Genomic DNA, 144,179 nt, shown 5'->3' with positions numbered 1-144,179 from the left:
GCAAGGCATAGGCATGGCCATGTCTGGTCAAATTGTAGCTAACGCAGAACACAAATGGATAGAAACCAAGAGAAAGAGCTTGGAGCCTAACCAGGAATACTTTCACAACTTATTTCTACTTCATTCAGCCTAAAGAGTTTGTTATTCAAAGAAAACTCCATATCTCACAAGCTCTCTCATGGGCATTGAAAGTATCTGCCCCAAATGTTTAGAACTGTGAGAAAATTTGATCCACTCCTCTCCTCAATGAGATCAAGGACATTAAAAGCTAAATTTAGAAACGGATTCTTGCCCACACCCCTAATGAACGTAATTAATAATACCCAACCCAGCCCAGCCCAACCCAGCCTAGCCTAATGCCCTCTTTTCCCACACCAGAATTGTTAAGAAGCTTGGTGTTTCACCTGTGAGGTTAATGTGGTAAGATAATATTAATGCAGATGAAATTTATCTGAGAAGGGTCAAAACAATTATTGAATTTGCAATGACTTAACAAGTCTTCATGGCTCAGAGATATTCTACGGACCTTGACCATAGCATGTAATAAGGGAGGACATGCATAGCCAAAATTAGGATATTAAAATGAATGATTAGTAATAACATAAAACATAGAAGTAGATTCATTCTTGACAAGTTCAAGGTCATAGCAATTCTCAACAAAATTATATAAAGGAGCTGAGAAGCTTTTATCAAGTGCTATACATACCGACTACCACATTAATAGTACATACAAAATGTTGCGTAGAATATTACCTGCTGGAAATTGTCTACACACCTGCGATGGTTTTTAAAATCATATATTGGGACCTGGACAGATTCGCTACTTTTGAGTTTCTCAATGCACTCTACAAGCTGTTCGGAGTCAAAAGCATCTACACACAAGCAAACATATATTTGAGGTTTGCACAAAAGCTCCTGTGCATTCTACTGAATTCTATTTGCACCATATAGTCAGCAAAGCGGACAAAAGCACCAACAGAGTTTACGTACCAATTAAAGGCCTATAGCAATACTTAATTATAAATTTTATTACTAGGATGATCAAAGTTATATTCATGCACTCGTTGTGCTTCTTCAGCTGTCAAGCCATGATAAAATGAATCCTACATATAAGCCACACCAAACATATATCAGCCAATTTGAAAGGGAAATTTGCTTTCATCAAAGAGTAAGTAATCTAAGACAATCAACCAGGTGTCTATCAAAATTCCTATTGCATTCCATATTGTAGCCATAGAATCCTAACAACAAAAAGTTGAAAAATATACATATCATACGTGACATTTAACTCTTTGGTAAAAAAATCCTAACCATACACTGCCAGGTATCACTCACACTTACGATCATGGCCATAATACCAGAAGGCCGTAGTAAATCACTTAATAAAGTGAGCTGGGTTTTTACTGGGGTCAAATATCATTCAATGAAATAATAAACTAAAAGAAAGAAAATTATAGAAAAAATAAAATTTAGAAAAGAAACCAAGAGAAATAAAGTGTGCAGAACACAACAATTGGTTATAATTATCAAAAAGTTCATTACATTCACCACTGCAGTAGTACATTACACTGAGCATCAGATTTTAAATAAGAATTACGTATACCAGCTCAAAAGCACCTATCAATGAGAGCATCATAGAAAATATAATCATAACTAACTAACTTGATATTCCAACATAACAAAAAATCATTACAGATCAAAGTATTCCCAAAAAAAATTTGTATTACCATACTTAAGAGAGGTAGAGAAAGAGGGAAACTTTACCCATAGGAGATAGACAACTTTGACCTACCCTAGCCTTAAAAAATCACTTGTTAGGGTTACGAAAATTAGAAGGAGAGGGAAAGGGGCAGCGTGAGATCAACAAGCGAGTGAGAGAGAGAGAGAGAGAGAGAGAGAGAGAGAGAGAACTTAACAAACAATTGATTCAGAAGGAAAACAAATAAATTCGATAACAAGACATGGTGAAAGAAAACCTTTGAAGGTGAAAAAGGCCAACATGCTACACATTAAGATAGAAGGCGAAGGTAAACCTAGTCAGCTGAAGAGATGGTAATAAAAATAAATAAATAAATAGGCACTAGCCTTTCATTGTAGTCCCAAGCATTTCCCTCACACCTTTGACAGTCTGTATGTTCAGAATAGAATTTCATTTGGCAGCCCATGAATTATTCAAACATTAGAAAACTGTAGCATGTGTTCATCATCCAATAGAACAACTAAACAATATGGCCCATTTTAAAAATATTACTGCAAATGTTCGATAAATCAAAAAATGCAGAATACAAATGAGAAGGAAGTTAACTTACCTTGTTACTTCATCGAATACCAATGATGTTACCCATCTCACCTTCTCCAAACCCATAGAGCATTTCCTTCTTTTTGTGACCCCGATGTAGAAAAAAGGATACTCAATACAATCCCATTGCTCCATTAAGGAAGCACACAAACATTTTAAGGTAAAATAAGCATATAAATAAACAATTGACAATCAGGCTCCAACATATTCATATGCATAGACTGATCTAATTTTGGGGAAAAACTATAATAAGAGAGAGAGAACAAAAAAGAAAGAAAAGACCATCCATACTTCAAAGGAAAAGCAAGCACATAATAAGGGAAAAGAAAAGATTAAGCCCCAATAGATAGTTTATTTTCTAGAAGCAGGAATTGAAAGTATAAAAGTTAAGAGTAGTGTTTTTTTTCTTTTTCTTTTTATCTCCTCATTTATTGAACAGAGAGGATAGCATCAATATCGATTGGTCAAAAGATTGCAAAAGTCTCAATATTTGATGACAGCCTTCCTACAAAAATCTAAGTAAGAAAGAATTTTAATCTAAAATGCAACACTTATCTAAAAATACAATTGATACACCACCACAAGCCTATTTAACGTTATGTATCAATTTCAGAGATCTAAAAAACCAACTAAACGATCAGCTCTAAGTCGTGTTCCAGACAAGAAAAACACTAAGTGATCTGGCTCATTCTTTAAAGGGATAACAGGAATCATGACAAACCATCAACAAATTTTACCAACATAATCTCCCAAAGGAGAAACTAGACGAGACAAATTAATGAACTTTCTAATAGGTAATTCTGAATCATGTGTACACTGCGTGTCTCATTAGTTTCAAAAATTAGGGAAAAAATTAATTCTGAAAATTAGGGAAAACAAAGATTAAAAAAAATAGAGAAATTGAGAGAGAGAGGGAGGGAGGGAGGGAGAGATAGAGAGAGAGGACCCATACCTGAAAATAGAAAATTAGAGAAATTGAATAATAAAAAGAGCTAATGGAAGAGAACACGCGACACTGAAGGAGAAGGGTGGACGGGCTTGGAGATGCAACATCAGCAATGACACTAAAGGAGGAGAACGGGCGACGTCGGCGGCGGTGCTAGAGGAGAACACCCTGAACGAGGACAAGGGGTGCTAAACGAAGAGACCTAACTTGTGTTTTGCTTTGACACAGAGAGAGAAAGAGAGAGAGAGAGATGAGAGGAAACTGATCAACACAACCCAAAAAAAACAAAACCAAAAACAAAAAAAAGGGAAAAAAAATTTGTAGTCTATTTTTCATCACCGTAGAATATATCAAAATTTTTCCTTCAAAATTAGTGATAAACTAATTTTTTCATTAAAAAAATTTAAAATATTAAAAATTATTAGTGACGAAAATATATTTCACACCAAATGATTTTAAAATATTTAAAATCAAGTTTCTAAAAAAAATATATATTGGTGACGAAAATATACTCCTCACTAATAATTTTATAATTTTTGACAATTTTTTTTCTCACCAAAAGTTTCAAAATTTTGGCACCATCAAAAAAAATTAGTGGGAAAAATTTAGATGACGAAACTTAATTTTTTCTCACCTAAAAGTAAGTATTTACTGACGGAAATAAATTTCGTCACCTATTATTTTTATTTTTTTATTATGCATGACAAAATTTATAATTCCTCATGGATTATTCTTATTTAGTAATGAAATTTATTTTCTTCACTAATTTTCGTTACCATACCAAAACAAAGAATAAGAGAAAGAGACACCACAGAAAGAGCAAAGAGAAATCACGTACCAAATCACCGAGTGAAGAAGATGTGACAGTAACCGGCAAGGCTACTAGTGGCGGTAGCGATCAAGAAGGCTAATAGAGGCAACGACGATGGCGATCGCCGTGGTGCAGGAGCAAGAGGTAAGACAAATTAATACCCTATTTTGAGAGAGAGAGAGAGAGAGAGAGAGAGAGAGAGAGAGATGATAAACAGAAAAAGGGTAAAAAAAATTAATACCCTAATTTTTTTTATTGCCGTTCAATATATCAAAAATTTCCCATCAAAATTGGTGACAATATTATTTTCTCACCAAAAGATATCAAAAATATTAAAACGTTTTGGTGACGAAAATATATTCTTCACAAATAATTTTATAATTAGTGTCAAATTTTTTTCTCACCAAAAGTCCTAAAATTTTGGTGCCACCCAAAAAAAATAGCGGGAAAATTTTTGGTGACGAAACTTAATTTTTCCTCACTTAAAATGAAGTATTTATTGACGAAAATAAATTTTGTCACCTATCATTTTTATTTTTTTATTATATGTGACAAAATTTATAAATTCCTCACAAATTATTTTTATTTAGTGACGAATTTTATTTTCTTCACTAGTTTTCGTCACCATAAGTTACTTTTGTTGTAGTGTAAGTTTACTCAAGTTGTCATCAACTTCAAATTGCATACACCACTCAATCCCTTCAAGGTTCTAACTATTTTGCTACTCAATTATATGCAACTTTCAAAATATAAGAATGAGTTCAACATGGAGGAATAAGAGAATGAAAATGTAATTCCACTCTTTATAGTTTATATGGATTTCAAAACAACCCTAAGATAAGAACACCTTTCATGTAATCAATTAACATACTCTTGAGCTCAATTACAAACCCTAATTTGCATGAATTTTAAGAAATTCCTACTCAAGTCCAAGAGAGAGGTTATACAAGGTGGATTCTATATACCTTGAGCCCAAATCTCTATAATTCCCCCCAATAGCTAATCTTCTCTTGCTGACTTATTCCCCTTTTGTTCTTCCTCTCTACACTCTCTCTTCTCTCTCTCAAGAGAAATTTAATGATAGGCTCCCAAGTTAAGAGTTTAAAGGAAGTATATAAGAGTTGACTAAAACAAAAAATTGATCAGTTTAATCATTACGAATCAAATTTTGACAAAAATTCATATTAGGATCTAAAAATCCTGCAGATCACAATTCTACAGTCAACAATTTCGGAGTATCGAGCTTCTAAGGCTTTCAATTACTGATCTAATCATCTCAATTGTAACAGATATTTCTCCTAATTAATAGATATAAATCTATGATCATATGATTCACATAATTAGACTCAATCTCACATGGAATTTCACATTAAACATGTAAATGCACATAGTAATGGACTGAAGCATACCAGAAAACATGTAGGAGGGTCGGGTTATTATAGAATCACCTCCTTTTTGACATGTCTCTTACTTAGTGGACGTAACAATTACCTTGGACTTAATAGATTAAAGGATGACAAAGACTAATGAATTTGGCTTAAAATGAACCAACTCACATAAAGAAAATGAGTTATATTGCTTGGGGTTCAGTCAGATGTTATACCGAATCTATCGTGTCAAGGTTGTTTTACATCAATTCATGATGTTTTGATGAACATTGAAGCATCTCTACTTCCCTCTTTGAGTTCACTTTATGATAAGAATGTGGGGTGGTTATAATTCCTTTCATTTATTGATTTTTATCCAAATTGCACCCGAAATTATCAAGTAATCAACTTGCTCATTGATGGTTTTGGAAACAATTCCAACCTTCTCTCGAGGCTTTCCCATGACAGAGGAGTGTGAGAGGGACAAACAGAGTCTAGAATAACTCTGTCTGCACTGTTTTCACTTCAGAGCACAAAATAGGATTTTGCATGAAATTAAGGCATAGCCAGCCATTAATGTTTAGTCAGCAGTATGTTTTCCAGAAAATAGAGGGAAGTGGTTGAGGGTGAAATAGAGCAGGCTTAGGTTGACAGAGCTATTCTTGGACATTGTGCATGCAACCCTTGTGCATCCTTGCTTACCTTAATGCTCTGATTATTAACGTTGTGATTAATTCAATTATTGTTACAATTAGTCTTGTTAATTATTAGTTGTAATTATCATTATAGTTTATTTGTAATTGTTATAGCTAATTAACTTAGATATTTAATTTACTTCTCATGATTATCCTTGTTGTAATAAAGTAGTTAGCTAGTTAATTCTTCGCTTATTTATTCATTCGGTTTTGTAATAATTAGTTTAATTTGGACATTTGGACTTTGATTCGCACCCTCTTGCATGAGGGCAATCATGTAATAAGTTGTATGTCTTCCAACCCCATGTCTTTCTCCATTTTACTTAATGCTTATGATGGTTAGAATAGAACATCATTTTTCAACTTAGTATTCTTATGCTTTACATCCATCTTCTTGCATACATCCAAGGTTCGGCTCATCATACTAGCCCAATATCAATGTCCAAATTCATTGCTTGAATACATGCTTTATCGCATGTCTTGAATGAAATCATATGCCATGCTCAGAGCCGAGCCTACAAATTACATAATGCGTGCGTTACATTTAGTCATATTGCATTAATTAGGAACATGCATATTTTTTTAATAATTTTTCTTTGTTTTGGCTCGAAGTACTAGGTGAGCAATTTTGTGTTTTAGCATCTTGCATCGAATGTTTGTGTTACCATGTCAAAGCATACTTTTATAAGGCTAATTGCTTAAATGATATAACTATTTGAATGCTTGTGGATGAAGGCTAGTTGCTTGAATTGAGATAGTTTGATTAATGTCCATTTTTAAAACTCACTTTTTCAAGTGGCAAATTCATAAAACAATTTTCAAATAAAACACGAAATCAAATGTTTCAACTCTTGCAAATTAGTCTATATTTGTGTGTGCATCACATACTAAAACATAGCTAATAAATCAAAACAAGAGTATATAACGTAAATAAAAATCACATCATGATTAGTAAAGGTCAATCTTTGATCGGGCGAGTGGGGTACTCAATTCATGACCTTCCCCTCTCGTACCTAAGTTCCCGAGTCGAGACACTTTGGTGATGACGGACTAATGGCCTTTGGCACGAGTCTCAAGTTTCCTAAATTTCCCAAAAAGAAAATATTTAGGTGGCGACTCTAAAATCTAGCAAAGCAATCTATTTTTGACATTTGATTCAAACATTGATTTTCCAAAAGAATTGTCAGATTTGGACTCTTTTGTATTTTCACTGTTTCACATTGCACTTTGTAAAATGAGATTCAGAACCATGTGAGTCTGAATTGTGTGGCTATTTGTCTTCCGAAAGGAACATGAAAAGTCAAGCCACAATATGCATAGTGAGAAAATGAAAATTTGTTAGAAGTAATATGCATAGATTTTAAATATATGCATGGCATTGTCAGAAAATAAATAATTAAACGGATATTTAAAGCCTAAACTCCTCATTTTGCAAACTCAGTTTAGAAATGGTTGACCCAAAATCAAGGAACATTAGCCATATTCCTATACCCTTAACTCAAGGTAAATTATAAACTAACAGAATCAAATCTAAAGAGATACATAAATTTCCATGTTTTCTAGTTAGGACATTAGACAAAAGAAAGAGGCCTTATCATTTTGGAGAAGCCCAAAATCATAATGTCCAAAACCATAAGGAGTGAATTTTGAATCCTTTAGTTAATTCCTCATCATTATTGAACTACACTGTAACCAAACTCCATTAATTGTATAATAACAAATTAAAAGATAAAATTTGATATTTCAGTCCATTATTTAAACTCCAAACAGTAGTCCTAGATCCCAAAATATTCCATAATGAAATCTTGTATCCTCATCCATTAGAGTTTACCCATTACAAATTCCATAAACCTATATACTATCACAGAATTCTGAATTTGGGTAAGAGGTAAAACCAACAGCACCACATATATATACATACACTCAATATCCATGACAAAATGAAAAAAAAAAAAAAAAAAACGGAGGTTGAAAACTCCGATACATACTCTGAGGTCCAATACTCTGATACACATATACATATATATATATATATATATACACTCAGTATCCATGGAAAAAAAAAAACAGAGGTCGAAAACTCTGATACATACTCTGAGGTCCAATACTCTGATACATACATATATACACTCAGATCTGAAATCCCTAGATCTAGTTTAACGAGAGAGAGAGAGAGAGAGAGAGAGAGATCCTTTGAAGATTGGTGATGAGGGAGGATTGGCGGTGAGCAGCAACTGTCGTGTGTGAGAGAGAGAGAGGGAGGCGAAAGCCTATACAACAGCGGCAGTGAAGGAGGATCGACAGTGAAGGAGCAGAGAGAAGAGAATAGCGGCGGGGAGAGAGAGAGAGCAGCAGCAGCAGCAGCAGCAGCCTCCTTGTGTTGTGTTTGTGAAATTGTGTTGTGATTGTGTCAACCAAACCCTAAACACACACACATATATAAATAGGGGCATACTCGTAATTTTACATCAGAACTAACTAGGGCAGGGATCGAGACCGGGGTCGGGTCGAGGCCGGGGCTTATAAATGTGTCACCATTCCCGGCTCGAATATCACCGGGAATTAACTTTTGAATACCATCCCCGGTCCGCTGGGGGTATTTTAGAGGAAAACCCCTCTCAATTCAGGGTTGGGTCCCCGTCGGGTCGGGTTCAGATTGCCATCCCTATATTCAACTAATGGAAATCTGAGCAAAATTTCAAATTTGAACCCACATGTTCAAATATCTATATCTCCCTCGTCGTTACTCTGTTTCGCCTCATTTTTGCATCGTTGGATTCACCTCATGGCCTAGTTTTCATTCCACTCTTCATACGCCTTGTCCCGTATCTTTTTACTTGCCGTTAGAGCTCCGAAAGTTGGCCAAAAATAAGATTTTTCTCTCTTTGGGCAAATAATTTAGTGTAGTAAGAGAGAGAGAGAGAAGCTCGGGTGGAAGAAGAAGAAAAAAGCTAGGGAGATTTGTCTCCTAATCCAAAATTAAACTCTTGGTATGTATTTATCTTTGCATTTTGTATTATCTAATCCATGGAATTAAACGGATTTTGGAAGTAATTGCATGAACTAGCTTGAAGATGATGAATATGAAGTTATATATATATATATATATGCATATTTGTATATGTGTGTGTGTGTGTGTGTGTGTTGAATCACCATTTGTGAGCATGAATACGTAATTGATGTTGAATTTCAGAGTTTACTCTTACATGTATCCTTGATTTAAAGAGTTTTGAAGTCTAATCTTATATTTTGAAAGCCATTGTTGTGAGTTTGAAACTAATCTTTGCATGCATGAACATTTGATACCCATTTATGAAAGAATCATGAGATTTGTGCACGAGACTTGAGAATAATTATGTATTTGAATTTCTTAAAGTGTACAAGTTTTCATGGATTAATGCAAGGCAAACTCCATTTTTGAAGCTTGAGCCTAGTTTAGGAAAAATCTAGAAATTAGGAAGGAATGAAGTAATTTGAAATAGATTGTTGTAAATTAAGGGTCGTAAAGGTAATAGAAACCGAAATTAATTACTTTATTGTGATTAGTGTAATTTTTAGAGTCTATTGTGAAATTTAATTAAAGAATTGATTCAGATCAAATTAAGTAGATTAAATTCAATTAACTTAAGACATAATTATTTAACTTAAGCTTTGATTAATTAAATAAACTGATTAAGCCTATATATATATATATATAATAGCTCATATTCTTGAGCTCAAAATATGAGGGAATTAGTGGGCTTTATAGAGAGAGAGAGGGGTACAACTTGAGGAAGAGAGTTTTTTTTTTTTTTTTTTTTTAGAGAGCTTAAGACATTGAAGAACAAGCTTAAAGCTTCATAATTCAACAAGTTAAGGTAGGAATTTAAATTCTTGAATTTAAGACATCTACATTCATATCTTCTTGAAAGTAAGTTTAATTAAGAAAGAATCATGCATGATTAAGAATGTTTTGTGATGTAAATTGAAGTAGGACACCTACATGAGTTTGTATGGTTGGATTTGAAGAAAGTAGTTCATAAACATGACATACATAGTATAAATTTATAGCAAATCATGTTTGATTGAGAGTTTTTGGGTGTAAATTAATGTTAAGAATTCATATGAGCATAAAAGTGAAGAATTGAAAGAATTGAGTTCGCATTTTGCATACTCTTCGCTTGAGCGCCCAAGGGACCCGCTCGAGCAGCCAAGCTTTTCAGCATATTTTGACATGTTGTTTTGTGTTTACATCTTTGATTCTGTCTTCTTCTGAGTATTTCTAAGCATGAATTATGACTCATTAAGGTACTGATATGTGAGGAAACAACATGTATAATTGAATTAGAATGAGAAGATAAAGTATGTGATTAGAACAATGGGTTCCAATGTGTTTGGTATATGTGATATGTAGGTTTGATGTGCAAGGACACCAACCTACTAGGGGTGAGTAATCTCTTTGTAACTATTTTTTTTTTTTTTATCGGCAAATGTTAGTTGTTAGTTATTAGATTAGCACCTATGGGAGAAAATCTCCGCACCCTCGGAAAAGTATCTAAGTGCTTGCACTCCCTTAATTCAACCCCCCTAAGCAAAATTGAACCCATGACCTAATTGGGACTAAACCCTAAGGAAGACATGGTGGCCAACTAGGCTAGGCCTAGTTGGTTAATCTCTTTGTAACAGTATTTTTTGTATGAATTACTTTGAAATTAGTTTTGCTAGACGAAGAGTTATGAAATATGACAAAGTTTACAAATAAGTCCTTTAAAACTAAAAGTTATGCTTTGACATATTGGATTGAGTATAATGTGATCTGTTTCCTGAAAAGGAAATTTGCTAAGGAGTGAATGAGTTCCCTTTGGACAACTAATAAGAAAATATGTTTTGATCATTCAGTAACCATTGTTTTGTCTATGATCCGTAAATGACGTTCTATATAAGTTATTGGATCGTTGTAAACGTTTAGTTATAAATGACAAGTTTTATGAGAAATTATGTTTGATAAGAATGATGAGCCTTCCTATTTGATCAACGAATGTGACACCATGAAAATGTGTTGTGATCGTTGGAAACTTTCGTTATGTATAAGTCAATCCATTGTGATCGTTATGTATAAGTCGATCCATTACGCTCGTTATGCACATGTCAATCCATAACAGTCGTTATGCCTATGCCCTCGGTTCACTGTGACCGTTTTGCTAATGTTATGTTCAGCACCATGAAATGTAAGCGACTAAGAATGGTTTAATGGATTTTATGAATTCTAACTATATATATATATGTTTGATAAACACTTCATTTCATCGTGAACATTTTGTATGGTATTTTGCTAAAGGTCTAGTAACGCTTTTGACAACGTACTACACTATGTGTTGATCTATGGACAGTTCACTGAAGGTTTATGGACTTTATTTATTAGTACAAGTATCTGGAAAATATTTTGAACATTGTTTTGTTTTTATAAGCTGTGAATCTCATTCATCTACCTCCTTTACATTGGGATTATTCAATAGGCTCAAGCTCATTATTTACTTATTATATATATATATATATATATGTAGGTGATCGAGCACCGGATCAGAATTAGCAGCGTCGACCCAAACCCCCTTTTTTCAAGCCAACTATCGTGCTTCACTACGAGGTTCCGAACTGTTAATTTATCAAGGCTTCTTGGGTAGTCCAGAGTCGCCCGTTTGAAACTGTTTTTAAGTGACAAAAACGTTTTTGGCTTTTGTTTATACTATTTTTGATATGGGATTTAATTCCCTAACCTATACTTTGGTTTTGTAGATAAGTGTGTTATGGATATAAGCAATTGTGATTGTACAAGTATATGCAAGTTGTTTTGTTCCATTAAAGTCATCACAACTCATTGGATGATATTTTATATTATTGATTGGCTTTCGCCAGCTCCAGCGTAGCTTGACTTTTTCACACTCCCTTTCGGAAGTTGAAATAACCCTATAGTTCGGACCCCGCGGTTCTGAATTTGATCTTACAAGTGCAATGTGAAATAGATAAACACCAAAGAGTCCAAATCCGACAAATCTTTTGGAAAATCGATTTTGAATCATATTGTCAAAAATGGACTGCATTGCCAGATATAGAGTCGCCACCTAAATATTTTATTTTTGAAAAATTTAGGAAACCCATGACTCATGCCAAAGGCCACGTGCCCGTTATTACCAAGATTGTCTCGACTCGGGAACTTGGGTACGAGAGAAAAATGTCATGAATTGAGAACCCCCACTCGCCCGATCAAAGATCGGTCTCTACTAATCATGATATGAATCTTATGTACATTATATGCTCTTGCTCCGATTTATTAGGTTAGCATTACTATGTGATGCGCACACACAAGTATAAACTAATTGCAAGAATTGGAACATCTCGATTCATGTTTGTTTTGAAAATTGTTTTGAATATGTACCACTTGAAAGAGTGATCGCATATGATCATTACTCAAATTATTCCAATTCAAGCAATAAGCCTTCATCCACAGGTAATACAAACAATTATAACACTTAAGCATTTAGCCTCATAGCAAGCACGCTAGACATGGCAAAAATCACATTCATGCGATATGCTAAAGCGAGGAAAGACTCATCTAGTACTCCAAGTGTAATAACCCTCGTCACTGTTTACCGAATAACCACTGATTACCGTTAAACTGAAACTGATTATGACTGATAAGTGAACCGAATAAACTACTGAACTGACTGACTAAAATCTGAAACTGATTGATTGAATATACCTGTTTGAATTGCATTTCTATCTGTTGCCTGTTTGATTATCTGTTCATGCCTTTGTGTTTAAATTGCGAATTGAAGGCCTTATCGGCGGCCGAACCGGAAATTGATTAATGTTTCATGATCCTCATAATTTATAGGATTTTATGGTATATTTATCTGAAAACTGATTTGGTATGATTAAATTAGATTAAATAGTGCCAAATTACAAGAGTTGCATTATTTACCAAACTAACCCCTAGTGGACCACTACACCAAACTTTGTTTAAGCCTTAGCCTTGCATTACAAAACATTTCCTCAGCTTCTTTTGAGCACACCACCGAACTAGAGAGAGAGGAAGTGAGAGAGTTGAATTGTTCTAGAGAATTGGCTTAGAAGACTTGAAGGGATCATAGGAGAATTGCCTAATTGGACTTCTATACTTGTAATTGAAGCTCTAGGTGAGGAATTCAACCTCTCATTGTTGTGTTTAAGTGGATTCTTGCATTGTTCATGTCTAAATTGATGAATTGAGTCATGTTCTAGTCCTAGCATGTCAAATTGAAGCTCATTCCATGCATGCATGTTTGAATTGTTGAGTTGTGAGTTGATTTCATGGTAAAATGTTACATGCATGTTCATATTGTGTTTAAGTCCATGATTTCATCTTGTCCTTGGAAGAATTGGCTCACTAGAGCATGAAATTGAAGCTTTGAATTGAGTTAAACTCATGCATGTCATGTTTGAAATATTGTTCATGAAAATTAGTTTCAAATTGAGTTTATTTGAAACACCCTTGGGCTTTGATTTTGCAAATTGAGCTTTGAATCATGATAAAGTATGAGTTTTGATGTGTTTTCTGGAAAATTGGCCCAAGAGGATCGAATTTATGGTTTGAAAACTTGGTTTTGAGCTTGAGGTTCAAATTTGGAATTTCCAGAATCTGGACTCACGCTCGAGCGTGGAAATCGTGCTCCCAGCATTTTTGTTCTGTTTTGAAGTCCGCTCGAGCGGAATAATTGACGCTCGAGCGGGACTTTGTGTCTCGTGCTCGAGCGGGTGTCGAGCGCCCAATCGAGCGTGATTTTCACCTTTCCAGCACTTTTGACTGTTTTGCAGAACGCTCGAACAGGTAAGTCTACGCTTGAGCGGAAACCTTTGTCTGCATATCCGCTCGAGCGGAGTAACCTACGCTCGAGCGTGACCCCTGTTTTCTGAAAATTCTGAAAATACTTTTAAAGTGCATCTTTGCATCCTCATCTCATCCTAGGCATTATTAGACCTAGTTTAAGACATCTTTTTGAGGATGTAGATGTAGAACACACCGAGGCAAATTAGGGGTTAAGTTATTATCTTTCCCAACTGTGTAGCTTAGCGTGTGTTCAATCTGTTAACTGTGTAGGGTTGGCGACTGGGGAGACGCGCTCTAGTTTACTGTAGCCCAGAACTCTGTGAGTAACGATTGTGTAAAGATATGTTCAAAAATGATTATTTTCTGAACAACTGAACTGTACTGTTTCTGAATTGAATACTGTTAATTGAATGAATGTATGTCCTGTATATTGAACTGTATTGTGGCATCCTTGGCACATACTGTTTACAGTTACTGTTACAGTTACAGAGATCTCTGTCGGTTCCCTTGTTGGAACCACTACTGTTTACTGACTGATGGCCATCACTACTGGTCGGTCTCTTAAGGCCTACTGTTTACTGTATTGTTATGCTAATGGATGTACCACATATGACTGTACTGACTAAACGACTGAAATACTGAATCAATGAACTGTTTTCATTACTGTAAGGACATTCATTCCTAACCCCTTTACGCATTATGTTATTAACTGGGCTTTAGCTTACTGCTCATATATATATATGTAGGTGTATAGGCACCAGACCGCGGCTAGAAGCGTCGAGATAGACTCCAGTTTTGTCAAGCCAACCTACGTGCCTCACCGCGAGGTTCCGAACCTGCCATGCTTTGGCTTAGGGGTCTTTTTATTCTCCCCTTCTGTACTGTTTTGAGAACTGAATAGAATGTACTGTACTGAACTGTTAACAGGGATTGGGTCCCAGATCAGAAAGATTGTAAATATTGTACATGCTGTTTTGTTACTGACTGCTTATATATATATAAAAAAGTCTTTTTGCATACAGACTGTCACAGCTCATTGGGCATTGTTTATTTACTGTATTGGCTTCCGCCAGGCCCTGTACTCTGTTTTACTGTATTACTGTTAAGCAGGCCTTCGGTAATCTCGGATTACTGGCCGGTTACGGTGCTAAACCCATAGGGCCGGGTTTGGGTCGTGACACCAAGCCAAAATAAAGATGAGTTAGAAAAATGCATGATCCTAACTTATGTGATATGATTAATGAGATACATGCAATATGCAATCTAAATAAGCTCGACTACTTAACATGGCATATGGATCAATTAAATAACATGCGGTCTAAGCACGTATTCAAAGAAGTATTTAACTAATAATACAGTTAGAATGATGAACCGAGCCTCGGTTACAAGTGGATGCAAACATGAAGTATGCTAATTGAAACATGATGCCCCTAAACTAACCATCATAAGCTAGTAAATAAAAGGGAGAAAGATGTGGGGTTGAAAGACATATACATTATTGCATTGCGCTCTCACGAAGGAGAGAGTCCGAATGAATAAACTAGCTAATTACCTAACTAAAGGTAAGCGAATTATTACAAAACAAATGAAGTTAGCTAAACTACTTAACTAATTATTACAACAAATGAATTAGCTAACTTACTAGTTAATTAGTTATTACAGCACCACTAGTTAACTACTTTAACTAATTAAATAATTACAAACCAACTGCAAGTAAAATAAGTAATTAAACTAAACAACTAACTACTCCGCCTCGGGAAACGAGGGATGTTTATGCGCATGCTCGGTTCCCACCCGAAAAGACCATCGTTTTGCTTCCGAAGAGCCTCTATTGCACAATAGAACTCATACACTGCTGCCCACTTCCAGAATAACTCTGCTTTGCCAGAGGAACACACTGCTGAAATTTGCATCAATGGCCGGCCGACCAGTGATGAAGGTTGCCAACCACCTTTGATGGCCGGCTGGCCATCACTGGTGGTCTGTCGGCCACTTGCCGGTCATGGAAAGTGGCCTGCCAGCCACTGCTGCCCAGTTCTCCTTGCTGTAACAGAGGACAAACAGAGCATATATAGGGTATTTCAAGGATTTGTTCGCACAACTCACCCCTCCTTGTCATGACCAAATCCAAAGAGTGGTGAACTTAAGTCACAAACCACCAACTCAAGCAATTTCATTGCATGATAGCTTGTGAACCAAAGTGTGCAATTCTAATGAATGCAACAAAAAGAGACACAAAACCTCCTCCCTTCCATGAAAGATCAAGGGAAGTGGTGATCATGGAAACTTGGATCATTTCATCACTAATGAGTATGAAATGCTTCGAGCTTCCATGTGTTCAATTAACGTCCAATTGAACACAACCAAATTATTATCTTGCATCATTTCAATCTCAATTTATATTATCTTGCACCATTTTAGTCTCAATTTTAGTTACTCATTTTAGATTACCAACCATTGTTTAATCCATTAAGTCCAATGGTGAGTTTAAGTCCTCTAAATAGAAAGAAGGTTCAAACTAAAAGTTGTTTTAGGCATGAAAGAGACATCATGCCTTTGGTAATGAACCCCCTGAGGGATTAAACCATTAAGCATGACATCTCAATCTCATACTTTAAATAAACAAATTGTTTGAACCACTTTCAAAGCAAAACAAAAGATAAGAAATGAGAGAGGTTGCAGAGATGATTAGTGCTTAAAATAAGTGAGAAAAGCATAAATAAATGCTATCAACTCAAAGAAGATGGTGTATAAGGCCTAGAACACCAATCTCATAAGGACAATTACACTACAAGCATGCAAAACAAAGCTAAAATGCAACCAACAGTCCAAAATAATGCTAAAATAGGTCCAATACAGTCCTAAAACATGCTGGAATTGAGCTAAAAATATCTAGATTAATATGCTAAAACATGACATAAACTAGGCTAGTAAGCAAGACACAAGAAGATGAGGCTAACCCCTCCAAATTTGAACTTTAAAACATGATTTTGGCCACTGCAAAAGCTCTGGAAATTAGTGTTTAAAAGCTCTAAAAAAGATAATAAAAGGAGGGAAAACACAAGGGCTAAGGCCTCCAAAACAAGGTACAAAGAATGGTGAACCACCCCTCAACCTTTAATGGTCTTCGAACCCAAGTTTCAGCCCAAAAATACAGGTGTTTTACAGCCCAAAAATAGTTAAAAAATAGCAAAAATAATAGTAGAGAAAGCAAGCAAATAGGTAAAGCCTTATACCTCTTGAAAAGAAGATGCAATTCAAGCAACAAAACCAAGGCAACACACCCTTCAAGAGCTCAAACCAAGCCCAAAGACACCTCAACTCAAAGATGAGAAGGTTTGGTTAAGGGTGTATAGGCAATGGTTAAGGAATTGTAGGCAAAAGTGTAGAGATTTGGTAGAGAAAGAGGAAAATTTTTGATCTCAAAATTTTCTAACCTTTAAAACATGAAGGGAGGTCTCCTATATATAGAAAACATGAAGCCTCCCTCAAAAACATTCAGCCCTACACATGGGGGTAGATGCATGCAGCTATGCAAACAGCTGGCATAGCTGTCACAAAATATCTGCCACAAAATATCTGCAAAAGACACTGGTGGCCAGTAAGCCACATCAGTGGCTGACAGCCAAAAAGTGATGGTTGGTAGCCCAAAATGGTGGCCGGCAGGCCACCAAGGGTTGCAGGCTTGAAGAACCAAGGCTTGGTCCAAAACTGAGGCAACAAGGGTGCATGGTTGGAAAGGCTCAAAGCCGGGGCATACCGCTGAGGACTTCGAGACTAAACGAGCAAAACATTCATCATCGGGTGTGCATGCGATGGCGTCCAAGTCGTAAGGGCTGTCAAAAATGAGGTGTCTACACCCAGAAATTGTCATTATTGTTAAGCAAGCCTTTGGTAGTTATGAATTACTGGCTGGTTACGATGCTAAACTTATAGGGACGGGTTTGGGTTGTGATAATTGTCCCCCTTGCTCTGCTCCTTGAAAGGTCCTCTATCTATACATATATATGCATTTTTGGGTTTTGTTCCTTTTATTTTTTATTTTTTTTAATAACAACTTTTGATCATTTGAATATATATATACAAAGAACTGGGGAAATTAACAAATCGAAAGTTCAAAAAAATGCTTTTGAAACAGTAGCAGCAAGGCAGAAGGAGGAGTTACGGAGAAAGAGGAAGAAGAAAAAAAAAAAGAGAAAAAACTTATTTTTGGCCAACTTTTGGAGATTCGACGGCATGCAAAAAGACGTGCAACAAAGCATATAAGGGGTGGAATAAAACTAGGCCATGAATGGAATCTAATGACGCGAAAATTAGATGAAACGAAGTTATGACAAGAGAGATACAAGTGTTTGAATATGTGAAAATTGAATCTGAAAATTTTGCCCAAAGAGAGAAAAACTTTATTTTAGCCAATCTTCGGAGCTCCAACGGCAATTAAAAACATACGGAATAAGGTGTATGATGAGTGGAATGAAACTAGGCCATGAGGTGAATCCAATGACACAAAAATGAGACGAACCAGAGTTACGACGAGGGAGATACATGTGTCTAAACATGTAGGATTGAATTTGAAATTCTGCTCAGATTTCCATTAGTTTAATATGACGGACATGGACGAAGGGGCCAGATTGGAACACGGATGAAACTCTAGGGCTTAATTTGTCAAAATTGAAATTCTACGATTTAAATTGAAAAACACGCGAAATCCTGGGGTTTTTTTTTTTTTTTTGTAATTAACCCTTTATTTTTTTAATAATTTTAACCTTATCGTTCTATAAAATGTTACTTGAATATTTATATATAATAAATTTAATTAAATTATTTTTTTATTTTGATAATTTCAGTTCTATTGTGCTATAAAAGTGTAATTATCATATAATGATTTTATATGATATATATTAAATTATAAGATAGTAAAATAAACACTCATTTTGATATTAAAAATAATAGTTAAATTAGAAAGAGAATTAGTAATATAAAACTAAAACTGATTCTAATTATTTATTTTGATTTTGATTTTGATTTTTATATTTATTTAAAAAATAAAAATATGTAGAAATAGAACTACACAAATTTTTTTTAAAAGATTAGATATAAATATGTTGTGATTGAATTAAAAAGAAAATACATAACTTAATTATGTAAAGTATTGATTTTTTTTTGAATATTCTTATTTAATTATTCATACATATTGTATACAAGTATATAAAATTTAAATTAAATATAAATATTTTTTAATAAATAATTTCATTAAAAATATAAATTAATATTAAGACATTAAGATAGACAAAAAATATAAAAAATATAAAAAAATTAATTTGATCCGTGCGATGCATATAATTAAATACATTTTATCTTATTTATTTATTTGTATATCGAGATAATTTCTTTTTCAAATAGCATAATAATTAAATTAAAATATCAACTATATAAAAGAAATCTAACAACGACAAAATTAAATACATTACGAAAATATATATATATATATATATATAATAAGTATTTTTGAAATAGAATCCATATAAAATTGATTATTATAATTGAAATTGAATTTGTGTAGAAATTTATATTTAAATGAAAAATGCATGCTGATGTAATTTTTTTAGAAAAAAAATTAAGCATTTAGAATATGCCACATAAGAAAGGGAAAAACACTACTTGTGTATATATATATATATATTAGTATGTGACCCGTGCGATATACTGGAATTTATTTTGAAATTAATTTTAAATCTTAATACTTTATATGTAGAAAATTTAACAGTTGAAAACTAAATGTGAACAGATTTGCTAATAGGTAATAAAATTTTTTGTCACTAATTGTGAGATCCTATGTAAAAGACTAATAAAAATAATTTATTTCAAAGTTTTTTTAAAAACAAAAATGTGTATTCACAACTTGAAATCAAATTGTCATTTATGTTAATCAGATTTACCAAAAATCATGAATTTCACTTGTATCAAAATATATTTATTTTTTTTGAAAAAAAAATAAAAACAACGAAAAATTATATAATATACAAATTATGATTTTATTGTATCTCATGGTGTATTATTTTTGTTATTAATTAAAAAGGTATTTGCCAATTTTTTATATTTTTTTGTTATGTCTAAATTGGTGTATCGAATCTTTAATTATACTTCAAGTGGTGTTTAATTATAATCTATTACAATACTTTTATACATCAATATTTAAATATTTTATTACACAAAAAAGTGCTTAAAGTGGATTGACTTAAAGGTAAGATTTATGTTTATATTAGTAAGATCGTAAGAGTTATTCATGTTGATGCATAAAAAATTATAAATTCAAATTATAAACAGTAAACAATATCCTCGAATGGAATCAAGTACAAAATCTATATAACTTTAATAATTTCAGTTCTCAAAAGGGTTCTGATTAATTATGTGACATATCACAACAATAGAAAATTTTTTTATTCTAACCAAATTATATTTATATATCTTTTCTGGCAGAGCTCATGAAAGTGCATTATCAGTAATACAATAAATTCAAAATTTTTATTTAAAAATTATTCAAGAAACATCAATAAGTGCCTAAAATATATACAGTCATTTTTGATAAATCATTATTCTTTAAAATAATACTCCACACTATTTATCATTTGGCATTTGTCAATTTATCTTCAAAAAATTTAACAAGAAAAGTTTTGAGTTCTATTATTTTAAATCAATATCAAACTGGACGCTACTCGTGTATGTAAATCACTTCTAGAAATATAATATCTGACATAAAATCACAATGAAATTAATTTTAATTAATATAATAATATTTTATACTATAACATGTGTTACAAAAAAAATAGTATTAATTTTATTTTAAAATAAAATTTTAATTTTAATTATTTATTTTAATAATCTTGGCCTTATCTTTTTATAAGTATTACTTGAATACTTATACATAATAAATTCAGTTAAATTATTTGTTGATTTTGATAATTTTAGTTCTGTTGTGCTATAAATGTGTAATAAGATAAACACTCATTTTGATATTAAAAACAATAATTAAATTAGAAAGAGAATTAGTAATATAAAACTAAAAGTGATTCTAATTATTTAATTTTATTTTTATTTTTGTATTTATATAAAAAAAATGTAGAAATAGAACTACACAAAATTTATTAAAAAAATTAAATATAAATATGTAGTATTGGATTAAGAAGAAAATACATAAATTAATTATGTAGAATATTAACTTTTTCTTTAATATTTTTTCTTTTGAATTAGTCATACATATTGTATATAAGTATATAAAATTTAAATTAAATATAAATTTTATGTTAAATAAAAAATTAAATATAAATTTATATTAAGACATCAATAAGATAGACAAAAAAATATAAAATATATAAAAGAAAATTAATTTAATCAGTGCGATACAAATAATTAAGCACATTTTGTTTTATTTATTTATTTATTTATTTGCATATAATTTTTTTAAAATATTATAATAATTAAATTATAATTATATATATGAAAAATAAGTATTTATTAAATAGAGTTCATGTAAAATTGATTATTATAATTGTAATTGAGTTTATGTAGAACTTTATATACGCATGCTAATGAGTTTTTTTTTTTTTTTTTTTTAATAAGTAAGAATTTAGAACGTGCCGCATAAGAATGGAAAAAATATTAGTTATATATATATATGATGATGATGACATAACTCAGTACTCTTTTAGTCATAACTAAAAATAAAATTATAAAAAGTCATAACCAAACATCACATAAGGCACAATAAAAAATCGTATGAGTCATAATTAAAATATTGTCAAAATTAAAAGAAACAATTGATCATAACTAGAGATGCATATGGTATACTCCTTTCAAGGGGTGTGTATGGTAGAATTTTCCTAGAAGAAATGACAAATACATATATTAAGATTTACATAAAATGTAGATTGTCTTCTGTAATTTAAAAAATTATTAATATTTTCTTGTCAAAACTTATCTTTTAGTAAATGTGGGGACATAATTTTTGAGTGCCAACACGTGGCCAAGGTGATGCCGAAGTGTTAGCCGAGGTGCCACGTGTCCTGGTCATAACGCCGAGGTGATCTCGAATAGGCCGAGGTTATCTGCGAGAATATCGGAATCCGGGATAAGTAGATAAGGGACAAGAGTCTTAGAATGGGAAATGACTTCAATTTGGATAAAGATAAGACTCTTATAGAGTTTATCCCAATCCTACTGGGAGTCCAAGATTAGCAGTAATCCTATGTCCATTGAAGCTAGGCTTCTATTGGGACTAGGATTGTGTTAGCTATAAAAGAAAGGCACCCCCATGGGTCTAAGGGACGCAATTTATATTCTGAATAGTGAGTTAAGCATTTTTGCTATCCTTGAGAGATAACTGACTTGATCATCGGAGTGGTCCCGGGTGGACGAACCACTACTAGAATCTCTTCTTTCTGTTGCAGGTCATTCAGGACTAATCTATTTTGCCAGTACTCTCTAGCTAAGTACTAATTTGGCAGTGTGGTCGGAAATTGACACACACAATTTGGCACCGTCTGTGGAAAAGAAAGGAGAATAGATGGCCAATAACGGACAGAAAGAAAGATTGGGGATGACACTCCTATTGGGAGTGGGAAACCTGTTGACCTTGACGTCGAAGAAGACAACTGCAATGAAGAGACTCATGATCAGAATCACGAAGGAGAGGACGTCGGCCTGGAAGGCGACGTACCAAAGAAAACGGACCAAAGCGGGTATTACAACGAGAACGACCTTCTGGTATGGAAGAATAGATTCCTACGGAGGGATGATGAGGTAAAGGGAATGACGAACAAATTAGCGGACCTACAAACGGTCGTCAATTTCATGATGCAGAACAACGTCATGTGACCACCATTCCTGTTACAAGATACACTGATTCCAGCGGCCAAGAAAGATGCCCTACAAGATGGGCAGAAAACAGTCCCTATAGTCCCCCAGCACACCAGGAGTGAAAAACACTCTCATCGACTTTCAAGGGAGGTCGGCGAGGAGAGTCAAGAAGAGAAGAATCTCGAAGGACACATTGCACCAAGGAAGCAGACCCCAAAGAACATCAGCATGTTCAAAGACAGGAATTGTGCTTCGACGCAACTAATGAAGAAAGGTCGAAGAGGGCTCACAACGAAGCTGAGAGTAGTGCACCTAAAAGACTGAAGTCAGGAGATAGCCGCGCTCCTGGTCGGACCAATGAGGACTTAAGGGATTACCTACAGAGGAGGCAACAAGATGCCGAGGTAACCTCCCCGGTCAAGCCGAGAACGCCATTCTCGATAGAATTGGACAAATTCGAAGCCCCAAAGAGGTTTAGCATGCCAAGATTCCAGATCTACAACGGGAAGTCGGACCCCAACTTTCACGTCAATTTGTACCTGAACTCGATGGCGTTGTACACCGGGAACGAGCCATTGCTTTGCAAGGTGTTCCCCTCATCCTTCGGGGAAATTGCATCAGACTTGTTTCACAAGTTGTCGAAAGGAACTGTGAAAACCTGGGAAGGCCTGACTGAGATGTTTGTGGTCAGGTTCGTGACGAACAAACTACAGCCATTAAGGGTGGATGCCCTGATGGCTCTGAAAATTGGTGAGGACAAAAACTTGAGGGCCTATGCCAAAAGGTACTATGAGGTATTCAATCGGATACCAGAATGCAACCAAGAGGTGGCGGTTGTATCATTTAAGAATAACCTAAAAGATAATTGTCTGCTTCGAAAATCATTGGCAAAAACACTGCCAAAAAGTATGGAGGAATTAATGGCCAGAGTAGAGAAGTATGCTAGGGCCAAGGAGGATACGCCGGGAACAAAGGCGCCTAAACCAGAGAAGAAAAATGGCTCGCCGAAGCGAGGCCGAGGTGATGGTGGCTACAACAAACCAGAAATCGGATTAAGGGCTGCTCAGGCAGTCACAACCGTATTCCGAATTCCGGTTTACAAAGTCTTGGAGAAAATCCAACCCCAGCCCTATATCAGAGCACCAGTAAGGGTACCATGAGAGTTTATGGGAAGAAGCCTTGGTAAGCATTGCGCTTACCACAATGAAGATGGGCATCTGACTCAGGGTTACAGAGCCCTGAAAGCACACCTGGAAGACCTGGTAAGGTAAGGCCATTTAAGGGACCTTGTAGATGAAGCCAGGACAAGGGAAGAGCAGGCAAGACTGCCTCAGGCACCAGCAGTTCCACCTCCCCCAGCACAGTAACCGCAAGCAGGTGGAGCTCGGGTAATTAATGTAATTCACTCGAAGGTCAACGAAAATGAAATACGGGGGGAGACCCAGAAGGTAAAGCACTTGCAACATGTGTACCACGTTCGGGAGAAAAGACCTTGGGCCGAGGAGTGCCAGGGACCAATAGTGTCCTTTACTAAAGCCGACCTTAAGATGGTGCAACATCCACATAACGATGCCTTGGTAGTATCTCTCCAGGTTAGGGAGTGCCAAGTAAAGCGCATCCTAATTGACCAAGACAGCTCTTGTGGCATCATGTATGTCAAGTGTTACAAGGAGCTTGGCCTCCACCCAGACGATATGGAACAATCCAACAGCCCAATGGTCGGGTTCAATGGAACGCCGACGTGGCTACTGGGAGCAGCAAGCTTGGAGGTACAGGCTGGCACCAAAAAGATAAAAACATAATTCACCATAATCGACACACCCTCCCCCTACAATGCAATCTTAGGCAGGCCATGGCTGCATGCAATGGGGGTTGTTCCCTCAACGTTGCATCAACTATTGCGGTTCCCAACAGAACATGGGATAAAGGAGGTTAGAGGAGATCAACTACAGGCAAAGAACTGCTCCATGGTAACAATGAAATCCATCTGCAGCATACGAGAACCAGAGACAGTAGAGATCGAAGACGAGGACGTGGAAGTCCTAGACGACGTCGGCCAAGAGCCAGCTGAGAAGAGTGAAGAAGCCTTGAAGAAAATCCTTGTCCAGCAAGGGGATGAGGAACGCTTCTTCCTTCTCAACTCGGGCTTAGCTGAGGAAGAGGAAAAAGAACTGGAGGCTTTCTTGAGAGCAAACATTGAGGTATTTGCCTGGCCGCCTTACGAGATGCCTAGCATCGACCCTGAGGTCACTGGCCATAAACTGAACGTAGACAGGTCGGCCAAACCTGTAATCCAACGAGCAAGAAGACTGACGTTGATGTATATTGAGGCAGTAAAAAAGAAAGTAGACAGACTTCTGGAGGCCAAAAGCCATTCGAGAGGTAAATTACCCGACATGGCTATCAAATACTGTGGTGGTGAAGAAAAAGAATGTAAATGGAGGGTCTGCGTGGACTTTACCAGCCTAAACAAGGTCTGTCCCAAAGACAGTTTCCCACTACCCAAGATTGAACAATTGGTGGATGCCACTTCAGGGCATGGAAGGATGAGCTTCCTAGATGCCTACAAGGGGTACTATCAGATAGCCACGTACCCCCCAGATGAAGAGAAGACTGCGTTTATCACCCCAAAAGGGCTGTATTGCTACAGAGTGATGCCTTTTGGGTTGAAAAATACAGGAGCAACTTACCAGAGATTGGTAACCAAGATGTTCAGACACCTAATTGGCCGAACAGTGGAGGTATACATCGATGACATGGTCGTGAAGACCAAGGAACCTAGGGACCATCTGGAAGACTTAAAGGCAGTCTTTGACATCCTAAAAACATATCGCCTCCGACTCAATACATCGAAGTGTGCATTTGAAGTTAGATCTGGTAAGTTCTTGGGATACTTGGTGACCAGAAGGGGCATTGAGGCCAGCCCAGATCAGATCAAGGCCATCCTAGAACTGAAAAGCCCAACATCGGCAAAGCAAGTACAGATATTGACTGGAAGGCCTGCAGCCCTGAATAGGTTCATAAGCAGAAGTTCTGACAAATGCAAACCCTTCTTCAGCTTAATGAAGAAGGCCGCAGACTTCTTATGGACAGAAGAGTGCGAAGTCGCCTTGGCTGACTTGAAGAAGTATTTGACCACGGCTCCAGTTCTCTCAAATCCAGAACCTAGAGAGGAGCTATCCCTGTACTTAGCAGTTTCGGAACATGCGGTAAGTGCAGTGGTAATCCAAGAAGAAAAAGGGAAACAAAGGACTGTTTACTACGTAAGCAAAACCCTGACTGATGCAGAAACCAGGTATTTACCCTTGGAGAAGTTAACGCTGGCTTTAGTAATGGCTTCAAAGAAGCTGAACCATTACTTTCAAGCCCACAAAATTGTGGTGCTAATTGAACATCCTTTGAAGTCCCTGTTGCAACAGGGAGATCTGATACGCAGAATAGCCAGATGGGCAGTGGCCTTGGGCCAGTATGACCTGGAATACAGACCCAGAACAGCAATCAAAGGCCAAGTTTTGGCCGACTTCGTGGTCGAGTTCACACCAGGAGCCATCGTACATCGAGCTCCGTTGAGCCGAGGTGAACGATGTCCAAACAAACAAAGAGGAGCCCAGCCGAGGGCAACGAAACAAAGGAAGGAAGAAAAACTCAGGCCCTGCAGCATTTACATCAGCGACTCCTTTCGACTGTTTGTAGATGGGAGTTCAAATCGACAATGAGCGGGGCAGGAGTAGTACTGGTATCTCTAGATGGACAGTTATTAGAACAATCCATTCGTTTGGGGTTCAAAGCCTCAAACAATGAAGCAGAGTATGAAGCACTAATTGCAGGACTGAAACTGGCAGTAGCAGTAGAAACAGATGAGGCGAAGATAAGATACTTGACAATGTCTCTAGAATACATGCATAATGAGAATCCAAGTAGAACTTAAGTTCACATTATGGGGGCAGAGAGTTGGGAAATGGTTCATGGAAAGGTAGAATTTCCAAACGAAAATTAGTTTAACGCTTATTGAAATTTAAGTTTACAAGTTGAAGTTAAACCGAGGTCATGTTTAATGCTTGTTGAAACTTAAGTTTACAAGTTGAAGTTAAACCGATGTCATGTTTAACGCTTGTTGAAACTTAAGTTTACAAGTTGAAGTTAAACCAATGTCATGTTTAACGCTTGTTGAAGCTTAAGTTTACAAGTTGAGGTTAAACCGAGGTCATGTTTAATGTTTGTTGAAATTTAAGTTTACAAGTTGAAGTTAAACGGTGGTCATGTTTAACGCTTGTTGAAATTTAAGTTTACAAGTTGAAGTTAAACCAAGGTCATGTTTAACGCCTGTTAAAACTTAAGTTTACAAGTTGAAATTAAACCGAGGTTATGTTTAATGCTTGTTGAAATTTTAAGTTTACAAGTTGAAGTTAAACTGAGGCCATGTTTAACACTTGTTGAAATTTGTGAGAAATTTACAAGTTGAAGTTAAACTGAGGTTATGTTTAACACTTGCTGAAATTTGTGAAAAATTTACAAGTTGAAGTTACAAGTTGAAGTTAAACCGAGGTTGTAACTAAAAGAAACTAGGTCTAAACACTTGTTGAAATTTTTTAGAAAAATTTACAAGTTAAGACCAAGGTTATATTAAAAAAAGTACTTATGTACTTGCCGAGGAAAACCATTGGTTTGTATAACCGAGGTATATAACCCCGAGGAAATTGCACAGATAAGGTGTATGCTTGAAAGCATGCAAAATTATTCTAAGTACAAAATCATACAAGAGTCATACAAAGGAAATTGTACTTGCATCCAGAAGAATCAGTTCAAAAAGAAGAGGGCACTTCAGCCTACCAAAAGAGTAGTTGTCCAGAAATTGCAAAAGTGATACTTCGGCTAGATCCAAGCTTACATTGATTCAAAAAGTAAGAAAGTACTAAGTACAAAACAAAAAAACCAAGACTATTGGGCATCAGCAGTAGGATGGGGCTCCGAAGACATTTGAGAATTATTCTCGGCGCCCTTCTCAGTAGCAAGCTCGGCATCGATCTCTTTAAGAGTCTGGTCAATGCTCTTGTCGGCAATGGGCACGTCCGATGTTATCTTTTCAAGAGTGTCATTTTTGAGGACCTCACCCTCCTCGTCTTGAGTCAAGTCTAGGACTTACTCATGAGCAGTAGGGGACTTGGCCCCAGCAGCATCCTTCTTCTTCCTCACCAAAGCTTCATCCTCAGACTCAGAATCGTCTTCAAATTGGCTTAGAGTAGGGGGGAATAGAAGAGGGAGGACGTCGGTATTCTTGAGGGGTGAGTCCTCGGGGACATCAAGCTTTTTGAGGGCAGCCATCCAACCAAGGGTGAAACCCTTGTTGCATGCCTGCCTCACTTGCTTCTTGTAGTCCTCCTTGATGTCGGCCGCCTCCTCAGCGTCTGCCTTTTCATCAATAGCCTTGATCTCGGCCTCTTTGGCGGCCAAGGCAGCTTGAAGCTCCTTTTGGGCCTCGACCATCTTTTCTTCGGCCTCAATCTTTTCGACCATAAGGACCTTGGCAATAGCCTCGGCAGCATCAGCCTTTTCCTCGGCCTGATCCTTAGCTTTAATGGCCGCCGCAGCCTAGTCGGATAAAGTTTTCATCTTGGCCTCAGTCTTTTTGATGGTCTTTTGCAAACTAGAGACCTCCCTAATCTTGTCGGCCAACTCCTTCCTCATTTCAAAAGATTGCATTGAGAATGAGTGGGCGTGCTAGATCGCCTAAAAGAAAATGAACAGAACAAAAGTTACTAGAAGTTCTAAAAATATGAAAGAATAGAGAAAGAAAAGTACCAAGTGTAAGAGGCTTACTTGAACAAAATGCTGGAGCATCAAAGCGAAGTTTTCATACTCGCTCATCTCGACGTTTCGGTTAAGATCGTTTGGAAGGAGCAATGCTGTAGAAAGGGCGACGCCGACTTCGAGATTAGTCGCACTGTCGCCAGCTCTGACCGGCTTGTCATTGATGGTGATCGGAGGGGCCCAGGGGGCATCTGGCTTTATTGGCCCGAGGTTGTGGCTGACTTCGACCTCGGCCTCTTCGACCGAGTAGATTGGGATGGTTCGGCCTCGGCGGTAGAAGATGTCTTTTCACTCTCAGCCAACTTTGAAATTGGCAAGGTGTCCTCAATGTCAATCTGAGTCACCGTTGCCTTTGGCTGAGCCTTCTTTAGCCTTTTTTGTTTCGGCTTTGGTTGAGGATGAGATGGTGCTGGTTGAGCGTCGACGGTGGATGAGATGTCAACCAAGAGGTCATCAGCGACTACTTTTTTGTGACCCATCTCAGCCGCAAAAACAGTTGCGTCGTCGTCGGCATTGAGATGGTGGAATCAGTTATGGAGCTGAGGTAGATGGCTGCTCTGCTGGATCAGAGGTTGACCCTTGATCTGACCGAGATGACGAAGTTGTTGAAGGAGTAATGGCAGACAGAGGAGACTAGCTCTTCTTCTTCTTTGGCATGTCGGGAAGAACCGATTTATAGGTGGAAATGAAGTTAAGTAGCAAAGAAGCTCTCCGCCTCAGAATGGGTAGATCCAACAACTTATTCAAGCCCTTGCTAGGGAAAAAGGACTTGAGGAAGTCTTTTGCTGGTTGAGGAAGAGCTGCAAGAAAAACAGACATTAGAACAAACGAAGTATTGAAGACTTTAAAAACAAGTAAGTATAAACGCTGGGCTCTTACCATTACCCTCTACAAAAACTGTTCCAGGAAGAGGGTAGAGGTGGAGGTCCTCATCTAGAGCGAACTCCCAGTTCCCCGAGATAATGAAGTAATCATCCCCGGCTCCCTTGTTGGAGTTTGGGAGGTCGGCAATAATTTTGTACTCTGTGGACCTCGGTTTGAGATAATAAATATAGCCTTTCTCTAATTTGAGGCCACACATGGTGTAACAGTATTGAATGTCGGCTAAAGTAATCCTAGCATTTTCTTGTTTGGCTAAGGCTATTATACCATTGATGACTCGGTAGAAATTGATGGCGAGCTGCATTGGGTTTAATTTATAGTAATGGAGTATCTCACGGAAGAGGATGTCGAGTGGGAGCCTAAGTCCACACTCAATAAAAGCTACAACGGGGAAGGGTATAGAATCAGTTGTGGGCATGATGGAGTCATCCTCCCCAGCCAACCTCAAATGGACGTCGGCGGGGATGGAAAACTCCTGCCTAAAATATCCCAACTTGGTTGGGCTATCTACCCGATGTTTCCACATACCCATGACGTCGGCCAAGAGGGAAGATGTATAATTTGGAAATTCTGTAAAGGCTCAGAAGAGCTCAGCAAAACCTAAACAAGTGTTGGGGTAAAGATTTTTTGCGATGTAAAGTGAAGTTTGTTTTAATTTTTCCCTAAGATTCGTGTGTTCTATGGCAAATCTCAAACCTAAGTCTAAGCAAATGGAGATTGAAGGCAAAAATCTGGAGAAAATACAGAAAACACAAATAAGAGCAATGATTCAGAATCAAGAATAGTGGTGAATCATCAAGAACACTGTGACAGAGTGTGTGCAAGGGTGCAAGGCCAAGAACAATGGTAGAATGAACAAGTATGTGGGTATTGTGTGTATATTAAAGAACGGTTTGGGCAAAAAGCAAAATCATGAGATATATATGCTTAGAATACATGGTTGGATTCAAAACACAAATGTGAATGACGTTGCAATTGCAGTATACAAATGTAACAGTTTGAGGAATAACAAAAATTGAAACGAAGGAACAGTGACTTACAAGGGAAGATTAGGGTCGCTGTGATCAGACGGTGGCAGCAACCAGAGAAGTGCAGCAAAAATCCTCGCCGGAGGGGGAGAGCGAAGCTGGTTGCAGAAAGCCTCGCAAGAACGACAATGGAAAATTTGAGAGAAAAAGTTAGAGAGAGAAAAAGCTTCAAAAATGATAGTGTAAAGTGAAAAGACGGAGAGAGGAAGGAAGTTTTGTTGAAACACAAAAACGGCGGCAAAAAGGCAATTAATGTGCCTAAAACAACGTATGTGTCAGACGGCGCACGCAAGAGCAATTCGACTTAGTGGCGCTGTAGACACCCCATTTTTGACCGACCTTGAGACTCAAACGTCACCAGTTGAGCACTTGGTGATATTGCATAATGTGCTCGTTCAGAAGTTTCAGAGTCGCGGCTGCGAGCCCCGCCTCCGGACTTCCGGACCTTCTTCGGTGCCTTGTCTCGGTTTGCGAACCAGACTCGGTTTTCTCTGTTTCTTTTCCTGAGGGGAGGGAGAGGTCCCGTAGACCATCTCTCAGTGGCCGTGGGCTACATTTGGTGGCCGTAGGCCATTTTCCCCATTTCGGAGCCCGGTTCCCGGTTTTCGGAGCCGTCAGGCCGTGTGCCTCGGTTCGGGACCGCCTAACCATCTCCGTTTGCTCTGATTTTTGGCATACATCTTATTTTCTCCCTTTTGAGGGACACTGGGGTTTGAGAAACCCACTTCGTGGCCGAACGCCATTTTCGGTGCTTAACAGCCCATTTTCGGGATCCCGAACTGCGTGTTTTGGCCCCCGAACATTCGTTTTGCATCGATTTTTGTTCATTTTTGGCAGGTACCTCTGTTTCATCATTAGGAAGGTCACTGAAGGGTGGGAGGCTAGTAATTGTTGCAGCAACCAGTTATCTCTCCTCCGGAGCCTCCCGACGCCCGTTTTTCTGACTTCCGGGCCAATGTTGAACACCCTGGGGTTAGTGTTGCCAACTTTCAACCACATATCTGTGATCTACACACTTGGGAGGCTCCTAATAGTTTATGGCCGGCCATTAATTTTTCTTTCCATTTTTGCCCCTCCTCTTCCGGGCCAATGTTGAACACCCTAGGGTTAGTGTTGCCAACTTTCAACCACATATCTGTGATCTACACACTTGGGAGGCCACTAAAAAGTCATGGCCGGCCATTAATTTTTCTTTCCATTTTTGTCCCTCCTCTTCCGGGCCAATGTTGAACACCCTAGGGTTAGTGTTGCCAACTTTCAACCACATATCTGTGATCTACACACTTGGGAGGCCACTAAAAAGTCATGGCCGGCCACTAATTGTTCTTTCCATTTTTGCCCCTCCTCTTCTGGGCCAATGTTGAACACCCTGGAGTCACTGTTGCCAACCCCAAACCACATATATGTGATCTACACACATGGGAGGACACCAAAAGTTGGTGGGAGGCCAGTAATTTTGCCGAAAATCCAACTTCTTTTTGGTCAAAAGTGGTTCAGCATGAATCCGGGAAGGAGAAAAAGCTGCGCGGCTTCACCGAAACGGGCGTAACTCTTTGCACAAGAGGAATTAAGATATGAGGCCACCACCATTGGAAAGCTTACTTCCGGGGATTCATTTTGCACTCAAGAATCTCCCAAGTCCAAGTCCGGGGGGGAGAGATGTGGTTGGTTGAAGTCCGCTTGGACTGAATCTGCGCGGCTTCACGGAAAGGGGCATAACTTTTTCTACAGGAGGAATTTTAATGCAAGGTTTGCGCCATTGGAAAGCTAACTTCTGGGGCTTCATCCTAGGGAGTGACCGGCCATTTTTTCTGGCCGGCCGGCCGTTTTTTTCTTTGACCTAGCCGGCCGCCTATGTTAAGTGGCCGGCCGGCCACCTGCAACAAAAGTGATAGGCCGGCCTGCTTCTTCAGGTTGAGTGCATTCCAGCTGTGCCTTGGTTTTCTCCCAAAAATATCTACATCCGGGGGGACCCTTTTGGGGGAATTTTGCTCTCCTTTATGCCCCACCTTTACACCCTCCTTTTGGTCCATATAACCAGCTGCCAACATGCATTAGAGGGGTTAGAAAAACTCTCCTTCAAGCTTCCATAGCCAACTCCATCTTCTTCCTTCTCAATTCTTCAAAAAACCCTAAGTCCCTAACCATCATTCCTTCTACACCACCAAGCTCTACCACCACCATCTCATTTCCAGCAACAAGGAAGGATTCTTGAAGGTTAAAGAAGCTGCAAATCCATCCAAGAAGCAACAAAAGTTTGAATCTTCAAGGGTAAGTAACACTTTTACCCTTTTGACCCTTTTTCTTGATCTATTTCTAAGCCCCACTTGTTTTTGGTTTCAAGCTCCGGCCCTAACTGAAAAGGGTCATATTTTGAGCTCATCTTGACTTTTCATTAAGGGCTCAACCCTGTTTGAGCCCTCCATAACACACTTGCTTCATTGATCCTCTTGTATGTCATAATTTTGCATGCTATTTTTGACCCATGAGCAATTTATTTTCGAGAATGTTGTAAACTGATATTAGGCTTATTTTGATCCCCTCTTCAACATTGAAGAAGGGCTCAACACCATTTGGGGTTTCCATGTTGTACCTACCTTTATACTCCTCTTTTCTTCCCCATTCTTGCATGTTTAGTTAGCCTACCATGCTTTTGTTTTTGGCCATTTTACAGTTCTGAAAAAGTTCTTATTTTGGTCCATACTTCATGTTTCATTTAGGTCCTTTCATGGTTTGGGGCTTCCATAGGTCACTTCATGTTATATCCCTCTTTTATTCCCCATTCTTGCATGTTTAGTTAGCCTACCATGCTTTTGTTTTTGGCCATTTTACAGTTCTAGAAAAGTGCTTATTTTGGTCCATTCTACATGTTTTGTTAAGGGTCTTTGGCTGTTTGGTGATTATTTTGCATGCCTCATGTTATAGCCACTTTTGAGCCTTATTTTGCATCACATTTCTATCATGTTTGTATACTGATTTTGAGGCTTCCATATACTGCAAATATTCATATTTTTGGTCCCTCTTCAATGTTGTAGAAGGAAATTTTTCAGTTTGGGTTTTGCTTATATCACTTGCTTCATTACCCCTCTTTTGGCCCCTATTCTTGCATGTTATTTTTACCATACCTATGCTTGCTGTTTGGCTATGTTTATAACTGTGAAAGCGCACCTTTTGGGACTGTCTAGCTTCTGTCTTTGCATTGCATGTCCATGTTGTGCATGTTTGGCATAGCTATAGGTCATTTCGGGTGCCTAAATTCACATTTCGGGACAATTCCTTGCATTTCATGTCATTTCGCCTCATTTCGGGACTGTTTTCCCCCATATTTTAATGCTGAAATTCCATTAGCATGCTTGCATATCATTTTTGCCATATTTCATTGCATTTTGGCATTGCCTCGGTTTGCGTGCCCGTGCGCACGCATTTCGAGGCACTCCATTTTCATCCATCGGCATCCTATATGAGTGTGGCTGAGGCTCACTCATGTTGGTGTAAGCCCATTTGTCATTTCCATGTCATTTGCATTGCGTATGCATCGCCTCGGTTTGCGTGCCCGTGTGCACGCATTTCGAGGCACCCCATTTTCATCAATCGGCATCCTATATGAGTGTGGCTGAGGCTCACTCATGTTGGTGTAAGCCCATTTGTCATTTCCATGTCATTTGCATTGCGTATGCATCGCCTCAGTTTGCGTGCCCGTGTGCACGCATTTCGAGGCACCTCATTTTCATCAATCGGCATCTTATGTGAGTGCGGCTGAGGCTCTCTCATGTTAGTATAAGTCCATATTGCATTCTATATGCCATTTCCATGCCATTGCATTGCGTATGTCATCGCCTCGGTTTGCGTGCCCGTGTGCACGCATTTCGAGGCACTCCATTTTCATCAACCGGCATCCTATGTGAGTGTGGCTGAGGCTCTCTCATGTTGGTATAAGTCCATATCATGTCATTTCCATGCCATTTCATTGCATTCTGTCACCGCCTCGGTTTGCGTGCCCGTGTGCACGCATTTCGAGGCACTCCATTTTTATCCGACGGCATCCTATATGAGTGTGGCTGAGGCTCACTCATGTTGGTGTAAGCTCATTTGTCATTTCCATGCCATTTCATTGCATTCTATCACCGCCTCGGTTTGCGTGCCCGTGTGCACGCATTTCGAGGCACCTCTTTTTTATCCGACGGCATCCTATGTGAGTGTGGCTGAGGCTCACTCATGTTGGTATAAGCCCATTTGTCATTTCCATGTCATTTCATCGCATTTTTGCATCGCCTCGGTTTACGTGCCCGTGTGCGCGCATTTCGAGGCACCTCATTTTTATCCGCCGGCTTCTTATGTGAGAGTGGCTGAGGCTCTCTCATGTTGGTATAAGCCTATTTGTCATTTCCATGACATTACATAACATTTTACCATTGCCTCGGTTTGCGTGCCCGTGTGCACGCATTTCGAGGCATCTCATTTTCATTTCATAACATTTTGCCATCGCCTCGGTTTGCGTACCCGCGTGCACGTATTTCGAGACACATATCATCGCCTCAGTTTGCGTGCCCGCATGCACATACTTCGAGACATATATCATCGCCTCGGTTTGCGTGCCCGCATGCACGTACTTCGAGACATATATCATCGCCTCGGTTTACGTGCCCGCGTGCACGTATTTCGAGACACATATCATCGCCTCGGTTTGCGTGCCCGCGTGCATGTACTTCGAGACACATATCATCGCCTCGGTTTGCGTGCCCGCGTGCGTGTATTTCGAGACACATATCATCGCCTCGGTTTGCGTGCCTGCGTGCATGTACTTCGAGACACATATCATTGCCTCGGTTTGCGTGCCCGCGTGCATATATTTCGAGATATATATCATCGCCTCGGTTTGCGTGCCCGAGTGCTCGCATTTCGGGGCACCTCATTTTCATCGTATTCTGCCATTTTCTCGGTTTGCGTGCCTGCGTGCACGCATTTCGAGGCATTTCATTTCCATAACATTGAGTATGTTAGGATTATATCTTAGTTGCACTTCACGCATATCATGCACATTGCACCATGTCCGGAATAGGAGTTAGCCCGGGTACGGGAAACGAGGTACATTTCGTACTCCGAGTGACGGAATGTGTCTCAATTCCCCAGTCACCGACACTCCGGATTATCCATGATGGAGTTAGGTTTTAGCTGTAGTTTCATGTGCATTCATCCTATATTGAGTTGTGCATTTCGACTCCTCGGCCATCATGCCTCGGTATGCGTGATTGGTGGCACGAGGATCGAGACATGCATATATCTGTGCAAATACATTGCTATGCCCCTTTCCTGCTCTCTGTTGCAGCAAAACGAAGAATCAGCAACTTTTTGGGGCTCGGCACGCATTTCAAGAACAGGTGTAAACAGAGGCTAATTGGGGCATTCCGGTGGATTTCCGCGCAAGACAATCCGGACATGCATCATCCATCAGAAGCAAGGCAGTCCCTGGCTTGCACGCCAGTTTTATTTGCTTTCTTAGTTAATTCATTTATTAATTAGAATTTTGTAATATTTTGGACTGTAATATTCTTTTATTCGGGACTGTAACATTTGGACTGTATATTTATTTGGACCCTCCGAGTGAGGGCATGACTGTAATAAGTGTGGGTGAGTGTGATGTATGTCTTCCAACCCCACGTCTTTCTCCCTTTTATTTATCCGCTTTTGATGGCTAGATTAGGGCATGTTTAAATTAGCATACAGTATGACAGCATGTTTGCATCATTCATCTGTATTGCATACACCGGGCTCGGCGCATCATACTAACTGCATTGTACCTTCAATTCCAAATTGAATACATGATAGTTGTAGCATTTCATAGTTTCATTTTTGCATGTGTTGCATTAGGCAATTCTGTATATTTAGGATCATGCATAATTTCTAATAAACTTCTTTTTTTTAGCTTGGAGTACTCGGTGAGCTTTATGCTTTAGCATCCTTGCATGCGTGTGAGCGATTACCATGAATAGCACGCTTACCATGAGGCTATGTGCTTATGTGATATAACTGCCTGAATGCCTGTGGGTGAAGGTCGGGTTGTTTAAATTGGAACAAATCATTGACTGTGAGTTTTAAGCCCACTAGATAGTGGCAAAATCACATTTTTCTAAGCCCACCCGAGGGTGGCAAATCCACGTCTTAGCCTACTTGCGAGTAGCATCATCAAACCATTTTCAAATAAACAAGCATGAAATGTTTTGTTCCAATTCGGACGACCCAGTCTATACTTATATGCTGTGTGCATCACATAGTAACCTAGGCTAATAACCGGTATAAGAACCCACAAAGTTTTCAAAACTAGATATCATGGTTAGTAGAGGCCGGTCTATGACCGGGCGAGCAGGGGTGCTCACGAAGTGACCTTCCCTAATCGTACCCAAGTTCCCGAGCCGAGGCAACTTTGGTGATGACGGACACGTGGCCTTTTGGCACCGAGTCAGGGTTTCCTAAATTTCCCAAAATAAAATATTTAGGTGGCGACTCTGTATCTGGCAAAGCAGTCCATGTTTGGCACTTCTTTCAAAAATCTGTTTTCTTAAAACGATTTGCCGGATTTGGACTCTTTGGTTCAGATTTAGAACCGTGACTACAAAAGTCGAGTCCGAGCTGTAGCGAGGTCCCCCGCGGGCTTGTTACAAGCGCATGTCGAGTACGACCCAAAGAGAGAGAGACGCATGGCAAGAGCAGTTGAGTAGTCATGCGTGACAGCTCATACGCGTGTTGAGGCTCTTAGGTGCCGTTTGGTAACACTTACGTTTTCAGTTTTCAGTTTATATTTATAAAAATTTTAAAAACTCAAATAAAAACTTGTTTGGTAAAATTTTTGATTTATAAATCAGTGGTCTCAGTTTATAAATTTGGCCAACAAATGAAAACACAAAAAATGTGTTTCCATTTTGAGTTTTCAGTTTTTTTTTTTTACCACCCAACACTAGTCATCACCTGCCACCATTTCTACCACCGTCTTCCGCCACCACCACCCACCCACCCCCCACCACCACCACCACCTGCCACCACCACTCACCCCCTACTTGCCACCACTACCCACCACCCACCCACTCGCCACCACCACCACCACCCATCTGCCATCCACCCGCCACCACCCACCACCTGCCACTACCATCCACCACCTGCCACCACCACCCGCCACCTACTTGCCACCACGACTCACCACCGACCTGCCACGACCATCCATCACCTGCCACCACTAGCCACCCACCCGCCACCACCACTAACCACCCACCACCACCACCACTACCACCCACTTGCTACTACCTACCACCCACCACCGTCACCCACCCACCCACCTACCCGCCACCCACCTGCCACCACCACCCACTACCACTACCACTACCACTACCACCACCACCACCACCACCACCCAATCGCTACCACCCATCACCCGCCACCGTCACCCACCCACCCACCGTCACCGCCCACCATCCACCACCTACCATCCGCCACCCACCTGCCACCACCACCTACTACCTGCCACCGCCGCCGCCGCCACCACCGCCACCACCACCACCACCCACTCGCTACCACCCGCCACCGTCACCCATCCACCCATCCACCTACCCACCACCACCCGCCATCCGCCACCGCCACCACCACCCACTCGCTACCACCCACCACCCACCCACCACCACCCAACACCACCAGCTACCCACCACCCACCGTCACCACTTTCCACCACCGTCTTCCGCCATCACTTGCCATTTCTCACTCTTTTTTATATTTTAAATTTTTTTTAAACATTTTGTCAATTACCAAACGCGTTTGTAGTTTATGTTTTTCTAAAAATAAACAAAAAATAAACAAAAATTAGTTTATAAAATTTTTGTAAATATAAACTGAAAACGTAAACGTTACCAAACACACCCTTAGAGTTCTCGATTTAACAGAGTAGAACCTCGACTTGGAGGATGATCTCAGCTGAGAAACTTGAACAAACTTGGTTAAATGTTTTTGAGGCATTGGTGTAAGCAGACTGTAAGTTTTTGGTCATATTGAGCCGACGTATTATGACCTCGGTAATGAATAAATGGAGTGATCTTAGCCAACGTGCTAAATGGAAGAAACGATATGGGTTCCATCACCTCAGGATGCCGAGGTAATAGAACCTAAGGGGCAGTTGTGGGGACATAATTTTTTAGTGTCAACACGTGGCCAAGGTGATGCCGAAGTGTCAGCCAAGGTGCCACGTGTCCTGGTCATAACACCGAGGTGATCTCGGATAGGCCGAGGTTATCTGCGAGAATATCAGAATCCGGGATAAGCGGATAAGGGACAAGAGTCCTAGAATGGGAGAGGACTTCAGTTTGGATAAAGATAAGACTCTTATAGAGTTTATCCCAATCCTACTGGGAGTCCAAGAATAGCAGTAATCCTAAATCCATTGAAGCTAGGCTTCTGTTGGGACTAAGATTGTGTTGGCTATAAAAGAAAGGCACCCCCATGGGTTTAAGGGACGCAATTTATATTCTGAATAGTGAGTTAAGCATTTTTGCTATCTTTGAGAGATAACTGACTTGATCATCGGAGTGCCCCTTGGTAGACGAACCACCGCCGGAATCTCTTCTTTCTGGTGCAGGTCGTTCGGGACTAATCTATTCTGCTAGTGCTCTCCAGCTAAGTACTAATTTGGCAGTGTGGTCAGAAATTGACACACACAATAAAATTGATAGAAAAAATAAAATTCTTAATTATCATTCTATACAACAATGAAATATATTGCTGACATTATTAAAAATTATTAATTGACTTAATGGTTAATTAACAAAATAGATTATTTGTTATACGATCAAAAATTTTAAGAAGCATAATGTAATTCTCAAAATCACAATGGACAATTAACATTTTAAACAAACTTCAAGAATCATTCATTTAGGGCAAATTACGCTAACCTTTTTTGATTCTTTAAGAAAATACAATAAGTTTTACAGTTTTAGCATATTTATATTAAGTGCCCTTAAGGTTTTAAGGTTTTTATTCTCATAACACCTAATCCCTTTTTATAACCAACTAGGCATAGGCTAGTTGGCCACCATACCTTCTTTAGGATTTAGTCTCAAGGAGGTCATGGGTTCAATTCCTCTTAGGAGGATTGAATTAAGGGAATGAAAATACTTAAGTGCTTTGTCAAGGGTGTCCCATAGGTGCTAATCTAATAACTAACAACTAACATTTGCCGATCAAAAAAAAAAAAACTTAATCCCTTTTTATAAATAAATAAATAAAAAATAAAATCGTTAATATGAACAAACAAATAATGTTGTCATTTTTTTTATCGAAGTATTTATATTTTTTGTTCTTTGTTCTGTATGAAGCATAGGTACGAGTGCGAGTAGTAGTACAAGTACGATACGGGTACATTGATATAGTAAAATCAAAAAAAAGTAACGTACGGATACGACGAGGTACATTTGTAAAAAATATTTATTTTTAATTCAAAGTACTGCAAAATTGATTAAATAGTTTAATTTATTAAGATCCAACCTACAATTAATATTTAATGCCAAAATTAAATGTCAATATATTAAATAACTTACAAACCATAACTTAATTTTAAAATCATACTAAATATAAAACTAAAAATAAAAATAAAATAAAATAAAAATCTAGTGAAATGTTTTTTATCTTTGTAGTTGGAAAAAATATTGTTTCAATTGAGATACGGTATAATATAGCTTGGGTATATACTAGATACGTTTGAGTATGCCAAAAACTAAGAAAAAAAAATTTAGATACGTTTTTTGTGTATCCAGTACTTATGCAGAAGTATCATATGAAGTACCATAAGCCGATAAGTACTTGATACGAATACAACATATTTTTCAAAATAGTCATACTTCATAGTTTGTTCTTGTATATTTATATAATCTACATTAATTTTAATCTCTTTAATCTTATTAAAATAGAAATTTGTGATATTATGTTAAAATCGTGCACTTTGCTTTGTGATATTATGTTAAAATCGTGCACACTTTGCTATGTTCATTTTTAGGGGATTCAGGCGAAAAATCCAATCTTAAATTTCCTTTGTCCAAAAGTCTAAAGAGTAATTTATTCCATCCACAAAAATAAGTTCTCACAAAATAACCAAAATATCCGTTCACCACCTCTACTCTATTTCGGCTCTCTCTCATCATCATCATCGAACTCTCTCTCTCTTTTCAGCAACCAAACTATTTTCCTATCTGTTTATTTCTCTCTCTCTCTCTCTCTCTCTCTCTCTTCAAACCCTCTCTCTCTCTCAAAACCTAGGCTAGTAGGCTCTCACCCCATTTCTCCAGACCTTTCTTTCTCCAAACCTCACCATCACCAACATACATACCGCCGGCACCCAATCGCCGTTGACCTCCGATATTTCCACTATCTCAGTCCCAGTGATGGCAAACCTCAGCGGCAATGTTCCAGCTAGCGTCTCATGGAAGAAGCTCCATTTCTACTCTTCCTTCGTCATCGCCTCTGCCACAACAGACGGTGTTCGTGGTCAATCGTTCGTGAGGTGATCTTGTCTGTGTTCGTGAACCAAACTAACGATCCCGCCGCCGAGAAGCTCAATGAAGCAAGTGTTGGGTATACCTCCTTATTGGAGTGTGGGACCCAATTGGTTTATTAAAAGAGTTTAATTTGGTTTGGTATTAGTTATAATATATTTTTATATATTATATCTAATTTGTGGAGACCCAATTCAGTTTGGAAACAACTAAGGTTTTGATAAAAAAAATCCTAGTTTCACAATATATTATTGGTATCGTTTTTCCCCAGATAAAAGTGTTGTGGCTGCTACTATAGATCATTGGTCAATCTCTTCAGTAACCGTGCGGAATGCTATAGTTGATTTCATGCTTTGTGCTTTGATTCTGATTAAAGCTTGGAAGTTTATTTTGGATTTAGCGACAACATGTGGATTGATTTGGGTTAATTATTTTGGGTCTTCTACAACTCTGATTCTGAAGATTTTGGTTCATCTATTTGGTGAGGTCTTTCCTCTTATTTATTTTTGATTATTTGGAATTCACCTAAGGGTGATTTGTGAGACCATTCATGTCTCGTTTGTAATCGTTTGGAAACTATTTGGTTGATAGTGGAATCGGATTTCGATCCTGTGGATGTACCTCACATTGAGGGAACCACGTAAAATTCTTGTGTTGCTTTTAATTTAATTTTTCCGCATTAGTTTTTATTCTCATTAATTGATTTACTTGTGGGAAATTATATATTTTTCCTAACAACTGGTATCAGAGCTTACGGTTTATTTGGGTTTAATTATTTGTGTAAATCAATGGAGGGAAATGTGGATCGTATGTCTAACTTCAATGGAAGTAATTAGGTAACTTGAAAAACTAAAATGGAGGACCTATTATTTTGTAAAGATTTGTATGGGCCAATTGAGGGTGATAATGGCAAACCTGATGATATAAAATATGATGAATGGAATAGACTTAATCGAAAAGCCGTTGGTGTTATCCGTCAATGGATTGATGACAGTGTGTTTCATCATGTTACTACTGAAATTTCAGCACATGATTTATGGAAAAAATTAGAAGGCCTTTATGATAGGAAATCAGCCACAAATAAAGCCTTTCTGTTTCGTAAGTTGGTTAATTTAAAATATAAAGATGGTAGCCCCATTCCAGAACATTTGAATGAAATAAAGAGTATTGTTAACCAACTTGCTTCTATGGAAATTATTTTTGATGATAAGTTGCAGGCTGTGATGCTACTTAGTTCTTTGCCCGAAAGTTGGGAGACTTTGGTTGTGACGGTTAGTAATTCGGTACCTGATGGAGTTGTCGCAATGAGCCAAGTCACTAGTAGCTTGTTGAATGAAGAAACTAGAAGAAAATTAGCGGGTTCCTCTCATTCGGAAGCATTTATTGTGAGAGGCCGAAGCAAAACAAGGGAGAGGAGTAAGACTCCTCATGGTCGTGATCAAAGCCGTAACAAATCAAAAGATGGTTCTTTTTCAAAGAAAGACATTGAGTGCTATTATTGCCATGAGAAAGGGCACATGAAGCGAGAATGCCAAAAGCTCAAGAACAAGGAGAAAAGGCATGACAAAAGTGTGGATAAGAAGCAAGAAGACACAACGGCAGTTACTACCGATGATCTCATGGTCGTTTGTGAAGATGATTGTATCAATTTTGTGGGCCAAGAGAGCAATTGGGTGATTGATTCAGGTGCTTTTTTTCATGTGACTTCTCGAGTTGATTTCTTCACTACCTACACCAAAGGAGATTATGGTTCTGTTCGAATGGGTAATGAAGGTTTGTCCAAGATTATCGGCATGGGTGATGTTTGCTTGGAAACAAATTTGGGCTGCAAGTTGTTGCTTAAAAATGTGAGGCATGTTCCTGACATTCGCCTCAATTTGATCTCTACTGGGAAGTTAGATGATGAAGGCTTCAACAACAAATTTGGTGATGGAATATGGAAGCTCACAAAGGATTCTTTGGTGGTGGCTAAGTGTAAGAAGACTCATACACTTTATTCCATGCAAGGAAAAATTTGTAAAGGTGTTGTCAATGTACTTGAAGATGATACTTCTACTGAATTGTGGCACAAACAACTTGGGCACATGAGTGAAAAGGGGCTGCAAGTTTTGTTCAAGAAAGAGCTTCTACCCGGTTTGAAAGGTACACATCTCAAAACTTGTGTTCATTGTTTGGCGGGTAAACAACATGGAGTTTCTTTTCAGAAAAATGTTAATTCTAGAAAAGAAAAAGTTTTGAAGTTGATTCATTCGAATGTTTGTGGTCCTTTAAAAGTTAGAACACATAGTGGTGCATTTTATTTTGTTACTTTCATTGATGATTATTCAAGGAAAGTTTGGGCTTTTCTACTAAAAACTAAAGATCAAGTTCTAGAAGTATTTAAGCATTTTCAGGCCATGGTTGAAAGAGAAACAAGGCAGAAATTGAAGTGCATCCGATCAGACAATGGTGGTGAATACATTGGGCCATTTGATGAGTATTGTCGCAGCTAAGGTATTCGGCATCAAAAGACAGTTAAGAAGACTCCTCAACAAAATGGGGTTGCCGAGAGGATGAACCGCACCATTGTGGAAAGAACAAAGCGTTTGCTTTCACAAGCTAAATTGCCAAGATCCTTTTGGGGTGAGGCAATGAAGACAGCGGTTAACGTGATTAATTTGTCACCTTCCTATCCTTTGAATGGTGATGTTCCAGAAAGAGTTTGGACCGGTAAAGATGTGTCTTATGAGTACTTGAGAGTGTTTGGTTGCCGAGCTTTTGTTCACATTCCAAAAGATGAGAGGTCCAAGCTTGATAATAAATCAAGACAATGTATTTTTCTTGGCTATGGGCATGATGAATTCGGGTATAGATTGTGGGATCCGGTCGACAAGAAAGTCATTCGAAGCGGTGATGTTGTGTTTCTTGAAGACCAAACAATTGAAGACTTTGGCAAAGGTGATCAACTGGAGCCAAAAACTAGTGATCTCATTGACATGGATCCATCTCCTTCATCTTCAGTTGATGATGAAAATGGGGGAGATGTGCAGCCACCCATTGAAGATGTAGAGGATGATGCTAATCCTAATGAAGTTGAGCCAGAAATTGAGGAAGAGCATCCAACTCAAAAACCGCCACCACAACTTGAGTTGAGGAAATCTACAAGGGACCGGAAACCTTCGTGAAAGAATCCTCCCAATGAGTTTGTGTTAATTTCTGATCAAGGGGAGCCCGAGAGCTACCAAGAAGCAATTAAGCATGCAAAGAAAGATGATTAGAAAAAGGCCATGGAAGAGGAGATAAATTCTTCACTTGAAAATCACACCTATGATTTAGTGAAGTTGCCTAAGGGAAGGAAAATTTTGAAAAATAAGTGGGTCTTCAAATTGAAGAATGATAGCAAGAATCTGAGGTGCAAAGCACGTCTTGTTGTGAAAAGCTTTGGGCAAAAGAAAGGTATTTACTTTGACGAGATTTTCTCGCCGGTTGTGAAGATGTCTTCTATTCGGGTTGTACTTGGCATGGCTGCAAGTATGAACCTTGAAGTTGAACAACTTGATGTGAAAACTGCATTTCTTCATGGTGATCTTGAAGAAGAAATTTACATGGAGTAACCTGAAGGTTTTGTAAAGAAAGGGAAAGAAAAATTTGTTTGCAAATTAAAGAAAAGTTTGTATGGTCTCAAGCAAGCTCCGCGACAATGGTACAAAAAATTTGACTCTTTCATGATGAATAATGGTTTTTCTAAAACCACTTCGGACCATTGTGTGTTTGCGAAAAAATTTCCAGATGACAAATTTAAGATTTAGGACCAGCAAAGCAAATACTTGGTACGAAAATTGTTCGTGATCGCAAAGCGGGGCTGATTTGGTTGTCTCAAGAAAGTTACATTGAGAAAGTTCTTGAGAGGTTCAACATGAATAAAGCGAAGCCGGTTGGTTGTCCACTTGCAGGTCACTTCAAACTTAGTTCGAATCAATGTCCTACAAGTGAGAAAAACAAGGAAGAGATGCAGAAAATTCCTTATGCTTCAGCGGTTGGTTCTTTGATGTACACCATGATTTGTACAAGGCCGGATATTGCTCACGCTGTTGGTGTGGTGAGTCATTTTCTCTCTAATCCGGGTAAAGAACATTGGGTAGCGGTAAAATGGATTTTAAGATATCTTCGAGGGACTTCGAAGGTGTGTTTGTGTTTTGGGGATGGTAAGCCGATGCTTGATGGGTTCACAGATTCTGACATGGCCGGTGATGTTGATTCTAGGAAATCTACTTTGGGGTATTTGATGACTTTTGCAGGAGGAGCTGTGGCATGACAATCTAAATTACAAAAATGTGTTGCTCTCTCAACTACCGAAGCTGAATTTATTGCCATTACAGAAGCTTGTAAAGAAGAGTTATGGTTGAAATTTTTTTTGCAAGAGTTGGGTTTAAAGCAAGAAAAGTATGTGCTTTATTGTGATAGTCAAAGTGTTATTCACTTGAGTAAAAATTCTACTTTTCATTCGAGATCGAAACACATTGATGTGAGATACCATTGGATTCGTGATGTGTTAGATTCAAAATTGTTGCAACTCGAAAAGGTTCACACAGATGATAATATTTCGGATATATTGACTAAAACTTTGTCAAGGGACAAACATTTAAAGTGTCAAACTTTGGCGGGTATGGTTGATATCTCCACCTAAGTCGGTAGGGGGAGAATTGTTGGGTATACCACCTTATTGGAGTGTGGGACCCAATTGGTTTATTAAAAGAGTTTAATTTGGTTTGGTATTAGTTATAATATATTTTTATATATTATATCTAATTTGTGGAGACCTAATTCAGTTTGGAAACAATTAAGGTTTTGATAAAAAAAACCCTAGTTTCACAATATATTATTGGTATTATTTTGCCCAAGAGAAAAGTGTTGTGGCTACTACTATAGATCACTAGTCAATCTCTTTGGTGACCGTGCGGGATGCTATAGTTGATTTCATGCTTTGTGCTTTGATTCTGATTAAAGCTTGTACAACAAGAATTAACACTTTTGCCGACCAAAAAATTGGTCGCTAAAAGTCCATTTTTGGCGGCAAAAGTTATCTGCGACTAATTTTTTTGGTCGCTACTTCGCCAATTGAGGGTCGGCAAAAGTAATTCGCGACCAAAATTTTGGTTGGTCGGGAAAAGTCGGATTTGCCGACTAAATTTTTGGTCGCTAAATACATCATTACCGCGACTAATTCATTTAGTCGCTAAAACACTTTGGTCGCGAAAAGTGATATTTTCCTGACCAAATATCTTAGTCGCCAATTGACACATTTCGCGACCAAAATGTTTGGTCGCCAATTATCACATTCAACGACCAAAAAGTTTGGTTGCCAATTGTGACATTCCACGACCAAAAATTTTTGGTCGCCGATTGTGACATTCCACGACCAAAAATTTTGGTCGCCAATTGTCACATTTCACGACCAAATTGTTTGGTCACCAATTGTCACATTCCGCGACCAAACATGTTTTGCGCAACTAAAACTTTAGTCGGCAATAGACCTATTCACAACCAAATCCTTTGGTTGCCAAAATTAATAATTTTAACGACTAATTATTTAGTCGCCAAATGTGCTTGGTGATACACCGACTACTTTATTTAGTCGGCAAAAGTATAACTTATATTTTTGGCGACTAATCAATTGGTCGCCAAAACTAGAAAAACAAAACCAAATTTTGGTCGCCAACATCCAACAAAATAAATCTGTAATTTATAATAATTCATCCAATTTATTCAATATAATCTGTAATTTGCAAAAATCATTCAAACCAACAAATAAATTGAATCATGAACATTCAACAAAATACATATATCAACCATTTCTGAACCTGTTTAATTAAAGTCAGCAACTATTATAAGTTTTCATCCACAAATAATTCCAAACTACATATTTCATCTACCATAAAAATTTAAAACATAATTATGTTTTAAATTTTTATCCATGTACATCAACCCAAAAATATAACTAGTAGTCTACCAAATATTTTCTATACACACCCATCCAAAAATAGAACTACTAATGTATCCAAAAATATAGAAACTAGTCTACCCTAATGTTTTCCATATACATATATACAAAAATATATAATCCTCCCAAAAATGCAAAAAGTGCCAATTTGTCCTAGACAATTTAGCTTTGTGCACGAGTTCATCCATCTGTACCAAACAAAAAGAGAAATAATGTCAGGTAAAATTGGACAAGTAATGAAAAATGTCCATGAAAAGCAAAGCTCATATTAGCAAATTAAATGACTATCATTATCAAATTGTAAATAAAACAATAGCATTCTTATGTGCTTTCTAAGACTCAAATCTTTGTCAAAACAAGACTGGTATGAATTCATCTCTTAATTTGTTACTTCATTATGTAATATGGTTATTCATACTAAAAAATTTTTTAGTGTAAAAGATGCAAGATAAAAGGGGGCCTTTTGGCTAGAAAGTGACCTTCCAAGGAAGCAAAAATAAATATACAATACATAAACAAAAATAAATATACAATACATAAATATGTATGCATACACAAATACATGTTTCTGCTAGGAGCTTATTCAATACACAAATACATGTATGCATACACAAATACATGTTTCTGCTAAGAGCAAAAATAAATATACAATACACAAATACATGTATGCATACACAAATACATGTTTCACAAGATATTCATAGTACCTGTCCACAAAACCAGTCACAGATTTGAACACCTATCCATGTTTTGCATCCGGTTCTGTGACTGGTTTATATGTGCATAGTTCAACTTTTATTATTATTACTTTTTTTGTTGATAAATATGTGAATAGTTCAACTATTGACAACCACCACAAGAATAAAGTAGTCGGGGGATATTGATTTCAGATTTCATAGAAAAATTTGACATACTGGGTCGAACTTCAACATATCCCCATCGTTCCGAACCATCATCAGTCCCAGCAGTAAGATGGAAATTTGCAAGAACCAATGAATTAGAAACCAGCAAAGAGAGATGCTCAAGGAGGACAAGACTTTTCATTGATGCCATTTTAGTATGCAAATGAAATGACTAGGACAACTTTGTATATAAGAAAGCTATGGCATAGGAACCATCACTTATTTGTCCTTTGACTACAAAGAGAGTAGTAATAACAAAACAAATTTAGATGATAAATCCAAGGATGAGTTTGTTCACATATGAGTAGGCTTAACGTGGTAAACAAAAAAATAAAAAAAAATTTTTATTGGTTTCGAACAAATTTCACATTAGCAAGGGCCCTGCTAGATGGGATTTGTGTAACATACCCTGCATAAACTATAGTTCCATGATGCATATAAGAAAAGTTTATTGCTTAGAAATAAACAGTACATAATCCTAGCAAATTTGACAACATTCAGCCAAATACAGAGTTACCCAACATGGAAGTCAAGGAGCTGCTCAGTGAGTCTCTTTTGTAAGATATACAACATCAAAAACACACACAAGCCTACATTAAATTAAGTCAAACCATGCTAAAAACATTTTCTATGCCAAAAATTGTCACCTATTTTGCTAACTTCTAAAAATAATTCTTACAACTGGCAGAGTAATTAACAAATTTCTATCTCAAGTAACATAGTAGCTATCAATCATGATACTGGTTGGCACCATAAATCATTACTCTATTACACCATTACACCATTGGCGATACCCAACAACCCTTTGGATGTCCAGATTTATTTTATCAGACTACAAAGAAAGAGGAAAGAAGTCATTAAATTAACCAAAGAAAGAGGAAATAAGTCACTAAATTAACCAAAGAAAGAAAAGTAAAATCTGAGAAAAATAAGCATTAAAAAAGGTATGCACCTGTGCTGTGTAAGAGATAACAATATATGCAACTGACCTAACTTTTTTATCTAACCTCAAATTCTATTCAGTTATAAGAGAACACAATGCTAATTCTATAGCAAGATTGACTCAAATCAAACCAGCACTTTCAGAAATTTACAAGTTACATACTAGTAGATTATCCAGTCTCTCCCAAGGAATCTGGTGGAATAAAGTAAGAAATATGTAAGTTTCAATTTTTTGGAGATTTCATGCCCCACTGTTTCAACAGAGAAGCTTCTGCATAAAATGAAATTAATCTACAAAGATTCAACAGTATTCAACATGAGTAAAAGTTATTTCATAATCAAACAACCCATATCTAATTAATCTTACCAATTATCTTCAAAGGGTCAATTTGGTTGTACCACAAATGCGCATTAGGCCATTTTAGAATTGGTTCATTCACATATTAGATAATTCTAGGCACACCTTGTAAATCTATAAATTTACTTTATTTGTGAACATTTTAATGTGTTCATTTCTTTCAACAAAATAAAATGTAAACCCACTCATATTTTGAATTAACTCAGTTGTATTCAACAATGTCCAATATGAGTAAAAGTTATTTACTAAGCAAGCAGCCATATCTAATTAATAATACCAGTTATCTTCTAATGGGCCATTTTAGAATTGGTTCATTCACAAATTACACAATTATTGGCTTGTGGCTGTAGAAAAAGAAAATAAAAAGGCCTCAAAAACCTATAATTTACTTTCTTTGTCAACATTTAAATTAAATGTGTTTATTTCTTTCAACAAAAAAAAAAAAAAAAAAAGGCCTCAAATGGTTCACTTTGAGCAACTTTCCAACTATAATTGTATTGGTTCATCAACATCAACTTTCTAACATCTCTCTCTCCTCTTTTCTCTCTCATACACATATTTTAGATCCAAATGAAAATTAGTGACAGCATGTGCATATTTAGTCAGCAAAAATGGTCGACAAATGTGTATATTCTTGTAGTGACAACATGAAAGGTTCTAAACTCAAAACAACAAAGTGGCAACAATTGCAAATAGACTTACCAGAATTAACTTGAACAATATACAATTCTTCAAAGTACATGCAAAGAAACAACAAGGCTAAGGCAAGAAAACCACGAAAGAATTGAATGCCACTTAGCCAATCCAAATATAAGGAGGATAATCATTTTTGTATTGTTAATAGGCAATGAAAAGCCCAAAAGCACAAATTAGATAAGATAACATTAAACCAGGCTCAAGGAGCAAGATTGCTAATATTGTAATAGAGCTTTATAAATCTAGTATCCAAAAATAGAAGCCTATTAATTTTAGAACACATGTGCAACATACTAGCAAATATATAATAATGATAAGTATAAACCTTAAGATTATTGTTCTCCTTCTCCAAGGTTGCAATCACTCTTTTTAAACCATCTGCAATGTCATCTGTTTCTGCATTCTCCCTTCTAGTCAATTCTATTTGTAATCGTCTTACTTCTGATATTTTCTCATTCAATTCATCACGAAGTTTGTTCATCTCCATTTTCTGCAAGAAAAGAACACCACGTGTGGGTGGAAGAAAAGAAAAGATTAGATTGCCAAGAACCAATGAAAAGAAGAAGAAGAAGAAGAAGAAGAAGAGAGAGAGAGAGAGAGAGATAACATACAGAATATACATAAGTAAAGACAACTTTGAAAACACACAAAACGAAATTGAAAAGTTCATCCCAGATCCAAATTCATACAAAGGTTCCTAAAACTAAGAAATTTTAGCAAGCTAGCCAAAAATCAATTTGGAAATTGTAACATCAGGATCCAATCTAAGACACAAAATAGGTGATACATATTCATTAACTATATCTCACTCAAACTATGATATATAATTGTCAGAACAAAACAGAACAAAAGGTACCATTACCTTTTCATTGCCCTGAATACCAGATTGTTTTGATTCTATCATAGTGTGAAATGTGAATGATTTCAGGTTGCATAGATTGTGCAATCTCATTGCTTAGTCCATCCTGTTTATAGACAATTCCATTGTGTGTTTGATCAAACATACAAGTGCTTTGCTTTAACCAGCTTATCCAGACCGGGTGTGCTCCCATTAGAGACAGGGATGGTTCCAGAAAGGTTATTGCCAATCAGATTCAACCAATAAAGATTAAAGAGATTACCCATTGAAGGTGGAATTGGTCCACTGAATCTGTTGAAAGACAGAGACCTGTAGAATACAGAATGAAATAATTGAAATATAGGCCAAAGCATGCAAATGCACAATAAAAGGTAAGCCATACTAGAAGATTCAGTACATGCAGAGTTCAGCAGAAATTTTCTGGAATGGAAACATGATGATATGAATTAAAAGATTGAAGTTTCTGATGCAAGATTTAAAGGACCAAAAAATGGTTCCATGCTCAATTTTTTCTCATCTTTTGAAAGCATGAAGGGGGAGTAAGTACGTTCACCCGGAGAAGTCAGAGAGTGTGGGAGCATTTGTGCTTGAAAGGTGCAGATATTAGGATTTTATAGGAAGCCCAAATAATACATATGGCCTAAATAATTTGAGGAAAGAAATATAACATTTTGCAGTACTATCAAATTATCAGAGCATGCCTATCAAATTATCAGAACATTTTGCAGTAACTTCCAACTCTCCATAACAGAACATGAGAAGCATATAGCAACCTGATAAAGTCAAAAAGATTGTCATATTCATTCCTCTGAATGTTCCTTCAAAGATGTTCTTGCTCAGTCTTCAATCTGAAAAGAAGATCAAAGTAATGCATATTTGCGCCTCCAGCAGCATGCCTTTCAAACTCCACATAGTCAATCTGAAATAAGATACGCAAGTTCAACAAATCAATCCACCCCAAACCAAGCATATTTTATTTTGAAAAGTAAACCCCAAACCGGATATAATTCAAAATAATATAGCTATCACCTACCAGTAAACCACAGGGTTAAAGCATTTGTATGGCCAGAAAGTTACCTCTTCATGAAGAATAAGAGTTGGAGGCTTGGGTAAAAAGAAGAATCCCTTTTCAAGTGGATACAGGACACCATCTTCAGCTTTCAATGAAAACTTAACAGCATAACCATCTTGACAGCTACGGAACTTCCCAGGTCTAGTGACTTTGGCACTAGACAAGCCACGCATTATCAAAATGAATACTTCATGAATCAGGCCCTAATGTATTAGAGAAAAGAAAAGCATACCAAAGCGAGTAGATTTAGTTTTATATATATATATATATTGCTATCACAATATAAGCAAAATTGTGTAATTTATTACACACACACACACAAAAAAGGAAAAAAAAAAGTAAGAAAAAAGGCAACAGATTGTCTTTTGAACATGTAGAAAATGGTGCATTAGGAATGGCATCAAAAGATGAAACAACATCACCACTATATCTTATATGATGGTTCTAACTTGTCCTTGTATTTGCTATTCAAAAGATCTTCAGTCATTGACAGGGTGCTTTCAACCACATAGTCTGTTTCAAACTGCATAAAGATGGTAGGGTACAATATAAATCATCACATGGACACATGATCTCTAAGAAAGCTTAAATGGTGATCTTAATGAAACACAACCAACAATACCTGCAAGACAATATGTGGGTACAAAGTTTGGCCTTTACGGATAGGTGGATCGAGAGTAACAACAACAAAGGTATGTGGTTGGTTAGACTGCAGAAACACATGACAATATATGTGAGTTAAGTTCAATATTGTTGCATCTTCCAAAAAACACAACTAGTCAACATTGAATAATTGACAATTTGCATGTTAATTTTTCAAATATTAAGCAAAGAAAATGAACTTCTGGATCAAAAAAAAAAAAAAAAACTTCTAAACTATAAATAATAAATAACCTTAGGTAGTAGAAAAAGGCGAACAACACTGTTGTACTTGGAGCCTTGGGCATTTGTTATGCTTTCTATTGGAGGATGACATGAAAAACTCTATGTTTGGTGCATGTGCATCCTCTAGATTCCTCTGTTCTCTGCATTATCACTTGAACAAAGTATAGTGTGTTAGATGGCTATTTTATGTTTACCCCTACTTAAAGTGTCCGACTGACTTCCACAATAAGGTCTACTTGAGTTAACATGCAATTCAAAGATCAGTTGATAATGCCATAACAAGAAGCACAAAAGCACAAGATGTTGATGAGATATATGTCAAATGATAAAAGAAAAATGCAATATGGTATTTGGAATCATCTCTGTAGCACACCACCACTTTATTGAAATAGAAAACTAAGATAAAGCATGATAGATCATAGAAATGGGTCTCTTCCAAAACAATTAAATCCTCTTCCCAACAATCTAACAGGCTATTCAAGGCACATAACAAGAAATGGGTCTCTTTCAAAACAATTAACAAACACATGGAGTGCATGAACAAGTCCACATGGTTCTACCAAAATATCCCTCGAGAAACCCAGTTGGGTAGGCCAAAAATGAAGTTCATATGCTAACAGAAGCACATGATGACACCCCCATTTGGTACATACCCAAATCCCCTCCATTGTATTGTCAATTACCCATTTCACACCATATCCAAAAACATAAAAAAAAGCACATTCAAACTGGGAACAATGGACACAATTGCTTTTTTGTCAAATGAATTCAATAATTGAAACTCCAACAACAGAACACAATTAAGAATCTAGGTAAAGATGTGAATGTTACCAGATATAAATGGATGAAAAGGGAACTTCTCATTTGCTTTGGTCCATGGATTGAGCTCTCTCTCTCTCAATTCATCATGATCCAGCAAAACTCACAAAACCCTACGCTCTAAGCAATGATTAATAAAAAATGGACCAAAAATGCAATCAATCCATCATGTTCTGGAGAAGGAAAAAGATGACAAACCTCTTCAAAATCATTAATCAAAGCTCAAATCTCTCTCTCCGTACTAAAATTCACCGCATTATATATATATAGAGAGAGAGAAACCGAGGGCAAAGGCTAGAGAGGAAGAGAGCGAGAAACAGGGAGAGAGACAGACAGACAAACAGACAGACAGACCGAGAGTGAGAGAGAACCTGTGAGGATGCGGCGGCGGCGGCGGTGGCGGCGGCGGTGGCGGTGGCGCTAGCAGTGGCGTGCGACGCTAGTTAGCGATGAAGTGAGATTGGGTGAGGACCCCCAGAAATAAGGAGTCCATTAGACAGAGGGCGATGACGATGTGCGACAGACGTGAGCAATGGTGGTAAGGGACTTCGGTGAGCTAGAGAGAGTGGGCACCGATTGAGAGAGAGAAAACAGAAAGAGGGAGAGGGCGGATCAACATACTACACAGAGAGCGAGTTGGAGACAGAGAGGAGATCAGGGCTTTTTTTTAATTTTTTTTTTCTATTTTCCAGGTACAAAACGACGTCGTTTTTTGATTGGCGACCAAATTTTTTTTGTCGCCAAATTTCCCTCTCAAACTTTTGGTGACCAAAACATCATATTAGTCGTAGAAAAGGTACCTTCGCCAACAAACTTTTTTAGTCGCCAAATCTCAATCAACGACGACTAAAATATTAGTCACTAAAAGTATTAATTTGGCGACCAATTTTTTTTTGTCGCCAAAATGTAACCTTCCGCGACCAAATTTGTAGTTGGTCGCCAAAAGCATACCAATTTCTGCGACTAACTCATTTTTGGTCGCCAAAATGTGACCTTCTGCGACCAACTCATATTTGGTCGCCAAAAATATTGATCATTCACGACTAATTAATATTTGGTATGCAAATGTCATTTTTTTGCGACCAAAATTTTTTTGGTCGGCAAAAGTGGTCGGCAAATGTGTAAATTCTTGTAGTGTTGGAAGTTTATTTTGGATTTAGCGGCAGCGTATGGATTGATTTGGGTTAATTATTTTGGGTCTTTTACAACTCTAGTTCTGAAGATTTTGGTTCATTTATTTGGTGAGGTCTTTCCTCTTATTTATTTTTGATTATTTGGAATACACCTAAGGGTGATTTGTGAGTCCATTTGTGTCTCATTTGTAATCGTTTGGAAACTATTTGGTTGATAGTGGAATCGGATTTCGATCCCGTGGGCGTACCTCACACTGAGGGAACCACGTAAAATTCTTGTGTTGCTTTTGATTTAATTTTTCCGCTTTGGTTTTTATTCCCATTAATTGATTTACTTGTGGGGAATCATATATTTTCCCTAACAGCAGGTTTCAAGATCTGATCGTTCACAGCGCCACGAAAGTCAATCGCGATGTGTTCGAGGTTTCGGCTGGGAGGCTCAAGGTCATGACCACCAAATCTGACGCCGGTGAAATTTGCCTAACTTGTGATTACCTTGCCAGAGTAGCGAACCCTATTCGGCGACCAGAGCGACGACTGCAGCGGTGACGTGCCGAAACCCTCTTGTTTTTAACGAAGGAATTTGACTCGAAATGCCACCGTTCCAAGTTCGATCAAGAAAAAAGTTTAAAAAAAGATTATCAATTTGAAATGTTTGAATGGAGATGTGGAATCTACATACAAGGTAGGGTTATATAGATATACACATATTTAGGTTACTTCATGAGTATTGTGATTGTTAAACTGGGGTTAGATCTATTGGATGAACAATTAAACAATTGAAGAAGAAGCCACAATCCAGTGGTGTTTGGAGGAAACCGTCAACAGATAATACTTTGTTGTTGTTGAACAGATAACACTACTCCGATGTCCAGATCTAACGACAAAAACATGTTGACCGTGACGATCAAGGGGCTGTTCTGGTGCTCATTTGAGAGATGATTGTTTTGCTCATTTGGATTTGGGGTTTAAGTTCTTGTTTTTGTTGTTAATCTAGTTGTTGTTGTTGTTGATGTTGATTTGAGAGCAAACGATTAGTTTTTTTATCTGGTTGTTTTTTTTAGATCCATTGCAAATTTCTGTTTGTATGTTGTGAAAATTGATAAACAGCTATTTGCAAATAGATTAACATTTTTTTTGTTCTTGTGTTAGAACAGATGAGAGAAAAAGATAATAGATAGATAGAGAAAGGTTTGAACATAGATAGATAGAATTTAGTAAAAAAGTTGAATAGAAAAAAAATTTCCTCTTTTTTTTTCAGTGAAAAAAATCAAGTTCACAAGCACAGAAACATGCATGCTTTCATGTATGTGTGTGCATGAGAGAGAGAGAGACAGAGAGAGAGAGAGAGAGAGAGAGCTATGTTTAAATTTTGAATTTCTCAGGGGAAAAGAAAAGGTAATGAAAAGTTTTGGTTACATGGTCCTACTATAGTGGCAGATAGATAATCAGATACGATTGGGTTTATCAATTTTTTTTTTTTTTTTGTTAGGGGGAGGTGTCTATTCTTCCCAATTCAGGAATCTAAAATTAGTTGTTGTTGTTGTTGGTCAAAGATTTCAACAGTTTCAAAAAAATTAAACAGATATTTTCAATAGATAAAAAATTTAAATAGATAAAATTTTTGAACAGATAAAAAATTTAAACAAATAGAAATTTTAATAGATAAAAAATTTCAACAAATAAAAATAATTTCAACAAGTAGTTAACGAAAAGTCAAACAAATAAAAAAAAGTCAATGGGTAAAATTAAAAATAAAATATTTTCTAGAATTTCTCATCAAACTATTTCACAAAGTGTAGACCTCTCATCAACAAACAAAAAAAAAAATCTCTTAGACCTAGTGTCGTTAACCCTCCTTATATTGGATCTATTACCAATTAACCCTTGTTTATAACCTTATTGGAGGTCATTGTAATTTATCCTTTAATTCATGAAAAATTACAATTTGTTCTATAAATTATTATAATTGACTCAATATACCCTAATTGGTTTTTTTTTTAATTCATATATAATATTAGAAAGTTTTTTATTTTTTTATTTTTCTACATTTTGTTGTTTCAATTGACAATCATTATGTATTGTTACTACTATATTTTCCATTTGATGGAATAATTGACACAATTATCTATCTAATCAAAGGGAATAATTTTTGAAAATGTCTCACTAATACAATTTGATTAAAACGGATGAGATTAACCCATCTATATAATTTGATTAAAAAAAAACCATCTATATAATTGACGGTTGGATTTACTTCAATCAAAATAAATTTTCTGCTCAAAACAACTTTCTAGCACATTCCTCCCATCATTTATGCACCATATCTATCCCTTACAGAGCACAGCTTATTGGGTCCATTTCATGGCCCATTTTAATAATCCAAACCATTTACTTTTTAAAGTATATCGAGTAATCTTCTTAGGCTAGAGAGAATCCTGGCTCATTAAAAAAAAATTAAAACATTCCATAATTAAATTCAATCACACATTATATTTTTTAAATAAATATATTGACATCATTATAAATTGAAAGATTTTGTGTATAAATTGAATGATTTCTTAAATAAATTCAATCACACATTACCATAAATGTAAGTTTCAATAAAATCAACAAAGATAAAGTTCACAAACCACATGGAGGTTATGTATTTTCAAATGACAAGGGGTCCGCACATAAATCAAATCATGAGAGGGTAAAGTGAAATTTGCCCTAATTTATATTTCAAATTACACTTATCATTTATTTTTTACACTTATTAAATGCTTTTTGCTGAAAGGATTACATGTATCTAGGGATTTTTGGTGGAACCCCCCTTTTGGGCCTTTTTATTAGGGTAAAGGATAACCCAATTAATTTTCTTTCAAAAAGTCTTTGAGTAAGAAATGCTTAACTTAATAAGGACATTTTATAATTTCTAATTTTTTTTTATCACAATATTGCCCTTATATAGTATCATACGTAAAAATTTGAAATCTGAGCTTCAAATCGATCATACTTCACAAAATCGATGAAGACGATTTTCAGATCTGAAGATCTCGCAGCCGAACATCTCTTACTTAGTGGCCGATGATCAACACTCTCAATTAAACGAAAGTTTCATTGAGATTTGTGATTGTTGATCGAGTTGTAGAGGTTTTTCTTCTCAATTAGGTATGTTGATTTGTAATGAATTTTTTTATTTTTGTTTGTTTGATTTATTTTTGTTGTGTTTGATCTGATTTCGTTTGACAGAATCAAAGTAAAATTTTACTCTGGTTCTATTGCTGTGCCTTTTGTTTCAGAGAATCAGAGTAAAATTTTACTCTGGTCCGAATCCTCTGTTTACAACGAGAGTAAAATTTTACTGTTATGCAGAGTAAAATTTTACATTTATACAGAGTAAAATTTTACTTTCAAATTCAGGCCGCAACATTTTTACTCTTAAATTCAGAGTAAAATACTCTTATGCAGAGTAAAATTTTACTTTTATGTACTTTTAGATTCCTTTTGTAACATTTTACTCCTATATCAGAGTAAAATTTTACTCTGCTTGATTGCTCTGTTTACAATGAGAGTAAAATTTTATATTTATACAGAGTAAAATTTTGCTTTCAAATTCAGGCCGCAACATTTTTACTCTTAAATTCAGAGTAAAATTTTACTCTTTTGCAGAGTAAAATTTTACTTTTATGTACTGTTAGATTCCTTTTGTAACATTTTACTCCTATATCAGAGTAAAATTTTACTCTACTTGATTGCTCTGTTTACAATGAGAGTAAAATTTTACATTTATACAGAGTAAAATTTTACTTTCAAATTCAGGCCGCAACATTTTTACTCTTAAATTTAGAGTAAAATTTTACTCTTATGTAGAGTAAAATTTGACTTTTTTGTAGAATAAAATTTTACTTTTAGATTCCTTTTGTAACATTTTACTCCTATATCAGAGTAAAATTTTACTCTGGTTAGATTGCTCTGTTTACAATGAGAGTAAAATTTTACTTTCAAATTCAGGCCGCAACATTTTACTCTTAGATTCAGAGTAAAATTTTACTCTTATGCAGAGTAAAATTTTACTTTTTTGCAGAATAAAATTTTACTTTTAGATTCCTTTTGTAACATTTTACTTCTATATCAGAGTAAAATTTTACTTTTATGCAGAGTAAAATTTTACTGTTAATTGATTGCAGATTTGTAAAATGGTTCCACCTCTTATGTTGTTATGCAAGTATGGTGATCGTACCATTGTGTTCAAGGTTGTGTCAGACTGCACGTTGAAGGATTTAACTGATTTCCTAAGTTGTAAATTGAAGAAGTTTGACAATAGTGGTTGCATACTGTTATCGTACTGTTTGCCTGGACATTCGCAATGCATGATTGATGATGATTCTGATTTTCAGAATATGTTGTCGCTTGTTTATCCCCTTGGTGTTGACCGGGTTGATGTGACTATTACTGAAATGGGCATTTCAAATGAAAAACATGGAGTTGGAGAATCAGGGGACACTACTGGATCCAATATTACTGATGATGAAATGGATTTACTCCCTATGTTTTGTCAACATGAAGAAAGGATTTTGTTGTCTTGTGGATGGGTGAATGGAATTACTCATGTAGGTCAAAGATTTATTGGAGGTGCAAAGGATTTTCGGACTGCATTATGTAAATATGCCATTGAGATAGGATTTGAGTTTGTGTATGTGAAGAATGAGAAGTGTCAGGTCACTGCTGTGTGTTCAATGCGGGAGTCGAAAGCTTGTTTATGGCGAGTACATGCATCTCTGGAAAGTGCTAATAATTTTTTCTACATTAGGACTCTACATGATGAGCATACTTGTGGAGCTGCAGTTCGTACTTCTAAAAACTCAAGGATGAGTTCAAATTTGGTTGCAAGTTTGATTATTAATGAAGTTCGTGGGAATCCCCAAACTCGTCCAATTGATGTTGTGCGTCAATTTACAAATCAATACGGGCTCACCATTACGTACAATCACGCTTGGTTGGGCGTTGAGAAAGCTAGGACTACTACTTTTGGAGATTTCTCTATGTCTTATGATGAGATTCGATGGTATATGGATATTGTGATGAGCACAAATCCTGGTAGCTATTTGCGTCTTGACTATAACCATCAAAGTGGACGGTTCAAGAGGTTTTTTGTTGCATTTAATGCTTCCATTCAAGGGTTTAGGCATTGTCGTCCTCTATTGTTTATCGATGGAACTTTTCTGAAGGGGAAATATAAGGGCACCTTGTTAACAGCTACAGCGAAGGATGGGGATCAAGGTATATATTACTATAGTTTATTCCAAAGTAACAAGTTACTTATTCTCAAATTAACATGTTATTGTTATTCAGAGTAAAAATCTACTTTATTTGTCCTTTTCGTTTAAGATACTTACTAATTGTAAAATGTTATTTTTCAGGTTTTTTCCCGCTTGCAATGGCAATTGTCGATACAGAGACTACAGACAGTTGGGAATGGTTTTTTATGCATTTGTCGAATATATTGTTGGATGAAAGACCAATTACCTTCATATCTGATCGGAACGCTGGACTTTTGGAGGCTTTACCCAAGGTTTTACCTACTGCTTACCACTATTTTTGTCTCCAACACTTGAAGCCAATTTGAGAGATAGGTTCTCTGGTCCAAGTTTCAGCAATACTTTCAGGAGTAGAATAGTTTTTTTGTTTTCTTTGTGTGCTTACGCTCCGACAGTAGGATGTTTTAATCAGTGCTTGAAAGAATTACAAGATGAGGAAAAAGGGATCGTTTGTGGGTTTCTATCCAATTTGCCCTATGACAAGTGGAGTAATGCATATTTTAAAGGACAAAAATACGGTGAAATGCACTCGAATGTGGCAGAGTCTTTCAATTCATGGATCCGTCAAGCTCGCCATTTCCCACTACAAAGATGATTGATTCAATTAGGTTGAAGATCATGGATTTGATGTCGAGAAGGAGAGAACAAGCTAAGAAATAGAATACTTTTCTTCGTCCGGAGATGGATTCAACATTAGTAAATGCTCTTAAAAGTGGAAGAACTTGGTTGGTTAGTCGTTCAAGTGATCACGTTTTTGAGGTTCAATCCCGGTCATCGGTTAGCGTTGACCTCTTGAATAGAACTTGCTCATGTTACCAATGGAAATTGAATGGATTTCTTTGTGCTCACGCGGCGACTGCTATCCAAAAGAGCGAAGGTGATTTGTATGCACATGTAGAACCATTTTATTACACTAGCAAATTCAAAGATTGCTATGCTGAGTCCATTTATCCAATACCCACTGTTGAGAAACCTCTTGTAGCTATGGATGATCTTGTTGTCTTTCCTCCAATTTGTAAGAAGCCACCTGGTAGGCCAAGGAAGAATAGGATCCCATCTAGGGGTGAGAAGATAAGACGAGTACAGTGTGGTAGATGCGAGAAGTACGGTCATAATAGGAGGACTTGCAAGGAGGCATTGCCGTGAAAGACATTATTGATTTTATAATAGAAGTATAAAAATAATGCAGTTCTTCTGCAATAAGTAGTCCATAACAATAATAGTATAGTCTTTTAGACTAGATTTGTCAGGAGACATTGCAATAAAAGACATTTTTACTATGTTCTTGAATGGTTGTCTGTTCTAGTTTCTGATTTGTTTTGTCGTTGAATGGTTGTCTATGGGTGTGAGGAGCTTGTGGTTTCACAGTAAAATTTTACTATGTTCAGAGTAAAATGTTACTTTTATATTAAAATTTTACCTTATTTCAAAGTAAAATTTTACTTTTATGGAGGGTAAAATTTTACTTTAGTGCAGAGTAACATTTTGCTTTTAGATAAGTCCAAATTTTACTCGCCCTTCAGAGTAAAATTTTACTTTCATACAGAGTAAAATTTTACTTTTGTACAGAGTAAAATTTTACTTTTAGATTTAGAGTCCAAATATTACTCGCCTTTCAGAGTAAAATTTTACTTTCATACAGAGTAAAATTTTACTTTTGTACAAAGTAAAATTTTACTTTTATACAGAGTAAAATTTTACTTATTCCGGCTGTAACATTTTGCTCTTAGATTCAGAGTGTACATTTTATTCTTATTTCAGAGTAAAATTTTACTTTTATGCAGAGTAAAATTTTACTTTCAGATTCTTCTGGTAACATTTTACTCTTATTTCAGAGTAAAATTTTACTTTTATGCAGAGTAAAAGTTTACTTCATTTCAGAGTAAAATTTTACTTCATTTGAAAGTAAAATTTTGCTTTATTTCAGAAAATATGTTAGTCTCCTTAGAAAAATATTTCCAACTTGCACCAAAATCCACAACACACAAACTCCCCTGATAATCATCATGCAATCTTTGTGCAAAAAAAATCTAACAACACAACTACATATATCATCAACATTCATTCCCACTCAAAACAACATTCATGGCAACATTCATTTCACTTACATTCCCAGTCAAAACAAAATTCATAGCAACATTCATTCCAGCATTCATAGCAACATTCAGTGAAAAAAAATTTAAGCCTCTACCTGTATCATTGTATTCTATCCATAACAACATTCATTCTCAGTCAAAACAAAATATCCTTGTATAATAATCACCAAACTACAGTAAAATTTACTAGAACAATAGACATAGCATCTACTATCTAATACTCTTTTAGTATTCTTTCACTTACAATTACTTTTTCACCGTTCTTTCATTTACAAAAACCGAAATTACAAAAATCATTCACAGTAGTTCCCCAGAACTTGTCCACATTGTCATCCTTGAGGTCTTAGCTCTTGCCCATTTTTTGTTTGAGGTTGAACTGTTCCTCAGTCCATGCTTTTGGATAATCATTCAAAAATTGATACACTATTGACGCTCGGAAATTGTTAATTTCATCCTCTTCCATAGAATTTGCAATAGGCTCATCTCTTATGATTTGGCGCATGATATAACATACAATAATTCCACAATCAACACTGTTAAATAAAAATCAATATCTTGTTAGATTTAGTCAAATTTGAAAACTACCAATTCAAGCATGTAATAGTAGCGTGAAATACTTACGATGTTGGGCGTTGTTATGGACTATCTTTCACCGAAACCAAGTTTGCAAACTTTCTTCTACCTCTCTTCGTTTTGTTGGCCAACTTGCTATCGACATATGTTATCTAACATCATTGCATAATTGTTTGGTCACGATTAAATTCAAGAATAAAACACAACAAAAAATTACTGTTAATATAATGCAAAGCACTTACAATCTTTTTTGCATCCTTAAGGTAAGGATCTTCTCTGTTGTCTCTTGGCCTTAAAGAATTGTAATGTCTCCACTCATCAAGTTCAGTGTCAAATACAAGAAGTGTCCAGTGGTAGGGTTTTTCTTCCTTTTTGTTCCCATTGGAATTCATGCAAAAATGAAGGTATCTATATCCACTCAAATCTTGTTGAAGGACTTTATCAATTAAATGATTTCTCAGCTCCCCATAACCCCATTTCACTAAAGACTGCATTTAATCATATAAGAGTGTCATGTCTCAAGTTGTGTTAGTGACACACTGTATGAGTTGTCAATCTTTGGCAAACCAAATAGTAAAAATTAACTCCAAAATACAGTACAATGTTACATTAAACCATAGTAAAAATTTATCAATTCAAACTAAAATACAAATTGATGGCTTACCCAACAAAGGCTTGAGAAAAAGAATGATTTATTCTTTTCTGGCTTCTTGACTTGTTGCTCAATCTCAAGCATTTCTATGAAGCTGTCAATGACCTACAAAAACAAAAATCAATTAAATATATGTTAATAAAATAAACTATTTTTAGTTATTAAAGTGGACACTAGTCATTGAAACTTGTATGGCCACTTACATTATTTGTAGTATCACCATCTCTCAGAATTGCATCCACATCATGCAATGTAACATATACTCCATTTCCTGTGCCGGACCATATGATTGCACTAGTCATAAGGTAAAAAAAATGTTGATTAACACGTTGCAGTTTGATAACAGTAAAAATCTGTTGTTTGACAAAATTAAAATGGTCTTACTCTGTGGTTTCCAAATTGTAAATCTTGTTCAGTAGACACTTATCATTCTCATCAAGCAATTTGCATATTGCAGCCTTATCTGGAAACAAAACCCTTTCAACTGGCTTTGCTTGGCTTAGAGACAAGTTGTCAACACAAATCATTTCTTTTGACATCACTTCAATTGCTTGTTTTGTGGTCTTTTTTTTCTTTGCCTCTCTTGGCTCACATTCAAAATCAAACATCTCTTTTTTCTTCCTCGCCTTGATTTTGATTTTCCTGACCATGGATGTTTGCAATGGCTCTACGACTATAGGTGATTCTTTCAATGTACTTTGAATCCCAATGTTTTGCTCTTGTTCTACTCCTTCAGCATGTGGCATTTTTTTAGAAGCAAAACCTTGGGTAGCCGCATGAACTACATTTTCTTCAATCTGTTCAACCAACTGTTTATTTTCAGATTCGAGTACTTCAATCTCCTTTCTCAGTTTCTCCATTTCTTTCTCTGTGTTGCTCATCTTTTCCATCGTTTCTTTTGTTTTTGCCTCTTGATCCTCTTCTATTTTTTGCATTGTTTCCCTCATTTTCTTCAATTCTTCAACCAACGCCATATTCTCACTTTTCAGCCTTTTCTTTTCCTTTTGAAGATCAATGAAGTCCTTCAAAGGTTGATCATCTCCTAAAGCATCAGCTACATGATCTTCATCTTCTTCAGTCTCCAAATTTTCCTCCATGTCTAATGCATCTTCTTTAGTCTCCAAATTTTTCTCCATGTCCAATGCATCTTCTTCAGTCTCCAAATTTTTCTCTATTTCCAATGCATCTTCTTCATCAACATTGCAAATGAGGACCATTTCTTCTCTGGAAATGGGCTTCAGTTCATTGTGATTTACCTGCATTTGAAAAATAGAAAAAGAAAAGAAGCCAGCAATTAAGCAAACTTTAACCACTAGAGTAAAATTTTACTCTGTTTCAAAGTAAAAGTTTACTCTGATTGTAAGTAAACTTTTACTCTAATTTTAAGTAAACATTTACTCTGTTCAAGAGTAAGTAAAAGTTTACTCTGACAGTAAGTAAAAGTTTACTCTGATTGTAAGTAAACTTTTACTCTGATTTAAAGTAAACATTTACTCTGTTCAAGAGTAAGTAAAATTTTACTCTGACTGTAAGTAAAATTTTACTCTGACTGCAAGTAAAAGTTTACTCTGATTTCAAGTAAAAGTTTACTCTGATTTAAACTTTTACTCTGTTAAAGAGTAAGTAAAATTTTACTCTGATTGTAAGTAAACTTTTACTCTGATTTAAAGTGAACATTTACTCTGTTCAAGAGTAAGTAAAATTTTACTCTGACTGCAAGTAAAAGTTTACTCTGATTTCAAGTAAAAGTTTACTCTGATTTAAACTTTTACTCTGTTAAAGAGTAAGTAAAATTTTACTCTGATTGTAAGTAAACTTTTACTTTGATTTAAAGTAAACTTTTACTCTCTTCAAGAGTAAAAGTAAAATTTTACTCTGTTTCAAAGTAAAAGTTTACTCTGATTGTAAGTAAAATTTTACTCAATTCAAGAGTAAGTAAAATTTTACTATGTTTTAAAGTAAAAGTTTACTCTGATTGTAAGTAAAATTTTACTCAGTTCAAGAGTAAGTAAAATTTTACTATGTTTCAAAGTAAAAGTTTACTCTGACTGTAAGTAAACTTTTACTCTGTTCAAGAGTAAGATTTAATTATGTACGTATAATTTTAAACAAAGTGAACCAGTAAGGCTGAGTTTGGAAAGATGATACCTCTTCGGGCTTTAGTGTTTGCAATGACCTCTTCATTAGCTTTTTCCTCAATGTTGATAAGTCCCATCGAAGGAGCCTTGGACACAAATTTTTTCCTTGAGGTTGAATGAGGGTAGTATGCTCGCATAACCAGTACTATAAAATAAAAAATCAAAATTAGTTAATTCTCTAAAGATACATTGCATAATATTTAAAGTAGTTCAATTTACTTACCAAAAGAAGAAGTACACATCCAGTGACATTTTCAGGACTTCCTAATGAAGAATGGATTGAAGTAGTCAACGTGGATGCAACTGCAATCGACCATGCATACGAATTCATCATTTCCAAATCTTCTACAAGGGCGACCAAGGCCCATCCAACTGTTAGACCAATTGTTGGTAATAGCAAAGTCGCCACAACAAATAGACACATTATTCGTGCAACATCCTCAACATCAACTCTCGTTGTGCCTTCCAACGCATCTCCTAATGCCTCTCGCAAACTCTTTACAGATATTCTTGACATATTACGAAACCTTCTCTGCACAAAAGGTGATTCTTGTTTCTTCCCATATGACACATCTACTTTTTTCTTTCCCGATTTTATCCCAAAAATCAAAGTAACATCACTGTCCCGTATGTCACATGTTTTTCCCCCAAGCTTAAATCCCTTTGCATGAAAGTCATAAGATTTGATCACATCCATGACATTATCATCAACTTTCTTGAACTTCTTTAACACCACATCATCTTTTTTCCAAAAACATTTAAACAACATCCCAAAAGGTGTTCTCTCAAGGGCAGTAATGTGTCTTTTAGTGAACCTCGTGTCTTGCATTATGTTTATCAATGAAACAATATTTGACCTATATTGTTTCATATAGTTCTCCCTCTCCCGTACTCCATGTACAATATTCAACTTCGAAGGACTTTCTTCACTACTTTTGCTCTTTTTTTTAGGGACTTTCTTCTTTTGTATAACCGTTGGTGGAACTTCAAAATCATCATCATCATCATCACCACATTTGCTTCTTCTAACAACCATTTTCAAACACTAAAAAGTTTCCCTATATCAACAGTGTAACATTTTACTATAAACAACAATGTGACAAAACAAATAAACACTAAACAAAATGCACAAGCATTGTAATGAGACAGTAAAATTTTACTCTGTTTGACAGTAAAACTTTACTTTTATTGAAAGTAAAATTTTACTTTGATTGGAAGTAAAATTTTACTCTGAAAAATTCATGAAGCAAGTGAATTCGAAAGCATTGAAATTGCAGGACCAAAACACTACAGAAATCAAAGCGTAATGAGCAAAGGTTAGAGTTAAAGTAAAATTTTACTCTCATTATAAACAAGTGAATCTGAAAGTAAAACTTTAATTTTATTGAAAGTAAAATTTTACTCTGATTGGATGTAAAATTTTACTCTGATTGGAAGTAAAATTTTACTCTGAAAAATTTATGAAGCAAGTGAATTTGAAAGCATTGAAATTGCAGGACCAAAACACTACAGAAATCAAAGCGTAATGAGCAAAGGCTAGAGTTAAAGTAAAATTTTACTCTGTAATAAGTAAAATTTTACTCATTATAAACAAGTGAATCTGAAAGTAAAACTTTACTTTTACTGAAAGAAAATTTTTACTCTGATTGGAAGTAAAATTTTACGCTGAAAAATTCATGAAGCAAATCAATTTGAAAGTATTGAAATTGCAGGACCAAAACACTACAGAAATCAAAGCGTAATGAACAAAGGCTAGAGTTAAAGTAAAATTTTACTCTGTAATAAGTAAAATTTTACTCATTATAAACAAGTGAATCTGAAAGTAAAACTTTACTTTTACTGAAAGAAAATTTTTACTCTGATTGGAAGTAAAATTTTACTCTGATTAGAAGTAAAATTTTACTCTGAAAAATTCATGAAGCAAGTCAATTTGAAAGCATTGAAATTGCAGGACCAAAACACTACAGAAATCAAAGCGTAATGAGCAAAGGCTAGCGTTAAATTAAAATTTTACTCTATATTAAGTAAAATTCTACTCTCATTATAAATAAGTGAATTGGAAAGCATTGAAATGCCAGGACCAAAACACTACAGAAATCAAAACGTAATGAGCAAAGGCTAGAGTTAAAGTAAAATTTTACTCTGTAATAAGTAAAATATACTCTCATTATAAGCAAGTGAATTTGAAAGCATTGAAATGCCAGGACCAAAACACTACAAAAATCAAAGGGCAATGAGCAAAGGCTAGAGTTAAAGTAAAATTTTGCTCTGTAATAATTAAAATTTTACTCTCGTTATAAGCAAGTGAATTTGAAAGTATTGAAATGGCAGGACCAAAACACTACATAAATCAAAGCGTAATGAACAAATGCTAGATTTAAAGTAAAATTTTACTCTGTAATAAGTAAAATTTTACTCTCATTATAAGTAAAATTTTACTCTGGTTGGAAGTAAAATTTTACTCTGAAAAATTCATGAAGCAAGTGAATTTCAAAGCATTGAAATTGCAGGACCAAAACACTACAAAAATCAAAACATAATGAGGAAATGCTAGAGTTAAAGTAAATTTTACTCTGTTCAAAATTTTTAAACCTTAACATTCTCACATGATTTAGTAATTTAAAGTATTCTAAGATAATGATAAAATTTTTAGAACAGATGATCCTTAGTCCAACCAAAAATCCCAAATTCTACTCACCCAACGTAATCTCATACACCACTCCCAAAATGATAAATCAAAGCGTAATGAACAAATGCTAGATTTAAAGTAAAATTTTACTCTGATTGGAAGTAAAATTTTACTCTCATTATAAGTAAAATTTTACTCTGGTTGGAAGTAAAATTTTACTCTGAAAAATTCATGAAGCAAGTGAATTTCAAAGCATTGAAATTGCAGGACCAAAACACTACAAAAATCAAAACGTAATGAGGAAAGGCTAGAGTTAAAGTAAAATTTTACTCTGTTCAAAATTTTTAAATCTTAACATTCTCACATGATTTAGTAATTTAAAGTATTCTAAGATAATGATAAAATTTTTAGAACAGATGATCCTTAGTCCAACCAAAAATCCCAAATTCTACTCACCCAACGTAATCTCATACACCACTGCCAATATGAAAACAAACCCACGCAGACTTCATAATATGGAAAACCTAGCAGAAAGAGGAAAAAATCACCTGTAAAATGTGTGTCCAAGAGAGAGAGTAAAGCGTAATGCCAAGCGACGAACCTGTAACCTTGCTAGGGTTTCAATCGACGAAACTGTAACGAAGTAGCTCCAGAGAGCCAAAGTAATGAGACTCAGAGAAGGGTTACAATCGTTGCTAGGAATTTCGAATGATGATATTCAGAGGAGACGAGGGTTTTCAATCGATGAAACAGAGGGAAGGGAGAGAAACGGTGTAATTGTTTCATATTTCCCCCTTATATATGGATGGACATTTCGGTCAATTCATGCTATTTTTTTAATTGAGGGCTTTTGGGGCCATTGTTTTCATCCGTGGGCTTGAGACAAAATAGGCCTCATGGAAGGGGGTTCTCACCAAAAATCCCATGTATCTAATCAAGTTGATTTTTCATAGGTGTGTTTTAATCAATATATTTTAAAAAATTAACGATTTAAATTATCGAAATGAGCCCTAAAATGGATCCCATAAGCCGTGCAAATGTGGTTGTTGCGCACTATGCACAACAACCCTAAGTCTCTTTTTTATTTTGCATTTATTGGATTCATTAATTGTTTTGCATTGCAAGATGAAATATATATTTTTATTAGATTAATTAATTACTAAATTGTTGAAATTGATATATGTTTATTTTCTTAAAATCCTTGAATGCTAAAATTATTCTTTTAATATTTTATGAGAGAAACATTTTTAAAAATCATCGTACTTTATTATATGCACTATGTTGTCTTGAGTGTTGTTACTTCGTAAACATGTCAATGTACTTCAGTGTTATGTAATGGCAAATGAACATAGTTGGTTTGGAAGTGCTACAAGTGATAGGGGTATGAGATAAGTTAACAGCTTGGATATTTGACGTTTACTTACCTATTTTATTATGTTCTCAACTTTGTCCTCATAGTTCCATTAGAGAGCTTGAATGTGGTGCATATTATTGTTTAGATGCGTCACTAATTAAGTTGTCATAGCAATGTTTAATTTATGAATGCCATTTTCTATTTGATTACTTTTGCATAGTATCTTAAATTTTATATTATGATTTTGTCATTTTTAATTTGTCAAATTGTTAAAAAGTTAAAAATAGTTATATTTTTTACATTCCACTGCTGTTAAAAGATTAATATTGCAAATTTGTGTAAGTTGCAACTTTTAGAGGACTATTATGACTTTGTTTGGGATGTGGGTTAGTTTTTTTATTTTTTAGCTATGTTAGCCTGAGGCTAAAAAGCTTTGTTTGAGATAGATTTTTTGACTTTTTTTTATTTTTGTGAGAGAAAAAATAAAATAATTATGATTTGAATATGACATTTTGTCATATTGGCTTTAGTCTATTTTATCTTTTTGTGACTATTTTAACTAAAAAATCCAAAAAAACTATATGCCAAACAAAGGCTATGTATTACCAAAACTATATTGGAACTACTCACATCCTAGGTGATTTTCTATCTAGACTGGCTAGTTCTATTATTTATTAAATAATATGAATTTAACACATACATGAGTCTGATTGCATCAATATACTTAATAAGTGAAATAAAATGATAAAAAAAGTAATGATTAGCATTTCTTCAAATTTTATATTTTAGTATTTTTCTTAAATTAGATTATGTAATTTACATTACTCAAATATATAATTATTAAATCATTAAAATTTTTATTAATTTATTCTTTAATGTGTATTACGGTTAGAGAGTGTAATTTGCGTTGGGAGTATCTTTAGGCATACGTCATTTGCTAGTATATATATATATATATATATATGGGAGTATTACAATTTAATGTATTTTTTAAAAATATAATTACAAATATATTGAAAATATTATGATTTTAATTATTAATATTGATAAAATTTACCATAATCTGTAATTATTTTTACAAAATTATACTGATATGTAATTTTCCTATATATATCCACGCGTATTCATAGTCAACATGCTGACCAATAGTAACGCAGTTTCCAAATTTCAACCACGTCAAACATTATGAGAGAAAAATATTTGTTGGTTATAAGACAAATTCATGTGATGTATTAATTTGATATTTATTGATTAAATTAATAGAATTTAATATTTTTATTAATTTTTTAAAAAATAATTTGACAAGTATCAAATATTAAATGATGAGAAATAATATTTTAACACCATCAAATAATCAGTCTTTTGCGAGATTTGAAAAAAGAGAGAGAAAAAAAAAGAGAAAAAAAAAAAGAAAAAAAAGGGTTAAAGTCAGCAGCCCATGAATACCTCATTTTAAAATGAAAGAATGTTCTCATGGAATTTGTATTCTTAACGGTCAAGACTTTGAAAGCTAAAAAACATTTTTTTTTATCGACTACATGACATGTGTACACTTTCTTGAGTTAGTGATTTTGTTGTATTTTTTTATCATAAAAATTCACATTAAGGATAAAGTCAATTGACTATTTTTGCAAAGAGATCTATCATAAAAAAAAACCTCATTCAAATTACATTTCCTCCCTGCATTAATGGATTACTTAAATGAGCTGAATACTAAATGATTTACATCTATCTTATGAACTTGATATGATATTTGAAATATGTCTAAGTTTGACATGTTTACTGATGAGTCAAATTTGAATATGTAGTTTTTATAATGCATGTATGTCTATTGAGCTGAGTAATCAATTAGTCAAACTTAATTTGAAAACATGAATTTTAATAGCTATTCAATTTTTGACTTGTCACTTTCAAATAGTTTGGTTTATTTTACTACTCCTATTTGAAGTTATGTTACTTATAAAAATCATCATGAGAATTATGTACGTGCCAACACTGTCACATGGCTTAGTTACGGATAATTGAAGACTATTTGGGAAAGACTTCTGAAGCACTCAAACTACTTGTTAAGTAAGTCATTGGCTATTATAAATAGACCACACTCTCATGGGTTGACATATGTTGTTTTCTCCATATAAATTGTCCATTAAATATTTTAATAATATTGGCGGACTAAGTTATTAGAGAACTAACTTGGACGTCAGAAAACTCCGTTCAACTATGAGAGTTTTATCTTGTAAATGGTGATCAAGTAAAAGTTTTAATCATTTTTTTCGTTAGATTTTTTTAACGATAAGTACGTGATTTTTCTGTGTCCGTATAAATAGTAAAATTTTATCAAAGTATTTGAGCTTGTTAAATAAATATAAATTTCTCTAAAAACAGAAAGTGTAATTTTTATTAAACTAGTACAAACTTATAAAAAGTTCAGTGTAATGTACCTTGAGCTTACTATATGACTTTAGCACGTGAGAAATTTTCAGACCTTGGAATAATAAATAGGGCAATGGTAGAGGGTCACAATTTTTGTGGTTCAAATGGTTCAAAACTATCAAAACGACGTCGTTTTGAGCATAAAACATGCCAAAACGACGTCGTTTTGACAGCTTTGAGCCATTTGAGCCACACAAATTGTGGCTCTCAAACATTATTCTAATAAATAATATTATACATACTATTTAATGTATTAACTAATATACTAATTAATGATATGATATAATTTTAAAAACTTAAAATATTTAAAATTTATATAATAGATGAAATCAATAATAACATAGCATTAATTAGTATATATAACACCATCGTGAAACAATTCATTTCAGCCATAATTTTAGCAGAATGAACTTTATGGGGGCAGAATTCTATGGAAAGGTCCTGCACATGCCTATAAAAATGAGTTGTCTGTATGTAAAGCATTAATTATTCAAGAAAAAAATTATCCCTTGCCCTTGGTAAGCATTGCAAATCACATATTTATATGAATTCTTCGCATGCATAATAATGGGTCCCAGACAAAATGTGCGATCCAGATTTGAGAAATGTTATGTATTTCACTGTTTTATTTTATTTTATGTGTATTCATAAATAATAAAAAAAAATCATATTCATATGTAAAATTCAATATATTAAAAAAGAGTTATTTTCACTTCTCTTTTTTTTTTTTTTTTGAGATCGTGTGGTTCAATTGAAAATGATTGTTTAAATTAGTATTGATTGAAAAGAGTTATCATTTGGCTCAAAAACTCACAATCCGGCCTAGTGAGATTTTATTTGATCCAAGCCTATATCCCGAATGGCCCAACTCAAATTAGATTGGACTTAAGTCTAGAGTTTGAAGCACAACTCGTTGAACCGTAAAAGACAACCAATTGGGCCAATTTACGAGACTATCAATAATTTTGAAAAATTAAGTGAAAAATATAAAAATAATTAAAAACATCTAAACACTAAACCTTAAATCTTAGCTAGCGAAAGGTGGCCTAGTGACCCGTTGCCCCAACCAAGAGCCCGTCTAAGACAAGCTTGTTGGGTAGGGCTTGGGCTAAGGTTCTAGTTCGCAGATCGGCTAGCCCAAGCTTACCAGAAAAAGCTCGATGGACTTGGCTCGTAGGCAAGCTTGAGCTTCATTTTTGTATGTCGGTTTGGCCCAATGTAACTCTTATCCATTAATGCCTAATTTGATAAACAAAAAAATCATTTCATACTCTAAACTTAAATAAAGGCTCAGAGGAGAGGATGAGAGAAGGAGATGCATAAAGAAGATGGATGTTTAGTGTGGGGATGTATTTTCTGAATACCAACACGTGGCATGGTGACGCCGACGTGTCAGCCGAGGTGCCACGTGTCCTGGTAGTTAAGCCGAGATGATCTCGGAGTTGCCGAGGTTATCCCCGAAGATATCGGAATCCGAGATAAGCAGATAAGGGACAAGAGTCCTATGGCAAAGAGGGGACTTAACCAAGATAAGGATAAAGCTCTTAGGGAGTTTTATCTTTATCTCTTATAGAGTCCAGAGTAAGCAGTAAATTGGAGTTCATATGAAGTCATACTTCTAGTGGGACTTGGATTGAGTATATTATAAAAGAGAGGCACCCCCGTGGGTCTAAGGTATGTAATTTATGTTTTGAGTATTCAGTTTAGCACTTGATTATCTTTTAGAGATATACTGACTTGATCGTCGGAGTGCCCCCGGGTGGAAGAACCACCGCCGGAGCTTTTTCTTTCTGTTACAGGTTGCTAAAGCCATCTATTTTGCCTGTGCTCTCCAGCTGATCACTAAACGGGCAGTGTGGTCAGATTTTCACCCACACAATTTGGCGCCGTCTGTGGGAACGAAGGAAGAATAGATGGCCAGTAACGGACAGCAGGAAAATATTGGGGATGACGCCCCCACTGGGAGTGGCAGACCAATTGACCTTGACATTGAAGGAGACAACCACTATGCAGAAGCCTGTGACCAGGGTCACAGAGAGAACGACGTCATCCCAGAAGGCGACACGTCAAAAAGAACAAACCAAGGAAAGTACTACAATGAAGATAACCTCCAGGTATGGAGGGACAGGTGCCTACGGAGGGATGAGGAAGTGAAAGAACTAGCAAACAAGTTGGCGGACCTTCAGTCAGTCGTCAACTTCATGATGCAGAATAATGTTATGCAGCCACCATACCCGCTGCAAGATACGCCGATGCCAGCGACCAACACTCAGAAGGGTGGAAGAAAAACAATCCCCGAGGTCCCTCAGCATACCAGGAGCGGAAGGCATTCTCACCGGCCTTCCAGGGAGGTCGGACGGGAAAAGCCGAGGCAAGAAGAGTCCCGAAGGACACACCACATGAAGAATCCAGACCCCAAAGAACATCGACATGTTCAGGGGCAAGTACTCCATTTTGACACAACCCATGAAGAAAGATCCAAACGGACCCACCACGAGGCCGAAAGCAGTGTACCAAAAAGACTAAAATCCAAAGACAGCCGAGCTCCAGGGAGGAGCAAAGAAGACCTAAGGGACTACCTCAAAAGGAGGCAGCAGAATGCAGAAGCCGAGATAAACTCCCCAGTAAAACCGAAAATAGCCTTCTCGGTGGAACTGGACAAATTCGAACCGCCCAAGAGATTCAATATGCCGAGGTTTCAAATCTATGATGGTAAGTCAGATCCAAACTTTCATGTTGGGCTATACCTAAATTCAATGGCATTATATAGCGGGAACGAGCCGTTGCTCTGCAAAGTATTCCCCTCATCCTTTGGGGAAATTGCATCTGATTGGTTCCATAAGTTACCAAAAGGAAGCATAAAGACATGAGAAGGCTTGGCCGAGATGTTTGTGGCCAGGTTCGTGACCAACAAGCTGCAACCCCTGAGGGTTGATGCTTTGATGGCTCTACGAATCACCAAGGAAGAAGGCCTTAGGGCCTATGCGAAGAGATACTACGAGGTGTTCAACCGAATACCCGAATGCAACCAGGAAGTAGCAGTCGTGTCTTTTAAGAACGGCCTGAAAGATGACTGCCCACTACGGAAGTCTTTGGCAAAAACATTGCCAAAAAGCATGGAAGAACTCATGGCAAGAATTGAGAAATACGCCAGGGCCGAAGAAGATACATCCGGAAACAAAGAGGTGAAACAAGAAAAGGGAAACGGCTCGCCAAAGCGAGGCCGAGTCAACAATGGGCCGACCAAACAAGAAATAGAATTAAGAAATAAACAGGCGGTAACCACGGTATTCCGGATCCCAATCCATAAAATCTTAGATCGGATTCGAAATTAACCTTATTTCAGGGCTCCGGCAAGAGCACCGGGGGAATTCATGGGAAGGAACGTTGGTAGACGTTGTGCCTACCACAATGAAGAAGGGCATCCAACTCAAGGTTGCAGAGCCTTAAAAGCACACTTGGAGGACCTGGTAAGACAAGGCCTTCTGAGGGACCTGGTCGATGAGGCCAGAACAAGGGAAGAGCAGGCAAGGTTGCCTCAAGCACCAGCAGCACCCCCTCCCCCAGCACAGCCACCACAAGCAGGAGAACCGAGGGTGGTTAATGTGATCCACTCAAGGGTCAACGAAAACGAAGTCAGAGGAGAAACCCAGAGGGTAATACATTTACAACACATCTACCAAGTCGGGGAAAAGAGACATCGGCCAGAAGAATGCCAAGGGCCAATGATAGCGTTTACTGAAACCGACTTAGAACTGGTCCAACATCCGCATAATGATGCCTTGGTAGTATCCCTCCAAGTTGGGGAGTGCCAAGTAAAACGCATCCTAATAGATCAAGGCAGCTCCTGTGACATCATGTATGTCAGATGTTACAAAGAGCTAGGCCTTCACCCCGATGACCTAGAACAATCAAGCGGCCCGATGGTCGGCTTTAATGGAACACCAACATGGCCACTGGGTGCAACAAGCTTAGAAGTACAAGCCGGCACTAAGAAGATCAGGACGAAATTCCTGGTAATTGACACACCCTCACCATACAACATCATCTTGGGAAGGCCGTGGTTGCATGCAATGGGGGCAGTTCCCTCGACGTTGCACCAACTACTCCGGTTCCCAACAGAGCATGGGATTGAAGAAGTTAGAGGGGATCAACTACAAGCCAAAACTTGCTCCATGGCAGCAATAAAATCCACCTGTAGTATATGGGAGCCAAAGAAAGCAGAAGTTGAAAATGAGGACATGGAAGTCCTAGAAGACGTCGGGAAAGAACCAGCCGAGAAAAGCGAAGAGGCGCTAAAGAAAATCCTCGTCCAGGAGGGCGACGAAGAACGATTTTTTCTTCTCGACTCAGGCTTAGCTAGAGAAGAGGAAAAAGAACTGGAAGATTTTTTAAGGGCAAACATAGAGGCGTTCGCCTGGACACCTTATGAAATTCCTGGCATTGACCCCTAGGTCACCTGCCACAGTCTGAATGTCGACAGATCGGCAAAGCCTGTGATTCAACGAGCCAGAAGGCCGACGCTGATGCACGTCGAAGCAGTAGAGGAAGAGGTAGATAGACTCCTTGAAGCCAGGGCCATCCGAGAAGTTCAGTACCCAACATGGCTGTCCAACACAGTAGTAGTAAAAAAGAAGAATGGCAAGTGGAGGGTTTGTGTAGACTTTACCAGCCTCAACAAAGCTTGCCCCAAAGACAGCTTTCCTCTGCCCAAAATCGACCAACTGGTAGACGCCACTTCGGGACATGAAAGGATGAGTTTTTTAGATGCATACAGAGGGTACCACCAGATTGCTATGTACCCTCCAGATGAGGAGAAGACCGCGTTCATCACCCCGAAAGGCCTGTACTGTTACAAGGTAATACCTTTTGGGCTGAAAAACGCAGGAGCAACCTATCAGAGGTTAGTGACAAAGATGTTTAAACACCTGATTGGCAAAACGGTAGAAGTGTACATCGATGACATGGTCGTAAAGACCAAGAAATCAGAAGGTCATCTTGCCGACCTAAAAGAGGTCTTTGACATACTCAAAAGATATCGGCTCCGACTCAACGCCTCGAAGTGTGCCTTCGGAGTTGGGTCAGGTAAATTTTTAGGATATCTGGTAACAAGAAAGGGCATTGAGGCCAGCCCAGACCAAATCAAGGCCATCCTAGAACTACAGAGTCCGACATCGGCAAAACAAGTTCAAGTGCTTACTGGAAGGGCCGCAGCCCTAAACAGATTCATCAGCAGAAGCTCAGACAAATGCAGACCCTTCTTTAACCTGGTGAAAAAAGCCACAGACTTCCTATGGACAGAAGAATGTGAAGCTGCCTTAGCCGACCTAAAAAAGTACTTGACCACAACCCCGGTCCTTTCTAACCCAGTTCCAGGGGAGGAATTGTTTTTGTACTTAGCAGTCTCTGAACACGCAGTCAGTGCAGTGCTAATCCGAGAGGAAAAAGGGGAGCAGAAGGCTGTCTATTATGTAAGTAAGACTTTGGCCGACGCAGAAACAAGATACCTACCACTGGAAAAATTAATGCTAGCCTTGGTAATGGCTTCAAAAAAATTGAGCCATTACTTTCAGGCACACAAGATTGTGGTCCTAACAGAGCACCCACTGAAGTCCTTGTTACATCAAGGAGACTTAACAGGAAGGATAACAAAATGGGCAGTAACACTGGGCCAGTTTGACCTAGAATTTAGGCCGAGAACAGCAATAAAAGGCCAAGTTTTGGCCGACTTCGTCGCAGAACTCACACCTGAAGCCATCACACCTCGAGCTCCGTCGAGCCGAGATGAGCATCACCCCAACAAGCAAAAAGAATCCCAGTCAAAGACAAAAAAGCAAGAGAAAGAAAAACTCAGACCATGCAGCATCTACATCGGCGATTCATTCAGACTATTCGTCGATGGAAGTTCAAACCGCCAGGGAGCAGGAGCAGGAGTACTGCTGATATCTCCAGATGGACAAATTGTAGAACAGTCCATCCGTCTGGGGTTCAAAGCCTCCAACAATGAAGCAGAATATGAAGCATTAATTGCAGGGCTAAAGCTAGCAGCAGCAGCAGAGGCAGACGAGGTAATTGTTTTTTGTGATTCACAACTCATTGTTAACCAGTCAACAGGAGAATTTGCAGCCAGAGACGAAAGAATGTTGGCATATGCAAAGGAAGTCGTCCGACTGGCAGCCCTATTTCAGAACTGCAGATTACTCCAAGTTAGCCGAGATGACAACACCCACGCCGACGCGTTGGCTAACCTGGCCAGTTCAATTCAAACTGGAAAAACAAGGACAATTATGATCGATTACATGTCGGCCCCGAGCATAGACAAACAAAGCACCAAACAAGAAGCAATGTGCGTAGACTTGGGACCAAGTTGGATGGATGCAATCATTGTATTCCTAAAAGAGGGGAAGCTGCCAGAAGACCATAAAGAAGCACATAAAATTAGACTGAAATCGGCCAGATTCATTCTAACAACAGAAGGCCATCTCTACATGAGGTCCTTCACTGGACCACTTTTAAGGTGCGTACACCCTTTGCAGGTTGAAGATTTTCTTTACGAGATTCATGAAAGAATTTGTGGAAGCCATGCTGGGGGCAGATCGTTAGCCCACAGGGCCATTACCCAGGGGTATTGGTGGCCCTACATGCAAAAGGATGCCGAAGCCTATGTAAAGAAGTGTGAACAACGTCAAAGGTTTGCACCTTTGATACATCAGCCAGTTGCCGACCTAAACCCAGTATCCAGCCCTTGGCCGTTCGCCCAATGGGGCATGGATCTGGTCGGACAACTTCCCCAGGCAACTGGGCAGAGAAAATACTTACTGGTAGCAACAGACTACTTTACAAAATGGATAGAGGCAGAACCTCTCGCCAAAATCCGAGATGTGGACGTCAAAAATTTTATATGGAGAAACATTATCACCAGATTTGGGATTCCAAGAGCAATAGTTGCCGACAACGGAACACAGTTCGACAGCAAACTTATCAAAAACTTTTGTGCAAAATTCAAGATCAAAAATTATTTCTCAACACCAAGTTTTCCTCAAAGCAATGGGCAAGCAGAGGCATCCAACAAAGTAATCCTGGATGGAATAAAGAAGAGGCTGCAGGCAGCAAAAGGAAAGTGGGTGGACGAACTGCCCAACGTACTTTAGGCATATCGGACTACGCCGAGAAGATCAACAGGAGAATCCCCCTTTGCCATGGCCTATGGCACAGAAGCAGTCATCCCATTGGAGATCGGCATCCCAGGGATCAGAACACAGGGAGTAGAGAATGGCACCAATGACATACTCTTAGCCCGAGACCTGGATTTGTTGGAAGAACGAAGAGAGAAAGCTGCAATTCAGCTTGCAGTATACCAGCAGCAGCTTGCCAGAGCTTACAACAAGAAGGTTAATCCAAGAGATTTTCAAGTTGGCGACCTAGTCCTAAGAAAAGTCGTCGGGAACAAGAAGGATCCCAGGGAGGGCAAGCTTGGCCCAAACTGGGAAGGACCCTACAGAATTACATCAGTATTAGGCAATGGAGCTTATCGGCTTGAGGACAATGAGGGCAAAGCATTGCCCAGACCTTGGAATACTTGTAATTTGAAATTTTTCTATCATTAGAGATACATCATTGTTTGGCCGATATCATCAATAAAGTCTTTTCAGAATCCTTTCAACATGTATGAATGATAAAGTTATGCATTGATGAGTATTGAAGACATAATTAATGTGAACCCAAATCAAGCTCAGGCAAAGTTAAGCCGAGATTATTCCTTAATTCACTTGTTGAAATTTGTAGCAATTTACAAGTTGGAATTAAGCTGATTCCTTATCTTCACTTGTTGAAATTTGTAGCAATTTACAAGTTGAAGTTAAGCCGAGATTATTCCTTAATTCACTTGTTGAAATTTGTAGCAATTTACAAGTTGGAATTAAGCTGATTCCTTATCTTCACTTGTTGAAATTTGTAGCAATTTACAAGTTGAAGTTAAGTCGAGATTATTCCTTAATTCACTTGTTGAAATTTGTAGCAATTTACAAGTTGGAATTAAGCTGATTCCTTATCTTCACTTGTTGAAATTTGTAGCAATTTACAAGTTGAAGTTAAGCCGAGATTATTCCTTAATTCACTTGTTGAAATTTGTAGCAATTTACAAGTTGGAATTAAGCTGATTCCTTATCTTCACTTGTTGAAATTTGTAGCAATTTACAAGTTGAAGTTAAGCCGAGATTATTCCTTAATTCACTTGTTGAAATTTGTAGCAATTTACAAGTTGGAATTAAGCTGATCCCTTATCTTCACTTGTTGAAATTTGTAGCAATTTACAAGTTGAAGTTAAGCCGAGATTATTCCTTAATTCACTTGTTGAAATTTGTAGCAATTTACAAGTTAGAATTAAGCTGATTCCTTGTCTTCACTTGTTGAAATTTGTAGCAATTTACAAGTTAAAGTTAAGCCGAGATTATTACTTAAGTTCTCATAGCAGTGTGTGGGTTGCTTAAACCCTAGGGAAGATGCTTAACACTTGTTGAAATTTGTAAGCAATTTACAAGTCTATGTTAAGCCGACATATGATCACCCGCTGAGGTATACAGAAATTTACAGGTTGATATAAAGGCTAAGTATATTGTTTACTACTTGTCGAAAATTTGTAACAATTTACAAGTAAGATAGATCAAGATCACTGTTTGATACTTATTTGAGAAGAAACTTGCAAAATTTACATTCAGAAATACATGTTTTATACTTGTTAAAATTCATGAAAAGTTTACAGGTCGGTATCTTGCCAAAGTTTAAGTTTTATAGTTATACCCGAGGTATGTAACCCCGAGAAGATTGCACAAAGGAAGCGACATGAAGAAGCATGCAAAGAACTTCTAAATACAAGACTATGCAGAAACCAGTCAACAGAACATCACAAGATTAAAACATCCGTAGAAAAGAACAGTTGCAATTACATATTGAAAAAACCACGTCGACCATAAGAAGAAGTTTTGCATTGTCCAGAAATTAAGAAAAGTACAAAAGTGCAAAGTACAGAAAAAGAAGGAAAAAATATTAAAGACTTAAATAAAAACAACTAAGTGTTGACTCAGGGCTCTTACTCTTGCCCTCTGTAATTGTTCGAGGAAGAGGGTAGAGGTGGACATCTTCATCTGGGCCAAATTCCCAATTTCCAGAAGCAATGAGAAAATCATCTCCAGCCCCCTTGTTGGAGTCTGGGAGGTCGGCTACAATTTTGTACTGAGTAGATCTCGGCTTAAGGTAATAAACGAAACCCCTATCCTTCAGGTCAAGAGGGCACATGGTATAGCAGTATTGAAGGTCGGCCAGGGTAATTCTAAGGTTCTCTTGCCTAGCTAAGGCTATAATACCATTAATCACCCTATAAGAGTTGATAGTAAGTTGCATGGGGTTCAGCTTGTAGAAATAAAGAACTTCACGAAAGAGGGGATGAAGGGGAAGCCAAAGTCCACATTCGGTAAAAGCTACTATAGGAAAAAGCATCGTATGGTCTGTGGGCATGATGGTATTACTGTCCCCAGCTAGTTTAAGATGAACATCGGCTGGGATAGAGAATTCCTGCCTAAAGTATTCAAGTTTTGTTGGGGTATTTACCCTATGCCTCCACATACCCATTATGTCAATTTAAAATATGTTTCAGAAGGTGGGCGTTTTTAGGAAGGGTTACAAGAACCTCGGTAAAAATCTAAGAAATGGCTGATAAGGCTTATTTCAGTTTTCCCTAAATTTGAAGGTTCTACGCACAAATCCCAAACCTAAGAACTCTAAAGACCAAGATTGAAGGCACAGATCTGGGGCAGATACAAAAAAGAGAAAACAAAGACGAAGTCTCAGATTCCAGAGCAGAGGTATAGCTCTCAGAAACAATAGAGATACAAAAGTAAAAAAAAAAAAATCAAGAACAGTGGCAAAGAGAATGGTGAAAAAGTATAGAAGTTCAAGGAATAGCCACAAAATCAAGATACAAATAAACCCAAGGCTTCGAACAAGATCAGTAATGGCAACAGGCAGACAAAAACGCAGAAAGAGAAATTAATATTGAAGGGAATGAATCTTACCGGAACAAGTGAAGCCGGGGCAATGTTTGCCGAGCTCAGAAATTGGTTGCAACAGCAAAGAAGGCTTCGCAAGAATGAGGGATTAAGAGCAGTTCAAGAAGAGAGATTGAAGCGATGGCAGATTCGAAGAAGAAAGAACTTTCAGAGAGAGAAAGAACAAGAAGACAGAATGAAAAAGTGAAGGAAAAGTAGAGGCAAAAAAGAGTTTTGTCAAAAATTTGAAACGGTGGCAAAAATAAGGCAATTATTGCGCCTAGAGCAACGCACGCGTCAGACGGCGCAGACGAACGAACAAACAGCTTTCAGGCGCGTCACAGACACGCTCCAATGAAAACAAAACACGTGAAAATGAACGGTTAGATATGCATGACAGCTCATGCGCGTGGGAGAGTACGATCGAAACCTTGTTCTCCGAAGAGAACACGTCGGCTGGAAGAGGATTATCTCGGCTAAACAGTTTTTGAACCGTTACTCAGAAAAAAAGTGGCAAAATATCGGAATAGGTTCCATTACCTCAGAATGCCGAGGTAATAGAACCTAGGGGGCAGTTGTGGGGATGTATTTTCTGAATACCAACACGTGGCATGGTGACGCCGACGTGTCAGCCGAGGTGCCACGTGTCCTGGTAGTTAAGCCGAGATGATCTCGGAGTTGCCGAGGTTATCCCCGAAGATATCGAAATCCGAGATAAGCAGATAAGGGACAAGAGTCCTATGGCAAAGAGGGGACTTAACCAAGATAAGGATAAAGCTCTTAGGGAGTTTTATCTTTATCTCTTATAGAGTCCAGAGTAAGCAGTAAATTGGAGTTCATAAGAAGTCATACTTCTAGTGGGACTTGGATTGAGTATATTATAAAAGAGAGGCACCCCGTGGGTCTAAGGTATGTAATTTATGTTTTGAGTATTCAGTTTAGCACTTGATTATCTTTGAGAGATATACTGACTTGATCGTCGGAGTGCCCCCGGGTGGAAGAACCACCGCCGGAGCTTTTTCTTTCTGTTACAGGTTGCTAAAGCCATCTATTTTGCCTGTGCTCTCCAGCTGATCACTAAACGGGCAATGTGGTCAGATTTTCACCCACACATTTAGTTGTTAAGCATAATTGTCTAATATAGTGAGTAAGAAGATACGTATTTATGGATTTGATTTAAGTTGTCAAAATTTTGAACTTAGCTTGTCCATCAGGTTACGCTTTCAACATTCGTGCGCATTCTCCTTAAATGGTCGTTATCCACTACTGTCGCACCCCAAATCTACTGCAATCTCTTCAACTAGCCAACCTAATCCACTTTCTAATACTATAGTGCACCACCATTGAGCCATAGATCCACATCCCAACATCATCACAGCTCATAAAGTGACTTTCTAGCACCAATCGTACTGCCCATCTGTGCATTTGCTCATCATGCCTCTCTCTATATATAGGGTCGCAGTGGTTGATTGGTGTTGATCGAGGGTTGTGGTGGTTGATTGAGTTGTAGATTAAGATTGTAGTGGCTAATCTTGGTAGTAGTTGTTGATTGGGGATGGTTGATTTTACAAGTGGTTGCCAATGGTAGATCATGGTGGCTGGTTTTAGGAATGGTGCAGGAGCTATATTTAGTTTTAGGTGTATGTCATCCAAATTTGGAATTCGAATGTTTAGACTAAGTAATGTTTGGATACGATAATAATAAAAGTGTAAAATAGACATTTCAATATAAAATAATGATATCATATTTCTTCTGTTTGAATGACGAATGCATTAACAAAATGTGTTAAATTGTCATGTAATTTAAATTTTAATAGAGATCAATATAATTATGTTAAAATTGTAAAGGTTAATGTATTTTTTTTTTTTTTTTTGATAAATTTCAAAAGAGGTTTTACCCTATTTATTATTTATTATTGAATTTATTTTACTATTTTTGTTTCACTTTCTTGTGTAAGAAAAGTTACGGGTAGGATTCAACAATTTATTTTATTATTTTTGTTTCATTTTCACTGTAAATTCATACTTATGAATCTACAATTTATCCAAAAAAATAATTAATGGTTCAAATTCATTTTCCTTGTTAACTCCACATTTCATCAATTTAATATCTATCACACAAACATATTCTTGACAAATTGTGAGTTCATAAGAGTGGATTCATAACATTTTTGTTAAAAAAATTATTAATTTCACTTTTATCTCCCAAACTTATTGTTATTTTTTTTCCTTCTATTTCATTATTAAACTATTAATTTCATCTATTTTATCGTTACGATGTATTTGGATCATGAAAAGGAAATGAAAAAAAAAAATTAACTAATATTTTATTCACATTATTTTCACCTTTTTTTTTCTTTTTTTCATTTTTAAAATTTTACTGAAATTCATGATCCAAACACAACTTTAGAATATATCATTTTAACTCATGTAGTCTAATTGGAAACAATTCTCTAAATCAATATTCGGTAAAGCCTAATTTGAAGGGTAAAAGAGTCATTTCAAAGTTTGAACAACTTTAAGTAAAGACTGAACTATAATAATAATAATAATAATAATAGCTCCAGGGACTTGATGAAATCGATAGTTTAGGATTTTAAAAAAAAAAAGCAAAAGATTAAGGGATAAAACTGAAATAAACCCTTTAAAAAATAGTAAACTTACCATGCTACAGGAGAAAGTTTTGGTGAAATATTCCTTGGTATATATTGCCTTGTGCTCGCAAAGATTGATGTCAAAACAAACTTGCATAATGGTGTTTTAAAAAGTTGGTAAAAAATTAATTTTTTGATTTTTTTTTGAATTTTTAATTTTTTTGTGTAAAAAAAAGTAAAAATATGATGTGATGTAAAAAAATTAAAAAATTAAAAAATCAAAAAGTTATCTTTTACTATGTTGCCAAAAGGCAACATAGTAATTGCGTAAGGGATTAAAAAGTGGACACGTAAACTTATAGACTAGATTTATTTATCACTATAAATTTAAGAAAAATGCCTAACACTCCCAGTGGGGGTCACTGGGGTCTTCTCCCATTGGTCAAAAACTGCTTTTCTTTTTTTTTTTTTTTTGTTTTCCAGCGAATGAGGGGATGACACCTCACTGGGGTTGTCAGTGGGGGTCACCCCAGTGGGGGTCTGTAGCATGCCCATAAACTTAATTTTAAAAAACACAATTCAACTACTAAAATTTTTAACATCATATTTTAATATAAATTAACACAAAAAAACTAAAAAAATAAATAAAATCAAAACTTACAAACAAAAGCAAAATTTCTTAATCATTTATCACTTTGATAAATTTCTCAATATAAATACCATACAAGTAACCAAATGATCATTCCACAAACATAACATACATCTAAAAAAATCTCAAAATTTTCTCATTATCAAAACGAGGGCCAAATACTTGAAAACATGTCACTTGGGACTTGAAATATGTCCAATCTGATAATACATGTTGATCATTATCCCTTAAAAAAATAAGGAAATTATTTGGGATATAGATCCTGCATGATGTATCACCAAAGACACAAGTTGATCACCAAAATTGCTTCCAGGAATAGAAAACAAATCTAACCACATCACAACAACAGCTCTGCCAACAAACTGTTATATACACTAGGCATATATATGGATTCTTGGCAATCAAAAGGATAAAAAATAACCTGTGAATTGCAGGCTTAAGACCAAAAAGGGAGGGGGGGATTACCTCCAGCCTCCTCCCACTTTTATCTCCAGAAAGGGCACGATATCAACTGCCCAAGCTGAAGCCATTCCAAATTGGTAGAGGAGAGCAAGAGACAATAGTTTTCCATTCTTTTGTCACAATCTAACCTCAAAAGAAATAGTAACAGCCCAAGATGTTTTAAAACCGTAGGCTAAATAGTAAAACGATGCTGTATTTTATTGGATTTATGAAAAAATTGGGGCCTTCAGCAATAATTTTTTTGAAAAAAAAACAAAATTATTGGAGGCCTTACACTACGGGCCAAGTGGCCTAATTGTTGAGCCATATCTGAAAAGAGGAAGAACCCAATATATATATATATATATAATTCCTTTCTCCGTATACCAAGACAGCAAGAAGAAACTTTCACCATCAATATAAAGCTCAGCCAATTCTCATTTCATTTCATTTCAATTTACCTTCAGGAGACTAAAGATCAGTGAGCAGAGAGCTTCTGTCCATAGTCATAGTAACAGAAATATAAAAGAACATATGAAATACCTCATGGATTCAGCAATATCCAACATTTGAATCGGAAAAGTGAAGGCAAGCAATGTAGTGAGACTGAAGACAAACCCAAAACAACTTTGTAATGTGAAATATAATCAACTAAAAAACAAGCATTAGTTGCACTACTAAATGCAAATTGAAGGCATACGAAAGCTACATTGAATGACACTTGGCAACGTGGTGTGGTTGGGGAGAGAAAATAGAAAGGCTGTCAGATTATTAAAATCATTGTATAGATTCCCCAAATCACAACAGGATTGACGTTTTGTAAATGTGTGCTGGTCACTTGCAATATCCTATCAATTTGGCCTCTTATGGTTGAAGTCAGCATGTGCAAGAAATGAAATAAGACATCAGTGGTACACCACGGCTGATAAATAACTGAGAAGTTTCAAATTTACATCAAAACATAGCATATCAATACTGAGTAGGAACAATTGAGGTATTTATAGAAAGATGAAGCTCAAAACATTTCACAGAAACAATACTCACTCATGCTCTCATCTCTCCTATTTCCAAAATTTGAACTAAATCTGGCCAAGCACATTCCACAATTAGATGCTACACAATGTTAAGGCTAAATATCAGCAATTCATCAACAAGAGAACAAAATAAAGCGATAGCATACTCCAAAGAACAAGCTCAATACATGAAAGTAATTCCTTCTCCAAACATCATCCTCCATTTTGTTCTCTATACAAATTTATTCGCAAGAAACAAGATTAAATATGACTAAATTAACAAGATTAGCTTTATGATTAACTAAAGCTTACACCACATCTTACCCGGGAATTCAACAATTTCATCGAATTCCCAATTGACAAAGATGGTGCAGAGTATACCACTAATAAGAGGTCCCAATACACCAGTGGAGTCAGCAAACAGATGAACCTTGAAACTTCCACAAACAATGGCAACTCCTCCTCCAATTACTACCTCTGCGAAAACAACAAATTAACAGAAATTAGATTCAAAACTCGAATAGTTGCATAACTACAAAGTCAAAGATCGATAAGAATGAACAGAACAGAGTAATTACATTTCCAGTCTCGGGAACATCAGGAACTTTGTAAATATCAGCTGTAATTTCTGTCATCCACAACCCCGGAAACAGAGTCTGAAGAGAACAAACAAACAGAACAGTTAATTAATTAAGGCATTACAATCAAATACAGAGATCTAATCAAATACACATAGATACAAGTTTAGTTTGAAACTTAAAAACGATTAAATTCACTTACATCCAATTGTTTCTGGACAATCTTGGGACGTTTCTTGGGTCTCCGAGGCGGCCGATGTCCTGTCAAATTCATGAAATCGTCTTCAATCTCTCGCCGTGAAAGTGAAACCGAGAATTTCGCCCTCTCTCGCTTCTCGCCGGTAGGAGAGTCCTCCGCGGCGGCGGCCGTGACATCTCCGCGCAATTTCGGAGATTTGTTTTCAGTTCTCGACGGCGAGTAATTAGGTTTCCGCTCTTCAATCTGCAAACTCTTTGCTCCGCCACCATTACCACCACCACCGCCACCGCCACCGCCACCGATTATTAGGTTTCCGTTCATTCCATTCGGAGCCTTACACGCAGCTCGTCTCGTTCTCAAATTCCACGGCCTCGAAGCTTCGGTCTCCGCCTCCGCCGCCGGTACTGAAGCCGCCGCCGCCGCAGCGGCGGGCCGTTCCTCCTCCTCCTCCTCCGAACCTTTCCTCAAAATCGCATCTTTAATCTTATCAGCCGCAGTCTGGAGATGGAACAACAGTTTGGTCCTAAACGCGTCGATTCTCTGGTCTCCGTCGCTCGATTTCCGCCGTCTCTCCGCCGGCGACGGCGACTTCTCGAGCTCCTCCCTCCGACGCGGCTCGATCAAACCCTTCTTATCCAGTATGGAAGCTGAAAAAAACCTCTGATCAGCGGAGGAAGAAGAGTCTTCGCCATTCGGATTCATCTTCATACACCTCAGAAGTTTCTGATTCCCCCACTTCAAACACGGCATCTTGAAATTGTGCAACGGCTTCGATCTCTCCGGTCCCATCGCCATCAACTTCTCTGCTCTTCCTCCTCCTCCTCCTCCTCCTCTCTCCCTCTCTTCCCCCAACATCACCATTTACATTTAGCAAACACAAACACAAACGCAAACACTCCGACTACTCGCACCAACTTTCCCGGAAAATTTTAATTGTAAGATAAATTGATGTATTATTATTGATATGTATATATTACAAGATTGATGTATTTCTGTATTGTATGTGATATTTGTATCTGTATATTACAAGTCCTATATATAGAGAGGTTTTGGGAGTAGTAGGTGTAGAGTGGGTGGTGGTAGTAGGTAAAGTGGAGGTTGTAGGTGGAGTGGGTGAGAAGTAGTGGAGGTGTGTAGTGGTAGGTTTTAGTGGGGTGGATGTAGTGGGTTAGGTTAGTGGGTTAGGTTTAGTGTACATTAACAGCCCCCCTCAAACTCAAGGAGGATAGGAACTAACCAACTTGAGTTTGAAGAGAGTAACAAAACAGAAAAGTAAACTGATAAATAAAAAACAAAACAGGATAGGAGACACGGTATGGTCGTGTCGGACCGTTGTAGCAGACAGTTTACGGGGTCATGTCGGACCGTTGTAGCAGACAGTTTACGGGGTCATGTCGGACCGTTGTAGAAGACACTGTGTGGTCGTGTCAGACCGATGTAGAAGACAGTTTATGGAGTCATGTCGGACCGTTGTAGAAGCTGTGGTGGTGCACCGAGGAGGCGACTTAGGGAGTGCGCCATGAGCGACTTATACATGATACTGGTATAACCCCCCCTCAAACTCAAATAGGTGTGAAGATAGAAACCTATTTGAGGTTGAAACAAAGGGATTGATAAAGCTGACCGGTGTAGAAGACACTGTATATAGGCTGCCCAAAAAATATACATGGATGTAGATATCGAGCCCTCAAAAGTCGTGCCCTCAAAAGGTGTGCCAAATTTGTCAAAAGGCGTGCCATCAAAAGGCGTGCCCGATGCATCAAAAGGCGTGCCAGATATGATGGCGAGGCACGTGAGTGCCTTGGCTGGCGTGCCCGTTTGTCTGGCGTCAGAGGCGCGCGATGCGCGTGGCTGCCTCGGCTATAAGACAGAGGCTGAGGCTGAGGCAGAGAAAACGGAGGCTGAGGCTGAGGCAGAGAAATTGAGAGAAACCTCTGAAAAATTCTTCATTTTGCTGAGAAAGAGAGGTCGTTTTGCTGAGAGAGATAGTCTGTAACACTCTGTTTGTGAGAGATATTCTGTAACACTCTGTTGCCCAGAAAATGGCCTCGTCTTCCCGTGGGCTGCTTACCCTCTTTCCCGACCTCAACGAGTCCACAGGAGAGAGAACTGGTGCGGTGGCCAGTGAACCTCAACCAAACACCGCTGGGTTTGCTCCGCTGAACTTTCCGATGCGGTCTGTGGAGCAAAAAATGGCGGTGCAGACGGATGTGGAGGCCAATCAGTATACTTTGAAGGCATGTGTGGAGTCCATGACGGCGGTCACAAATCTGTCGCACCGGCTACAGAGTAGGACAAATGAGGTGCAGCAGTTAAACTCCCAGCTGGCTCTGCTCCAACGCATGTATAAGGATGCGCGAGCAGAGATGAGCGTGCTAAGGGCAGAAAACAAGGAGCTGAAGCGGAAGGCCACCGTGATGTTCCGATTTGGAGGTCCGCCATATGCTGCAGTGGAGGAGCAGGGAGTAGTGATCATGCCCAGTGGAGGAGAAAGCACAGAGGCAGCACGGTCAAGGGCCGTCCAGGACGGAGGCAAGAAGAAAAGACCGGCAGCAGAGTAGAGAAGAAAAAAATGCCACTGTTTTGGTTGGTTGATTGTTGTTGTTGTTGTTGTTTTTTTTTTTTTTTTTTTTTTTTTTTTTTTTTTTTTTTTTTTTTTGTAAAATTATGCTCGAGGCGATCCCTGAGAGGAATAAAATATGGGTTGTTGTGCAAATTTGAAATGTTTTTTTTTTTTTTTTTTTTTTTTTTTTTTGGTGTTTAATGCTCGGGTAAGAGATGATAGTAAAACATATACATATAAATAATAAAAGAAAGGTGAGGGCGAGCTTGACTGAGGGGGTGAGTGGGAACAGAGGATAATAAAATATATAAATGGAGAGAGAAAAATAAATAGTTAAATAAGAATTTAAGGGAAATCAAAAAAAGAAAGAGAGGGGACACGCCATGTGATCAAGTGGAGAGTGAGCTGGGTATGCATATGCAGATGAGATAGTGGAGAATTATTTTATTGGAGAGGGAAGTGGGTATGGTGTGTCGTGTGTATGGTGTGTTTGTGACTGTGTTCTTTGTGAATGTGTATGTGTGTCCGAGAGAGAGAGTGTGTCTCTGTTGAGAGAGAGAGAGCAACCCGTATGTGTGTATCATCTGTCTCCAAGAAGCCCTTGAGAGAGATTGATGCCAAGTCCCTTTGTAGCTATGTGTGATGTGCTGGATATGGTGTATGTGCGCTGCTATCTGTGTTGTGTGTGCCTGGAGAACCAAAAACTGCCGAGAGAGGGAGACCAAATGCCACTGTTTCCCTCAAAACAGTGTGTGTGTAGCTCAATTTTTTGTGTGTCTCAAGCTTTGTGTGTGAGTATGGCAGTGTGTGGTGTGGTGCTGCAAGATAGCCGAGGGAGAGGGAGCCCGAGAGAGAGGTTGGTTTGGTCTCTCGGTTTAAAGAGAGAGAAAGAGAAGTGGGTGACAGTGTATGGAGGGTGTGTGTGTATGCAGCCCCCATACCCATGGTGGAAGCAGCACAAATCTTGGCATTGAGAGAACCCAAAAAATCAAACTCAGAAACCCAACAGATGAGTTCCATGCCCATGGCTAAGCCGGAGATCACGGCAGTGTGTGGTAATGTTGGTGTGCTGAAGCAAGATGATGGTGCATGGGCTTGAGACATGCCCAGTAGTGAACTCAAGCGTCAATATTGTAGAACTGTTGTCGATACGACTGTCAACAAGTTCAAAAGGAGAATAGGTTGAGGTCCGGCGGGCGATCAAGGCAAGTTTGCCGCCCGCCGGAAGATGAAGAACACCAAGAGTTTAACCTATAGCTCTGATACCATGTAAGATAAATTGATGTATTATTATTGATATGTATATATTACAAGATTGATGTATTTCTGTATTGTATGTGATATTTGTATCTGTATATTACAAGTCCTATATATAGAGAGGTTTTGGGAGTAGTAGGTGTAGAGTGGGTGGTGGTAGTAGGTAAAGTGGAGGTTGTAGGTGGAGTGGGTGAGAAGTAGTGGAGGTGTGTAGTGGTAGGTTTTAGTGGGGTGGATGTAGTGGGTTAGGTTAGTGGGTTAGGTTTAGTGTACATTAACATTAATTTTGACGGAAAATTTTAATTTTGACGAAAAATCGATCAGAGAAAGGTCACGAGGGTTTCATTGTTCAATCGCTCTCTCTGTCTATGTTATTGTGAATTCGCCGGGAAACGCAAGTTTATATACGAGAGAGAGTCCGATTTTAACGTTGGGGTGGCCATTCCTTTCCTTTTGAGGATGGGAGAGCTTTGTTTTGGTCAGTAAGTAGCGTGAGTGCTACATTGCGCGTGAGGGTGATGTGCGCACACACCTTGGGGTTCGGTGGTGTTTTTTCGCGGGCTACACATGTCGTTGTTTGAGTGATTTTGATGGCTGGCCTAACTACCGTTGGATAGAGTGAAGTTCTTGTGATGATATTGGTTAGCGGCCGTTGGATTTTTGTATCTATTTGGATTTTTGGGAAGAATCTTTGATGAGTCATCTTGGTTATTTACGAAAACATGTATAAAAAATTTAAAAAACAATGTAATAATTTATGATAATTTTTTAAGAAAAAATGTATAAAAAATTTAAAAAATAATGTAATAATTTATAATAATTTTTTAATTAAAATTGAATGTTGTCAATGAGACCTAAATTTATTCCAAATAGAAAATAGTTTTATGAGTTAGAATTAAGGTGCACTGTACCGTAAGTCATTGTTCAATTTCCGAATATTTATAATTTAAATTATTTATATTATAAGATTTATCAAGTAAAATATTTATATAAAAAATTAAATTAATTAAATATTTATGACCCTGTAATAAGATTACATTTATGTATTAAAAAAAAGACACTTAACAATCAATTTTATTAATTAGATTTATTTATGTACAGGTCTTGACTGATAAATTTATCACTGTAAATTTATTTATAAAAATAAAAGAAACTGATAAATTTATCAATAGAACTTAATGGATAATAAGTCGTTAGACATATTGATAATTTATCCTAAAAAATTGTTAACATGATTTTTATAATTTTCTTTAAAACAATTATTTAAAACAATTAAAACTTTAATCATGGGTTACGAATATCTAATTAACTTATTATTTATTTGTGTAGATGATATACTAGGCAAGCCTAATGATATAAATGGTTCAAATAATCAAAATAGTTATGAAAAAGGCTTACAAAAACCTCACAACGAGAATGCTAGAGGTGTGCATAGTATTGTTTGATGTGATTTGAGGATAAAATTAAAATCAAACTATGGATTATGGATTGACAAACTTGTTATCTATAACCAAACATTGATTTGGGTAGTTTCAATCTATTAGTTAATTGAAGAATAATCTTAAAAAATTATCTACATAATATTTTTCATATATATAACACTAACTAATTTTACATACGCCTTCCGTCTCAAAATACTTATTTCATTTTTTATTGTCCCAAAATTAGTATAAAATAATATGAATTTATTATTTTTCTTTCAAATTCATTAATAATATAAAAAGTACAATTATGGCAATTGATATTCTCAAAAATAAAAAAATACTATCAAAGGGTAATTTTAAAAAATTAATATTTTTAAAATGTAATAATTGTACTTTCAAAAAAAGTTAGACTCCCCAAAATGGACTATTATTTTGGAACAAAAGGAGTAATATTTTTCATATATCTTAAATTTCTCTCATATTAATTCTTATTTTGATATTTCATTGAAAATAAAAAATATATATGTATTAACTATGGTAAGGTGAGGTGATTTGAAGGCAAATTATAAATTTATAGATCAAATTAATCAACGATTAACCAACAAATTAATATCAATGAAACGATTCTAACGAATTAAACAGTATTTCACACAACCGTAAAGACTGTTATGCTTGGAGCACAAGAGTAACACTCTTCCTTTGAATTGATAAGGTTTTTTTAATGACATAATACAAGAAATCTAAATAGAAAAATTCAAAAACACAATCACCTTATTTAGTTTCATTTTGAAAATAATGTTTTTGAAAAAATAAAAATCTAGTTTCACAAACCTAAAAATATTTTTAAATTATTTTTCAAAAACAATTACATAAAAATGATGAATATTTTTGATTTTTCAAAAAATTGAAATTTATTTCTCAAAAAATTATAAAAATGAGAAGTGTTTTCCTTTCTTCTTTTTTTTATTATTTAATTTTTCTTATATTTTTATGCTAAATTAATTTATGTTTTTGAAAAATATTCTGAAAACAAGTTCTTAAAACGAAACCAAGCAGTGGTTTCATCAACTATGAAAAAATAGACTCCCGCAATGGTGCTAACCTAGGAGGGCTCATGAGTCAGAGTCTGGCGATTAAGGATGCAATTTGCACCGACTCAATTCAAATTTTTTCACGAGTTTGGCAAAATATTTTTATGCAATTTGGACCGACTCAATTCAAAATTGTTTAGGATTTTGGCAAAATATTTTTAAATTTGGTATAAGTTTAGACAAAACTTTAAAAGTCTAAATTAAATCTGAGCCAGCTTAGAAAAAAAATACTAAACAATCGAGCATCTTGAAACTTGAATTATATATATAAATTGGGGGGATATATTTGTAGGGTCACGTTACGTGGCCAAGGTATTGGCTGAGGTACCACGTGGACGATCCATGATACCAATGTTGTTGTGATATTGCCGAGACATGGTGCGATAATGTCAGAATCCTATATATTTTGATAGAAGACTAGAGTCCTAGATGACATCAACCTACCTATTTGGATAGAAATTGGACTCTTGAGGAAATTCATCTTAATCTGAATAGTGTGAGTTGTAATAGATGTTATCCTTATAAATGATAGAGTCCAATAAAGTAAGATTTCTAGGGGAAGTTGGACACTGATACCTGTGGGTTTAAAGTATGCTTTTTATTTGTGATGCTTTAACTTGTGCATTGAGATATTCTCATCTCTTTATTGACAGGTGGTTGGTTTAATCTATTCTGCGTAGAAATCAATACCTTCATAAATATATAAAAAAAAATGTACATATAAATTATTAACTATGATATGATATTAAAGTAATTTAGATTGTTAGATCATATTGATTAATTATATATTATATACACAAGTAACACAATACAAAATTTTACTTATTTTTTTTTTCACTCAGAAATTGTAAAGACCATCGTAAAAATATCTCTCTTACATTATATAAATTATTTATTTTAATTTTATTAATGATTTTATAAATAAAAAAAATTAATTATCCTAGCTGGGCTATAAAAAATTGAAATTTATATGTAATGGGTGTGTTTGGGAAGTGAGTTTTTATGTAAGTTTTTTTAATTGTAGGATATTATTGAATTTTTTTTTTTTGTATTTAGGAAGATAGTTGTGTTTTTTTGTGGTTGGATGTGATGTTTGTGAGAAAAAAAGTGAAATGATTATGGGGTTGGATGTGATATTTTGTTTGGATGTGTTTTTTTTTATTTTGCAAAAAGTTTGTCTTTTTGTGAAAAAATTTTTAAAAAAACCCAAGTTCAAGACTTCCCAAACACCATCATAATTTGGGCAATTCAGGCAATTCAAGTTTAACATGGGTCAAGCTTTGGCAGACAATCTCAAATTTACAATTTTTTTAGCAAATCTAGATAACTCTCAATACAACTTAAATTAAATTTAGACAATCTCTTAACCGCTCGAATCTACTTGAGTTGCACCCTAATTTTAATTCATCCTCCCTACTACCCTGTGTCGTGCCAAGGCTTTTAGAGAGAAAAAAAAAAATAGGCGAAATTACAAATCAGGCTAACTATTCAAAAATAATTACAAATACATTAAAAAAAATTATGATTTTAATGATTGAAGTTTATAAATTTTACCATTAATTTGTATTTTTTTTTGACTTTCAACTGTTTGGTTAATTATAAAAATATTCTATTGAGTATATAGATTGAAAAAAATATTCTATTAATAACAAATAATATTGAAAGAATTTTTTTTAGAGAAACTCCGTTTGGTTTGATTTTTAAAAAAATATTTTTAAATGAATTGTTGTTTATGTATAGTGAATTTGTTTTTCATATTTTAATCAATTTTTTGTAAATCCTATTTATTCTGAGATGGGACTGTAAATCCTATTTATTCTAAGCAATCCACCATAAGAAATTAAATATATATAATTCTGAATCACTAAATAATTTTCGCCCATCCCATGATTTAGACCAAACTTTATGTTCTTACAAACTCATCATTTGACTCAAACTTCTCATTTGACTCAACTTCTAAAACTTCATGCCAAATAATAATAATAATCATATATATATATATATATATTATTATTAAAAGTAGTATTTTTTGTTTGTTTAAGTGGCACATTATAATTTTTTTTTTTTAAAAAAGTCACATCAACATGCATTTTTCATTTACCTATAAAGTTCTACACAAATTCAATTTCAATTATAATAATTAATTTCATATAGATTCTATTTGATAATACTTATTTTTCACATATTTTTATCGTATATTTAGTTTTTTCGTTGTCAAATTTATTCTATATAGTTGATATTTTAATTTAATTATTATGATATTTGCAAAAAAATTATCTCGATATACAAACAAATAAATAAGAATGTGTTTAATTATGTACATCGAACGGATCAAATTAATTTTATTTTTTATTTTTTATTTCCTATCTTATTGATGTCTTAATATTAATTTATATTTAATTTTTTACTTAACATGAAATTATTTATTACAAAATATTTATATTTAATTTAAATTTTATATACTTATATACAATATATATGAATAATTCAAAAAGAATATTAAAAAAAAATAATACTCTACATATTTCATTTATGGATTTCTTCTTAATCCAATTACAACATATTTATATTTAATCTTTTAAATAAATTTTGTGTAGTTATTTTTCTATATATTTTTATTTTCCAAATGAATATAAAATTAAATAATTAGAATCATTTTAGTTTTATATTACTAACTCTCTTTCTAATTTATCTATTATTTTTAATATCTAAATAAATGCTTATTTTACTACCTTATAATTTAATATATATATATATATATATATCATATAAAGTCATTATATGATAATTACATTTTATAGCACAATAGAACTAATATTACCAAAATAAACAAATAATTGAACTAAATTTATTATATTATATTATAAGTATTCAACTAAAACTTTTATAGAACAACAAGGCTAAGATTATTAAAATAAATAATTTAAATTTAAATTTAAATTTAAATTAATTTATTCTTTTTTAACATATATTATAATACAAAATATCATTACATTAATTAAAGTTAACTCCATTGTGATTTTCTGCCATATATCATATTCTTGGAATTGATTTATATATACGTGTAACGTTCAACTTGATATTGATTGATTAAAATAATAGAATTCAATTTTTTTGTTAAATTGACAAATACCAATTGATAAATAGTGTAGAGTATTATTTTAAAGAATAATAATTCATTGAAAATGATTGTCTATATTTAAGGCACCTATTAATGTTTCTTGAATAATTTTTAAATTAAAATTTTTAATTTATAGTATTATTGATAATGCACCTTCATGAGCTCTGCCAGAAAATGTATGTAAAAATAATTTGGCTGGAATAAAAATTTTGCGATTATTATGACGTATCACATAATTAATCAGAACCCTTTTGAGAATTGAAATTATTAAGGTTATAGAGATTTTGTGCCTAATTCCCTTTGAAGACACTGTTTATGATTTGAATTTATAATTTTTTATATATTAATGTAAATAACTTTTACGATCTGACTGATATAAGCCTAAATTTTACTTTTGAGTCAACCCACCTTAAACACTTTTTTCGTGTAATAAAATACTTAGATATTGTCATAGAAAAGGATTATAATAGATCATAATCAAATATCACTTGAAACATAATTAAATATTCGATACACCACTTTAGACATAATAAAAAATATAATAAATTAATAAAGACCTTTTCAATGAATAACCAAAATAATACACCATGTGTTATAACCAAGTTATAATTTGTATATTATAGAATTTGCCGTTGTTTTTATTTTTTAAAAAAATATATATTTTAATACAAGTATAATTCATAATTTTTGATAAGTTTGATTAAAATAAATAATGATTTGATTTCAGGTTGAGAATACATCTTCTTTCTTGTTTTTTTCAAAAATATTTTTGAAAGAAATTGTTTTTATGAACCTATTTTACATACCAACTATTAGCAAATCTGTTTGTATTTGACTTTCAATTGTTAAAATTTTCTACACGTAAAATATTAAGACATAAAATTAATTTTTTATTTTAAAAATAAATTTCCATACATCGCACGGGTCACCTACTAATTTAAAATATATGACGATATGTGAAATTATTTTGATAGGTGTAAAATATACTTTGAAATTAGGACAAATTACAAACACCCCTCGAGGTTTGGTGAAAATACAAATTCCCCCTTGAGATTTGAGAAATTACAAATTGTCTCATGAGGTTTATATTTCCATAACAAATTGCCTCCTGAGGTTTTTATTTTCATACAGATTCCCCCCTAATTTGTTACGCAAATTTGACCTTCAGGAGGCAATTTATAATTTCTCAAACCTCAAGAGGAATCTGTATTTTTACCAAATCTCGAGGGGGTGTTTGTAATTTGCCCTTGAAATTATAACTGTTTTGATATTTTACGCTCTTTATTAACAGTCTATTAAATTATCATTACCACTCTTATTTCTATACCATTCACTCTTATTACATATTTTCACCCTCTCAAACACACCATGCAAGTACCAATTAAAAAAAAAAAAATTGCTAGTAACATGTTTGGAAACTTATATAAAAGTCTTTTTTTTTTCAAATATTTTTTATTTTTAGTGATTTTTTTTTATAAATTATGTCAATTTTTTTTTTTCTTTTTCAATTCCTTTTGTGTTGACGAATCTAAAAAGTAACAAAAAAAACTTCCAAAACAAAAACAAAAAAAAGCCAAAAATAGTTGTTTTCTTTTTGTCCTTTATTAATTTTTTTTTCAAAATGTTTAATATATATTTTTATTTTTTCAGTTTGTCTGGTCAAATAGAATCCAAACATCTAAAGTTTTTAAATTTTTTTAAAAAAAGATTCACTAAAAAAAAAAAAAAAAACCAAAAAGGCAAACTCAAACACCGAGAATTGTAAAAAAGTTAAATTTGATTTTAGAAAGGAAAATATACAAGTCCATTTTATAAATTCATTTTTTAAATTAAGTGATATATAGGGGGTGTTTGTTTCAGCTTTTCAGAGCTAACTTATGACTTTTAACTTTAAAAAAGTTGTTTTGGACTGTTTGGTTAAACTTATTTCAAACACCTTCTGATTCTAACAGCTTATTTTAACTCAAAAAAGCTGATTCTGAGAAGCTGTTCACCCTTTGCTTCTGATTATCAACTTCTGCTATGGACATGTTAATTTTTGGTTATACTCTTAAATTTTTTTATTTTTTTATTTTTTTAAAAATAGAAAAAGACCTAAATGGACTATAGATTATTATTATTTTTTTTTTATGAGAAATGTAGACAAACAAAAAATAAAAATTAATTGAAAAAGCTATTTCACAGCTTATTTAACAAACACTACTCAGTAACTTAAATCTATAATCCAACAGTTACACCAAACAGATTAACAACTTCTGATTAAAGTCATAATCTATAATCTGTTAAGCTATAATCTATAAGCTGGTTTAACAGCTACACCAAACGGGGCCAGTGTTATCATTGGTTGATATTTAGGCCTAGTTTGGGAAGACTAAACAAGTGCACTTTTTGACTTTTTATAAAATATGGATTGGGTTTGAAGTGATGTGTTAGAGAGGTGATGTGACTTAAATAAGATGATGTGACTTAAATAGGATAGTGACTTTTTGACTTTTTATCTTTTTTCAATCTTGTCAAACTTGGCCTTAGAGAGTATATGAGAGAGAGTGTTGTGTTTAATATCCTAATTAATTATCACTTCACTGAAGTCTTAAATAACAATGCTCTTTTAGAAATATAATTATTTTGCTTTCAATAAACGTTCAAGGTGATATCTAATTTGGTGTAACAATGATTATGATTTTTACCATTTGAATCATGGTAACCCACAAAGTGCCAAAATTATAGTGATTGTCATAGAAATTTTTCTAAATACTGTGATACGCATTGTTTTCTCTTGGGAAAATTACAAATTAGGTTTGATTTTCAAAAATAATTATATATTCATGCAAATAATTATAATTATATAATTTTAATTTTCAATAATTATATAATTAAAAATAATTATAATTTTAATAATTAGCACTTATAAATTTTAGCATGAATTTGGAAAAAAAAAAATTCAACTATCCACTGATGGATTATTTTCTCTTTTCTTTTCTCTCAATATAAAACATCTTCATATATAAAGGGTTTTGTATAGTTGAAATCACAAAATAAAAATAAAAATAAAAATAAAAATAAATAAAAGATTGCAGCAACGTGGCATCCCTTCAGCATCCACCTTTAGATTGACCTCCTTTACATTTTCCCCCCCAACCGTGATATCATTTTTTGAATGAGACAGGCAGAGTTACTCTAGGTGGTAAATTCTATTGAGAATATGCAGAATTTTCTTTTTCAAATGATGACCTTTTAGAATTCTTTTATTTTAAATTAAAATATTTATTATTATGATCTATAATTTTAAAAAAAAAATAATTAGAAAACGATATAGAGTTCTAAATATAGAGCTCTAATTTGAACTCTAATGATATGGCAAAGCGAAAAAAAAAGAAAAAAAAGAAAAAAAGAATGAAAGTTAACAAAAAAATCACATCACCTGGTAGATCCCACCTTTTAGAGCTTTTAATCTTTTTTCAAAAAAATTATTGACACACCATTTCATATATGAATTTTCCATATAAAAATATATTTACGAATAATTTTCTTCTTCTTAGCGTGTGTTTTTTTGGACGGACTGAATAAGAGGGGATTAGAATCCATCGAATTGTAATCCTGGAATTCATAGTCCTGAGACTATTTGGTTAGATAGGATATGTATCACAGGTTTGTTTAGTCATGAGAGCAGATGTTAAGAAATGATTATTTTGTTGGATAGGATATAAATTCTATGTTTGTTTGGGATATTATGGAGAAGGATAAATGCTCAAATGACTATTTTACCCCTTTTAATTATTTACTAAGTAATAACAATATTAAACATAATTTTAATATTTTAATTATTTTTAACTAGATTAAATAAAAATTTATTTTATTTCATTTTTAAAAAATTAAATTAAATTATTTTTAAAAAATTAAATATATAAAATATCAATAAAAATATATGTTATTTTTTAATTAAAATTTTAAATAAATTTATTTTAAAAAATAATACTAATTAAATAAAACATCTATTAAAATTTAAATAATAAAATTAAATAAAATATAAACAAAATTTTAAAACAAAACATCAATAAAATATCTATAAAAAATTATTTAAAAAATTTAAATAAATAAAACATCAATAAAAATTAGATAAAATTATTTTATTTTTAAATTGAGACATTTAAATTTTATTGAATTTTACTAAATATAATACATAATTAAATAGTAGAAGGTCAAAATGGTCATTTCACCACATATTCCCATATCCCCCTTTATCCCTCCATTTATGTCTCCACCCACCATGGGATACAATAGTCCAATACATTTGGGACTAATAGTTCGAAGGGACTATTAGTCTAAAGCAAAAAATTTGAACCAAACAACGAACTGGATGGACTATTAATCCAATCCCATGGCTCAATCCCTCAAGACAAACACCACGTTATTGTTGTATTTTAAACTTAGAAATAGGTTCATTCAGGACCGAAGGACAAACACCACATTATTGTTGTATCCGAAACTTAGAAATAGGTTCATTCAGGACCGGAGGGCAGTGAGAAGGAGAGAATGTTATAACGTATCACCACTAAAAAATAAAATTACATGTATTTTTTAGAATTAAAATTTACATTATATTTTAAGTTTTTTTTTTTTAAAAAATAAAAAATAATATGATAAATTTAAAGTAAAGTGTGGATTTTGTTACTTTTTAAGTTTTTGTTTCAGATACTTCATCATATTTTCCTTTCTACTATCACTATTACAAAAGAAAATGTTGGGGAAAGCCCATAAGATTGTCGTCAGGGATCGTTTGGCATTGGTTAATATAGGTAACTTTTTTAGCCTGAGACCTTTTTAGTCTGATTTTTTCAGTCTCGTTTGGTTTTTTTTTTGGGATTTTTTTTGACTTTTGTGAGAAAAAAAAATGTAATGATTATAGGTAAAAAGTATTATTTTGTCTTATTAACTTATATAACTTATTTTATCTTTTTGTACTTTTTTTAGTTCCAAAATCTTAGCCAAACGAGAGCTTAATGTTAAGTTTTTGTAAAAAGTTTAAAACTATAAACAAATATTTTGAAATATGTTCTGTCATTAGCTTGACCCAGTAGCAAAATAGGCAATACAAATACAATGCACCATCATGTGAACTGCAAATTGTGTTGAATAAATTAAAAATTGATTTTGTTCATCTAAATTGTAAGAAAAATAAGAAATAATATACAGTGAAAATAAAATAATTCAGGCATACCTTTTATGCTCAAATCAAATCTATGGATCATGTGAGTGAATCACGTGCCTCCATTGATGTCTTCAAATAATTTCCAACATTGGAGTCGAACTACTAAAGAACTACACACACTATTCACAGTACAAATGCTATTATGTGTTTTTATGGAGAGAAAAGAAAAATAGAGTTTAGGAGAAAGAGAAAACAGATTACCCATCCGGTTAAATCCTACTCTTCCAAATATAATATGTATATTATATGGAAGAGTTATAACCACGTACAACTCTATCTCCTTCAGAGATAAAATAGTAAGTTATACACTCTTATATCCAGAATAAGTTAATTCAAGTCCACTTCGACTGGGTCTGTAACAACCCCAGCTTGTGATTAGCCTATAATCCATGATTAAGAATGCCTGATGAGCAATTAAGATGAAATCTTGAGTTAATTGCATGTGTTATATGATATTTGAGTTTCTATCTGTCTGTCGTAGAAATATCTGTCTATGTTTCTGTTATGTTCTATGAATTGAAAGCCTTATCGGCATCTAATCACGAAATTGACTTGATTTATGTGTTATTTGAAATTTTTAAGAATTTATGGTAGGTTCAATAGAAATTTGATTTGGAACGTACTAATTAGAATAAAATAATGTTACTTGATTAGTTTTAAACCAATTTTAATTAAGCTTTCTTAACGAGCCTATATAAGGCCTAATTAACTCAAAAAGCTTTTAATATACACTCCATTTCATCCATTTTGAGCATAAAACATGAGGGAGAGGGTGAAATTATGAAAATCACATCTAAGTTTGAGGATTGGAGAGACTTGGAAAAGAAATTGAAGAATGGACTTGTGCGCACAAAACATCGACGCATAAGCCATAATTGAGCACCTAAGGTAAGAAATCAAGCCTTTAGTTGTGTGATTGGGGTACGTAACACATGTATTCAAAAGAATTAATTGAATTGAGGCAAGAATTAAGCTTAATGAAGTAGAAGAGATGTGTATTACATTGCATTTAAAGCATGTTGTCTACGAATTTGTCTCATGCATGTTCATATCTTGGTTTTAGTTTAAGAATTCACCATGTTTTTTAGTAGAACATCTCATTTGATCATGATTTGAAGACTTGGAATCTTGTTCATATCATGCATGTCTTGTTCATATCATGCATCATGATTTTGTACAATTGACAAAGCTTTTGGGCTTAATTTTGCAAAATGACTTTTGACTCATGATATATTATGAATTTATAAGTGTTTTCGTAAGTTTTGGCCCAAAAGAACATGTTTTGTTGCCTTAAAATTGAGTTTTGAAGCTGGGGAGTGTAATATGGAAATTCTAGAATTCTGCATCACCGCTCAACTGACAGAAATTGTTCTTGAGCGACTACCCTTTGTTTTGTACCTTCGCTCGAGCGAAGAAGTCTAAGCTCAGTCTAAAATTCATGCTCCCAGAAGTTTTATAGAACTTTGCAGACCGCTCGAGCGACCGAAGTTGTGCTCGAGCGAGGACCATGTTTACTCAGTCTTTGGCTCGAGTGACCATCGAGCGTCCGTTAAACGAAAAAATCATGCAACTAATACTTTTGCAGACTTTGCAAACCGCTCAAGTAAACTACCCTGTTTTTGAAAATTTGGCTAAGTGTTCCAAAGCACATCTTAACATCCTCGTTGCATTCTAGGCATTTCTAAGCCTTAATTAAGACATAATAATGAAGATAAGGCTTAGAAACACACTAAGAACGAAACATAATGAGTTAAGTATTTTCCGAGCTTGTGTTTTAGTGTATATCCGTTATTTGTTGTGTAGGTCACGAGCTGTAAACTATTCGATCTGTCTGCTCTGTCTGTCTTCTTCTGGAGCCACCAGTAAGTAATAACTTAATAAAGCTATGTTCAACTTTATTTATTTTCTGTATGATGAAATAAGATCTGTTTCTGAAATGTTATGTTCAGCACAATGAATGATTGTCCAATTTTTGTCAAGTATTTGTGGCATCCTTAGCATATTTGTTAGTTGTTACTCGGTATTGGAGGTTCCATCATGGAACTTAGCATGTTTGTTATCTGTCACCCATACTAGAGGCTCCGTTATAGAGCTCAGCATATCTATTATCTGTTACCCGGATCCGGAGGTTCCTTTATGGAACTGGTTACTTATAACCACCATCTGTTTTGTATTTGTTCTATATCTGTTCTACATCTGTTCTGTTAGCGCTAGCGGATATACCACGTATGATTAAGCATGAACCTTGATTTCTGTATATGATTTGAACAAGAATACGAATGTTAATCTGCTTCTATTTTTGAAATAAAAATGAATCTGCTTTCTGAATCTGATATAAGACATCATTCATTTATATCGGCTAACACTGTGCTTCCCGAGGAAGTTCTCGAGAAGGTTGACGGTCGAGTTTGTGAATTATGTATAAGTCATCTACTTTCTTTGTTTGGTTTAAACAAGTTTTTGTATGACTGTTTCTCAGGCTAAGTCTCAGTTTGACTATGTGTACATGTGATAGTGACACAAGACTTTGTTAATATGTTGTCACGTGTGTGTGTGATTAAAATTTTAAATTCCTGTCCCATGTATGTCTGCACAGCTCAATGGACTATGTGTGTTTCATATATCTGTTTCTGCAACCCTTTATTATGTGTTAATCTATTTAGAGGCCTTTGGTAATCTCAGGATTACTGGCTAGTTACAACGCTAAACCTATAGAAGCAGGTTTGGGTCATGACAGAGTGGTATCAGAGCACGAGTTATACCGTACCCACGAGTCCATATGAGCTATAGGATGTCCTAAAAAAGAATTAGGGACATTTCATCAACATGTGTGAGTGTGTGTTAATTTCTGTAAATGTGAAAACTGAATCTGAATATGAACATATGAAATTAAAAAGAATGAACCGAAACTAAATACTCTGAACACTGTGAACAAGATTATTCATATGTTTATTATTGCCTTGTTTACCTATAGCAACATGGAAAATACAAGAAGTAGTGATGCAATAGAATCTTCCGAAGCCCGAATGAGCCGAATGAAACAAATGCTTACAACCTTAACAGAATCTTTGAGGCAACAACCTTTGCCTCATTCACCTCCTCCGGTCCAAGCAGAACCGGTAAACAATGATATCATCAGTTTGACTCAGAAATTCAATAAGATAAAGCCACCGATTTTCTTGGATGGAATTGAGCCGTTGAAAGCCGAGTCATGGCTACTTGAAATGGAAAAGTTATTCGAAGTGTTTCCCTACTCCAAGACTCAGAAGGTTCTTTTGGCCACCTATACCTTAAAAGATGAAGCCCGAAGATGGTGGTTGCTAATCCGAAATGACAATGGGAACATGACATGGGTTCAATTCAAAGAGATCTTCTACGACAAGTACTTCCCTCAATGCTTTCAAGACCGAAAAGTTTCTAAATTTCAAGAACTCAAGCAAGGCAATATGTCAATAACAAAGTACGAGGCCAAGTTCACGAAGTTTGACCGATTTGCACCACACATGGTTAACACGGACTACAAGAAAGCCCAAAAATTTGAAGGAGATCTAAATCTGGGTGCCTTTGATTGGGTAGGGAGTTAAAACTGCCCAAATATGTAGATGTTCTTGACAAAGCCTTCGTGGCTGAAGGCAACCTAGCAGCTATAAAACAAACTAAGGCCCCAACAACAACAAAATTGAGAGATAAGAGGTCTGGGTACAGTTTCAGAAAAGGTCACCCTTTTGTAAACAAAAAGCAAAACACGGGGTCTGCAAGTAGCTCAAGTCAGAATAGTGAGTTTATTCCAGTTTGTCCTGATTATGGAAGGAAGCATAGGAGTGTGTGTTACCGTGCATCCGGTGCATGTTTCCGATGTGGCAAGACAAGCCATGTAGTAAAAGATTGTCCACTTTTGCCTGATAATGCCAACTGTTCTGCTACAAGTTCAGCCGAATTTGCTTCTGTATCTAGAACAAATACGAGAGCTAACACTATGAGAGAAACTTTAAGACAAGGCTGAGTTTTCGCACTAGTGCCTGGTGATGTGCAGAATACCGAAGTTGTGGTGTCAGGTATAATTCTCATCTGTGCCCAAAATGCACATGTACTGATTGATTCTGGATCCACCCATTCTTTTGTATCACATGCTTTCTCACAAAACTTGACTAGACCATTAGAACTTATGAATTATTTACTATCTGTGTCTATACCACCTGGAGGTTCAATGGTATGCACGTATGTTTATCCAATATGTGATATTGTGATTGGTGATATGACATTGTATGCTGATTTGTTGCCATTGGGTATTGATCATTTTGACTATATACTTAGTATGGATTGGTTGACGAAGTATTGTGCAACTATTGATTGTGTGAATAAAACTGTCGTGTTTCGACCACTTAGTATACTTGAGTTTGTATTTGTTGGGAATGGGGTAATTTCTCCGCCGTACTTGATTTCTTTTGTGAAAGCCAGAAAATTGTTAAGAAAAGGGTGCCTGGGTTACTTGTGTTGCGTTTTGAATGTAACTTCTAATAGCCCCAACGTAGAGAACATCCCTATAGTGAATAAATTTCCCGATGTGTTTCCAAATGATTTGCTCGGAGACTTAATTGATAGGGAAATTGAGTTTACTATTAATGTTGTACCTGGAACACAACTGATTTCTAAAGCCCCATACCGAATATCAACCTCTGAATTGAAAGAAGTGAAGGTCCAACTTCAAGAACTACTAGACAAGAAGTTTATCTGACCGAGTACATCACCTTGGGGTGCTCCAGTTCTGTTTGTTAAAAAGAAAGATGGGTCTTTAAGACTATATATTGATTATCGGGAATTGAACAAAGTAACTATCAAGAATAAATATCCACTACCCCGAATAGATGATTTGTTTGACTAACTCCAAGGAGCCCAGGTGTTTTCCAAAATTGATCTTCGATCCGGATACCACCAATTGAAAGTTAAGGCAGAAGACATAGAGAAAACCGTTTTCTGGACTAGATATAGGCGCTATGAGTTTTTGGTAATGCCGTTTAGGGTAACTAATGCACCTGCAGCATTCATGGACTTAATGAATAGGGTGTTAAAACAATTTCTTGATGAATTTATAGTTGTGTTTATTGATGATATTTTGATCTATTCCAAAGGCAGAGAAAAATATGAATATCATCTGAGAATTGCCTTACAGACCTTGAGAGAAAATAAATTATATGCAAAACTGTCCAAATGCGAGTTTTGGCATGATTGTGCAACATTTCCGGGGCATGTAATCAATAAAGAGGGCATCTCTGTTGACCTACAGAAAATTGAAGCTATTGTGGATTGGCCAAGACCAACTAACGTATCCGAAGTCAGAAGCTTTTTAGGGCTTGCATGTTACTACCGCAGATTTGTGAAGGACTTCTCCAAACTTGTTATGCTTTTGACATAGCTAACACAGAAAAATATGCCATTTGATTGGAATGACCAAAGAGAATCTGTTTTCCAAGAGTTAAAGACTAGATTAATGATTGCGCCAATTTTGACTTTACCTAATAGTACAGATGAGTTTCAGATTTACAGTGATGCTTCAAACAAAGGCTTGTAGTGTGTGTTAATGCAGAATGGGAAGGTAATTGCATATGCTTCACGATAACTTCGGCCACATGAGAAGAATTATCCTACTCATGACCTTGAACTCGTAGCTGTGGTTTTTGTTTTAAAAATCTGGCGCCATTATTTATATAGAGTGACTTGTGAAGTATATACTAACCATAAAAGCTTGAAATATTTCTTTACTCAGAAGGGATTGAATATGAGACAAAGACGATGGCTCGAATTGATCAAAGATTATGACTTGCAAATTCTGTACCATCTGGGGAAAGCAAATACAGTGGCAGATGCTTTGAGTTGAAAATCTATTGGGAATTTGTCATGTTTGCTCACCAATCGAAAGGAATTGTTATGTGACTTGGAGAGAAATGAGATTGAAATTGTGTTACGTGAAAAGGGTGGACTCATAGTTGCCACATCTGCCCAGCCTGCAATTATTGAAGAGATCAGAGAGAAACAACTTGAAGATGAATTCCTGAAGACAATTGTGAATGAAATTAGCACAAAACCGAGGCCGGGATTTGTATTTGAGAACAGTGTGCTGAAATTTCAAGATAGACTTTGTGTACCGAATTATTCTGACCTAAGACCACGTGTTATGACTGAGGCTCACAATTCGAAATTTGTTGTGCATCTGGGTAATATGAAAATGTACAAAGATCTGAAACAAAATTTCTGATGACCTGGAATGAAGAAGAGTATTGCTGACTTCGTAGCTAAATGTTTGCATTGCCAACTAATGAAAGCCGAACATCAACGACCCGCTAGTCTACTTTAACCACTCCTAATACCGAAATGGAAATGAGAGCATATTACGATGGATTTTGTTGTTGGACTGTCTCGCTCCTCTCGAGGTATGGATTCTAAATAGGTCATTGTGAATCGTTTAACTAAATTTGCCCACTTTTTGCCTGTCAAATCTTTGTATAATGCGGATAAGTTGGCTAATTTATATGTAAATGAGATTGTGAAATTACATGGAGTTCCAGTTTCCATAGTATTTGACAGAGATCCTAAGTTCACTTCAAGATTCTAGCAGAGTTTGCAATAGGCTTTAGGGACTGAATAGAAACTAAACAGTGCTTATCACCCACAAACAGACGGCCAATCTGAATGGACTATTCAAACATTGTAAGACATGTTACGGATGTGTGTGTTAGACTTCTAAGGAAATTAGGAGACTCATCTACCTTTGGCTAAATTTGTGTACAATAACAACTACTATTCAAACATCGGTATGGCTCCTTATGAAGCTCTGTATGGTAGGAAGTGTCATTCTCCGATTTGTTGGGTTGAAGTAGACGATAGACCGTTATTGGGGCTAGAACCAGTCCGAGAGACAACTGAGAAAGTGAAACTAATACAGCAACGTTTGAAAACTGCATAGAGTCAGTAAAAGAGTTATGCAGATGTCCGAAAGTGAGACAAAGAATATAAAGTCAGAGACCATGTGTTTATAAAAGTGACTCCAATGAAAGGTCAGACACGATTTGGAGTGAAAGACAAGTTCGCACCAAGATATATTAGGCAATATGAAATTCTTGAGAAAATCAATCCGATGATGTATCGAGTAGCCTTACCACCACTCTTGGAGCAAATGCACAATGTGTTTCATATTTCTATGCTTCTGGAATATTTACCGGATCCCCATCATGTTATTGAACCAACTCATGTGCTTCTGAAGGATGACCATACATATGAAGAACGACCAATTCAGATTGTCAATCAAATGATCAAAATGCTACGAAACAAAGAAGTTCCACTAGTGAAAGTTGACTGGAAAAACCACGGAGGAATATATGCAACTTGGGAAATTGAGAAAGATATGATGAAAAAATACCCTAATTCGTTCCCTCTAGATCCAGCATTCTTCCAGACTAAAGGTAATTTGAGTTTGGAGGATCAAACTCTTTAAAGGGGAAATACTGTAACAACCCCAGCCTATGATTAGCCTATAATCCATGATTAAGCATGCCTAATGCGCAATTATGATGAAATCTTGAGTTAATTGCATGTGTTATATAATATTTGAGTTTCTATCTGTCTGTCGTAGAAATATCTGTCTATGTTTCTATTCTGTTCTGCGAATTAAAGGCCTTATCGGTATCTGATCACGAAATTGACTTGGTTTATGTGTTATTTGGAATTTTTAAGAATTTATGGTAGGTTCAATTGAAATTCGATTTAGAACGAAGTAATAAGAATAAAATAATGTCACTTAATTAGTCTTAAACTAATTTTAATTCAGCTTCCTTAATAAGCCTATATAAGGCCTAATTAACTCAAAAAGCTTTTCACATACACTCAATTTCATCCATTTTGAGCATAAAACATAAGAGAGAGGGTGAAACCAAGAAAATCACATCTAAGTTTGAGGATTGGAGAGACTTTGAGGAGAAATTCAAGAATGGACTTGTGAGCTCAAAACATCTACGTATAAGCCATAATTGAGCACCTAAGGTAAGAAATCAAGCTTTTAGTTGTGCGATTGGGGTACGTAACACAAGTATTCAAAAGAATTAAGTGAATTGAGGCAAGAATTAAGCTTAATGAAGTAGAAGAGAAGAGTATACATACATGCATGTGCATTACATTGCATTTAGAGCATGTTGTTTACGAATTTGTCTCATGCATGTTCATATTTTTGTTTTAGTTTAAGAATTCACCCTGTTTTTTAGTAGAACATCTCATTTGATCATGATTTGGAGACTTGGAATCTTGTTCATATCATGCATGTCATGTTCATGTTATGTTTTTAACATTCCAATATTGATTTTGTACAATTGACAAAGCTTTTGGGCTTAATTTTGTGAAATGGCTTTTGACTCATAATATATTATGAATTTATAGGTTTTTTCGTAAGTTTTGGCTTAGAAGAACATGTTTTGTTGCCTTAAAAATGAGTTTTGAAGCTGGGGAGTGTAATATGAAAATTTCAGAATTCTGCATCACCACTCGAGTGACAGAAGTTGCGCTTGAGCGACCACCTATTGTTTTGTACCTCTGCTCGAGCGAAGAAGTCTAAGCTCAAGTGTAAAATTCATGCTCCCAAAGTTTTATAGAACTTTACAGACCGCTCGAGCGATTGAAGTTGCGCTCGAGTGAGGACCCTGTTTACTCAGTCTTTGGCTTGAGCGGCCATCGGCGTTCGTCGAGAGGAAAAATCATGTAACCAGTACTTTTGCAGACTTTGTAGATTTAAACCCCTTTACTCTGTTATTATTTACTGGGCTCCCGCTTACTCTATTATCTATTGTGTGGGGAGCAAATATTCAGGCAAGCCCGCACTCCTTTCTTCCAAGCTCCGCTTCTATCCGGTCACCTGTGAGCAAATAACGGTGAGCTACCCAGCGGTGTGTGGCCGAAAAAACCCTCCGACGATCAAGTTAGCGCACACCTCAGGATAAAGAGAGAGAGAGGAGTGTTTGAGTGTAAGAATTTCCTTACAAAATGTTCCTGTATCGCGTATGGGGGGCGCAGACATGCTTATATACTCTTCTGCGCCCCAAATCTACTCTCATTGGTCTCTCGACACGTGGCTCTGTTATCCTATCTGTCAGCACAAATCTTGCTATACATCACCTAACCCAATTGCCAGCCCACTCTTGCTGGAGCACGGCAGCCGGGCAACATTATCTCTGCTATCAACGGCCATACTGAACATGCCCAAGTGTAGTTGATGTCGTAGTTTCCTACTACCGAGCTTAATTCCAGCCGTGCTCAACTATATTCAGGCGATGCTGAGCTGGAGATTGGTAACGCCGGTCAGCCAAAGACCTTCTCGACCAAGCTCCAAGCACAGGTCTTCCTACCGGGTTAAGGTGCTTGCATTACAACCTTGCAACGCGTGAGCCGGGGAGCCTCATCTAGACTGTTCCTCCACCTGTCCGGCCTTCGCGGAACTGAGATTGGATAACTCGGTTCCACATGGGCTTTGCCATTACCGAGAAATATCACGGTCTGATCTTGGAGCCCAATACATCGGCCCAAATCTGTCCGGCTAACGTCACGGCCCAATCTCAGATCATAAATCTCCCTCTCAATTGCCCCTTAATTCCATCCGCAAAAGCGTGACTGGGATTACTTATTTCGACCGGGATAACACTTCCTCGGTCCTCAGAATGCGAAATGGCGACCGGGCTAGTTGACATTCCTGTCTGCAAACTTGTCCGATTATACTCCTCGGTTGACGTCCTCTTCTTCAAAAGTAGCCCGGTTGACTCAACTCTTCAACTTGTCTCTTCAGTTCTGACGTCGTCATAAAATGGGGACACGTGGCGGGCCGCCATTGGTTCTCGAGCAGCCAACCCGCCGTCTTGCCAGAATTTGAATTTGGGCGGTCTCGTCTCCTCTATAAACATTCCCCCCCTCATCTTCCTTGAGCTCTTACTGACTCACTGTCATTCCAAGCAACCCAGAGCTCTTGCCTCTCCTCTGCCGTTCCTGAACTCGCGCTGGAAGAAGAAGCAGCCACTGCTCCATATTGGTAAGCCCTCCAACCCTTGTTATTGTTATTTTCCTAGATATTTCACACAATAGGGCAATAAAACGTAGTTCTTAGGACATAGGCCATAGAAATCGTCCCAAACCTCCCACTGTTCATGGTGTTCTTCATTTTCGCTGATGAACTTCGAAGAACTGGGGCGGACCGGGCTCCAGGTCTTCGTTTGATCCAAAAAATCATCCCGACCGAGCAAATAACCTGTTAGACTTAACCGTAGCAAGAACCGGGATAACAAAGGTCTTGGCCGCTCAACCGGGCTAAAATCTGGTCTGCTTGGGCGGCCGAGCTCCTTGGTTAGCCTCTACGACCGAGGTGGTTTGGCACTCTAGACGACCGAGCTAAAGTCAAGCTCGCTTTGCGCTACCGCGCTCCCTCTTACACTTGCCCTCCTTTTCCTGCAGAGTCCAAGGGGACCACTGACCATTCCTGAGGCACCCAAAGACCGAGCAGCCACAAATCACCTGACAGTGCCAAACCACAGCCGAGCCAATTCAGCCGGTCGTAAATGGGGAAATTCCGCTTCCTCGTAGATACTCCGGCTACCTTGGCCGTGTTCAGGGAGGAGTACGGCATCCCGGCCGACGTCCACCTTGAGCTTGCAGAAGAGCAAACAATGCCTTGGGGCAAATCAAAACAATGCCCCTTCACCGTGCTATCTATCATCGAAGAAGGCCTCCGCTTCCCACTCAACCCACTTATCACTGAGTTCCTCCGCCGCACCGAGCTGGCACCCACACAAGTGTCCACCAACACTTACCGAATTATCAACGGCGTCCATAAACTGAACAACCGGCTAGGCACCAACTTAGGTTTAGCCGAGATATTAAGGCAATATACGATGGGTCACACCGGTGACGACCTAGCCTATTATTTGAAAATCAGACCGGGCAAGGAGAAATTGTAACCGATACCCCGGATAAAGACTTGCATGACGACGATTTTTCTGGGTGTCGGGCAATTACGAAACAGCCGACGTACCGGGCTGGTTTATAAGCAAGAACTTCGGTTCCACATGTAAGCCGCTCAAACTTGCTCGGTCAGCCTACCTTCTTTATTCTGTAATTAACCAGTTTTCTTGTTTCTTTTGCAGCAATCCAAGCCTTGCAAGCCAACTACCAATTTCCCAACGTAGAGGTAATTCGGACCGTGTTCCGCTGTCGCCACCGAGATTGCAACGAGCTGCTCGGTTACACTCCAACCTACAGATACTCAGCTCCACGCTGGAGTAAAGTTACAGACTTTCTCCGCGCTCCAACTCCTCCTCCAGACCCAAATCTGCCAGACGTTCTGCTAATCTGGCTGACCGAGGAACAAGAGATGGCTAAAAGAAGCCGCATTAAGAATCTCCTCACAGCCACATCCGCCGAAATACCAAGCATTTCTCCCTCGTCTCATGCTGCTGGTCAATCCAGCAACCGTGGTTGCCCTGGCATCTCTAGCTGCCGGGCAATCCAGCCAACCCCGCCGGGCAGGCAAAAGACCTCGCACAGATCCAACTGCCGAGCTGGTTGCCGAGCTAACAACCGAGCAGCCCACCAACACTGCTGATCCCATTCCACCATGGCGGCCGCAGCTCAAGCACCGGGGCCAAGATATCCCGGCAAATGCTTCTGTCAAGGGGATAAGGAGCACTTGTTGGCCTTTGACCTCTCGAAAGCTCTCTTGCTGCCAAGTGACGTGGTTGGCAGCGATCACGTCCCTGACACCCGGTTGGTGAAATCAGCAGTGAAATCCATGACCAGGGTAAGGATCCAACTTCCACTGAAATTTTACAAGTGTTTGCCCGGTTCCTTCACTAATCAAATTCGTTTCTCGCAGGCTATCCAAAAGCAGCACCTGGTAATGGAACGCATCCACAGACTTCGGCAAAAGGCAAATGACACAGCCAGCCAAGTCCAGAGCCTCCAAGCCGAGCTTCGCTGGGCAAAAGTATCTCTCCAAATCGCCAATGCTGACAACAACAGGTTGCACGGTCAGCTTGACGAGGCCGAGAAGAAGCGCGATGAGCTCCAGGCCGAGCTGGACGCTCTGAAAAAGTCAAGGAAGAAGGACTGCCGAGATGCAAACAACGCCGGCTTCCTAGAAGCCGAGGAAAGCTACAAGAAGCAGGTTTTCGCTACCCAAGACATCTACTTCAAAGCGGGTTGGAAGTCTGCCTGCGAGCATCTCGGTCAGGGTCCTGATACTGACATCTTTGCCACCCCGCCGCCTGTTTTCCTGCCGGCCTACCTCGTGCCATATGTCAATGACGTCTTTAGTGCATTGCAGGCTGAGGCCGAGGAAAGGCTTGAAGAGGAAGAGGCCGGGGAAGATACTGACGGAGAGGAGCAACCAGAACAGGAGCAACCCGGCCGAACTAAGCCCGGTGTTGAAGACCGATCTCCAGCAGTGAACTTGGAGACAACTCCGGATGATGAATTCACCAATCTCTCCCCCTTAGCTTAGTTTTCTTTTTTCTATTGCTTTTTTTTTGCTTTGCACATGTAACCGGGCTCTCTGCCCCTCCTTTTGTATTAACTTTCTATCAATGAAAAGCTTTAATTTCATCAAGTATTTGCACGGTTTTCTCGAACTCTATCTTCAGCAAAACATCTCGGTTTAAATCACTAAGTTGCACAAATCACCAACTAGCTTGACCGGAGTTAACATCTTGATAAATTTAGCAAAATTGAGGAAATTCTTCAACCGGAATAAACATCTCGATGGGAACAACAAAGTTGAACAAATCACTAATTCTTTCAACCGGACTAAACCATCATGGTTGAGCATGCCTGAACTGAACAAAACATCTACTCCCTCAACCGGAGTAGGGCATCTCGGTTGGAATCTCTGAGTCGAACAAACCAGCAACTCCTTCAACCGAAGTAACTCATCTCGGTTGGAATCCCTGAGTTGAACCATCAACTCCTTCAACCGGAGTAACTCATCTCGGTTGGAATCTCTGAGTTGAACAAACCATCAACTTCTTCAACCGGAGTAACTCATCTCGGTTGGAATCCCTGAGTTGAAACCATCAACTCCTTTAACCGGAGTAACTCATCTCGGTTAGAATCCCTGAGTTGAAACCATCAACTCCTTCAACCGGAGTAACTCATCTCGGTTGAGAATACTAAAGTTGAACAAAACATCAACTCTTTCAACCGGAGTAAATCATCTCGGTTAGAATCTCAAGTGTTCAAAAAAATCAATCAAAATGCTAAGGCAAAGAAGACACTTCTATATGTTGACAAAAAGAATTACATTCTGAAGTGTAAGGCAAAAAATTCATTTGCACAAAAAGAAAACAAAAACTAGAAATAGTACAGTTTGAGATTGGCCGCATTCCATGGCCGCGGGATTGCTCTACCATCCAAATCCTCCAAGTGGTATGCCCCCTTGCCCGCCAGACCGGTTACCTTGTAGGGTCCTTCCCAATTTGCACCTAGCTTGTCTTCTCCTGGCACCAGGGTATTGCCCATAACTTTCCTCAAGACCCAATCACCCACCTTGAACGATCTGGGGTGCACCGTCTTATTGTACTTCCTGGAGAGCTCTTGCCGGTAGGCGGCCACATGGATAAGAGCCTGTTCTCGGCGCTTTTCCACCAGATCCAATTCCAGAGCAATGGCCTCGGCGTTCAACCCGGGCTCAAAACTTTCACTTCTGAGAGTGGGCATGCCAACTTCTAATGGAATGACCGCCTCCATGCCATAAGCCAAAGCAAATGGAGTTTCCCCGGTCGACCTCCGAAGGGTTGTACGGTATGCCCAGAGGACGCTGGGGAGTTCCTCAGCCCACTTTCCCTTCGCCTTCTCCAGCCGTTTCTTCAGCCCGTCAAGAATGGTCTTGTTCGACGCCTCGGCTTGACCGTTGGACTGTGGGTAAGCCGGTGTGGAGTTGTAGAATTCAATCTTCAAATCTGCACAAAACCCTCTGAATAGGTGACTGTCAAACTGGGTGCCGTTATCAGAGATCAAAATTTTGGGGACGCCGAACCGTGTTACCACATTCTGCCAGACAAACCGCTTCACGTCTTTCTCCTTAATTGTTGCCAAAGGTTCAGCTTCAACCCACTTGGTGAAGTAGTCCGTTGCCGCGATGAAGAATTTGCGGTTGCCTGGTGCTGTTGGGAGCGGTCCCACTATATCTAACCCCCACATTGCAAAAGGCCAACGGCTGGTGAGGGGAAGAAGTTCTCTGGCCGGCTGGTGGATTTGATGTGCAAACTTCTGGCACTTTTCACACTTGCGAACGTATTTTTAGGCATCGGCTTGCATGCACGGCCACCAATAACCTTGTGAAATAGCTCGGTAGGCCAAGGACCTGCCCCCAATGTGACTGCCACAGATGTCTTCGTGAATTTCATACAGGAAGGTTTCCACGCTACTCGGGTGCACACACTTCAGGTAAGGACTGGTGAAAGACTTTTTGTACAAAACGCCTGAAGGAGAGAGCCAAAACCACTCTGACTTTACACGCACTTTGTGTGCTTCCTTCTTGTCGGTTGGAAGAGTCCGTTCTCTGAGAAAAACGATGATAGGGTCCATCCAGGAAGGACCTAGCTCTGCGCAGAATACTTCCGTCTGCCCGGTTTCTTCAATACTGGGTCTCGGTAGGAATTCAATCAAAAGGAGGTTGGGAAATGAGCGGTTGACCATAGAGGCCAGGCCAGCCAGCTCATCTGCCCGGTTATTTTCTTTTCGGCCGATCTGTTGGACCCTGATCGCCTGGAATCGCTTGATGTGGTCTCTGACCAAAGCTTGGTACTTTATCATTCTGTCATCCTTTGCCTGGTAGACCCCAGAAACTTGGTTAACCACAAGCTGCGAATCACTGTAAACCATTAACTCTGATGCCTACATCTGAAGCGCGCTCTTGAGACCGGCCAAAAACGCCTCGTACTCGGCCTCATTGTTGGATGCTGGGAAGCCAAGGGTGATAGTGTTCAATTGTCAACCCGTCTGGTGATATCAAAACTATACCTAGCCCGGCGCCGTGACGGTTCGAGGCTCCATCAACAAAAAGTTTCCACTCCCCCACGAAGAGCTTCCAGCATTCTGAGGGGTCCTGAGAGGCTTGAAGGTTGATGGGGTCACGACTGCTCGGCTGTTCGGTTTCAAGTTCTGTGTTGATTGGTTCCAATTCAGTCACCCTTGATGATTCGGCACCGGACTCAGCAAGTTGATCTGCAATGCTCAAGTCTGTAGGCGAATCACCAGGTTGCGGTATTATGCCGGCCGCAGGTTCTGAGCTGTGTGGTTCCATTTCTTCCCCCCTTGGTGATGCGGGACCGGACAGAGCAGGTTGGTCGGTGATACTCAACTCCGTCATCGCATTACCGGGTGGTAAAACCGTACAAACTGAGGGTGCTTCAGTGGTGCGCGCAAACTCCGCATCGCTGCCTCCACCAACTGGTTGTATCTCAGATGGTCTTGCGTGCACCTCATCATCTGCCGCGGTAATATCGACCGGGCATACCGGATGAGTTCCAGGTGAGAATTCGGCGACGAAGTCGGCCAAAGTCTGGGCTTTGATGGCAGTGTGCGGCTGGAACTTCACATCAAACTATCCCAACTCGACCGCCCACTTAAGAATCCGACCGGAGAAGTCTGCCCGCTCGAATAAAGCTTTGAGGGGGAACTCGGTCAAGACGATGACGGTATGTGTATGGAAATAGTGCGCCAACTTTCTTGAAGCCATCATTAATGCCAAAGCAAGCTTCCCCAACGGCAAGTATCTCGACTCTGCCAGTAGCAAAGTTTTGTTGACATAAAAGATGGGGAGGTGCTTGATTCCTTCAGCCTGGACGAGCACCGCACTGACTGCATGCTGCGATACAGCCAAATAAAGATAGAGTTTTTCTCCAGGCTCCGGTGTGACCAACAGTGGCGCTGAAGACAGATACTCCTTGAGTTCGACCAAAGCTCGGTCACACTCTTCATCCCAGGAGAACTTTGATTTTAAGGACTGAAAGAAAGGACGGCAGCGATCTGATGACCGGCTTATAAATCGATTAAGCGCGGCGGCCATTCCGGCCAGATGCTGCACGTCTTTCGCCGAGCTAGGCTGTTTTAACTCTTGCACGACTTGGATTTGTGTAGGGTCTGCTTCGATACCTCGGTTCATGACTAGGAATCCCAAAAAAATTTCGGATCCCACGCTAAAGGCACATTTAGACGCATTCAAGCGTAGCTTGTGCTTTTTGAGAATGGCGAACATCTCGGCCAAGTCGGACAAATGATCTGCCTGATGTCGGCTTTTAACAACCATATCATCAATGTAAGCTTCCATTGTTCGGCCCAGCAAAGGAGCAAACATCTTGGTCACCATCCTCTGGAAAGTTGCCCCAGCGTTCTTCAAACCAAAAGGCATGACTCGGTAGCAGAAGAGTCCCCTTGGTGTAGTAAATGAGGTGATTTCTCGGTCAGGGCCATGCATGGCAATCTGATGATAGCCGCGGTAAGCATCCAAGAAACTTAGCCTGTTATGTCCAGCCGTCAAATCCACAAGCTGGTCAATTCTAGGCAAAGGAAAGCTATCTTTCGGACAAGCTCGGTTGACGGTCTTGTAATCAACGCAAACCCGCCACTTCCCATTCTTCTTCGGTACCACCACTGTATTTGAGATCCACCGAGGATAGTGCACTTCTTGAATTACTCGTGCCTCCAGCAAATTCTTGACTTCTGCCGCAACTACCTTGGCGTGATGCAGCGCCGATCTCCTTGTTCGCTGAATGACTGGCTTGGCTCCGGGAAAGACATTGAGATGATGGCAAATAAAACTTGGATCAAGGCCGGGCATGTCGTAAGGCGACCATGCAAAAACTTCGATGTTGGCCATCAAAAACTCAACCATCTCGGTCCGTTCTGTGGCTGTAAGGCTTGAGCCGAGCAAGAAGAACTTGTCCGGCTGCTCTGTATCAATTCGCACCTCCCCCAATTCCTCGACAGCTTTGTCCTCGGCCTTGGTGCCCACATCATCCAAGACACCTTGGTCCTCCGGTCCCTCAATCATTTGAACAAATCCTTTGGCAGCCCGGTTTCCGTTGACTGCCACGAAGCACTGCTTTGACATGACCTAATCGCCCCAAATCTCCTCGATTGCCCCCATAGCCGAGGGAAATCTCATTACTTGGTGAAAAGTCGATGCCACGACTTGCATAGCGTGAAGCCACCCCCTTCCAAGGATCAAATTGTAAGTAGATGGCACCTGTAACACCCAGAAATCCACCTGCTTGACCACGGATCCCGCTTTGACTGGTAGGATAATCTTTCCCAAAGGCCACTCCGGTTGTGAGTTGAAACCAACCAATGGCGATGTCGTCGGGGCCAAATCCGTATCTCGGAGCTTGAGCTGTTTGAAAGCGTCGTAGTACATGATCTCGACCGAGCTTCCCTGATCGATCAAGATCCGTTTGACTTCAAAATCTTTGACGCGGAGTGTAACTACTAAGGCGTCATTGTGTGGTGTCTGAATGCGCTCCAAGTCCCTTGAGGAGAAACTGAGCACATCTTTCGCTTCCGTCTTCCCCCTCTTGAGCGCAGGCTGAACTAACAAAACTTCTCTCATGTGCTCTGTCTTCTTGATCATACCACGGAGCTCGCAAACACGCACCGGTTCCACTATGCCGTGGATGACATTCACAGCCCCTTGAGGAGGTGCATCTCGGTCATCCGGTCCCCGCGGATCAACCGGAACCTGATTTGCCTTAACGCCCCCATCAATGTAAAGATCCAGGTGCCCGGCTGCGACTAGCTCTTCCAAGTGTTGCCTCAAAGGCAAACAGTCCTCTGTTCGGTGGCCTCGCTCCCGGTGAAATGTACAACGGTATTTCGGATTGAAGCCCTTCTGTCCATCGCCCAACTTAGCGGGAAACCGGACATACTCCTCGTCACGGATTTCGCTAAGTATGCGATAAATTGAAATCTTAAAGACCGTGGTGATGCCGGTCCTTGCTTTCAATCTCCTGTTTGCATCGGCTGCGGTATCCCGTGGGTAGTCAGCCCGGTCATTCTGACGACCTCTACCCCGATTTTTTCGATTCGATCCACGGTCCGATTCCTCAACGCGGTCAATAGATCGGCCGGACTCCTGTTCGACTGTATGCACTTTTCCAGCCTTCTTGTCTGTCGCTGCTGGAACTGACTTCGCAGTAGACGCCGACGCATCATCCTCAACTCGAATATGCTCATTGATACGTTGCATGAGTTGGCCCATAGACGTCAGCTGGTGCATGGTAAGCGAGTCCCGCAGTCTATATCTGACCGGGAGACCACGCTTGTATTGCGTGATTGCAAGGTTGATCGGGCAATCCAAGATCTCGTTGAAGGTCTCCCAATACCTAGAGTTGTATGCCTTCAGTGTGTCGCTCGGTTCCATCTTGACACTTTGTAAGTGATCGACTTCCTTTGGTGTTTTTGTGTTGGTTTTGAAGCGCGTCACAAAGGCTTCGGCCAACTGATGCCACCTTTGTATGCTCCCTTCCGGCATCCTCTCGAACCACTTCAAGCCCAGCTCGCCTAAACTTGACGGGAAGATTAGGCACATAAGTCCGTCATTTCGCCTATGTCCGGCCATAACCTGTCGGAAGTGGCTTACATGCATGTAAGGATCGGTTTTTCCGTCGTAGAGTGTGAACTTAGGCTGGTGGAAGCCTGCCGGAAGTGGTTTTGTTTCTATTTCCAGGGAAAAAGGGGTGGCGCTCAGCCTGGCCAAGTTCGTATCTACAAAGAGTGGCGCTGCTTGGCGGGGTGGAGGCATTCCGACCTCATCGCTGGCGTGAACCCCATAGGATAGCTGTTGAAACACCGGCACCCTTTGAGCCTCCCGCCGGCGTGCTCGTTCCTTCAAGACTGCCCGTAAATCCTCTGAGTGAGCGGAATACGAGTACCTCGACGTCGTCATTGGACACGAGGGCTGGTAGGTGCTATCCTGTGCGCTGGAATTTTCTGCGCGCACACCTGAATCACCAACCTTATAACTTTTGGTAATGGAAATGGATGGAGTGTGTCGCTGACTCTGACTGCCTGAACGGCGGGATGGGGTACGCTCACTGTGGTCTACCACTCCATCTACACCCTTTCCCTTGACATGCCGCTTTAGCTCTTCCATCTCCGCCGCCATTCGCCGAATGACAGCGTTTTGGTCCCTCAACTTGTGTTCTAGACGTCGGGCATGTGATTCTCTCCGCCGCCGATGACCGTCTGGACTTCGTGAATGGCCATAACTTCTTCCGCGCTTATCCCGCGCGTCTCCTAACTGTCCTCCGGTGGGTGTCTCCAAGTCCGCCATTGGATGGATGACGGGAGGTCCTTCTCCCCTTCGGGTGAACTTCGAGGTGGCTCCGTCTATGGCAGACAATGGAAACTCGTCATTGTTCGCCATGGACGGCGATCAGACGAGCCTGGAAGACAAGGTTTTGTCTGTCAAGGTTCCCATAGACGGCGCCAATTGTACGGGGAGCAAATATTCAGGCAAGCCCGCACTCCTTTCTTCCAAGCTCCGCTTCTATCCGGTCACCTGCGAGCAAATAACAGTGAGCTACCCGGCGGTGTGTGGTCGGAAAAACCCTCCGATGATCAAGTTAGCACACACCTCAGGATAGAGAGAGAGAGAGGAGTGTTTGAGTGTAAGAATTTCCTTACAAAATGTTCCTGTATCGCGTATGGGGGGCGCAAACATGCTTATATACCCTTCTGCGCCCCAAATCTACTCCCATTGGTCTCTCGACACGTGGCTCTGTTATCCCATCTGTCAGCATAAATCTTGCTATACATCACCTAACCCAACTGCCAGCCCACTCTGCTAGGAGCACGGCAGCCGGGCAACATTATCTCGGCTATCAACGGCCATATTGAACATGCCCAAGTGCAGTTGATGTTGTAGTTTCCTACTACCGGGCTTAATTCCAGCCGTGCTCAACTGTATTCCGGCGAAGCTGAGCTGGAGATTGGTAACGCCGGTCAGCCAAAGACCTTCTCGGCCAAGCTTCAAGCACAGGCCTTCCTACTGGGTTAAGGTGCGTGCATTACAACCTTGCAACGCGTGAGCCGGGGAGTCTCATCTAGGCTGTTCCTCCACCTGTCCGGCCTTCGCGGAACCGAGATCAGATAACTCGGTTCCACGTGGGCTTTGCCATTACCGAGCAATATCACGGCCTGATCTTGGAGACCAATACCTCAGCCCAAATCTGTCCGGCTAACGTCACGGCCCAATCTCAGATCATAAATCTCCCTCTCATCTATGTATGTAGGTGATCAGGTGCGTGACCAGGCTTAGTAATGGCAGCCTGAAGATCTGTTTTGTGTCGGCCAACCACCGTGCCTCATAAGGAGGTTCTCGAGAAGGTTGACGGCCGAGTTTGTGAATTATGTATAAGTCTTCTATTTCCTTTATTTGGTTTGAACAAGTTTTTGTATGACCTTTCCTCGGACTAAGTCTCAGTTTGACTATGTGTACATATGATGTGATGCAAGTCTTTGTTAACATGTTGTCACGTGTGTGTGTGATTAAAGTTTTAAATTCCTATCCCATGTATGTCTGTATAGGAATGGAAACGGGGCGGAGCGGGGCCGCGGATCACCATTCCCGTCCCCCGATCCCCGAAGGCACAAAAGTCCCCGTCCTTGTCCCCAATCCCCGGCGAGGAACCAATCACCCTCCCTGCCCCCGCCCCCTAACGGGGATCGGGGATCCCCGACCCCGAAAAATCCCCGTACAAAAACAGCGTCCACAACAAACAACAACCACCCCAACAAATCAACCACCACAACATTACAACAGATGAACCAAAAAAAAATGATAAACCAAAGACAACAAATGAACAAACAACAACCCAATACAATAACAGATGTATATATATAACTTAAAAAAAAAAAAATTATTCATCAACAAGAGAGAGAGAGAGAGAGGGCTTTTGCAGCTTCAGCTTTAAAAAAATTTGTTCATCAACGAGAGAGAGAGATCGGTAGCTTCAAATCGAACCACGATCCAGATCGGTAGCTTCAGATCGAACCATGGTCTGTCCAAATTGAACCAGCCACGATCCTGGTCCTGTGTATGGATGAAAGATGGTGAAGAAGAAATGATCGAACCACAATCTAAGTGAAAAAAAGCTTCAGATCGAACCATGATCCCGTGAGTGAGGGAGAGAGAGATGATGGCGATGTGATCCGTGGAGGAGGAGGATCCCGTGAGTGAAGGAGAGAGAGACGATGGCGATGTGATCCGTGGAGGAGGAGGAGGAGGAGGAGGGAGGAGGGGAGTGGTGGGAGTATTAGTGGAGGAGGAGGTGGCGGTGAGAGATGGTGAAGAAGGGAGAGAGACCAGAGACGGTGGAGAGGAAGAGAGATGTAAGGAATAGAGAGAGAAAGTAGATCTACATCAATGAATGAGAGAGAGAGTAGATGGATATGAGAATAAAAAAAGTATATATATCTAAATGAATAAAAGATAGGGATGATTCATCAGGGATATATAATATATATATATATATTATTCGGGGAAACAAACGGGGCGGGGCGGGGCGGGGCGGGGCGGGGCGGGCAGGACTGAAATATGTATCCCCGTCCCCGGCCTAAATATCATTGGGGATTTTTTTTTTATCACCATCCCCGACCTGTCGGGGGTATTTTTCGGGAAATAACCGTTATATTCGGGATCTGGGGATCGGGTCCCTATCGGGTCGGTTTCAGATTGCCATCCCTATGTCTGTACAGCTCAATGGACTGTGTGTGTTTCATATATCTACTTTCATAGCCCTTTATTGTGTGTTAATTTGTTCAAAGGCCTTTAATAATCCCAGAATTACTGGTTGGTTATGATGCTAAACCTATAGGGGTGGGTTTGGGTCTTGACAGGGTCTCTCTTTATGGGTTTTGGGTCATGCCACCATAGGCAACCCAATCGGGTATGAGTTCTAAACCTGACCCAATTTCCAACACCTCTCATTCGAACATGCACTGACATGACATCACGCTTGCTTTGTCTCAATCTATCCATCAAACACGATCATACTAGCCAATGGACCGTGCAACCACTAAGAACACCTGCATGTGGGAGCTCTACACTAGAAACTCAAAAAATGCTAGCATAAAGACATCAACCTGAAAATAATAATAGTGTCTCATATACCCCAAACCCATCTAATTACACCAGTCCAAAAAACATCTCTTATCCCTTAAAAGAGCATGTTTAAATCTTTCAATTCTTGCAATATATTCACACTTAATCCGCCTCTCATACAAAACGATGTGACTTGTCGATAGTGAATATACAACAGTGGTGTAATATTAAATGATCTTCCCTTTACCCCCATGCTATTTAATTTAGGATTGACCGTTTTCCTAGTGATGTCCCTTAAGGCCGAATCATACATGACTGCAAGCAACATACCAAAGTAGAAGAACTTCAACCCCTTACCTTATAACATAGTCAAAGGTCACAAAATGGTACATAAGTGAAAGTCATATCAATAATGACACGTAAGACTCACACGGTGACAAAACATGGATCCATTCTTCTATCGCATTACTCGGTCGCTAAGCACATGTAGTATGAATACATACTACGATAGAGTAACTCTTCCAAAGAGTGACATCATACTCGATACACTGTACAGATCTTAATCTACTTGCTTTCTAGCACCTAACCCAAATTACTCGCCTTCCAGGCACCAAATGAGATCTCATATCTGGCTAATCATAATAGGCACAACATGGAAAGTGGGTACTAGCATCCATGTTTGGTCTTTAACATGACCACATCTTGGTTGCAACCAAGGCGACATACATAGTGAATAATTTAAGCCTTTCTTGGCTCCAAATAAAATAAACCACTAGTCTCATCCTTATTCGCTCCCAAGCGCTAAGGGTGATTGCTCGTGTGAGTGAGCCAATCTTGCCTGCGGACATTATTATCTACTAATCATTATAACACAAACCATAATAGGATCGATATCCCAAATATCACAAAAATAAGTGATCGATTGAAAAAAACACAATCACGGTTTGAGTAATTCTAGATTCCAAACATAAGCCCTATCAGCAGTTCTTGCGATAAGCATATGCAACGGAATCCACCATGTGCGCCTCACATGAAGTGGTTCAAGATCACTACCTCTTGTGTAACTATCTCTCTAAAGACATTCTAGTGACCAATTTGCATTCATTCAAGATGCACTCGGCTAGTGCATTGAATCGTACAATGGGCAAATTTATACACTACTAGTAGAGCATCCTATCCACAGTTTAATGAGTAAGGTCAATGTCTAAACTACTCAATTGACCATTTATAAATGATAACACCTATAATGTCAAATACGCTCACACATCGTACTTCAGGCTCCCAGAACAAACGATCAAGGAATATAGGTCATATGTTTCTCCCAGAGACAATTTAAGGATTCACTCAATAGCTGAGACTCTAGCTTTTACCAATAGGTAAGTCAATGGGTTTGCAATTTCGCATCTAGAATCATTCTAGGATATTCCTTACGTAAGTCATCAAAGACAAACAAAGAATTCTCCTAGACCAATCCCTAAATATCGTACATTCGAGCATATAAATTACATCACCCATGTCTATCATGTCTAAAGTAGAGGACTGCAAACCCTAGGTGGCGACACCCTTATAAATTCCTGGCTCATAATAACTAAGGAAAAACTTCTTTTGGACCATTGATCATGCCTCAGTGGTCTTCATCGATCATTGTTAACCCATCATGACTCGATGAAATCTAAGAACCACTATTTGAATAACTGTTTTAGGCCGTAAAAGATTTATTGGAACTAGCAATCTTTTTGCGCTCCTAATTTTTCACTATAAAAGCAGAAAGTAAATCCCTACGGATTTACTTATCCAACTCTTCAACGAAAAGTTAGGTGACAATGTCCACAAAGTAGTTTCAAACTCATGTCAATGATAACCTAAGTAACTTCACTTCTCAAGAGGAAGTCTTCTCATGATCTATACTTTCCTCAACGGTGCGACTTTTTGGTATCTAGTGAGCCTTATGCCTAAAAAAATAACTATCCAAATCGCGCATAACTTTAGAACAGTTTCGCATCATAGCAGAAAGTCAACTAAATCCTAAAAATGGTTAATCCTCAACGACTTTGTCTTAAAATGCATAACATTGATCCACTTTCTAAAAATAGGGGAGTAGAGAGCCTTTGGCATTATCCTAGGCCCTTTATCATCTTGTAGAGCAATCATGAATGTTTCTCTCTCAATTACCCAGTGATAACGTGAAAAATTTTCACATTCGCTACCACGCAACTAAGAATGCACAGTATTATTCTCTAATAGAGTAATCCATTAGTAGGCACGTTGCTCTCACCATCTCTAGGATATTTGAAGTTTCTTTCCATTCTTAGCTAGGCTACAGAAAACGCCATACTTAGAATTCTCTATCTTATAAAATTCCAAAACTCTATTTATGTCGCCTTTATTATGAAAACTTTATGTGACTTAGTTACACTCCCACAAAGTTGCTCACCTATAAGCACATGATCCGGAGGGTTTACATGACAGCATACAATAATGTGCCACATGACTCTAAGCATTTACAAGACAATATACAATAATGTGCCATAGAACGTTAGGTCTTAACTTCGCAACCTTATGAGAAGTAAAATAAAGATAAGCTGCTTGATGATTACATATCGCCCACAAATGACTCTCCACTAACTCATTACTTAAATGGAGTGTAAAATCTGACATGGAGGGCACTTAGTTAGGGACATAAGCAACAAACTAATTTGCAATTTCTAATTGGGAAACATATTGCGCCATCATCTACCTAACATAAACAATACTTAATTCCTTATCTTTATTATACCATTATGTTGCTGAGTACTAGAAATAATCAATTTTTTAAGCATCCCTTTCTCTTCACAAAGCTTTTTAAAAAACAACTCAAATAGATACTCACTGCTTTGGTCAAAACTAAAAGCACGAAAACTCTTATCTAATTGATCTTGACATCATATGTGCAATGTCAAAAATCATCTCAAAACTTTTGACTTATAGGAGATCAAATAGTCTTGACTAAGATACGTTTCATAATTTATAAATGTGCCAAGATTAAGGCTAGCTAGCTATCATACCATTACACATATCCAATCACAAATATCATAGTGGACTAAATGCGCCAATATAGATGTCCTTTTGCTGCTTTCCTACTTACTTGTGTGCAACAATTGTGAACAAAGTTACACATTCACATGAGAGCAAGATGCCATAAGCGAGTGAGCTTGAGAGGGCCTATCTAAACCATTCATGTCATCTTCTCATTAATGTGATTAAGTGCAATGAGTCACTGGTTCATGACCAATGTCATAAACCAATTCAAATCATCCTAATGTGTGAGTTCTCAAAGACAAGTGTAAAGGTTTAGGTCTAACTAGGTAATGACTCATGACTAACTAATGTTCACTAGATCATAAAAAGATGTCATTGGGATATCAAGTGCGCCTAAGTCACAAATTTAACTAGTAAGTGCTAATCCCCTGCATCTTCAAGTCAATTTGATTCTCCATGCTCTTTACTGCATCTAGTTGAAAGATGATGATACTTCTCTTACCATCCGTGTTTCTCGCTTCATAGTTAGTTGCAATTAATTCTATTATCTACAAGAATGAGAGAATAAGCTATCAATCTATAACAGCTCTTGAAGCAACTTAAGCGCGAATTAGGCTAAAAGTCTAATTCAACACAATGCTCTCACGAGCGATGTGTCAAATTCTTAGAGTCATAACAACCTTGTCGGCCTTGACCTTTTCATTACTATGCTGCAACTTTTGTGCTTAGTGTTAAATGTCATTCAAAAGCGTTAGTCTAGCTAAGGAATCATATAAAGAAGCACATCTTCATGTCTCACACTCAAGTATAAAAACAGTAAGTATTCAGACTTAGAGAAGTTGACAGTGCTAATAGATTTTGCAATCATTAGGCGCTAATCTTCTTACTTAGTGTTAATAGTTTTTGCAGCTTCTAAACGCTAATCTCTTACTTTTAAGTGACACTTCAATGCACAATATTATAGTGCGTGAAATTTTTCTACATGTACTCTCATCAATTAGGTAGAGATCAAAACACTACTCATATTGGCTACTCGTTTTACACTTAATGACCAATTCATTTAAGCTCACATTTCTTGGATGACGTGATTCCTGGATATTGCTTCATCTAATGATGCAACATTATTATAAGTCAAATTTCAAAGTCAATCCGCACAACTCAATAGTCAGGATTACATCTAGATATATTATGGGCTTACTAATTTCACAACTCCAAACTCGCCAATCAAAACTACTTAGCATGCCGCTAATCATAGCACGCACATTAGTTTTTATTGCGCCAAACTAGGCAACAAAACCACAACGACGTTGAATCATATTTCTTTACTTTGGCTCAATTAAGGTCTGACCTAAAGTCTCTAAGACTTTTTGCTCATCTAAGGAATATGATTATATTGTTCATATTTGAACATTTACTAAGTCTATGTCAACCAAATTAACTTTTATAGGCTAAGTCAATTAGAGGGAGAAAAAAATTCACATTGAAATTAATTTGATTAGCATATCATAATATAATTTTACCGCAAAAAATCTAAATTAAATAGTGACAATATTACATAAGTCACAAGATTGAAAATACGCTATACTCTTAATCATCTCTGGCGCCACAAGTGGCAATTATTTAAAATTTAATTTAATTCATGCGCAAAATATTGGTTGTCAGGAGTAAATCTACAAAATTTCTCTCAATCGAATAACTTCCCACTAACTATAGCATGTCTAAAGCATGATAAAATATTTAACTCCACATGATAGCATCTCAATGTAATTCATAAAACAGAACATGCTATAATATTTAATCATGGAATTAAAATTTATCAATATAAATAAATCATGATATTTAAAATAAGAACATACAACAAATTCTAATCATTTAAAAGAACTTAACATGCTATATACAGTATTTAAATAATTCCATAACATATTTCTATAATTTCTTCGATTTTTTGAAATTTTATAGAATTACAAGTAATTAATAATTACACAGAAATTCAGAAATAAATATTACAGAATCTAGAAAAATACAAAAATCAAACCAGTAAATAATATTGCATAGTAATAACTCACTATAAAAATTTCAAGTCCAGAAACTAAGTCATGCTCCCCCAAAAACAATTTAATGTAAAAATATTGAATTATTCATTAATGAAAAATATTTTATTTTCCATAAAATTCTGAAACTTTAACACATTATATAAAAATGAATTACAAGTTCAATGGTTAAGCCATGCTCCAATCGAAATTATAATGAATAATCTAGAAGCAATTAACGTAGTTTCTAAACTAAAATTAAACAAACAAAGCCTTAAACAGCTGCAGGTAGACAACGTGGTTCAGCTCAGTGCATGATGGCATCAACATGCGTCATGATGACGTTAGGGCACAGGTAAGCCTCCCATGCTTTTATGGTTTGAACTCACACCTAAAACTGGGGTTTGAATTTTCTTCTTAACCATAAGTTAGAATCAGACTCATAATATACCGTTTTGAAGGTCTCGAAATAAGGATTTCAAATATATAGTTTTTACAGCATGAAAACAAAGTATGTAAAACCAACATGCAGTCAAAATTATGAAAATTAAATATAAATCTCTATTTTTTCAAAATTCGACTGTCCGATTTTTGCAAAACTTTGCAGATATGATTTAAATAATATGAATTGCAACATATATGAAATTCATGACAATCAAAGAGGGTTCGAAAAATATCAATTTTTATGCACAAATCATATCTATAATATATTCATGCACAAATAACATGAAAACACCCAAAAAGTGGCTCTGATACTAATGTAGAAAAAATAAGAAATAATACGCAGTGGAAAATAAACTGATTTGAGCATACCTTTTATACTCAAACCGAATCCATGGATTATGTGGGTAAATCACGTGTCTCCATTGATGTCTTCAAATAATTCTCAATAGTGAGGTAGAACTATTAACGAACTATTCATACTATTCACAGTACAAAGACTATTAGTGTTTTTATGGAGGAAGAAGAAAAATAAAGTTTAGGAAGAAGAGAAAACAAATTACCCATCCAGTTAAATCCTACTATCCCAAATACAATATGTATATTATATGGGAGAGTTATAACAACCCATAACTCTATCTCCTTAAGAGCATCTCCAACCATACTCTCTAAAATGCCTCCTCAGTACACAGAAAACTACCTTCTTTATTTTGCCTAACTAGTTTAGCTAGTATACACTCCAACCATACTCTTTATTTTAGCTAACCAATCAAACTAACTTAACTAATTTTTAAAAGAAAACTATTATAAACATTAATAAATAAATAAATAAATAAATAAATAATCTTTTTATGACATGCTGAATATATTGACGTGACATTTGCAAATATTTATTTATTTATTTAAAATATATAATTAAATTATTTATAAAAAAAATGTTTTCAAACAATCATATTATCTCAACAGTCATATTTTCAAACAGTAATATTCTCTCAACGATCATATTTTTAAACGATAATATTCTCTAACAGACATTCCTAACGGTCATATATTTTTGTTTATAAAAAGGATTTGGTCTTTCATTTTTACCAATTTGAACTATATTTTTCAACTTCATTCATTTTTTAATTACCATGGCTCGCAATACCATGAAAATGATTCCTAACGACTTTGACGATGATGACGAATTGCAGCTAATAACGATAGCTGCAATGGAAGAAGAGCGACTCAATAGAGAAAGATGTGTGAGAAGACGTAATGGTTCATATAAAAGTGACAAACCATATAAAACAACTTGGTGATGGTTTGTCAAACCATATAATTCATTACATCACTTTTACAACACTTTTATATAGTTTGTCAAACAACTTGTTGAGCCCAAATAGCAAAAAGTGATGCCACAAAGAGAAACAATGAGAAACGAAAAGCCATTGGTGGATCAATTAGAACAGTTGCGCCACCAACTCACTCACTACAACAAAAAGTTGAAAAAGAACAGATTAGTTTAAGATCTAGTGCTATCATTACCTGTTTTTGTAAATGGAAAATATTACACGGAGAATTTTCTACAACAAAGCAAACTAGTTATACAGAATATAGAAAGAACAAATTTCCTGCAAGATGTATGGGTGTTCCACAGTTGTTCTTATACAATGATAGTTATGCAGGTTTCAAATACAGTTTTATTTTAATTATTTCGAAAAAGTTCAAAGGGACCCAAAATCATATTAATTATCCTATCAAAGCAACAAGAGTTCAAAGAGGACCCAAAATCAGGAAACTAGAATAAGGTCATTTTTTTGGTATTAATTAATTTTTGAGAGAACTATAGGACTACATATAACACAAACATGCATACATTCACACACATACCTCTACATTTCAGCAAAAAGGGGTTTGAAACTCTCAAACTTAGCAAGACAATTTAGAAGAATCATGAGTAAATAGAAATATACATACACTTACAGATGCAAAAAAATGATAAATATCAATCACCATTTCTTCCCATCTACAACAAAATTACCATAAGTAAAAGCAAAGCCACACACATCACAAATCGTAAGATTTCAGTGAAACCCAACAAGAATTCAATAAATCATAACCCGAAAATCAAGAAAGATCTTTAATGAAAAATCTTTACAACTACTCAAAAAGACTAACACCAAAATGGTATAGCAAAACAAAATCTTAAGGATAACCTAGATAAATTCAATAGAAACAATTAATTCCTTTTTTCAAGGATTTGCATTTGACGTTGGCGAATATATTGTGCTTGCAATGGTGGCATCATACCTGTATCCATTGACATGATTCTCTCTTCCTCTCTCCCTTTTTCCAATACAATCCTTTGTTCCTCTCTCCTTTTCTTATTTTCAATCCTCTATTCCTCTTGAAGATAAGATTTCTCAAATATCTCTATTTTCTTCTCATTTGTTATGTCGTTCTTTACCTTTATCTCTTTTAAGAGCTTCACAAAAGGCGACTCTGTAACTTTATTTCCAAGATCTTTGGCTTTGTTTTTCTTTGCAGCCTTCCTTCCTACTGGTCTTTCCACAACATCATAGTTATCATTGTCCCCTAAATTTTCGCATTCCAAATCTAAAAAATAGATTAAAGAATAGTCACTATCACGTAATGAATAATATATATTCATTATAGGTACAAAATTAAATTCTAGTAATACCTTGTCTTTTTCAGTTGAACCACTTCGATTCAACCGTTCAACTTGAGTAAAACATCCACAAAATTTATTTGTGGCAAGTTGAATCGTCGACCACCGATTCATTAGAGAAGTTTGAGTTCTTTCAGAATTGAAGGTTTTGTACTTGTTGAAGTTCTTTCACACTCTTAACCAATATGCCTTTAACTTTTGCTCATTTCCTCTAATTGTGTCTAAGCTAATATTAAGCTATGAAGATATGAGCATCATGTCTTCCTCTACGGTGAAGTTCCCTTTGCGTTGTGATATTTTTATGGTTTAAGTAATAATTTCAAGAGAGAATGATAAAGATTGACACTCTTGTTGAGGAGATTCAGTGGTAAAATCATGGTCAAGGTCAAACTCGTCGTTCATTAGGTTGCTAAAATGTGCATTTCCTTGAGATTCCATCTAAAGCACAATTTTTCATACCACACAAAAAGAATGAGTGAAATCATTGTTGTGGAAGATTACTGAATTACTGATGAACTAATGATATTAATGAAAACAATAAAAGATGATGAAAGGGTGAAGTGTAAATCATTACTAATATTAAGGATCCTATTAACAGACTGTAAACAAGTTGACATCAACCTCCGAAGTTGTGACAAGATGCCAAATTTCATAGGAATAAACATGCCAACATTTTTCAATAAAACAATAGGGCACCAGCAATCTATTTTCACGCCCAAAATAGTAACACCCACCATATTCATCTATCACTACATGTCTACAACCAACCACAATATCTTCTTGACTTCCCCAAAATGATAGCACTGTACTCGATAGTTTTGCATTTTTTCCACCTATCATGGAGTTCCCATCTTAATGACAACACTGGAATTGACAAGAAATGGGAAAATTGTCTAGAAGCTTTAATGGCATTGAACTTTTTTTGTTCTAAATAAAAAAATTAACACCCAAGTCCTATGTTATGCTTGATATATGCTATATGAAATACATTAACACCCAGGTCCTTGTAACCGATGCTGAGACACATATAAGATTAATTAACTGTGCACAAAGATTTAGTCTTCAACTCCTATACTGTGTGGGCTCTGAAAGTAAAACTTTTCATATTGACATGAAACGATCTGACTATATGTAAAAAACATATCTTCTATTCTTTCGTACCTTTTTTTAAAATTTTTATAGCAATAATTATAGTCAATGCAAATGAATTTCCCTAAATCATGTAATCCTTTCCATCGAATTCTTTTCAATTTGTAACTCAATTGGAGTTCGACCGCTTCAAATCAAAATACCCACTACACACAATTTCCATTAGAGTTCAATTTCTTCAAATTTGATTCTGAATCTGAATTATTTGAACACACCACACAAAGGGCAAAGGAAGAGTAATTTAACTCACACAGAGATATGATCTGATCAATTACATATACAGATAGATATACAAAAATAGCATGAAAATGTAGACCAACAAACAAAAATCGAAACTTTTGACAATGATGCGCCCTTAGATCTCATAGCTTCAAATAAATCATTAACGGTTTATACCCAATGGCTATCATCGATTTCCCAATGAACAATTTCAGTACACAAACCCAATTTTTGCAAATGAATTGCCCTACATCATGTATTTCTTTACACAAACTTAACATAGCAAGGTAGAAGAGGGTCTGGGATAAAGTTTCACAGAAATGGGAAGAGTTTGGGAGGGGATTCGCACATGGGGGTAGGGTTTTGTAGAAGGGCAATGGGTTTGAGAGAGGGTTTTGGAGTGGAGGAGGTGGTTCAGTATATAGAAAACGATTATAGATAGATGATGGGAAAGAACAGGGAAGTGGAGAAAGAGAAAAGAGAGCCATACCTGTGATCAATGGACTGGAACAGAGATGGAACAAACAGCGATAAAGGCCAACACAATGGCGGGAAGAGTGTTTTGCCTAGCAATGGACGCTGGCTACCTATGGAGAGCCAAAGCGAGAATTGGCAAAATGCCTCCTTAGTTGCAGAGCGCGTTGGAGCTTCGAAATCCAGCTTCAATAGGCAAAATGCCTAATTTTTCCCTTTTGGCTCTTGCATTGGAGATGCTCTAAGAGATAAGATAGTGAGATATACACTCTTATCTCGAAAATAAGTTAATTTAAGTCCATTTTGATTGAGTCTCTGTTTATGAGTTTTGGATCATGCCACCATAAGTGATCCAATCGAGTATGGATTATAAACCCAACCCAACCCAATTTTCAACATAAATAATATTTATTAATTGGTTGAAGTAATGGATTTCATTGCTTTAAATGAGGATTCATAGCTTTAAATGCGCCCCATTTCACTTCAAATAAAGGATTGTTGCTATGCCCAAAGACACAGCAACTTAATGTATAACTTGGTCAGGATCCGATCGGAGGATATTGCTGCCTATCAAGGGCAGTAAGAACTACGGTGCCATGAAACGACACAGTTTTGATAATTTTTCCCCTTTTTTTTAACACTTAGCGTACACCCACAAATCTCAGTAGTAAGGCACCACCTTGTTAAATACACGTGACATTTTGGATTTTGTGCATTATTTGTAAAGAATATAATGTTGGAAATGGTAGAAAAATTCTGGGTAAAACCAGAATTTTTTCTCAAGTTTGGTCTAATTTTTAGGTGGGCCCCGAGCATCGATTTACTCAGGTCAAAGTGGTAACGCATTCTATGCCGCGTTGTGATTCACGTGGTATATTTGGTTGCTCAAAACCATTACCGAGTGAATGGGAAATTGAAGCCAAAGTGTGCTCCATGGAAATGGAGTTATGGTGGAAATTCCTTAAGGTTGTAAATTGGCTTGTCCCACATTGATTTGGTGGGAAGTTTTGAAAGGGTTTATAAGGCTTAGGGTGAGATACTTGGGGTGTGCCCCAAGAGGTACCCAAGTGTTTTAAAGGGAGAGGTTATGGGCAAAATGGGCTAGACCCATTGGACCCAAAAATCACCACACACGCGCGCGCCGCCGCCGTCCGTCCGGTCGGGCGGGCTGGGCTTGGGCGCGGGTGCGTGGTTGGGTTGGGCTTCTAATCTTTTTGGGCCAAAAACATTTGAATTTAATTTTATTTTTTTGTAAAATAAAATCCAGAATTCAAATTAAACTGATTTGGATTTTCTGTACATCCAAACAGGGCCCTTCCCGTTTTCAAACAGAATTAAACTGGTTTGGATTTATTACTCATCCAAACAGAGCCCTTCCCGTTTTTATCTGTTTGATTTATTAACCCAACAGATTCAAATCTGTTTAAATATGAAACTAACAGGTTTCATACCTGTTCAATTCAAAACCAAGAGTCACCTTTACATCTATAAATAGACTAGCCTCTCATTTGGATTTTACTCCAATTTTCGTACTCCATCCTCTGCTTTAAATCTCTACATTTTGCTGCATTTTATTTCTGAAAGAAAGAGTGTAAACACTTAGTGTGTTCGTAAGGCAAACAATTGGTAGTGCTGCTATTGTTTGTGGTAAGATCATTTCATCCTGGGAGATAGACGTCCAAATTCTGAAAGCACTGTGGAGAGGACGAATCTGTCTTAAGGACACAGTGTTAAACACTGGACTTGATCAGAAAAGTTATTCAAATAAATTAACCAAGTAAGTTGTTTAATTTTATTCTGTTTTTTATTTGTTTATTTAATCAGATTTTATTTTGTTTTTGTAACAAAATAAAATCTGTGATTTTATTTATTTATTTTTATTTCGAGTTTGATTTTTGTAATCAAACAAATTCTCTCATTTTCTTTATTTCTTTATATTCTTGTTGTTGTTTTGTACACAACAGAATTTAATCTGTTTAAATACAGTGAAGATTGTCCAACATATAAAAATAGCATATTTATATAATTCTCAATTCCGAAAAGTATTTCACAATTTACCCACTTACTAAGATATTAATATTATTACTTGATTTCAAAATTTTTAGATTTATTTTAAAAATTTGCCTAATAAAATGTTCAAAATTTTATGATTGATATTGTAAAAATTGTGACTTAGTTACGACGTTTGAGAAAAAAAAGTTGTCACTTGTAAATAAGTTAGTGAGTAGGCATAATTAAAATTATACATGAGAGGAATATTATACCCATAGTTCATCATTTTTGGCCAATAAGGTATCACAATATCATAATAATCTATAAAATATCATTACAAGTAAATACACTATATTATAATTTCACACATGCACAATATATAGAATTCTGAATATTTAGGGCATGTTTGATTATAAGGATTATAGCATAGGATTGAGATTGTTAGTCCATAGGCTCACAATTTTATGTTTGATTACAAATTTTATTAACCGGATTACATGTATAGCGAATATTCAATTCGACGAAATTGACAAATTTTTTATATTAAGAAGGGTTGAGAATCATAATTTCAAATATGAAAGGAAAAATAAATAAATACATAATAAATGGTTATCTCACTAATTTAATTGGATTACTAATCTTATACTAATTTATGAAATTATTATCATTTCTCTATTAATCATGTTAATCAAGTAAGGCCTTATAGTGTTGTTGGATTGATCAATACTCTAATATAATTTACCAGAATAAAATAGAATGAAGTTGAATTACTATTCTTTTACAATAATTTTATTTATAATCATGAATGAATGGTAAGGGTGCAAACCATATGTACTCTATTACAAAATGTATAATTTTGCTATAAAATTTTATTATATTAATTACAAAATATATAATCTCGTCACAAATTTACGTAACAAAAAATATCATAATTAAATCATAAATTTTTGTAATATCAATCACAAAATTTAGAACATTATATTATATTAATTTTAAAAATAAATATAAAAAATTTGAAATAAAATAATTAAATAAAATTAATAACTTATTAAGTGGGTAAATTATGAAATATTTTTTAGTATTGAGAATTATATAAATATATATCTTTTTAAATCTCTAGAAACAATGCACAAAATCCAAAAATTGTGTAAACACTTTTTGGTATTGAGAATTTTATAAATATAGGATAAATTACATTGACTCTCTCTGAGGTTTATATTTATTATAGTTTTTCCTCACCTTTTAGAAATTATATCCCCTTTCTCTGAGGTTTAAAATTTCATTACAGATTACTCCCTCAGTTAGTTGACTGTATGTCAACTAACAGATTTTGCTGATGTCAACAATTTAATTTTTTTAAATACTAATTTTGCCCTCACTAAGTAAATTACATTGACACCCCCCACATTTTAAAAATTACAATCTCCTCCCCAAGGTTTAAAGTAGCATTACCAATTATCTCCTCGGTTAGTTTTAGTTGAAAAAAAAATTAATTAGAAAAAAAAATTAATTGAAAAAAAAATTGTTAGTCAAATTTTTGAATTTTTATTTAAAAACAAACGTAAATTCATTTTTTGAATTTACGTTTTTTCTTTAAATTTACAAACTGAGACAACCATTTATAAACTAAAAAAATTATCAAACAAGTTCTTATGACAGTTTTTAAAATTTTTGTAAATATAAATTGAAAATTGAAAACGAAATGGTTACCAAACAGGCTTCATATTATAAAAATGTCACAAAATTAACACATAATTAAATAATTTACCAACGTAAGAAATGACTTATCAAAAAATTCTTACGTTATGTATGGTTTGATTTTTAGAAAAAAAATTTAAAAATTAAAATTTAATTTGGTTAAGAAATAAAAAATAAAAAATAATTATCATTTTTATATAACTTTTATCTTTCTAGTGGTTAGAAATAATTTTTTACAAATTAAATATATTTCTTCATATTTATTTTTATTAAATTAGTTTTTTTTTTTTTTAAATGTCAATGGGAGATCCATATTAAATTGAAACCTCAGGGGGTGTCAATGTAATTTACTCTTTAAAGTATACGTAAAGGTTAAGGGTAAATATATGATTTTAACTTAAAAGTTAACACCGTCAAATAATTACACTGACAAGAGAATTAGTGTAATTTTTCAAATGTAAATAAAGAATCGTAATAAATATAAACCCCAAGAGTGTTAGTGTAATTTACCCATAAATATATATATTTTTAAATCTCTTGAAGCAATGCTCAAAATCCAAAAAGTAAGAAAAATGTCCACAAAGTGATGCCTTAGTGAGGTTTGTGGGTGTACGCCTTAGTGTTAAAAAAAAAAAAAAAAAAAAAAAAAAAAAAAAAAAAAAAATGTCAATACTGTGCCGTTTCATTGTACAGCAGTGCCGCTTGAGGCGCAACAGCATTCCGACCCGGTGGAGACTTTATTTTAATAATTTATATTATATGATTCATTTGATAGATTATTTATAATAAAAAATTTTTAATTAATTGTATAGTTATAATCCTATAATAAAATTATATTTGTTTAAAAATAAAATTAGTGAACGTGATTTTGATAATTTTTTTTGTTTAAAAACAATTAGGCAGGATATTGAGAGTAGGGATGTCCAGAAACCTATTATTTACTTATTTTTTTATGAATAATATATTTGACAAAGTATACAATATATATAATTTAAATAATCAAAATAAGCCCAGAAACCCTCACAAGCCCTCACATCAATGTTGCGATTACTGCTCCTTTCATTTTTTACTATTTTAATTAACAAGTTTAAGAGCACATAAATCAAACATAAAACTAAATACATAAATTATATGAATTGAATAAATTTTACAAGATTGATTGGTAAAATCTTCTTTTCATCCATCAATTTATTTTTTGTGATTTATTATACTTTTCTTCAACTAATCAATGGATACTGTTTATCAAATAATTGTGTTCAAGAAAAACATATATATGTATATGTATATATATATATATATATATATTTAACTCTCTCACTTTCTTTTTTTTTTAAATAAAAAAAAAAAAACGAATTCTGGTGGTGCATTTCTAAGCCAGATCTCAAGAGAGAGGTATATTTGAGTACATCATAAGGATATTGTCTTACTTAAAAGGAAAATATATTTGACTCTTCTAGAGTGAGAGTTATTATTAATTTGTTAGCATTGGGCTGGTTTCAGAAGTTTGCTATTTAGTTTTTTTTTTTTTTTTTTGATTATTTTAAAGTATTCACATTAGACTTGCTATATTAGTTTTGGAGTTGTATTAGCCAAACAAGATTTAAAAGAATCATAATCATTGCATTAGGCTAGCTACAACAAAATAAATTTTGACATTGTTACTATTCACAAGTTACATTCTATTTTATTATTTATTTTAGAGAAAATTTTACTAAGTGGTCAATCATCCAGTCATCCACTTGGTTGACCACCTAATAAATGAAAAAATTGGGCAATTTTTACCAAGTGGTCAATTACCTGGTCATCCATCCGGTCAACTACCTAATATACCAAGTGCTTGACCATGTGATTATCCACTTGGTCGACCACCCAATATCTGTTCAAATTGGGCAATTTTCAGCACGTGATCGACCACCCAATAAAAAATAGACATTTTATAAAATTAAATTTTAGAATAGAGAGTCTGATGAAGTGTGTACATAAAAAAAAAATGTTAGCTAAAATACAAAAGTAGATTTTTAGTTATAATTTGACTCAAAATTGTCGAGTTTGATGTGGATGCTCTTAGCCTAGCTAAAAAAGTTGTATTTGGGACGATAATTGGTCTCTCTTCTTTTTTTCTTTTCTTTTTTATAATTGATTTGATGGTTGTAAGATGAAAAGTAAAATAAAATTTGGATATGACATTTTATTTTATTGACTATTTTAACTTTTTTTTGTTTTTATTGCTATTTTAGCCTAACTCAAGTTCCCAAACTGTAGTCTTTTGGCAAGTTGGGTTAAGCTGTGTTCACAGCTTGGGAGCTAAAAAAGGTAGATGGCTTTTTAGTTATGGAATCAATTGGCAAGTTTAAAAAAGCTACAAATAAAATTACAATTATACTTTTTATATTATTTAGAATTATATATGGGTGAAAATATAAATTATTTTAAATTGGGTGACGTAGTTTGGTCATTTTATTGTGATGTGATATCATAAATAAATATTAACCAAAAAAATCAAAAACAGCTTTCAATCATCTTCCCAGATCACTTTCTAAAACAATCAAAAAACTTGATAAAAAGTCAAAAGTTAACTTTTTATTATTGAGCAATGCTAGAGACCCCAAATATTCTACCAAAAGTTTTACCAAATGTCTCACATGGGTGTGGGACCCACATGGGACCCACATTGTGTGGGTCCCACACAATGTCTCACATGGGTGTGGGACCCACACAATGTGGGTCCCATGTGGGTCCCACACCCATGTGAGACATTTGGTAAAATTTTTGGTAGAATTTTTGGGGCCTCTAGTATTTTTGTTTATTATTTTCCCAAAACACCCCATTGTATACTTAGGCCTCATTTTGAAAAGTTGGCTATGTTAGTTGGCTTTTTGTTTGAGAAGATAATTGTATTTTTTTTGTATTTGATTTGATAGTTATAAGAGAAAAAAAAAAATGAAGTAATTATGTCGTTAGATTTGACATTTTTGTAAGAATTTATTCTTAATTAGGCTACCATTGACTATATTTTGTTTGGTTTGTGAAAAACGGGTTGAACGTGATTCAGATAGATTGACTGGTATGAGCCCAAAATTATTATTGTGATCCATAAAGTTTGGGCCATGGTCATCTTAGTGCATATATTATTTTATATATGGATATGTGATATGGAGGTGTAAGGCCTGTTTTAAGTTATTTGGGTTCCTTAATGGGAGGGCCCAGTAATTGTTTTATTTAGGCCCAGTCCCCTCTCCTATCCTTATTAGGGTTTACATATATCTATATATATGTAGATCAAAGGGTTGTCAGCCCCATTGAAAAGACAACATAAAGATTAGGAAAAGGAGGGGAAGAGCTGGTGCTAAGGTTTTCCGATTGTGAATATCATCATCTTTCAAAGAAGTAAAACTCAAGACAATCATGGAATTAAACGGTATGTATTTAAGGTTATATTTTAGTAATTAATTATATTCATAGTGTTTTGATTTCTAATATATAGATCCTAAAATCTTACAATTTTGTCTTATTGACTATTTTAACTTATTTTATCTTTATTAACTATTGTAACCCAAATAATCCTTCCCAAATAAGGCCTTAGGGTTGTTTTGACAACACACTTCTTTAGTCAAAAAAATAATTTATTTCCAAAACAACCCTTAGGCCAATCCACCATTGGAGCATTTTGAGTACAACAACTAATACTAAGCTGCATCTAGTTTCTTTAAGAGAATTAAAGGATAAAAAATGTTCCAATTGAGCTAGCAAAAAAAAAAAAAACAAAAAAGAAAAAGTGTTCCAATTGAAATTTAGGGCAATCACCAAATCAGGCTTCATTTGCACTTTTATATTTTTGGACAAATTACATATACCTCTCGAAGTTTGACTAAATTACAAATACTCCCCTGAGGTTTGAGAAATTACAAATTCTCCCCTAAATGCTATATTTGTATAACAAATTAAGGGGTAATTTGTTATGAAATTTAAACCTCAGGAGGTAAATTGTTATGAAAATATAAACCTTAAGGGGCGGGGTGTAATTTCTGAAACCTCAGAGAGGTATCTGTAATTTAGCCAAACCTCAAGGGAGGGAGGTATATGTAATTTGCCCTATATTTTTTTCTCAAAATTCTTGGGTTTGGTTGTAGAATGTGAAAGGCCGTTGGGATGGTTCAGCTGAGAGAGAGAGATGAGGTTGATAATAAAGATAATTATGACATTTGATGCTTTATTTAAAATAATGCTATATGTATCAATTAATGTATTAACTAGTGTATCAATTGATGATATAAGATTTTTAGTATTTGTAATGTGATTAATAAATGGGGTCAATAATAATATCATAACTAGTATTGATACACTAGTTAATATATTAATTGGTGCATGTAGCACCACTGCTTTATTTATGCTAATGTCATCATTTTTTGTTTGGTTAATTAATGATTTACTAATGAATGGACATAATCATGACACAATTTTGTAAAGCAAGGGCGACAATGTGATTTCAAAAAATTGAAGGGAGGTTAGTGTTGGAAAAACAAATGACAAATAATTAATAAGTTCTGTTTTGTTCTTAAGAATATTACAATATTTTATTAATTTTTACTATGATTAACTAAATTTTATTTTTCATAATATATTTTAAAAAATTCGTTGCTCTACAATGGTGCTTGTTATCTCAATTTTACTCCCCATTTAATATAAAATATTTTTAATCTAAGTAAAATAATATTTTTTAATTGTAAAAATTATGATATTGTATTAAAAAAAATCATATACCATAATGAAAAAATGATCAACAAGTTCAATTTTGTTTTGAAAATTATTATTGAGTTATATCAAATTTCAATATTAACAAATAAATCTTATTTTTTTATTTGTAAATTGTTATATGTAAAAAAATTCAATTGTTCATAATAGTATATTTTATTTTCATTTTATCTTTTTCGTTAAAATATGAACAAAAAATTTCATAAAAAATTTTAATTTATTAGAAATTTTATAATTAAATTATTTTTAATTGTTCAAATTAAATGATTTTTCATTAAAAAAAATCACAAGTATAAGATTAATAATTTTTACAATTAAAATTTTAAATTTTAATTAAGTAAAAATTATTGATAAAATTATTGTTCATACTAAATATGCAGGGTAAAACTAGGATAACACCATTATGGAGTAATGAATATTTTGAAACCTTTTATCACAAATAGGACTTAGTTGTTCATATTGAAACTAATAGAACTCATTCATAATCTTTAACACTCCATTTTGATGGAGGGGTTTGATGAAGAAAAAAAGAAAAGAAATTGTGAGAATAGGAAACCCTTTTATTTGTTTGGATGGTTAAGTAGGTGAGAAATAGTGAGAGATGGTGCTAAAAAGATTCTTACCAAGCCTATGTTTTGTTTCTCACCAAAAGTGGTGAGAAATGAATTGGGCTTGATAAATTTTTTTTTTCTAAAATATCAAAGTTATCCTTACGAAAAAATATAGCTTGTCATATTAGATATATATATATATATATATATATTATTATTCTATATTTATCTATCTGTATTGTAGATGTATCTCATCTTTTTTTCTATACCTATCTCTGATGTATCTCTATCTTCTTCTCTACACTTATCTAGGTTTCTTCTCAGCCTATAAATACAGGCTTCTTATAATTCATTCAACACAATTCAATATACATTATCTCTATTTTCATAACATGGTATCAGAGCCTAGGAATCTCTCATAGCATTTTTTTCTGTCCTCCCGTTTTTTTTTTCTAGCAGATTGTTTTTGTCCTCTGTCCGGTTTTACTGGTTTCTGCGTATCTCGTCCATTCTTCTTTCAACGTTTGGACTACACCCAGCTCTTCGTCTCTTCACGACAAAGCCAACGCCACCAGATTCACCTCCATCGGACAGAGAACGCGCCCTCACGCGTCTCTCAAAGCCCAGCGCGTCGGTTGACGCCGCATCCACTCTCAGCACACTCCCACACGCGTCGTCTCAGCCGACTTCTCTCGGCTTGCTCGTCGGCTTCCGCATCAGCTATCCTTCTGCGCCAGCGCCTCAGCTGATCCAACGTCGGCTTGCCCATTGGCTTCCACCTCAGCCGCTATCGACTTCCGCCCCTACACCTCAGCCGATCAGACGTTGGCTTCCGCATCAGCCACCTTCCATTGGTTTCTGGTCAGCTTCTCTAAGCCGTTTCCCCTATTTCTCAGTCGTTAACGTTAGCCCTACTTCGCCATGCCTCGCTGCTGACATCATCACAGCCACAGTGCCGACATCAGCCCTCCTTGTCCTTAAGGTTTTTCAGTCTTCTGAA

The 144,179-nt window shown here is 36.5% G+C and overlaps 7 protein-coding genes and 1 long non-coding RNA gene across 8 annotated transcripts; 4 read left to right on the top strand and 4 right to left on the bottom strand.

Annotated features, from left to right (window-relative positions):
• Positions 1-52,297: 52,297 nt before the first annotated feature.
• LOC114272556 (uncharacterized) lies at positions 52,298-52,818 on the bottom strand. Its single transcript, XR_014343400.1, has 3 exons — positions 52,762-52,818; positions 52,490-52,576; positions 52,298-52,390 (listed from the first exon to the last, which is right to left on the bottom strand). It is a non-coding gene; the product is annotated as an uncharacterized LOC114272556 (long non-coding RNA).
• Positions 52,819-58,885: 6,067 nt separating this feature from the next.
• LOC145800766 (uncharacterized) lies at positions 58,886-60,315 on the top strand. Its single transcript, XM_082890498.1, has 2 exons — positions 58,886-59,969; positions 60,110-60,315. Exons 1-2 carry the CDS (start codon positions 58,886-58,888, stop codon positions 60,313-60,315), a joined length of 1,290 nt encoding a protein of 429 aa, XP_082746624.1.
• A 373-nt stretch (positions 60,316-60,688) lies between these two features.
• LOC114272546 (uncharacterized) lies at positions 60,689-61,153 on the top strand. Its single transcript, XM_028214270.1, has one exon. The coding sequence runs from the start codon at positions 60,689-60,691 to the stop codon at positions 61,151-61,153; it is 465 nt and encodes a 154-aa protein (XP_028070071.1).
• A 1,083-nt stretch (positions 61,154-62,236) lies between these two features.
• LOC145801751 (uncharacterized) lies at positions 62,237-64,578 on the bottom strand. Its single transcript, XM_082893456.1, has 6 exons — positions 63,713-64,578; positions 63,532-63,622; positions 63,341-63,433; positions 62,919-63,164; positions 62,725-62,828; positions 62,237-62,636 (listed from the first exon to the last, which is right to left on the bottom strand). The coding sequence occupies exons 1-5, from the start codon at positions 64,543-64,545 to the stop codon at positions 62,739-62,741; spliced, it is 1,353 nt and encodes a 450-aa protein (XP_082749582.1). The 5' UTR covers positions 64,546-64,578; the 3' UTR covers positions 62,237-62,636; positions 62,725-62,738.
• Positions 64,579-64,580: 2 nt separating this feature from the next.
• Positions 64,581-67,108, bottom strand: LOC145800765 (uncharacterized). The gene is made up of 3 exons (XM_082890497.1): positions 65,690-67,108; positions 65,448-65,611; positions 64,581-64,584 (listed from the first exon to the last, which is right to left on the bottom strand). The coding sequence occupies exons 1-3, from the start codon at positions 66,500-66,502 to the stop codon at positions 64,581-64,583; spliced, it is 981 nt and encodes a 326-aa protein (XP_082746623.1). The 5' UTR covers positions 66,503-67,108.
• Positions 67,109-86,786: 19,678 nt separating this feature from the next.
• LOC114282113 (uncharacterized) lies at positions 86,787-88,348 on the bottom strand. The gene is made up of 3 exons (XM_028224770.2): positions 87,403-88,348; positions 87,201-87,278; positions 86,787-87,099 (listed from the first exon to the last, which is right to left on the bottom strand). Exons 1-3 carry the CDS (start codon positions 88,258-88,260, stop codon positions 87,094-87,096), a joined length of 942 nt encoding a protein of 313 aa, XP_028080571.2. The 5' UTR covers positions 88,261-88,348; the 3' UTR covers positions 86,787-87,093.
• Positions 88,349-105,042: 16,694 nt separating this feature from the next.
• LOC114285953 (uncharacterized) lies at positions 105,043-106,799 on the top strand. Its single transcript, XM_028229041.2, has 3 exons — positions 105,043-105,545; positions 105,641-106,010; positions 106,098-106,799. The coding sequence occupies exons 1-3, from the start codon at positions 105,043-105,045 to the stop codon at positions 106,797-106,799; spliced, it is 1,575 nt and encodes a 524-aa protein (XP_028084842.2).
• Positions 106,800-109,109: 2,310 nt separating this feature from the next.
• Positions 109,110-109,553, top strand: LOC114285967 (uncharacterized). The gene has a single exon (XM_082890496.1). It carries the CDS (start codon positions 109,110-109,112, stop codon positions 109,551-109,553), a length of 444 nt encoding a protein of 147 aa, XP_082746622.1.
• The last annotated feature ends 34,626 nt before the right edge of the window (positions 109,554-144,179 follow it).

The sequence above is a fragment of the Camellia sinensis genome, chromosome 10 (assembly GCF_055761805.1).
Source record: "Camellia sinensis isolate YWXY chromosome 10, ASM5576180v1, whole genome shotgun sequence".
Lineage (NCBI taxonomy): Eukaryota > Viridiplantae > Streptophyta > Magnoliopsida > Ericales > Theaceae > Camellia > Camellia sinensis.
This window is presented reverse-complemented; position numbering and strand designations above follow the sequence as displayed.

What these genes read in the sequence shown, in the direction of transcription:
- LOC145800765 (XM_082890497.1), bottom strand. Translation starts at nt 66,502, where the DNA reads ATGGTTGTTAGAAGAAGCAAATGTGGTGATGATGATGATGATGATTTT. An exon ending in GATGTGTACTTCTTCTTTTG is followed by an intron (nt 65,612 to 65,689) that starts GTAAGTAAATTG and finishes TTTATTTTATAG; the next exon opens with TACTGGTTATGCGAGCATAC.
- LOC114282113 (XM_028224770.2), bottom strand. Translation starts at nt 88,260, where the DNA reads ATGGTGATGTTGGGGGAAGAGAGGGAGAGAGGAGGAGGAGGAGGAGGA. An exon ending in TTGTCCAGAAACAATTGGAT is followed by an intron (nt 87,279 to 87,402) that starts GTAAGTGAATTT and finishes TGTTCTCTTCAG; the next exon opens with ACTCTGTTTCCGGGGTTGTG.
- LOC114285967 (XM_082890496.1), top strand. Translation starts at nt 109,110, where the DNA reads ATGAAAGGTCAGACACGATTTGGAGTGAAAGACAAGTTCGCACCAAGA.
- LOC114285953 (XM_028229041.2), top strand. Translation starts at nt 105,043, where the DNA reads ATGGAAAATACAAGAAGTAGTGATGCAATAGAATCTTCCGAAGCCCGA. An exon ending in TACGAGGCCAAGTTCACGAA is followed by an intron (nt 105,546 to 105,640) that starts GTTTGACCGATT and finishes TTGATTGGGTAG; the next exon opens with GGAGTTAAAACTGCCCAAAT. An exon ending in GTTCAGCCGAATTTGCTTCT is followed by an intron (nt 106,011 to 106,097) that starts GTATCTAGAACA and finishes GGTGATGTGCAG; the next exon opens with AATACCGAAGTTGTGGTGTC.
- LOC145800766 (XM_082890498.1), top strand. Translation starts at nt 58,886, where the DNA reads ATGGTTCCACCTCTTATGTTGTTATGCAAGTATGGTGATCGTACCATT. An exon ending in AGCGAAGGATGGGGATCAAG is followed by an intron (nt 59,970 to 60,109) that starts GTATATATTACT and finishes GTTATTTTTCAG; the next exon opens with GTTTTTTCCCGCTTGCAATG.
- LOC145801751 (XM_082893456.1), bottom strand. Translation starts at nt 64,545, where the DNA reads ATGGTCCTCATTTGCAATGTTGATGAAGAAGATGCATTGGAAATAGAG. An exon ending in TACAATTTGGAAACCACAGA is followed by an intron (nt 63,623 to 63,712) that starts GTAAGACCATTT and finishes CCTTATGACTAG; the next exon opens with TGCAATCATATGGTCCGGCA. An exon ending in ATGGTGATACTACAAATAAT is followed by an intron (nt 63,434 to 63,531) that starts GTAAGTGGCCAT and finishes TTGTTTTTGTAG; the next exon opens with GTCATTGACAGCTTCATAGA.
- LOC114272546 (XM_028214270.1), top strand. Translation starts at nt 60,689, where the DNA reads ATGGATTCAACATTAGTAAATGCTCTTAAAAGTGGAAGAACTTGGTTG.